The sequence below is a fragment of the Hyperoodon ampullatus genome, assembly GCF_949752795.1.
Source record: "Hyperoodon ampullatus genome assembly, chromosome: 13".
Lineage (NCBI taxonomy): Eukaryota > Metazoa > Chordata > Mammalia > Artiodactyla > Ziphiidae > Hyperoodon > Hyperoodon ampullatus.
Window position 1 is genome coordinate 64229971 of NC_136926.1, and position 144179 is coordinate 64374149.

Genomic DNA, 144179 nt, shown 5'->3' on the forward strand with positions numbered 1-144179 from the left:
AGCTGAAGTTTCCTGCATATCATTCCCCTTTCCCCAGAAGAAACCACTATCATGAAACTGATGTTATCATTCCCATGAGCATTTTGATACTTTTAATACACATGTCTGCATCCATACACACCTTACAATGCTGATTTTCATGTCCTATAACTTTGTTCCAATGGAATCACACTGGACATTCCTCGTCCACTTGTTTTTTCCACTCAACATTTTGCCTTTGTTTGTATCTATGTTGATACATGTGAACTGCAGTTCATTTGTTTTAACTTCTATATAAATAGGCCACAATTTAAAATTTTTATTTTCTGGTTGTTTTGTATTTTTTAATGTTAGAAATGACCTTGTAAGAAGATTCTTGTACCAGCGAGGCTCTCACACTCCTCTGCAGTACTAGACTTAGAAGTGGGGTGCCTGAGTCATGGGGCAGGAGCAACTTCAATTCTTCAGACCGTTGCCAAACTTCTTTCCAAAGTGGTTCTACCGATTTATACTCCCACCTGTAGAACTTTGAACTCTCCACATAGTTGCCTGCACTTGGTATTACCAGCCTTTAAGTTTTTGCCAAGCAAAACGAAATGGTGTCTCTCTGAGATTTCAATTTGCATTTTCCTTTATTAGCAGTGAGACTGAGCATCTTTCATGGCTTTATTTTATGGGCCTGAGTCTTTAGGTGTCTCCTGCAGTGAGATTCAAGGGGAAGTGCAGAATAGCCAGAGCTCAGATCTTAGTCCTGGAGCTCATTAATTCCAGAAGCTCTCCTAACTCCTGGGTAAGAAATTCACTGTTGCCTGAATAGACTGGAGGAGTTGATCTCATGGAGGTTGAAGGGAGAGAGTAACAGGGGGGAAGAGGCCTGTTCTACCCTATCCATCCACCAAACAATTGGAGTCCGGCACAGCGCCCCTGGTGGTGACCAGTGGTATGACTGCTGCAAGGCCGGTCCTGGATGGCAGGAGCCCTCTTCTCTGCAGAAGCCTCTGGAGAGGATGTGAGCAAGAGAAAAGGTAAGATCAAGAGACAACTGCCCTCTTGGGCCAAAGCCACGGGAAAATTCTGCCTGACATATTTTAAGAAAACTCTATCGAAATATAACAGATAGACAGAAAAGTACACAAATTGTAAGAACCCAGCCCAGCTGAATTTTCACAAAGTGAACATACTCATGTAACCACCACCCAGATCTAGAGCAGAATATTACCAACACCCCAAAAGTTCCTCTCATCTCCCCTCCCATTCACTACTCTCCCACCTCAAAGGCAAGTTCACATACATATTTTTTAAATATATTATCTTGGCTGTTGAAGAGTATGAGAGCAGAAGTTCTCTGGATTTTTCCCTTGACTGTCATGAGGGAAGTTACCTGAAGTCTTAGGCCATCACAATACCACGTGAATTTTTAAGTATTTGAGCACACAGACCCAAATTATAGCAAGGTCTCTGAGGCCCCTTGCTTGGCCAGGCTTGGTTTACTGGATGGACAGAGGGAGGGCGTAGGGTGCGGGGGGTGGGGGTGGAGGTTGGGCGGGTGGAGCTCTGGTGTGGGGAGTGGCCAAGAAGAGTGATTATTTACTAACTGGAAGGAAAGTATTCTGATATTTTACTGTCCAGCGCAGACTTGCTCTTGTGCAGCTGAGTGTCAGCGGAGGTGCAAGTGAGAGACACAAACCTGTTACGAGGCTCTTGCACTGCAGGCAAGAGCAGGTGGTGGCTTGGTCTGGCTGTGGAGATAGAAAGAAGTGGATTGTCCGCATATTTTAAGTATATTTGGGTGGAAGAAGTCACAGGACCTGGAGCTGGATTGGAGGAGGGCGTGAGGGTGAAGAACAATGAAGGCATCTGGGCGGACACCGAAGCCATCGACCAAGATAGGGTCTCCCAGAGCAGGGGCTGGGTTAGGGTAGAAATCATGAGTTCTGTTTTGGACACGTTAAATCTGAGATGCTTCTGAGCCCAGCATGTGGAAATGTCAAGCAGAGAATTAGAAGTGGGATTTTAGAGCTGAAAGAGAGGTCTAGATTGAAGATTTAAGCCTGGGAGTCTTTGGCCTGCGGAGGCTATTTAAGCCCATGGTGTCAATGAGATTTCTAAAGAGACAGAACCAAAAAGGACTAACCAGTTATAGTTACCCAGCCTTTAAGTGTGTTAATGATATCAAGGCTATGTTTTTCAAGGGGTCCTTGTCTTTTAAATATACTGAAATGTTTACATATAAAATAATACCAAGTGTGGAATTTGCCTAAAAATAAACCAGGGGAGAGGAGTGAATATTTACAAATGTTATGAATATTTAGGCTATAATGTGGTAAGTGTTGAAAATGGGTGAGTACATAGGGGTTCATTAGACTGTTCTTTCTATTTTTAACGTATGTTTGAAATGTTCTATACTAAAAGGATTTAAAGGAAAACAAGGGCGCAACACAGAGCCCAGAAGACCTCTAGCCTTTAGTGGTCAGATGGAGGAGGTAGGAAAACCTGCAAAGGAAACAGAAGTGGCCAGAGGGGCAGCGAAGGAGGATGACCAGCAGATCGGGGTCTCTGGACAAGAGAGAGGGGCTGACGGAGGAGTGAGATGGTAACTGGCCTGTTAGGGACTCGGAGGGCAAGGCCGATGAATGTTTAATTGCACCCAATGGATCTGGCAACGTGGAGGTCCTTGGAGATCTCCACAAGGCAGTGCTGAGGGAGCAGGTTCAGTGTCAGAAATCTGCCCGGAGTGAACTGAGGGAGTGCGGAAGGCTATGTAGACCCCTCTTTTGACAAGCTTGACTGTGAATGAGAGCAGAAGGGCAAAGAGCTGAGGGAGGGTTTTCTTCTGCAAAGGGAGAGACAACGCATTGAGATCCGAGAGAGAGAGAGAGAGAGAGAGAGAGAGAGAGAGAGAGAGAGAGAGAGAAGTGCAAGGGCAAGGAGGGCCGTGAACCCCTGGAATGAGGCTCCGAGCAACCCACCATCCACTGTCATAGGAGGGAGGGGGGAAGCTGGTGCAGATGAGGCTGCAAGGCTTGGAAGCCAGTGCCCAACTGATGGCTGTTCCTCCCTCTTCTTGGGGCAGGACACTTGGTCGTCAGATGCCCGGGAGGGGAGGTCATGTAGGAAAGTTGAGGAGACTGAAGCTGGCTTGAAAGAGTCGTGGGGAATGGGAGGGTGAGCTTGTTAAAGACTGTCACCTCCCCGTCACCACTTCGTGGACACATGTTCTAATACTGTTTTCAACTCTGCGGTCCTGACTGTTCTTTGATGCAGCAGGAGAGCTCCAGGTGAGGAAGCCATGAAGTAAGGCATCCCTGCGCTCAACTTGGAAGTCCCTGAGACACTGAAGAGAGGGGACCCATCTCCCTCAGAGCTGGAGGCCATCTCTGAATAAGAGTCAGGGTCAGAAGGACCCGAGACAAGGACCCAGGAGTGTGTGAAAATGCCTTCATTCTGCAGAGAAGACACTGAACGGTAAAGTACCAATGATGATAGGCTTGATTCAATAGTTCAGTGATTGGCTTTCTGTTAATTTCACAAATAAACATTTTTACTATATTCTCTTTTTCCATCAAGTGAGGATTTATATAATATTGGCAGAAGAAAAAAAGGTGGCTGATAGTTTTGGGTTAACTACTAGTACTTATCTCCTGGTTTTTCTTTATTGCTTAAGAAAATTAACCTTAACTTAAATATTTTTCGTTACCTCTCCTTTCAAAGGTTTCTCAACCCCTCACCGGCTGTCTGTCCCCAGGCTAGCATTGCCCAGAGAAGCACAGGGCTACAATGTTAACAGTAAAAATAGCCACCAGCTTGATCTGCAGAGTATCTGCCATGTATCTGCCCTGCCCTTTCTAAGCCATGTCTCCAGTCTGCCTAACTGGAGCTTCATACAGGCTCCTGCTCTGTGAGGTTGGCAAGACAGAGTGGTGGTTTTCAAATTTTTTTCCTTTTAATCCCCATTTAACAGACAAAGAAGCTGGGGGTCCTGGAGGAGATGTGATTTGCAAAGACTACCCAGCTTGCTAAAGGCAGAGTTTCAACTAGAGCCCATCATCTCTGGCTCCCAGTGTTGAGGTCCGAGGGATGAGAGGCTGGGGACTCTGGTGGTGACGGACAGGACACCAGGATGAGAGTTGTCTCCAGGGCACACAGGCGACTCCTTGGGCGCCCTCTCCTGGTGTCCGGTGTATGAACAGGATGTCTTCTCCAAAGACAGCAGCCCTCTCAGGGCAGAAAACTGCGGAAAGCACCTCTGATGCCAGAGAAAACTAGAGGCCTGCCAAGCTCGGGCCTCTGCTTAGACGGCCCCAGGCCAGAACAGAGCTTGGCTTTTACTGAGCCAGGAGCAAAGGGCCAAAGAAAACAATTAGGGCACCCCCACCCCTAGAAGCCAGCCCCCTGCCCCAGCCCCTCTGCAGATGGCTCTAGTGACTCACTCCTCCCCAGGGTGCGGCCTTGGAGGAAACGGCCCAGGAGCGCACGGGAGGAGCTCTGTATCGACGGACTTCAGGCAGGTCCTAGTCTCCAGGAAGGAAAAACACCATTGACATCATCACGGTTGGCAACGGTGCTGCTCCCCAGGGTCCGGGGCCACCTGGTGAGTGGTGTGTAGGAAGGACAGGCTCGGCTGCACTGGGGAGCCAGCTTCCCAGCCATGTCTGCACGAGGACAGAGCTGGACCCAAAGGTGCCTGTCTGCTGCTACAAGCACAGGCTCGTGGACCATCGACCACCACAGGCCAGGAGTATTGAACCTATCACATCCACAGGTGTGGTACCGTGGAGACAATCGTTAGATTTTGCCTGCCCCAGGCTAACATGTTTAAGGACTGTCATTTTGGACTTCTTACCTAGAGAAAAGTCTGAGGCCTGACTCTCCTCTGTATGAAATGCCATCTTTGCTGCAAATAACACACAACGTAATGATGCAAACAAGGAAACAATGAGGACATGCAAACCCATGCCCTCTGATTGCCAGAGCCCACCAAACCTGTCCCAGACCCTCAAAATGTTACCTAAACGCACGTTTTGCCTCTCGCTGTTGGCACAGCCAGGAAAGAAGAACAAGGTGCCAGCAGGACGGGCTCCCTAAAGGCTTCCAGGTGGTCCGTTTCTGGCTTGAGGGATGGGAGTCCAGGGAATGGAGCTCTTGGGACGCAGAGCGCTGTGGCTGGAACTTAAGGCTCTGTCCACATTTACTGGGGCAGCTGGGGACAGACTCTCTACAGTGCCCAGCACAGGTCCAGGAATTCACTCACTTCTCCCTTGGTTCACGCATTCATTCATCTGCCGTCCTGCAGGCATGTGCCAATGGCCCTCTTGTGCCCAATACAGAGCTGGGCTCCTGGGTAGATTCAGAGAGTAATGAGACAGTCCTTGCCTTGAGTAACTACACTTGTGGCAACACAATGCAATACAGGTCACAGAGCTGTGCTGTGGGAACACACGGAGCATCTCCCGCCCCTGGCCTCCAGGCCACTCTGCCAGAATATCTGCTCCCTCACTTCATTCAGGCCTCTGATCAAATTCCTCTGTCCTGGAGGCCTTCCCTGGCCGCACCCCAATCCCTCTCTGTCCCCTGACCCAGCCTTATGTTTCTTCAAGGCGCTTACCTCCTCCTGATCTCACATGTATCAACTGTCTTGCCCAGAATGTCAATTTCATGGAGGCAGAGACCTTGTCCTGCTCTCTTCGGAGTTCTCAGCTCCTATACAGGGCTTGGCACAGACGCTGCGAAGTAAATATTTGCCGAGAGAAGGAAAGGAAGGAAGGAGGGAAACTGCTGTGACTCACCAAACGTGACAGATCTGAGAGGGCTTCCAGGTGGAGGTGGCCAGGACTTACAGTAGGATTTTCCCCAGGTCGAAAAGAGAGGCTGAGGCAACCAGGCAAAGGGAGTGGCACCTACAGAGCTAAGGAGGCTGGAAGGAGGGGAGGCCAGAGAGGTAGTTGGGGACAAATCCTAAAGGGCCTTGAGGCCGCAAAGGGGTCAGGGCCTTGACCTTGGGCTGCAGGGAATGGTCCAGGGTAGTTAAACAGAGGACAAGGAAGGGCAGGGTGTGCTGTGCTGGAGCCGGGAGAAATGGAGGACAGCTTGACGGCCAGGGACTACTTGACTCGGCAGCTTTCAGACTGTGCCAGCAGAGCAGGGAGGCAAGTTCCGGGGGGCCAGAGGGTCCCCAAGTACAGCCCGGGTGGGGCCTGGGAGGCTTCATGGAGGAGGTGAGCCCTGCGCAGGGGCTCTGGAGGCCACACCAGGGAGGCAGGAAGGGGGAAGAGAGGGCAGGGTGCCAGGGCCTGCTCTCAGCGGCTGACAGCGCCCACTCCGCCCACCTCTGCCTCCCCCCGTGAATACCAACATGCTCGTCCACACAGTCTGGGTGGACTTAGGCCAATTATCCAGCCAGGAGACGCTTACGTGGACAAGGCCAAGTCTCCCAACAGCCTCCATCTCCCACCTGGGGCGGCCTTGAGTGTCCTCTGCCCACCCTCGTCGCCTGCTGCCAGCCCAGGGCCGGGGACTCGCCCCAGACACCTCTCAGCCCCTCACCCTGCTCTGGACCTCCTTGGCTCCACCCTGCACCCCTGCAAACCCCTCCCCCTCCCCCCTGCATCCCCGCCCCACCCTTGGAGGAGGCTTGGGTTTTGGGTCTCTCTGGGATAAGGCGGCCTGGGGGTAAGGGGTGCCGGGGCTGGGTCTCCTCCCGGCTTCTGTCTTTCGTGGGCCCCCTGGGCTCCACTGCCCTCTCCACCCCTCCTTCTCACCCACACACAGGGGAGGAGGGCAAGATGCACCCCACACAGGGGTCCCCTCAGGACCCACCAGCAAGCCCACGCCAGGCCTTGAGGAGGGAGACAAACTGAAAATCAGCACGTCCAGAGATGCCCCCCACCCTGCCTGGGGGTAGGGGAGACACATCATACTTTCACAGCACTTCTCGTTGTAGCTCTAAAGTCACTTTCTGGTGCAAAAACATAAAAAAATGTATTATGTATGACTTGGTATCACGTTTGATATATTTAGGTAATTTTTCAGAAAAGAAAACTAGCAAAACCTCTCTGGGAAAAGAAATCCCCATTTTCCCCAAACTTTCAAGTTATTTTTGTGCCTTCCTGGCTCTGCTCTGGGGAGGGAGAGGTGACGACTCCGCACCCACCGGGAGCCCACCACCGGGAGAGGCGAGCGTGCAGCCAGCTCTTCCCGGGGTGCGCAGCCCACCAGGGGTGTCAAATTGATTAACTTCCTCATGGTAGTTAGCTCCCTCATGTTTTCCTTTGCAGTGTCTCGGCTCTAAACGATCGTGACCCAAGGCAATTTACAGTTACTTTCATTTTTTTTTTAATGAAGTCTGATTTAATCGTCGGAATGGTTAATGGCCTCGTCTGTCACACATAATAAAACAGAGCCTAATTGTATTTTAAAAAGGCCCTTTTGGTATGAACAGAAGCAACAACTTGATTGCCGTGTGAGAGAGGGCTTTGCTGGGCACTAAGATGGCTTCCCAAGGACACCAATTTCTCCCTGGGTCGCCATTTCGCCCTCCCCCACTGTTCTTACTTCTAAAGGAATTTCCTAATTCCTCAGCCAGTTAAAACCCTAGGCTGTCCTGCCAGCATCCTCAGGCTGCCCCATCCTCAGGCTCCCAGGGTTTTACACATCCCTGCGTGATTACAGCCCTCCAGGCCCTCCCATGGAAGCAAATTGCCCGACACCCATTTTATACCTGGGAAAACTGAGGCTGGCTTGCCCTACTTGCCCAGCGCCCCAGGGCGGTGAGTCAGTGCCTCTCTGGTAGGCAGTGTCTCTGCCACCGCCAACCACTGACACTCCCCACCCAGCCAGACAGCCCACAATGTGCTCCACCCCTGTGGCAGGATAGAGCCCCTGTTAACAGGCCTGTGTCCTGTCCTCTCAGAGTCACTGTGCTTGAGCACTGAATCCAAAACCCAGGGGGAAACTGAGGCAAGGACCAGTGATTCACCCAAGAGCCCAGAGCTTGTTCAAAGGGACCTGAGGTTAAATTTTGGTCATTGAGCAAATAACACACTTGCCTCCTATAAAATACGAAAGTCGGGCCCTTCCTATAGGAGACCTGGGAAAGCCTACAGAAGCCTGGCCGGGGCCGGCCCCCTCCCGTGCCCTGACTCTCCTGCTCTCCTCTCCTCCCCAGCCTCTGTCCAGGGCACCACCTACCCCTGCCCCAGGGCTCCTTCAGCAAGCCCACCCCGGAGCCTTCAGCAAGGTTTACCAGTTGGCCTAGTAGGTGTCACAGGGGAGGCTCAGGTGGCCTAGCTAACACCAGACTGAAGGCCTAGTAGTCCTCCCCCTGGGAGGGAGGGAGATCTAAAACAGAACCATGGCCGTGGTGTCATGAGCCATGTGACCCTGAGAGCGGGCTCCCTCTGTGGAACACATCCTCACTTACCACGTGGGGGCATCTCCATGCCCCTTCCTTCAGGGGGCGCTTTGCTGAGGGCAGATGGGGGTGCCAGGAAGGCCCACAGAGCCCACCTGGAGGGAGGCCAGAGTCCTGTGGAAGAAGTGCCCAGCCAGGGGCATGGCTCGGCCCAGCCAAGCTGTGCACCCTGCAAGCTTGGGAAACGGGGCCTGTCTGCACGGTCCTGCCCTTCGTCATGCAGCCTCTTAAGTGCCAGTGCCTGAGCGGAGGCTGAGAAGCAAAGAGCGTGCAGGCTCTTGGCCAGCGTCTTGGGCTGGAGGGAGGCAGCTGGGAGAGGCATCCAGTCGTAACTGCTGCTTCCTTCCTGAGCTCAGCCGGGAAGGGGGCCCGCAGGCTGGGGCCAGAACTTGCATATCGTCTCTGGGGGCAGAGCCCATGGCTGGGCAGGCCCACTTGGCTTCTCTAACAAGGAAAAGGAGGTTGTGGGAATGGGGAGCCTTCTAGCCCCTTGCAGTACGGTACAGGGAGAGGTGGGCTTAGAGTCGAAGGACCAGGCTCCAGCCTGCCCAGCTTCCAAAATGTGTGATTTGATCCCCGTCCCTGTCTGGAATAGACAGCCAGTGATCAGGACCTGGAGGGTGTGGGCAGACCACATAGGACCATACTCACCCAAGCACACGGAGAATCTGTAAGAAGCAGAAAGCCTACCCTCCCAAAGGGCAAAGTGGGGAGGGAACTTGTGTTCTTATTCTCTCTCTCTCTCTCCCTCCAGTCAGCTTCAATCTGAAAAGGACAATACAAAAGCAGGTACCTAGAATAGCTGTGGCAGAGGCTCTGCTGGAAAGAAAAATTAAAATGAGCCCTTGTAGAAAGAAAACTCAGTGGCTCTCATTGTTGTCAGAAGCTCCACCTGGACACGGGGGGCACGTTCTCCCCAGGGATCTGAGAGGAAGCATTTTGTCCTGACTGCCTCTGGCCACCCTCTCGTAACTATCAGGGGAGGACCCTCAGGATGAATCTAGCATCTCCCTTACCTCCCTCCTTGTCCAGCTCAGGCTTCATTAAACACACACTCAATGTCCTGTCCCTTGCTCCCTCTGTCATGCCCCTCTAGCAAACCCCCAATGCTTGTTAAACCAAGAGTCCATTCTCTCTGGACCTGAAAGGGAATATAGTTGGAGAAAATATAGTTGGAGAAGAGCATGCTGTATCAGTCAGCACAGGTTATGCTGCAGTAACAAACAACCCCAGGTCTCAGGGGCACCACTCCAAGGTCAACAGAGAGGAGGTTCACTGCAAGTCGGTGTGGCTCTGATCGCCAGCAGCATGTGACACAGACAGTCATTCTGTCCTCCCTGAAATTTGCTCTCAGGGACAACATTTTTCCCTTGTTTTCCTCCTACTTCACTGGTCATTTCCTGTCAATCTCCTTACTACTTTCAGCTCATCTTTCCAACCCTTAAACTTTGGAGGATCTGGGGATTAATCCTGATACCTCCTTCCTGCCCACACCCACTTCCTCAGTGGGCTCATCAGGCACACAGCATTGAGCACCACCTGTGTCCCAATGTCTCCACTTACATCTTTGCCCAATCATTGCCCCTAAATTTCAGATTTGTACATTCAGCTACCAAATCAACAGCTCCACTTGCACAAGTAAAAGGTGTCCAAAACTAAATTCTTGAGTTTAACCCCCAAACCTACGACCCCTGACCCCCAGTCTCCCGTCCCAGTTACTGGCAACTCCATTCTTCGAGTCATTCAAGTCAAAAACCTTGAATATGCCTTGACTCCACACCCCATTCATCAGCAAACCCTGTTCGCCCCCCCTTCAACATACACACAGAATCTGGAAATCCCTCATCGTTTCTGCTACCACCCCGATCCAGGACAACCACCCTCTCTCACCTGGACGATTATTGCCAGAGCCCTCTAACTGGGCTCTCTGCTCCCGCCCCTACCCTCTTCCAGGATGGAGTGGTTCTTTAAGGCTAAGTTAAATCAAGGCACTCCTCTTCTCAAAATCCTCCAAGAGCTTCCATTGCAGAGTAAACTCCAGTGTGCTCACCATGGCCTACGAAGGCCTACGTGACCCGGCCCACTGCTGCTACCTCTATGTCCTCATCTCCCTCCATGCCTGTGTCCCCAGACTCACCAAGCAACTTTCCCATCAGGCCTTTGTACTCTCTCTTCCCTCCACCTGGAATGTTCTTCTCCCAGAGACCCACATGGTTTGCTTCCACGGGTCTCTGCTCAAATGTCATTTATCAGAGAGGTCTTCTTTGACCTTCTATATAAAATAGGATCCGATTTCTGACTTTACATTCCCTTGTCCAGCTTGATTTATTTTCGTATTATTAATCATCATGTGCCCTTTTTTGTCTCTCTCTCCAAAACAGAATGTAAATACCAAGAGAAGCGATTTTATTTGTTTTGTTCATTGATGTAGCTCCAGCCCCTAGAGCAGTGCCTGGCATGAAGCAGGCACCCAATACATATTTGCTGAATGAATGAATGTGTGACTGAACTAAAGGGGGAGATAGCAGAGCAGAGGCAGGAAGTAACTCACTCCCTTGCAACACAGGGAAAACACTATTTTAGACATGTATTTTGTGAGACATTAAGCTTCTTCACTATTTAGGCTATTTTCAATTGAGTTTCTGTTCTTTTCAGCCAAGAGTATCCTAAATGAATCATTGCCATTCAGGCTAATTGGCCGGGAGCAAGAGTGCACAGGCCCCAGTAGGAGACTCCTGCCAGCTGTCCTTCCACAGCAGCATGGGGTCAGGGAACTGCCCCTTTTGATCCGGCTTCCTGGGCCTCTCCCCCAGGTTTACATCTAATGTGGTGGGACAGTGCCTCAGAATATACCACCAAGCTGGCAGTGCACCACAAAACCTATGGCCACCCGTGCCTCTGGGTCCCTGGGTAAGGAGCTCAGAGAGAGGGAAAAGGTCACAATAGAACTCTGGTACTTTCCCCTGAACATCTAAGAGCAGGCCCCTCAGCCCTGCCTATTCTATTGTAGGGGCCAGGTCAGTGCCAGCCTCCCCTGGAGAAAGATGGAGGAAGAACCCCGTAGTAACGTGCCATTGTTACGAGCCAAGCATGCTACGTGCATTTTACCTAGAAGGGGGGCTGCCATAGAGTGCTGTTTATCTCCTAACATCTATCCCTCTTTTTTTCCATTGTTAAGCTTCTCTTAAATTCACTCTGATTAGCCTTTCACCCCCATTGCTTCACTAAATCAGCTCCTGTTGCCATTATCAATGACCTCCAGGATGCCAAACCCAGCAATGACTTCTCAGTCCTCCTCCAACTTGGCCTATCAGCATCAGCAGTATGTGACAGTCTGACCCTTCCCCAAAACACCACACTCACCTGGCTTTCCTTCTTCCTCTCTGGCTGTTCCCCCTCAGTCTCCTTTGTTGGCTCCTCCCCACTTTCCTAATCTCTTGATATAAGAGTACCCAGAAGCAATTCTGTCTCTGTCCATAACTACTTCCTTGGAGATCTCATCCCATGACTTTATATTTACTCACTGCTATGGATTGATGTTCCCCCCACCAAATCCACATGTTGAAGCCCTAATCCCCAATGTGATGGTATCTGGAGGTGGGACCTTTGGGAGGTGATTAGGTCATGAGGGTGGAGCCCTCAAGATGGGATTCGTGCTCTTATAAGAAGAGGAAGAGACCAGAGCCCTCTCTCACTCTACCTTTTGAGGATAGAACAAGAAGGTGGCCATCTGCAAGCCAGGGAGAGAGCTCTCACTAGAACCTAATCCTTCTGGCATCTTGGTCTTGGACTTTCCAGCCTCCAGATCTGTGCAAAATAAATTTCTGTTGTTTAAGCCACCAAGATTATGGCATTTTTGTTACAGCAGCCCAAGCTGACTAAGACACCCTCACACGTACCAGTTCCAATGTTCTTCATCCCTTTGTACCTGGTATCATTTCCTTTCAGCCTGAAGAACTTCCTTGAGCATCTTTTCTTGTGTGAGTCTGCTGGAAACAAATTCACTAGGCTTTTGTTTATCTGAAAATGTCTTTATTTCACATTTGGTTTTGATATATATTTTTGCAGGATATAGAATTCTATGTTGACATCTTTTTTCTTTCAGCACTTCAAAGATTTACTTATTGTCCATTTACTTTTATTTTTCTGAGGAGTCGGCCATCATTCTCACTGTTTTGCCCCTATATGTAAGTCTTTTTCCTCTTGCTGCTTTTAATATTTTTAAATATTTTTTCTTTATCTTTGGTATGCTGGTTTAGCAGTTTAACTATGTGTAATTAGTACTGAATTTCTTTGTATTTATCCTGCTTAGGATTCACTGATATCCCTGGACCTGTGGGTTGCTGTTTTTTAGGAAACTTGGAAATTTTTGGCTAATATTTCTTCAGATATTTTTCTCTCCTATTCTCCCTCTTTTCCTTCTGGAATTCCAGTTACATGCAGGCCACAATTTCTGATACAAGTCATTGAGGCTCTATCCATTTTTTCCCCAATATCTTTTCCTCTGGGTGCTTCATTTGGATGATGACTTGTCTTCAGGTTCACTGATGCAGTCTTTGGTTGTAATCAATCCTCTGAATTTTTTTATATACTGTATCCTCCAGTTCTAGGGTTCCCATTTAGTTCTTTTTTAGAGTTTCCATATTTCTCCTGAACTGTCCTATCTTTTTACCAATTAATCCATCATTCCTATTGATTCTTTAAAAGACCTTATCAAATTTATTTTAGAGTTCTTTCCTGCTGATTGCAACATCTGTGTTATCTGTGTCTGCTCCTGTTGACTGATTTTTCTTTGACTATGATCCACATCTTCCTGTTTCTTTGAATTTTTTTTGTAAGTTTGGACTGTATATAGGATATTATAGATGATTTCTTATAGACACTCTAAATTCTGTTATCTTCCTCTGAAGGGTATTGTGTGTTGCTCTGACAAACTGTTAAATAACTGACAGATCATCTTAATCCTGAGATGGCTTAATTTTAGGTTCTGTTATGGTGAGTCTCTTTCAGTTTTTTCCTTAGTTGTAGGGTGAGTCCCTGAGTCCTGGGATGTGTCTTTACTTACGGAGTGTGGGCTTTCTGGAGTTTCAGTGGGAAGCCTGACACCAAGCCCCTGTATGTTGGAAGCACTGGAGATGCAGTGGGAAGCTGCAACCTCTGCTCAGTTCTATCAGCCTTCCAGTTGCTTTTTTCCTCTGGGCACCTTGGAGTTTTGACCCCCACATGCCTAGTTAAGGAGTTAAGCAAGGATTCAAGAAGAGTTTATATACAGATTATGGGGATGGGCCAAGCCTGGTGCATTTGAGAAAGAACCAGAGGGCCTGGAAGACTAGAGCAGAGTGAATCGGAGGAGAGAAGTGGGAGATAAAGTAGAAGAGGTAGCAGGGCCAGATCTGGAGTACCTACTGGGCCATGCTTCAAGAGTTGGGATTCAAAGAATGATGAGAAAACAGTGATGGTCTTGAGCACAGGAATGACATAATCTGATTTACCTTTTTAAAAGATCAAATCCTCTTACTATTTTTCACCTTCCAGATGGAAAACTTTGAACAAGTTTGATTAATACATTGGGTTGATGAGGGTATGTGGCAAAAGGCACGTTCTCATTCATACCTAGTGGTAGTGTACACTGATAAAAATGTTATAGAAGGTAACTGCAATAAATCAAAATTGCAAATGGAATTAGATTCAGCAAGTCTCCCACTGAGAATTTATCATACAGATATACTGTATTTGTGTAAAATGACATAAGTACAATGTCACTCATTGCAACATAGTGTAAAACACTGGCAACAATCTAAATGCTTACCAGTGGGCATTAAATATATTATAGTGTATCCATACAGTGGAATATTATGCAGTTGTCAAAAAAGAAATGAGACTGTTCTTTGCTAATATGGAATCATTTCCAAGAAATAATAAGTGACAAGATTAATTTACAGAGCAGTGGATCTAGTATATTTACATTTAAAATGGGAACTATAGGTGATCATGAAGTATACCTTAGGAGGATATAAAAGAAGCTGGTAATACTGACTACCTCTTAGGAAGAAGAGAGAAACTTCAATGTCCACCCTGTTAGACTTTTTCAATTTTATACTATATCAATCTATTTCCTATTCAAAAAGAAAATGAAAATAAGAAGACCATTCTGGCTTCTACTGGAAAAGAATAGAAACTGAGAGACCAGTTGGTGGGTGGGCGGCTGTGTGGTCCTTCACAGAGGACTGGTGGTGCCTGAGCTCAGGTGGCAGTGGGGGAGCTACCACATCTTGCAGGCCATTGAAGTCCCTTTTTTTCCAGAACCTCTGTGTGTTACTTTCTCTCGGAGGATTTTTCTGAAGAAGAAATCTTCCCAGTAAAATCCCCTCGTCAGGCCCAGAGAAGAGAAGGGCCTTGCCCAGACCACATAACTAGGTGGTGGTGAGTAGATATGAGATCTTAGGTCTTTTGAGTCCCAACCCAGTGCTGACTCCGTTCTAATTACTAGAGTCTTGAAACCAAACCCCACCTGCCTCCTGCCCCGCTCTCAAGCCACCACCTTTTCCGTGCCCCACTTGTGAACCCACAGGTGGCAGCAGCACAGGTTCTGTGGCTTCTGGGGTCCTTTCTCTCTTTAGCCTTCCTTCTTGCCTGATGCCACCTCTGCCTTGGAATTCAGTTATCCTCACCCTCCTACTCTCCCTGAGGCCCCCACTACACACACACATGCACACTCGTGGGGCTAAGCTGTTTCAAGGACCACCACTGCAGTTCCCACCCCAGGACGACCCTTCAGACCTCCGGCTTCTCTCGCATACACCCACCAGCATCCTCTCCCACCCATCAGGCTCAAAACTTACCCGTCCTATGTTCCCGCCCATTTGAATCCTTTTTCTAACTGATCTAATTAATAACTATTCTACCTGCCATTGGTAACAGTGTGTTTCTTCCATCACTGCCCTGGGTGAGAGGCCTAAGGGGCAGGCATTTCAGGCTGCTTCCGTTCAGATCCACTGAGCACAGGGCTAGGGTGCTCCCTACCATACCACCACGACCCCTCCGTGTGCCCAGGACGGGACCCAGGCCCCTAAATCCTGTGCTGGGATTCTACTCCATTCTACTCCTTCTTATTCTAACATTCAAACTGAGAAGTCAATGGATTAATCCTGCACCGGTTCATAAACATCTGCATGTGAGCCAGAGACTCTGGGAGCCACTAACGAGAACAACTAAACATGGGAATGACAGCCACTTGGCAGGCAGACTCGGGTATTTTTCTGGGATAGGCCTTCACCTAATTCCAAAGAGACCGGACATAACATCTCTCCATTCTTTTCCTGGAACGTTGCTGGGCTTTAGGGGGTCTCTGGCTTTGTCCTCTGGAAGCCTTCCTGTACAGACCCTGTGTTGTTCATGTACGGTCAGCCCTTTTTGGCTCCATGACACCACACAGCAACTATGAAGAAAATAGAGTGGACAGGCTTCAGTATAGGCAAGTAGGAAGCCACAGACCTCAAAGTGGAAATAACTCCCGTGTGCTCCCAGGGACCTGGCTCTGGGTGCTAATGCCAGCTTCCCCTGTTCAGAGCTTTACACAGTGTGCCCACAAAGTGACATAGGCAACTGTACATCATAAATGCTTTACTGATAATTCAACACACACTGTGCTCAGTGCCATTCCCTGATATATTTTTTTAATCTTTATCAGAGTACAATTGCCCCACAATGGAGTGTTAGTTTCTGCTTTACAACAAAGTGAATCAGTTATACACATACACATGCCCCCACATCTCCCTCCTGCATCTCCCTCCCTCCCACCCTCCCCATCCCACCCCTCCATGTGGTCACAAAGCACCGAGCTGTGCCTATCATTATCAAGGCATGGTTCAATGTGCTGTGCAAAATCACAACCAACCCGGTGCACTAATGCGACATTTCCATCCAGCCCTCATGACGAGTCTGGGATACATCATCTCACACACCTTTCTCTGGTTTTCACTGAATAAATCTGTGCATATAGCACACTCAGAAGAGGTAATCTCAAGAGGGCTCAATCGGGAAAAATAAATGAATGAATGAACAAATGTATGAATGAATAAATAACATTATCTACATTTTAAAACTTTATGGCCCCTCTCTAGTTTGTGAAGCACTTTTGCAACCATTGTTTGTTACCCACAGCTTTCCTCTCCTATCAGTTACAGCCCGGGAAGAGAACCTAAGAGTCACAGAGACAGTGCCCTGAGGACATCAAAGAGCATCAAAGACCCCAAAGGGCCCTTCGGTCCAAAAAGACTAGAAACCATTGCTTCTTCTTCCCCTGTACAAAACCATGTGCCCTCCACCCCGAACCTGGAGGCTGCTCTGATCACAACCTACCCCACCTCCTCAAGGGAGAGGGAACCACAGAGCAGGAGAAGGCTCAGCGGAGCAGTGGACATAACTAAGGAGACGGGGGAAGGGGCTGCTACAGGAGGGTGGCTCGGAAAACTCAGATTCTGACCCTCCTTCTTTCCCATGGCAGACAGGAATCAAACTACCACAGATGGTGTTAAAGAGGGTAAGCAGAGCCAGGCAGCTTCTGGTTCAAATCCCAGGTCTAAAAGTAAGTGACCTCGGGTGAGTTCGCTGGGCTGAGCTTCTGTTTCCTCACTGGCAAAACAAGGACAACCTTGTGTGCTACAATCACCCTTTACATTTGAGTGCACAGCTCTGTAGAGACGCAAATTAGAAGACAGAACCCCTGCCCTCATGGAGCGCTGGAAATGTGACTATAAAATACAGTAGTCCCCCCTTATCAGCAGGGGATACAGTCCAAGAACCCCAGTGGATGCTTGGAACAGCATCTAGTACCAAACCCCATACACACTAAATTTTTTCCTATACAAACATACCCATGATAAAGTTTAATTTATGAATTAGGTACAGTAAGAGAATTGCTAGCATCACTACTCTTGTGCTTTGGGGCCATTAAGTAAAATAAGTGTTACTTAAACACAAGCCGTGCCATACTGCAACAGTTGATCTGATAATCTAACCCGCTACTAAGTGACTAAACAATGGGATACACTGAATATGCCCAGTAGGATGGAGCTGGACAGTGCGAGATTTCATCAAGCTACTCAGAACAGGAGCAATTTAAAACTTATGAATTGCTTATTTCCGGAATTTTCCATTTAATCTCTTGGGACCATGGCTGACATGGTCAATTGAAACCATAGTAAGCAAAACTGCAGAAAAGGGAGGACCACTGTAACGTAAATATTCTTAAATCAGTGGATCTGTTACGTTCCGATGAGAGATGCCTTTTAAAGTAGAGAGAGGCAACTCGGCATCACAGTTAAGAGCTCAGGCTCTGCCTCCAGAGGCCTGGACTCAAATCCCACCCAACCACTCACCGGCTGAGTGGCCTGGGCAAGACACTGACCTGTGTGCGCTTCAGTTTTGCCATCTGTGAAATGGGGATGTTACTAGGAGGGTTGTAAGGATTTCCGTGAGCCTTGCTTTGCTGGAAATATTTCTGGACTTCAAGAATTGATATCAGAGTTAATTTACAAACAGCAGAGAAAAGCACTCCCATTGCTTCTGTTCCACCTTTATTGTTCAACAGCCCCTCACCTGGTAATGAACTGAATAATTTGGGTTGCTTCCAACAATTGGCCCACTGACCTCACCATAGTAAAGAACTACTAAAGGTGTCGCAGGCAGAGCTCAAGGAAATATTCTCAGTAAAGTTCTCAACAATAGCATTACAGGAAAAAGTCTGTCCTCTGGCATCTTTGTGAGAGTTGGTGGTCAGTGGGAGGGAGAAGCTCTGTGCTGTCATGGAAACAGGCAGTCTCTACACTGCAGGTCAGGCCTGAAGCTTCTCTAGTCACCCCCCACCCCAACCCACCCCTTCCTTTTATTCAGTTCCCTAAAGCATACGGCAGATGTCAGCTGGTGTAAAGGGATGTCAGTTTTCCGGGCCAGAAGGAGGCAGTGTCAGGGGGTGGGGGATGGGAGGGACACACTTCAATCTGGAAACTGAACCAGGAAGAGGTTAAGAAACCCACAGGGGACTTTAGAGTAAACTAGCCAGTCTAGATATGTGCTCTTATGAAGAATGGCCCATACCTGGCCCCCCCTTCCCAGGGGGCTAAAGGGGACCCAGAACCAGAAAGATAATTAAGCACTCTTGAGTCTGTGCCAGGTCTCCCAGACCTCCAGCTCTAGGTCAGAGCTCAAAAATGGGGCAGTGACTCCAATCTTGTAAGAGCTTTGTTGGATGACATCCAACGTTCAGCCCTGTCTGTCTACAACTCTCTTTAAATCTTCTGACGTTTCCCCCCACCAAGCACTCCTCTGCCCCTCTCCTTACCCGATGACTAAGTAGTGAGGGAGATGTCATTTTTTCCCACCACCTACCTGTTATTTGGGTGGAGTTTTCTTCTTAATTCTCAACCCAAAAGAACAAACTCCCTACTTCCTTTTGCTTCCTGGTCTGAAACGTACTTGGATATGGAGTGAAGTGGAGTTGATACAGAAAACCTTTTAAAGAGGAGACTGGGTATAATTTTTTTTACTGAAGTATAGTTGATTTATAATGTTGTGTTAATTTCTGCTGTACAGCAAAGTGACTCAGTTATACACATATACACATTTTTAAAAATATTCTTTTCCATTATGGTTTATCACAGGATATTGAATATTGTTCCCTGGGCTATACAGTAGGATCTTGTTGTGTATCCATCCTATATGTAATAGTTTGCATCTGCTAACCCCAAACTCCCAGTCCATCCCTCCCCCACCCACCCTCCCCCTTGGCAACCACAAGTCTGTTCTCTGAGTCTGTGAGTCTGATAATTTAAATGCATGATACATTTCTACTCCATTTGCCAAAAGCCATCCTAAAAGAGGGCTGATAAAAGTCTGTTACATGCTGGTAATTATACAGTGGAAACAGGTACCCTTGCAGACATGAAGTCAGAGGCCTCCTACCATCCTGGCTGCCTAGACAGCTCATCTGAGTGTGGTCACTGAGGAGCCATAGCCAGGTACATGGGGCCCATGGAATGGCTTCTCATCCTACGAAGGAGTAACCTGACCCAGGAATTCTAGGAACCAAGCAAATTCAAAATTGTACACATATGAAAATAAACTAAATGGCCACCAATCAAGTCATTTCCCTGTTCTAGGCCCTCCTGAACTTTCCCTTTGTCCGCTCCTCTACCGCTCGTCCCCTGCACGTCCCTTCCTCCACACTCACCATCCCCATTGTGCCTCTGCTCAGGCTATGTTCTCAAAGGCAAATGCTACCCACCCTCTCCTTGCCACCTTGGCCCACCCTCATTGCTCCCTCTGGGACCCTGCAGCACTTTATGCCACAGACTGTGCTTTGGATCTGATTCCATACTGCTGTATAATCAGAATTGGTTACATCCATGACAGCACATCAAGATTCTCCCAGATAGGTGGTGTTTCTCCTACAGCACCCACAGTGCGAGGCACAAAAAAAGACTGGTTGATCCATCAACATATTTGATTTAGAAATGTAAATAAAATAGCCCCATGCATCCTCAGGTGCAGCCATGGCTGAACGCTCACATTCTTGCACTGTCTTCCAGATTCAGCATCTTCCTCATTCCCTTGATTTGGGGGGTGCCAATCCTGGTTTCCTCATGTCAAAACAACTTCTGTGCCTGTCTAGCTCTCTAAAGACATAGTTATTGCCTTAGAGGTTTTTCTGTTGGAATGAGCACCACCGTCCCCCAAGGATTGGAGTGCCATGGGGTGCTCATTAGGACCACACTGCAGTAGATACACTGCAGTATCTACAGCTTCAACTGAGACCAGTCTAACTCATAGCCCCCAGCCCCTAATGGAGGGTAAGTACTAAGTCAAGTCCACTTGGCTTCCAGGGACAGGATGAGAACCACAAGGCTCATGGCCTCCAGTGTTTTGAAAAAAGCTACCCCTGAAACTCAGAGAAGTGCTTTAGCACCTCCAGTTACCATTTACTTCTATGAGTTGGATTGGGTTGGTCCCCAATCCCAACTCTCCCCCTGCTCCCACCCTAAGCTCACACTCATTTCAGGGCTTGCCAAAACCTGTGATCACAAAAGAGAAAATGAGAGCAGCTGATCAAGATGGGACCCCGTGGAAGGCACACACACACACACACACACAAAAAAAAAAGGTGGAGGGAGGAAAGAAGCATACCAAGCATTTCAAGGAAAACAACTTAAAAATTAATGAGCTGTCAGAAAAGGAAGACATCACAAGAGGATCAATCAGGGAAGTTTTTCTGAGCACCTGTCAGTTGATCAAGAAACATTTACTGCATGCCCACTATGCATAAGGCACTGCTGGAAATGTCGAAGTGGATACAATGATGTAGCATATATAAAAAAGAAATGTTTGGGAAAAACTGATTTTAGCCTCTGACGTCAAGGAGCTTATAATCTAAGTGGCGTTCATTAAATCTAAACCGCTCTTCCTGAAGGCCCCGATACTTACAAACTGGCTGTCGAGGTTTCTTTCATGAGTGCCTGTGTCACTCTCTCCCAGGGCTTCCATATGAGATTTTGTGTATATAACCTCTCACGAGCTTCCGAGTGCTGCTGCCAGTTATTGCTATGGGGGGAGGGAATTTTCAATAGTGGTGGTTAGGGAAGACTTTGCAGAGGAGATCAAATTTAAACTGGGTCAAGAAGAATGGATAAATTTGGAAGTGCAGAGTGAAAGCTGGAGAGCTTTCCAAGGCAGAAAGGAGCTCAGGATTTAGCAAGGAAGTTAAGTGTACATAGGCCTAATTATAACATGATAAATGCCCTCCCACCAGTATAAACAAATGACAAAGGAAATGCTCAGAAGGGACAAAGAAGTTTGGAGAGAATAAAGAGAGGTCCTTGGTGGGGGTGATATCTGAACTGGGCTTTGAGGGATGACTAATGTTATATCAGGCTGAAGAGAGAAGGACATTCAAGGTACTAGGACCAAAACAGGCAAACACTGAAGCCAGAAAGAGCAAGTCTGGGATAAGAATGTCTATGTAGAGCCAATACTTTGATAATATTAAAGATTCCATCTTCCTCATCAGTTTTCCTCCTGCAGTCTTTCCAATAAAGCAAGGCCATGATGCTTAATAATGGCAGGACAGAAAAGGTTATGTACTAGAGTAGTAGCATTGTAACTACTCAGCTGTGACATTTAGAGTCTTTATTTTATTATTTTATTATTCTTTGACATCTCTAGGATGAAGATAAGGAGTCTTGAAAGTCGGGTTTTATTGAGAATGAAAAGGGAGTTCTAAATTCTAAGAACTCCATTCACATACCAAAAGCAAACTTGGACAACTGAACGTGGAGATTTACTCTAAGCCATAGATACAGGGAACTTGGGGTATGAGGTAAGGAGAGTCGTTTCATTAGGGAGAAAGTAGAAAGACTCCTAGCGTAGGGAGAGAGAAGGATTCAGAAAGGAAGAGTAGGTTGTAAAGAAGTAAGAACATCTGTGACTTCACTTTCCTTCCTCTCAGGGTCAATACCCGTGTCTGTGTGTGTGTGTGTGTGTGTGTGTGTGTAGGGGGAAAGATGGGGATGGAGGGTGAGACAGAAATTGCATGATGGGTAAATGGACCACTTTCCTAGGCATAGCCTGGGGAAGATTGCGAGCCACTCAGGGAAGTCCTTCCTGTGACTCAGAGGCATATGCAATACGGCTTAGGGGCACTAGCTCATGATTGGTAGAGGGAGCTGACCAGCTAGTCTGAGAAGACTCTGTTGGCTTCCCAAAGCTTGAGCAAGATGCTCAGGACATCCCAACGTTCCAACCTCCTCCTTTTCCAAGAGTCAGCAGATAAAGAGTCCTAAAGCTGGAAAATGAAGGCTGTTGAAAGGGGAGACCTTGAAACCACGGGCAATGGCAGAGTTGTGGTCAGCAGCGGGACATGCCAACATGTGAACAAAAGCCAAGGAGTCACTCACATGCACCAGCAGATTCAGTAAGGACAGCAGCCACTGAACAGAGACAGCAGGATGGAACAGCAGAAGCAAGACTGCCCAAGGACCTGAGCATACTCACTGGAGAACCGCTTCCCCCGTCACCCAGAGGTGACTTCTACTCCCCCATCCACTGGAGCCATCTCGGGGAGGAAGATTGGAAGACAGTTTGAAAAGCTGAGCATTTATTCCAAAGAGGCGATTTGAAGCCCAAGATAAACTGTTGGAATAAGAGAATGAGTTATCTCTGACTGGCAAATTTAAGGTCACCTACCTCTTCCCACACCCTCCTAAATAACGCCAGATGGGGCTGCCGAGGAATTTTAAATTAATCAGATGAAATAAAGAAAGTGCAACTTTCTTTTGCACGGTCTAAGTTGCAATGTGTGGGAGGTGGGAAAATGGAATAGCATTGACAGGGCAAGGTCTGAAAGCTCACAGGGAAATGCGGTCTAAAGCAGGGGTTTGCTGGCTGACAGTCACTTTGGGCTTTCTAAAAATGCAGCTCTCACTGCTCCTTTCCAGACCTGCTAAATCAGAATCCCTCAGGGGAGGCCAGGGAAGCTGCATTTTAAAAGCTCTCCCTGTGGCTCCATTTTGGAAAAGTTATCTAAGCACTGGTACAAGAATTAGCCTTGGACGGGACGTCACTTCCTCCCAGTCTGAGGGAAAAGACAAGTGCAGCACCCAACGGCAAGTGCAGTAATTGGAGAAGTGACTTCAGCCAGTAAGGTGGTAGGATAGAAAATGGAGATGGCTGGTACAAACTGGTCTCAACATGCTTGGCTGTGAACAGCAGGACAGCAAGTTGTTACGGGGTTGCAAGGAAGTTTGTCTTCATTTTCCTGTTGTCTTTTAAAGTGGGAGTTACTGAGGATGTATAGGCTGTAGGAAGGGGCAAGTGGCCACTGAGAACTGAAAATCTGAGAAGGAATAACTGATTGGAAACCTTCTAGAGGAGCCACGCAGAACCAGCTGGGCTCAGAGTCCATGGCTTAGTCCTGACACAACTTTTTCTCTGCCACTGGGCTGAGGAGGGGAGAAAGAGGCACTGGTGGTGAGGAGAATGAAAGTTCTGGAGAGTCACCGTGGGACTAGTGGGGGGGTCACCTAAGGGTCGATAAAGATACATCTCACCGTGGGGCCTCTTAGAACCTGGAGATAAGATCAACTTTCCTTGCAAATTTTAGCTCCCAGTCCACATTTAGCAAAGACAAAAATACCCAAAGGCTTTCTTCAGGGAGGGCTGTGGAAGTGGATTGGAATGGAAGGAAATTCTTTTTTTTTTTTTTTTTTTTAAACTATATCTATGTATTGTTCAGAAGTTTTGGTTTTCATGCAAAAATGTTCTTATATAACCATGTAGCTTTTAAAAAAAATACCAAAGCGCACTATGACATTTTTGGATTGTATGTAAAATGCATAATACTTTTGGATAATATATTTATAATTTGGAAAATAAGAGAAGATAGAACTTCATCTAATAACTGCCTAAACAATTTACCAAAACATGAACAAGGAAGTAATCACGAATGGTTTAATGTAATATTACTAACTGATTAACTTGGCATGTTTAATACTATGTATGTCCAATACATTTTCTATGCTCATTATATCCAAACACAATGCTAGCTGATCAATAAAACTCTTTGGTTCCACTGCACACTTTTATTTTAGGACACTTGCAACAGACATGACAAAGAAACGTTTAGTTTCAAATATCCTAATGAAAGTATATAGTCAATTTAAGGCACATAAAAAATCATGCATGAAAAGAATGTCTAAAATGTTTATATCTAATTTCAAACACCAAATTTGTGTGTTGCTCAAAGCAAGTTAAAAAAAATTGTCCATTATGGCTTGCTGAATGGCTTAATTTTAGAGATTTTTCTTATGATTTGTAATAGCTTTCTCTAACTTAATGTGCTGCTGGAGATGCTTCAAACATTTCCCATTAAAAATACATATACATCCAAAGCAAGGAGGAGAAGAAAAAATTACACCACCTAACAGTGGTTTTCTCTGGTTGTTGTAATCTGGATAATTTTTTTGCTGGTGCTTTAGTATTTTACAAAAATAATGGGTATATTATAAAGTTAAATATAAAGAGTTTCATCCACTGTGCCCCCCGTAAAAGACCACAGAATATTTTTGTGTATTTACATGAATGTGATAAATAAAAGGAGTTGTGTGACCATTAAAGAGGAATATGGGGAAGGGAAGATCATTTAAACCTATATTCGAGGAGAAATATACTCAGTTCTCTGAAAAATGTGGTAAGGAAACATTGGGCACCTAAAAGTTGAAGGTTGAAGTCAATTCCACTTTCCAGGGCTACCAAGCCTAGCCATATCACCAAAGAAACGCTCGCTTCCCAACTTCAACAGCAGAGACTCAGACCCTCCAGACAATTTTTTTTTTCTTCTTCTTCTTCGGTACGCGGGCCTCTCACTGTTGTGGCCTCTCCCCTTGCAGAGCACAGGCTCCGGACGCGCAGGCTCAGCGGCCATGGCTCACGGACGGGCCCAGCCGCTCCGCGGCACGTGGGATCTTCCCGGACCGGGGCACGAACCCGTGTCCCCTGCATCGGCAGGCGGACTCTCAACCACTGCGCCACCAGGGAAGCCCGCTCCAGACAATTTTGATACTTGTAATAAACAGGACACAGATAATTGTGGTGTTTCCTTTTTAAAAATGTGTGTCAGAGTTACTACATACTGTGATCCATCATTATTATTGGTGAATCTTTCCTAAAGCACTTCAGTCCTCCAGAAAGGTCCAGCATAAGGTACAGCAGGCATACAGCTTCCTTGCAAATAAGAAGTCCCAGAAAGGTTTTGGAAGTGGCATTAATGAATGTAAAGTTCATCATTAAGAGAAAAGGTTTCTCTGAATCAAAGGCTTCTTTTTACCTCATTTGTGAGGTGGACTCTCCTAGTTCTGTACAAGCCAGGCTCAAAGTTTAGAGGGTGCTAATTCCGGTCATATGATAATGGCCAGGGGCAACCGCAAGGAAGAACCTAGAGTAGACAGAAAATACACTGCTTTGGTCTTAACTCACTTTCATGGCGTATGTTAGAAGAGGCTTCTACTTAATGCTCCATGGAATGAAAACACTTGAACCAAATATATCCCACCCTGGGATGTCCTCAGCTTCCCCACATTTCCCACTCTTCACTGGCAAACAAGTACAACAGTGAGACAGCACAAAGCGTGGGCACGGTGGATTGATTGCTGTTAGGGCCCCAATTCTTCACCCTCTTGGTACCCTCCTCCTCTGCCATTTCACTGTGTGGTGCCTTTCCACTCTGAGCTTTGCTTGGGGCTTAATTCTGGGGAATGCCGATCGGTCAGCAGGGAGGGTGCAGACTTGAAAGGGGCTTCTGGGACTGGGCTCGGTTGCTGTTCCCTCCTGCCACCTCATGGAAACATGCCTGGGGTAGCTGCAGGAGGATGAGACACAGAAAAGGGCTGAGTCAAGGCCACCTCTCCAGCGGGCCAGGCAAAACTAGAACTACCCAGAGACGCCCCATCTAAATCACTGACCTAACTCGTAAACTAAATGGATGTTTACAATTGCACGCCACTGGGCTTTTATGGTGGTTATGCATTACTTCTGTGGCAACGGATAACTGCTCCCATAGGTTTTCATTTACTTGACATCTCTCAGTGTGGTATCTCTTGCTGCTTTTCTGAGGCAGGTTTGGTAGCAAAGACCTTCTTTGCTGCCACCACCTCCTGACACTCCCTCGACTGTGGATTCAGTCCTCCAGCGCTGAGCTTCTGCTCTGTAAAGTGTTCTCATATAATCCTCATAACCACCCTGAAAAGCAACTTCCTCATTTTGGGGAATTGGAGGAAATGAGGAACTTGAAGCAGCAAACTGTTGAAATTATCTATCTAAAGTCACCATAAATTGGCAGAATCAGGGCCCAAACGGAAGACTCTGATTCTGAGTTCAGCTGTATTTTCCATTACATCAGAAATGATAACCAAGGCTTAAAACTAGCAGAATGTGATTCTGTCCAAAGTCATTAAAGACAGAAAAAGTTTGTTTTAAAAAGGCAACTGAGTTTTATTCCATTATCCAAGATCACTGAAGTAGTTGACCATTACAGGGCTCTTTTCTTCAAGCATTCCACTCTTAGCATTTTTGTTGCTTAAATGTCCTTTAAGACATGGCTATTCCCAGATGAGAAACAGCCAGACAACCAAGAGACTAAATTATATAAATCTTCCCCCATTTCTCAGTTTTATCTAAGATTTTATGTTCAATACCCCTTTTCAGGCAATCACTAATTATGTAAATTGTAAATTTGAAGATTAGTTGTTCCTTGGTGGCAATACTCAATAGAATAAAAGTACACCCACAAAACTAGAAATTAAGAGAGGATACACAAAATATGCACCCATTTTAAAGGTGATTTTCTGAAGGATGTAATAACAAGCCAGATTCTTAGCCATCTCTCCCTTTTGTGATTTTGGCTCTTAAAAAACATAGAAACAAATCAATTAAATATTCTAAGATAAGGCAGTTTTCTAAGGGTTAATTTAATTGCAGGAGGTTATAGGGGTAGGATGGAATAGGGGGAAGCAGAACACAGAGAATTAAGTAACATTTTGCTGAATGAAAATCACACCATATGAGATGTCATATAGACACTGCTAGAAACTTTACTCCAAATTTAGTTTACCAAGTCTAGCTTGATTTTATTAACATATTTGATTTTATACGTATGTTAATTTAAGCACCTAGATACTGGAATGATAAAAGACAGGAAAACAACTGTTTAGTTAAAAAGTAGTTAAACTTTTAGAGGATAACATTTTGTCAGTGGTTGTTGCTTTAGAATTTAAAAACTGAATTTTACTTTGCATCTTCCTTTATGCATGTAACTTGGAGCAGAAAATTCCCCCTTTAACAACTTCAGAGCAAAGCAAGAAACCACAGTGGTTTGCAGGCCACTAATTCTGTTACAGATGAAAGCATTCAATTATCTCTATAAAATTCAATTCCTTAGAAAATGTGTTTATGATTGACTAAGTACATTTTTAAAGTGTAGTGATACCACATGCTATTATTCAAGATTTTGATTTAAAAGTTGGAACGAAGTAACTTGTGGTTCTTGGGTAAAACAAAGACACTAATCTGTTTTTTCAATATAAAAATATTTTCATTATAAAAAGGCAACCTAGAATACTTTTATTCCAGATGTTAGGCTAGGCTTGTGTAAATCTTCATTTTTTCCCACTACAGCCCAAACATACTTAAAAACTGCAACCATTTGAAAGTGGGTCATCAGTTATATTAAAATCTTATTTATATGGCATTTATATTTAAAAGTGTGATCAAATACTGCCAATAACAAGTTAAAATAGCTTAGAGATAAGATCTCTCATGGAAAAAACCTTAACAAGATCTAAAATCAGAGTTAATTCTAGCTTAAGTTCAAGATAGGTGGTCTTAATGGAATCACTGTTGGGCAGTGGTTAAGGCCTCTCTGATGATTGCTACTTCTCACCACAAAAGTCTACAAATACACAAAATTCTGCATAAAATTTCAGAGGGTTCTCTCATCATCTCCAGCTGTGAGCAGAAAGTTAAATTTCACTTAATACACACATACATATATGTACATGTTTAAACTCCCCCCGCCCAAACAAGCAGTCCATCCTCGGCTGGGGTTATGGCTGGTGTCCTCATGTCCTCTGCCCCAGCCAGCCAGCTCAGTAGCACAATCTCTGTGTAGTTTACAAGACCCAAGGTGCAGAGTTATGTATAGCTTTTACCTCCTGGCTATCTAGGTGCTATTATTAGATGTGGGCTTCAGAGTAGCACCTACCTAGCTTGTGGTTGTCAGTTTTCTGCTCACCATACATAGCAGCTCAGTAAAGTTGTCCAGCTTTCATGCACGTTCAGATCCACAAGTTCTGTTCCAAGACCTCATTTTGACTGGCCCCCAAAGTCCTCTCCATCTATCCAAATTCAATGCATCCTTGAACACTGTGCTTAAATCGTATCTTGTCCTTCCTCGCCCTGCACCACTGTTCAGAAGCAACTTCTCCTTCCTCTGGGATCTTATCTTTCCTGAACTACTTTCTAAACTTTTTAAACAAACTTATTGCTGCACAGCATTAAAGTAGGTACAAAAAATTGAAGATTATAAAAACTATGGCAAATCCCTATCTCAAATAAGGTCATGTAGCTTGGACTGGAGCACAGTAACACACTCTTATTCTCTCATAGCTTCCTGAAGATCGTGTTGGCTCATCACAGAACTTGCTACCCATGAGTCTGATTCAATGTTCTTGCCCTCAGTTAATGTGGTCCGCTTTAAGAATGTAATTAAGTCTATGTGCAAACTAGCATCAGATCAATTCTACAAGTATTTTCATATCTATTCATTGTAGCAGAAAACAGCTTTTATGTATGCCTTTCGCTTTTTCTTTTGGATTCCTACATGTGCAAACTTTTTTTAGGTTGGGCTCGTCTTGTATTATTTTGATGAAAAGGATGAGTCTGTTAAAAAGAAGCTGGATAACTGCATGGTGCAAATATATTCTTGAGCAGCAGATGAAGATGATCTTCACCCTAGTTCTTGGGCACACCTCATGCTGAGAATGAGGGCACTGGAGTACATCTGTTTGATATTAATAGTCATGCTTCCCACACTAGGACTTTCAATTTATTTTGAAGCAAGTGGGGAAAAAAGGATTTGCCAACTGGAGAGAAAGCCCAAACATACAAATAATACTTCTCTCCTACCCTTCAGCCCCTTGAATATGCACAATTATGCACACTGGGGTTGCTATAAAAATCTTCCGGCGCAGATAACCAGTGTCACTAACAGCAGGGTAACAAGCAGGAAAGTTCCCAGGGTGAAGTGACGATGGAAAAGGATCTCTTCTAGTCGTCTGTCAACTGAAGTGATGTTGCAGTTCAATGCTGGAAGGCTCCTTTTAGATTGTTAATAGAGTTGTATGGTGTAGCAATTTAAGTAGGATTTGTTTAAGTAGGTTTCCTACCAACACAAAATTGTTAACGAAATCAAGCTAGTCCCTGGGCTGTTCAATGCCAAGTAGCATAGTGTATTTTAGATTTTGAGGTCCCTTTTGTTGCATCCTAACGTAGGTGTCTTAAATAGTCTAATGAAAGCAGTCTGCTAACGAGAGAAGTACTGATTCATCCTAGGAACTGAGTTCCTGCAAGGCACAAAGAAAGTCTGGTTGATCTAAAAAGTTTGCTTTTCAATTATTTCATGATGATATTAATTATGAGTACACCTTATGTATTATTTTTCAATGAAATCTTTAAAAGAATACCGTTTGCTGTTTTTGCTAAGAGTACATTTTGAGGGTAAATGTGAATTTCACTTTCTAGTCCGTTTACAGCACATATCATGTGTATTAGATCATTATTTGGTACAGGCAAGCTCTGAAGTAAACTAAAATGCCTAACCTACTAGCACTATGAGGTGTGTTTTGTGAGTGTATACTAAGCAGTGCGTTATCTGTCTGCCAGGGGAGTGGGATAATCTTTTTATATAACACCAAACTTAATAAAAAGATGCACTCAATAGCATAATTCCATTATGTGAAAATACACACAACAAATTTTTTTTTGTTTCTGTACAATTTAGAGTGTGGTCAGCAAAATATAATCCCCTCTAAAAAAGGATCAGTTTAAATCAAAATCAATGAAAACGATTAAAAATTAGTCCCATAATAACATGGTAAACTCAAATCGCTTTTTTTTTTAATGCTAGGAAAAATGTTCACCTTTCAATGGTGACAGTACTATTAACACAGGTAGAGAGCCAACAAGGTAAAAAGTGAAAGCACATACACAGACACACACAAATATATATAAAATTTGACCAGAAATCACAGGACATTTAAGCAACGTTTTCTTAACTTTTTTTTCCTTTTGTACTTTAAATAGACTAAAATATTTGGTGTGGGTGGTGGGAAGGAAATCAGTATTTCACAATTTTAACTTGAAAACCAGCTGAAATAAAGCCTCAGCTCACTGTTTAATTTTTAAAAAAAGGAAACACATCATATTTTGACAATCATAGGATTAAAGCTTACAAAGAACACATCTACCATCTACATCACAGTGCACAGAGGATGCAGTCTGAGGACTACCACAGGGAAACAATAACAGACTCTGCATCCATCATATTGCATTACAAAATTAATGCCGTCTTAGAAAAATCTCACCTCCCGTGGTCGGTGTTGTAGCTGGTAAGCACCTGAGGGGTAGGAGGCTATCAGAACTTAGGGCGCTGCTCAGTCTGGACCAGGACACCCAATTCCTTCACCTGCCATTGGCTGATGCATTTAATAATCTCAATACAACATTCACTGAGAATAAACATAATAATGCCACATTCTGGCTTCTTGAGCAGGATAGTCTGGGGAATGTAGTAGAGGATAGAGCATCAAAGGCCATATTTGCCCTCAAGAGAGAAGAAATCCACAGCATTACTCAGTTTTCTTTTACTGTGAAAATTTAAATTTCAGATTAAATTGAACCCCATAAAGACATGATCTGTACTTACACAGACACACAGGTTCTGAAGAACTTTGCTATCTAGTTGCCTCTTCTGTTTCATTAAACCACCAGTTATCTTCCCTGGATTACTGTGTTAGTCTCACTGCCACATTGGTGCCATTAGCTATTATTGGTATAAATCTCACATTCCATACACAATAGTAAGTGATTGGAGGACACCTATGCTGTAGGGCAGCTGAATTTAATCGCAACTATTACAATGTTTAAGGTGAGGGTAAGTCCCAAGAACACTTAAGGCTATCAGCTCCTCCTTGGTGCGCCTGGGGCTTTCCCGGGTTTAGCACTCAGAGTCCTGCATCCAGGGGGCTGCCTCAGTCCCAGGCGCACCAGGGCGGTTGGTTACCCTAAGAACACTCCTCACTCCTCCCTTAGTATCGCTAGAGAAAGGGTAAGAATTTCCAAGAGTAAATAGGGCTACTTACAAGGGAATTGGCTCAAAAATATTTTTAGGACATTTGCTAATCATTAGTTCCTAGAAGTATCTTATTTAACAGTGTCACCTTTTAAGAAGAGTTGGTAGAACGTAAGCAAATTGGTGAGCAGTGTATAGAAGTTCATCCTTAAAACCTGTTTTCCCACAAATCCTCTATAGGTTCTTCTGGTTTTGTCCAGTTATATAGCATTTTACCGTATCTTTTTGAGATTTTGAGAGCTAAATGAATAATAGTTTTATATCTTTTCATATTCTTTTCTTTTTAGGTGAAAACACGCTTTGCCAACTATTCCCTACATTCTTGTTTCATATATTAACATGAAGACTGCCAACTGGAGTTATTTCCCTCAGATTACAAAGGCCCAGAATTATGTTACTTTTAACTGTGCTCTACCAGAAGGTCTGGCCTTGGGAAAAGATGGCCAAAAAAAAAAAAAAAAAAATTCTCAGATATGAATGTTTTTATTTTGCCTACAAATGCTGTGATCTAGCTCAACAACCACACAACTGCTTTCATCTTAATCTTTATAGTTTTTCTTGTTTTGCTGTCTTGTATAGAAATGGTTAGTGTCACAGTTTCACTATCACTAATAAAAAGATATAAATATTTATGCCTTAAAGGCCAGGGTCAAAACAGCAAAAATGAAGCCTGAGGTAAAGTTGGTCTAAGAAATGACCATTTGGGGTTCTACATTTTGCCAAAAAATAGGGTGTTTTTAAAAAATGTAAAAGCCATGCATGTTACCTACTTGCTATGTATGTGATAATTCTTTCTCCTGATTAAAATTAATCTGTGTGTATATTAGTTACATAAAACCAACAAATGACTACATTCTTAATGCAGGTACATACATTCATCAGAAAAGGACCCTAATAGTTTTCACCAACACTTTTTTTTGCTGTTTGAACAATCCAAGAACGTGAATAAAGAGAGTGACAAACAAGTATTTTCTTAGGAACTTACTGAGAAAGGAGAATCTCTTTGGAAGAAAAAGACTTGAGTAAGACTTCTATTCCTACAGACAAATGCTGAGAACTAACTTTACGCCACAGCATTGTAATCAGTAGGACTAACAGAACCAGAAATATGGCAAGTTACCTAGTGACTAACGCTGTAAAACAGCCAAAAGCTTTAAAGCCACAGGGAGAAAGAACAGTCAAGTGTGAAATGAAAAATATGTAATAGTTAAGTACTTTTACAATTCTAAAACTTCACTTTTGTCCTTAAATCAATATATTATGGATTTCATGGTTCAATTTAAATTAGCATCTTTAATTAGAAAGAGAAAGTAAATCCCTACCCCCCACCCAAAAGAGCAAACTGGAAACTCCACAGAAAGTAAGAGCTTTTTTTTTTTTTTTTTTTTTTTTAAAGAGGGTAGAAGAATATAATTTGGGGGGAAATTCGTTGGAGAAACATCTAAAAGTCCTTTGTGTGGAGTTAATGAATCCTCACTTCACTCCTAACATCAGTGGTACTATTCTTTCAAAGGGCCCTTACATCTCAATCAATGGTGAAATTTTGGGTCTATTATGGATCTCCTGGCAGCAAACCAATTGACACTGAAGTTAACTCAGGCTAATATACTCTGGTCAGATCCTCTGTGAATCAGAAATGGCCCAAAGAACTTTGGAAAATCCATTTCTGTTGAGCACAGCTAAGAAAGTCATCTTGAGGCTACCCTTCAATACAGGAAAACTTGACTTGGTAGTGGTGCTTCCCAGGGTATCTTAAGCAGCAGTCTTATGCTGGGGGAAAGAGCAGGTGTGGCGGACACACAATCTAACACTATTTTTTTTAAAAAAGGTAACCTTAAGCAAGTACCTTCCAGAGACCACTCAGAGCTTTTTTTTTTTTGATGTTCCAGTTATGATTCTTAATTGTCAAGCTGCCTAAAAATGGCATTCTAACTGAACCACAAAATTAGGACCCTGGCAGAATAAAAAATTTACCCTGATGGTCTGTCCATGAAAGGAAAATGTCTGCAAGAAACTTAAGAATTTTTTACTGATATGAGATTTAAACAATAGATCATTGAACACTGTTAAAATGTATGCAAATGACCCCTACTGTTAAGATTTTTCTGTGAGTGTATATGTATATATAAATCCATACATACACATAATTTATTTCCTACTAAAAAGGTTTAAGGCAGTTATGCTATATATAAAGTTAGCTATAATATCCAAGATAAAACAGCTCCTACTCAAGAAATTATATGAACACATTAGACAAGTTCTCATCATAAAAGCTATCATGAGGCTATCTATATCTAGTATAGCTCACATTTCCTGGTTGAGGCTTCAAACATAGGAATTCCACTCCAAGAGATAATTTGTCCCTCAATCCCCACACACAAAAGGTAGTCTGAACAGACAAAATATTTATGAAAACTTGAAAAGGAAGATATAAAAGGAATTCAATAGGACTCTGACAACCTCTAGACACCACACACTATCATTATTACTCTTGACTGTACTAAATACATCAACCCAATATGCCCCAAGGTGGAAACAGGGCTAGTATTATGAGGAAATCATTGGCTGCAACTACCGGAAAAGTTCATAATCCTGAACATAATTTACAACAGAATCTGACAATGTACACTATCGTCACAAAAACATTTAACCGGATAGAATTTCTGAGCCATTTGTAAGATTTAAGTGACTGACCAATCTGAACAATGTCAACCTTCGTGGTGAAGAAATTAGGACCCTGGGATTGAACAGCACCGTCCTTTTTGGTCTTTAGTAAAGTTCAAAGGAGAGAAACATTCCGATGTATGCAGATACAACACGGTTGGCAAGGAAGAGGGCAACTAGCAAAACCACTAGGGATACATGTTGTCAAGAGAAGGGAAGGAAGAATAAAATTCAGTTGATGAATATAAAGGACTTAGCAAAATAAAGTTCACGAAGGAAAGAAAATGGGCAATAATGTGTTATGTCTAAATCTCAATGTGTTGCACCAGAGTAAGAGACAAGATCATGGGTTGCTTATGTCCAGTCTACTTAGTTATCTAAAGAGATACTGGGGAATGGTGGAGGGGTGGCACACTGTGAAGCTGGAATGTTTAGCTATGAAAGTAAAGACTGTACATAAAGACAGACGCTAAGTACAGTGAGGATTGTCTTGCGTTACATCACATCCCACCATCAACCGGACCAGGAGGGCACTGATTATTGAGTAAATGCTCAAAAGTATTTAGTTATTTAAAAAAAAGAAAGATGTTAAAGGTATATTTGGACAATTTTTGGAAGAGGTAGAGAAACCAACTGGGTATATATACTCTTTTGATTTCAACTAGCAAGAGACTAGACTGATTGTTTTTCAAGTTCAAAATCTTAGTCTTGATGAAACTGACAATAAAGGCACAAATAAAGTGAAATTATCAATAAAATAATTTTAACAAAGGAGAATATCTGGCAATGTTTAAAGGACAGATGAACCAAGCAAAACTAGATATGATGTGAGGTTTAAAAAAACCCCAGATATTAAAAATTTGCAAATATATACTTAGAATACAGAATAAGAATAAGAATACAGAGTAAGAATATATAGCTTTCAAGAAAAATTAGGCAGATTTTCTTCTGGCAAAGTGACAGGTCCTGAGAGAGAAAGTAACCCCACACGACTAAGATGGCTTGAGAGTCAGTACCAAATCCCAGTTATCTTTTTATTACTCAACATCTATCACACTGGGTAGGTAAAGAACAGGCATCAATAAATGTTTATTGAATGAATGTATATCATAATGTACAATTAGCACACTAACTGGTATAGTTCAAACCTAGTCAGGAAAATCAAACTTTTTTTTAAGCAGTAAAACTTTTTTAAGGAAGAAATCATTCTATTGGAGTTCCTACGTGGAACTCCAACACAGAATAAAAATGAAGCTGCCACTGGCCAGGCCAAAGTCAATGGGAATGTCACCAGCATCCAATTCCCTAAACCAGCCCTAAGGTGTATGTAATCCACTGTGAAAACCACCATTCATCTTAGAAATGTGATAGAAAGCATGATCATTCAGTTCTCATGTTGTTAAACTGAGGAAATTACCAGCACTGTGTAGAAGAAATTCTAAATGATGTTGCTAATCTAAATAAAGACAAAATTCTACAGAGAGGAGATCTTATCACTTAGAAGAATGAAAACAAACCCTATAAAGGGAAAAAACAATGAGCAAAAATTAGGCCACAGTGGCCAAAACAGAATGCAAAACCAGCATCGCATTAAAAAGCAAGGAAGACCATTGAACATACTCATACAAATGTAACCACCACCACCACAAAGTCAACTGCTTGACAGGTCTAACCGCTGAATACATGGGTGCTTCCAAATGAGTCCCAGTTTCATATTGTACAGAAGAATGCCACCAGAACTGTAGAGATGTGATCCACTACTGAAATGCTACAGATGGCACTGCTTTGCTTAACATATCAATGCAAGAGCAACTGCCAGGATGTTCTACCACTTTCAAAGTTGTTCTTTACCCCCAGACAAAGAACAGTGTTCCCTAACATCACTACAAGTCCTCTAGTAAGTAAACACTTCCAAAGGGCAGAGCCTCCACATTTCCAACAGGTCTGACGGTGGTAATACCTGGGACATTTACTCTATCCACAGGATGGACTGTAGAAGTAATAATTATCGGGCAGCAGGACATCTGGAAGCAAGCAGCCAGTCACTACAATGGTGAAAATTTGCCCAAGGCAGAACTGAAGAAAGGGTTGTTCAATTAAATGGTACTGACCTGTTGTAAACTTTTTACAGTAAGGATTTGAGGAAGAGGAAATATTAGTGAGAATGACACATGAAGCAATCTGTCACAAAGTAAGGCCACCTTCAACTATTATGAACTGTAGAACCAATCTGATCCTCAAGTTTGGACCTGTGTAGAGGTTTTTGTATAAAGCATGAACACCTAGTAAATTATGAGTTTCCTTTAAAATAAGCCTTTGCATTTGATGCCATTTTCTTTGCCAGGAATGCCTATTTTTCTCTCCACATGGCTTGCTCCTTTCTCACCGAAGTGTTAGCTCAAGCATCATTACCTTTCAGAAGCATTCCCCCTGCTATGCTTTATCACAGTACCCTGTTTTATCTCCTTCATAGACAAATAAGCTAATTAAGCATTACAGAAACTGCTATCTCAGCAAAGGCAAGGGCCTTATCTGTCTTGTTCACCTTTACCCAAAGGCTAAGAAAGTTCCTGGCACACGAAACAGGTGAACAATAAATATTTCTTGAATGAATAAAAAATTACTATACCAAGTTTACATAAACACATACATGCATACACAAATATAGAAAAATGGGGAATGTCTAATAGAAAACAACCAATGCTGAAAGTATTGAAAATAACACCTGTAGATAAAGGTGAATATGGTTTCAAAAAACAAGTACCAAAGATAATCTGTCTTTAAAAATATGAAAACTTACTAGAAGGGGACCAGGAGTGGTTACTTTCCATTTCTACTGAGATGCAAACAAGAAATGTTTAAACTGCAATGAGTTAACAATAAACATAAGGATTATCTGCTGCAGGGTGGACTTCCAACAGAGTTTCTGACATCTCCTGTCACTGTAGAGCATAATGCATGGTTGGTTCTAACAGTCACCACATATTCAAGATTAGTTAAGAACAGCTCAGAGTGTAGGTAATTATAAGCTAAAAAACTTGCCAAACTGCTTCTCCCCCAAATTTTAAAATTTAGAATTCATAATTATGTAAAATAACATAGATTGTATAAATTTAATACAACATACCTTAAAAACAGATGGCCTTTACCTGATGATCATACCTCAGCATTACTTTTCTAGGTATTTTGCTGAAGCAATTACATTTACAAAAGGTCCATTTCATAATACAATCTGGTAACTAAATCAAATGAAACTCAACTCAAAGAGCACTAGGTTTGCTACTGAAATATTTTAAAATACCTTTTTAAAGAGTGTTTATAGATTGAATTTTTAAAAAGGATAAATATATTGAAATAATTGTAGCATATCCCTGAAAATAATTATACTGTCACCTGTGCATTTTTTATGAGGTGTAAAGATAAATCAAAAGACTGCTAGGTTACACAAGTCTATTATCATCTGCTGAAACTGAAATTTGGTGTAAGACAAAGGGACTTACTCCATATGATTTGTTACCGTACCCCAGAATTAACTGGTGCTGGCGGTATCAGTACAACCATTATTCGTGATGGATGTCACGCTACACTGTTTTGGTATCAGGACAAAAGTGGAAACGGAGGAGAGGTTTGGAAAGATTTCCGTAAGGTTTTAGCAGTAAGTAAACAAACACAAAAAGAATGAATATTTAAGACCCACTGAACACATTAAGGTCAAGGATTTCAAAAGTTAATCCACTTTTCTTCCCCCAAGAGTTTATTTTTGGTAAAAGGCAGAAAAATTAGTTTTTCTACAAGGGAAATCTGCTTCTAAATGATAATTTGAAAATCTTGATATATATTATATATTAAAAAAGACACACAAAAATAACAAAGAAGTGGGAATAACAGATTAGGTACTGTAACTTTATAAAGGCTTGCCTAAATCAAGAAGCAGCACACACACACCTAATTTATGCAAACTAAAAATGTATATAAACAGCACAATACTGTGATACTGGATCATGATACATTACCTGTACACATAACTACTATTGTTATTAATAAACCTTTGGGACACTCAGTTTTATGCCCAACAAGACATCAGTAAGTCTTTAAAATCTTCTCTTCCTCCTTTATGGGAGGGTATTTCTAGACACTAATTTTCCCATCTAATATTCAAACATAGGAAACCGATTCCACAAGGTGCTTTAATTGATGAGACCTCAAGTGCTGTTTTCTCTTGAATTTTTGGATAGTAAACAGTCCACGGGGACCACACACAAATACTAGGACAGAAGAGTTGGTACATTAAGTCTTTTGATGGGACTTGACTGGTGACAAAGCTTTATGACATGCTTGAGCAACGCACTGAAGGGGATCCCATCTGAGTTAATACTTTGTCCAACCACTGTAGAGGTCCATTCAGATGAAGTTCAATCCAGCAAGGAGTGCTTGTTACTGTCTGCCTTCTGTTAAAGGAATGCAAGAAAATAATTATGAAATTAAAAAAATAACATGGCTATGGAAGAATTTAGATAAATCAAAAGGTTGTATCAATATATACTAAAACCTAGATTCTTTTCTGACCGAGTATCAAGTTTGCATATCTATTATTTTGAAAACTGTTTAATCCTCAAAGTACTTAGGTGACTTTTTTCTTTTAAAGAGAAAAAAAACACTGTTTTCCCCTCAGATTAAAATTAGTAGAGTAAACTTATATTTACTGTCCAAAATGGGACACCTTTAAGAGAGAATGTAGTTACTATAAATAATCACTGCCAGGGCAAGAGACATAAACCAGCACTGTCCCAAGCAAACCAGAATATATAAAGTCACCCTACTTACTAATCATCCACAGAATAGAAGATACTCAAATAGCAAATGAAGTCCAAATGGAATAGGATTCAAATTTAAAGTATATCAAAACAAAAGAGAATTCTGACCCAAGCTTATCACAGAATGTTAAGAGTTGGGGTTCAACTTTCCCTGACAAAGCCAACAACCAACATCCCTTTCAGCAAAATCATGCAGGCTTTTAATAAGAAACACCTTTAGTACTTCAAACAAAATGAGCTACCCTCTGGGAATCGCAAATTGTTCAATGACATCCTGTCACTTCCACATACTGATTTTAGTTATTTATTATATACAATAAGGCAGTAAGTCTGCTTGCTTCTTCAACATGACAGCCCTTCAAACATGAGAAAAGGCCATTATCAACTCTTCACCTCCATGTGACACATGCTCAATATAATTTAAAACTGTAATTCAAAGGATGTGGTTTTCTGTAGCAGATGGTGTCAGTGCCCCACTACACCCTTCAGATTTTCAGTGTTCTCTAGCCAATTTCCAGTTGCAGGCATCTGCATTTCTGTGCCTGAGAACTTCTCTGCTCTGTCCACATATACAGCAGATCAGAAGTGCCAGGAAATTAACATCCCCAGGAACAGACCTCAAGCAATGACACAGGAATTGGCATTTAAACGTCTAGTTTCCCTTCCCTCTGGGTGGGATAATTCTGTGTGTTCTTTACTGTTTTCCAAAGTTTTCCTAAGGGAATAGCTCTAGTGACCCACCCACTAGAGTAGATGGGTTAAGAATGGTACTGGCTGCCTTTCCTCCCTACCTCTCTTCCCTCCTTCCTCCTTCCTGACCAGTGTTCCCTCCATTTCCTGAATAAACTTCTTGCATGCAAACCCTTGTCTCAGGGTCTGAGACACACATTATGTGTCCACCACCGTTTATTCGTTTCAGTACTAATTCACTTAAGTGAGACATATTTCTCAATTAACTATGAATTCTTTACACATCTATATTTCCTGCTTACTACATTTCCTGATTTTTACGCTAAGCAATCAAGCGGGCACTAAAGAAACTAAAAGATAGTTTTAGAAATCCAACCATTAGATCTATCTCCTCAGCACCAGTGTCATTAAGGATAAAAGGTTCCACAGTTCACAGATATATGAGTATTTGATTTATTTTGATCTGTAAATGTTAAAGGAAACTACTTTATTATCCAAAGTAGATGTACCTGACTCCATTATCCATGAAAACATACTGTATATTACTGCTTCTCATATAGATGTTAAATTAGCTCTGGGTTAAAGAACAGCAGAGTCCACAGTGAATGAAGGGCAGTATCTCTCTCTACCAATCAAAACTGGTCTTAACAGGAGACCCACAGATACACATGGAATTCTCCCCGACCTATGCAATTCGTATTTAATTCCACTGAATTTCTACCATGTTCTTCAACATTATGATCTTTTGAAGAGAAAAAAAAATGTCTGACCTAATAAACTGGTATCAGATGGTACTATCTGAATCTAATTTTAATATCAACTATCAATCTAATTTAATATCAATAAGATCTAATTTTATTATCAATTTGATAATTTTTTATCAAAGGGAAAAAGAAACTCAGCATTCTTTAAAGTTATCACATCTCAAAGGGGAAATGATGAAAACAAAAGAGAGCTACAGCAAAGTCAAAAAGTGAATTCTTCTACTAACATAACTTGGACAAAATAGTGACAAGTCTTCATTCTAGGATATACATATATAACACATAATATATTTTTATAAAAGTATTCAAACCAGTAGATCTCATATCTCACCATCACAAAAGTCATACACCTCACAAAACTTAAGACAGGGAGTCAAGTTCAAATGAAATGAAATAAATTCTGAGGAAGGGCCCAAACTGCTGAATGAAACAGGAGTACTATTACTATTCTATATGAATATCTTCTTAAGCAGACATTCAGACAGTAAGCAATGTGAACTGAAGAAAGACTAAGTATTTTACTTATACTTTCATTCTTTAATATGCTGATGAAGTATTCCCTATCTTTGCTGTGGAATCCAATCAATTGTTTAATTTATCAATAGCGTAATCTATCTTACCCCTTGATGACAGATTAGCTTTGGTAAAACTCAATTAGGTAACTGCTACTTACTATCCTTAGAGAAGAGGTTAAGAGTCAAGGAGAGCTTTCCTCAAGTCCCGTCTCTACCACTTAGAATGTGTCCTTGGGCAAACTATCAAATCTTTTCTAAGCCTATTTCCAAATAAATATTAGTTTGGACCATTTTTTACCTTAGAAAGATTGTAACCTTATAAAGAAAGGATAAAAACAGCAACAGTAATTCTTAGCCATGTTGAAAGGCGTGAGATACTGCACCTAAAACACAGCACAGTGCCTGGCACCTAACAAGTACTCCCTTCTATTACTGAATGAAGCTCCACCTTTTAACCTTCTACTGAAGTTGTCTCAACGTCTTTGTCCAGCCTTATTCTTCTTTACTTTCTACACTCCAGTCCAACTGAACTGTACTCTACTCCAGGATCATCACTTTCCACCCCACAAACCTGTTACTGAAATCCTAGGCATCTTTCAGAACCCAGACCCTGTATCATCACTACCTCCCCCAGCCCCAGCGAAACATCTCTCCTGCCATGAACTGACATAACCCTTCCAATATGCCATTTATGGAATTTAACACTCTGCATTCTATTACAGTACCCATCCATACATGTTTTAATTCTTTGTTCCATAATGCCAGCACAGGAATTTGCAATAGTTTTGAATCCAGAGGCCTCCAACTCTCTTTTGTTATTTTACATAAAGATCTGCTGACTCTATAAACCTCAAGGAAAATAAATACACATGAACTTCAGAAGATACAAAGAATGAAAGAAAAAAGAATTACGTTGTGGAAATTTAAGAACTGAATATGTATTTCATACCGGTATTCTGCTCCCCACCCTTTCACAAAACTCATTCTTATGGTGCACATTCTAGTTAGCTGATACACGGCTTCAAAACCCTGATTAACGGACTGAGCCAGAAGAGCAGCAAATTCCTGGTTGTTGAAGATCTTCAGGTTACAGCCTACGATTGAGAAAAAGATTAAAAAAATATGTAAAAAGAATATTACTATTAGAAAATCATTTTAAAAGGGCTACTACAGATATTAGAATATGAGCATGCAAATCATCTCCTGATTCCTAAAAGTAATAGCAAAGAAAAGCTCAGCAAGTTGATACAATAGGTTTATTTACATTGTTGTATCCATACCTGGTGGAATTTTACACACTGTTGCAGGGTGCCAGCCGTATCTCTGATTACAATTGGGGCTCTGCACAAAGATTGCACTATCACTTAGGCACTCAGCAAAAACTTCTCCACCTATGTAATATAAGCGCACTCCTCTTCCTAAAACAAAATATATATGGAATTAGTTTTACAACATTTACTACTTCAGCATGACTTTCAAAGGGTCTTCTCAGAGGATAGTAAAATGACATAAAGTATTTTGATGACTTTTTCCATAGCTATGCTTTTCTGAAATCTAACTTTGAAACATACCACTGTACATTTTTCCAAGTATTTTTTTAATGATTTTATTGATTTGTAAAGATAATACATGCTTATCAAAAATACTTAAGCAACGCAGAAAAGTGAACGCATAGCAAAATAAAGAATTTCATACAAATTATAGTTATTTCTAAATAAATAAAAGAATTCATTTGAAGGAATTAACTAATGTCTGGATTAATATGCCTTCATTATAATAAACAGTATTTCTTTAAAGAGCCCACTATGGTTAAGAAAAAAGGTAATAAAAATTATCAAGAGGTTAGTCATCTGCCCCTTTTAAAACTATATATTATGGGGGCAACCAGGTCCCTATGTATATAAGCAGAATTAGAGAAGAAGATATTGGGAGATTTTAATATACCTTTCAGAATTTGACAGATCAAATATACATAAAATATTAGCAGATCAAATATACATAAAATATCAGCAATACAAGGATTAAAGAAAAAATTGTGAAAAGCAGAATTCTAAGATAGCACTTAAGATTCTCACCCCAGTGTATTTATCTTCTCAATTATTCAATCAAACACTAATCTACATACTGCTTAAAGGGATTTTTCAGATGTAATTAAGTTCTCAAATCAACTGACCATAAGAAACTAAGACTACCTTTGGTGGGCCTGACTTAATCAGGTGACAGCCCTTAAAAGGGACTGGGCTGGTCCTGGTGAAAGTGATTCAAAGTGTGAGCAACAGGAATTCAACACAACAGAGTCTTCACTGCTGACTGTGAAGATGGAGGGGGCCACGCAGGTGGCCTCTAGTTGCTGATAGCAGCCTCTAGCTTACAATCTGCAGGAAATGAGGATCTCAGTGCCACAACTTCAAGGAAGTGAACTCTGCAATAATCACCTGTGAGCCTGAAAAGGACCTCAAGCTTCAGATGAGAACACAGCCCAGCTAACCCTTTGATTTCTCTTTGTGAGACCCCGAGGAGACTCCTAACCCATAAAAACTGTGACACAGTAAATCTGTGTGGTTTTAGGCTGGTAAATGTGTGGTAATATGTTATGCAGCAAAAGAAAATAAAAACCAACAAGCCAGATTTACTACATAAATATGGAACCTGGTGCCCTGTTCTCTTAATGACTACAGAATACTTATATAAAAAATAAAGTTGTTCACTTGACCATTAGGAAAACATTAAGTCCAAAAAGTAGAGATTTTTCAGGCTATAGTTTCTGATCAAAAGCACCCAATAAACTAGAAATCAAAAGTAAAAAAAGATGATCCAATAATTACAGCACTCTAAAATTTTGTACAGAAGTAAATAAGGTAGGGTAAACCTTTTGTTAAATTTTTAAGCAGAGCCCTAATTAGAACATGGAAAAATCAAAACAGTTTTAGTTAAAAGAGGGCAGATATTCAGAGGCCTTCCTCACCTATAAGATACCTGAGTACCTTAGGAAAATTATATAAAATTTATACATCAAGCAAGATTTGAGAAATTCCACATGGAGCCAACTAACAGACCTCTGAAGTCACTAGCACTTTGCAATATCACGCTCACTCTTTAGTGATCGGCATTATTTCTCATAGGAGGTGATGGTTAATTAAATGAACAGAAGCAAATTATTATTAAAAGAAGTTACTTGAAGGTGATGAGAACTATGTTCAGTTACCTTTGTGGCGCTCAAACTATTTTTTACCTCATTGTCAAAAAAATACTGACGACCCAAAGAGTTGTTGTTTAAGTGTATTACATCTATGCAAACTTACCATATTATGTGTGAAAACTGAGATTCAAAAAAATTAATTCATTTGAAAATCAAAATAATAAACCCACTACATATTAACATAAACAAGTTTATGAAAAATAACTATTTTGCAAACCAAAGAAAAAATTAGTGAGAAGAGTAGCAATGTTTTATATTTTTGCAAATATCCTTAATGTCTGGCTTCAGAGAAGCCAGTAGAATTCTCATCAGAGTCTACATTTAATTCCTTACAAAATCGTAAGCCTTGTAAGCCTCTGGAATACTTCACTGTACAGTCAAGAGAGAACGAGAGTGAAAATGGCAAACAGCATCTTAGTACCACTGTGAAAATTGTTTTTACCTCACCAACTTGCTGAAAGGGTGCCTGGGATTACCACATTTTGAGATTCTATGAATTATTTTTGAACAAATTAAATGGTAGTTTTTGTTTTAGATATTCTGCTTCAGATTAATAGTGTGCAGAGCTGATATATGAATTCACTGAAAGGGGGAGAAAACTAGGAGACGTAAACAAACTGAAAAAAAAATTCATGATTTGTTAAAATTACATCCCTAAAATCTGAACATGACAATTTTATGACTCGTAGAGGCTCAGCAGAGTAAAGTTATTTTTTTTATTTTTTATTTTTTTTGCAGTACGCGGGCCTCTTACTGTTGTGGCCTCTCCCGTTGCGGAGCACAGGCTCCGGCCATGGCTCATGGGCCCAGCCGCTCCGCGGCATGTGGGATCTTCCCAGACCAGGGCACGAACCCGTGTCCCCTGCATCGGCAGGCGGACTCTCAACCACTGCGCCACCAGGGAAGCCCATGAGTAAAGTTATTTTAACACGTATTTATTGAAGGACTTCCCAGTATCGAAGGTGCCAAATTAACAGATGCTCAAGATAAAAGTTCTCAGATGGAAGGATCACCGGGATCTACTAAAAGCTGTGAAGCTCTGCACTTAAACATGACTGCCCTTAAGGTGAGAGAGAGAAGGCAGGCTTTTTTGCACACAATCTCTTGATGTGGTAAACCACATAATGCTCACATTATGAGTATATGGCATTGGTTTTTCACATAAGGAAAAAAAACATACCTATATGTCTTCTTGTCATTTCTACTGTAGCATTTCTGTTGACGTTAGAGAGTAAACCTAGGCAGAACCTCTCTGAATTTGATGGGTCTGTGAAGCCGTCTACGGTGAGTGAGGGCTGTGATGCATGGAAGGTCTCTCCAACCCTCTGGTTTAATTCATAATACGCTATTGAACACCAAAATGCAGGTTCTGAGTAAGTAACAGGCTGCAAATCTGGGGCAGAAAAAACAAACACATAAAAGAAATGTGTGTGAATAATTCAAGCCACCTCAAGCCAAGAATAGACTGAATATCATCACCTTTACATGTTCTATGCCAGCCTACACTGGCAACAGCCCAGGAAACAGACTTAACATCTACATCACGAACTCCAGATTCCAAAGAGCACTCCAGATTTTCAATTTCTCAAATTTCCCCTATCTCATTAAGTCATTCTAATCTTCAAACGGCTTTCTTAGACTTTATGGTGGATCATTTATTCTAACAGTAGTTTTACCCTGCTTGTGCCACAGTCAATTTGCATTATAAAATTAATTTTGGGTAGGACAGAGTAGGACAAAGCTGAAACGAAGATTAATGAGTCAAAAGCCACAGGGGAAAAAAAATGTCATGATAGGATACAAAATATGACATAGTTTTGACATTTGTCTATTTTAACATGACATTCTCACTGAGTTACCCTAGTTACAAAAATAGAAAACCCAAATATACACAAGAAACAGAAAGTAATAAAACATACACACACAAAAAAGAAAACATACAGTATGCAAATGGAAACAGAATATAAATCAAAAGAATCTATATATTTCATGGGAAAACAAGGATCACATGTATTTAAGTGCTGTAATTTTGATTAAAATGCATCATAAGCAATATCATGGGAAAAAAATGACAATTTTGTAGAACAAATTCCAATGTGTAGAAACTGAAAAGAAATTGTGAAATAGTGAGGTAAAATGAAGACCAAGAATAAACTACAGACCGTATACACACATATATACATATGTATTAGCTATCACATATATATATCATCTCCCATACTACATGTACATGAGTGATATATGTCTATATATATTTATACACACATCTCATATGAATAACTGCTATTATAAAATACATCAGAAACTAAATATATACATAAAAATCTAGCCATGTAAGAAAAATTTTCATGAATAATGAATATGATTTCCATGAATAAAAAGATTATTAACTTCTTATATGTGCCAGGAGAAAAGAGTTTTAGTAATATTGAGGCACATTATCAGTATCATTTTTAGAAAGCACTAAGTTGAACAATCATTTGATTATTCACTGGGATCTCTTTCTCATATATATGGGAAATAATTACCAGAAAGGACATTTAATTAAAAAGGTATAAAAACAGTAGGGGAAAAGTATCTGCAACTTACCCAAACTATGATTAACAGGGGAAAGAGTAGTAGGAGATAGTTCTGCTGGAGATCCTGAAACAAAAGATTCAATTTTAAAACAGCTGTAAAAGTATTTCCATAAGTTCTGACCAAATAATAATAGAATTGATTGTATCTGGTTGTAATGGTCACAGATAATACACAGATAATTTACATACCAAGGATTCAAAATATACAACTGCTTAATGAACTGCTTAATGGAAGTTTAATTTTGGAAGCTTCAATACATAAAAGATACAAGTCCTGGCTTCAAGCTACCCTCTTCCAAAGGCATCCAATGTTGCCGGTTCTTTGTGTACCCTTCCAGAAATATTCTTCAAACCATATAAGCAAATATATTGTGTTCTGTGCCTCCTGCTTTTTATGTACAGATGGTAACACAGTTCTGAACTTTGCTTTTATATTACTTATTCTATCAGAGATGTTGATATGTTTCCCTTTTACATATGTATCTATTTATCCATCCATCCATCCATCCATTCATCTATTAGCTGCATAACATTACATTATGGAATACTGTGATCCCATTTTGATGGATATTCAGGTTATCTTCAATCTTTTGCTTTAAGAACCAAGATTCCAATAACTAATCTCGCACATTACGCATATTCTCAATTGTATCTGAAGGGTAGGCTCTAAAAGAGAAACTGCCAAATCAAAGGGTTGTCCATCTGTAACTTGATAAATTTTGCCAAAATTGTCATCTATAGAGGTTGTACCAGTTTACATTCCCAGAAACAACATAAATAGGGGAGGCTCATGTGCTATTGTTGATAAGTAAGAACAAGGTCTTAACAAGTATAGTTTTAATTTGTATTTCTCTTATAAATGACATTGAGCAGTTGTATACTTGTTTATATTTTATTTCCTTCCTGTGAATAGTCTGTTCTTTTCTTTTGCTCAATTTTCTATTGTGGTGTTGATCACTTTTCTCACTGATTTACAGAAGGCTCTTTATGTTTTAGTGATATTAGTCCTTTCATGGTATGGGATGCAAATATTTGGTCATCTGGCTTATGATTCTTCATCCCAATTTTGATTAAGCAGTATTAAAAAAAACTTTTATGTGATATAATTTACCAATCATTTGGGGGTATGTCACATTTTGATAAAACAGTGGTGATACCAGAAATTCTTGGCTTACTCTTAACTTTAAGGAACTATTTCTAGTATTTGCCCATTAAGTATGATGCTGGCTGTGAGGATGAGAGAGAGAAAATTCTTTAGGAATTCTGCATCAATAATTGTACGCAATACTGGTCTGTAGATTTATGTTGCAAGCACAAATGTTACGCTGTCTCATAAAGACAAGCTAGAAGATGTAAGTCTTTTCTATGCTCTGTAACAGTTTATTTAAACTACTTAGCATTGGAATAACATATTCTTTAATATTTCAGTAGAATTCCCGTGTGAAATTCTTTGCAGTTAAAAATTTTCTAGGGTTTATTCTAAGACACTTCTCTATTTCTTCTATGAAGCTCTATTTCCTGGAGTCAGTTTCAGTAAATTATATTTATTAGAAAAGTATTCATTTCTTCCAGTTTTAGGTAAACTGGCTAAATCTAATCAAGAAAATAAGGGAGGAGGGGGCACAAACACATAAAATAAGAAAAAGGAAGAACCACAGACACAAGAAAAAACAGTGACCGAGAGATTACTTCACTCAATTTCATGCAACTAAATTTTAAAACATTTGTTGTAAACTGTTGTTAAATAATCATATTATAATTGTAGGATAAATTTTGTTTTCTTATCATTATTCTCTACATATTTTGAGAATGCTACCCAAAAAAGCATGACTTACAGCACCCAAGCTTTTAAAATATAGCAATGGCATAGATGTAGAATAAGGTCAGATGCCCCCTGTGGACCTCTCCCCTCTCCACACTATAACCATGACCTAAAATACCAGGCAACACAGGTGAAACAGCAATTCCCACATAAACAAATGAATCAAAGATAAAGAACAGGTGATAATGATTCTTGACAAGACAGAACAGCCTTCCATAACAAAGTTCTTATGTTCTTTTTTTATTCCTCAGTTTGAAAAATCTGTTGGCAAGTCACAACAGGTACAGCTATGAAAGGTCAAAATATATTTAGAACAATGAACTAAAACTCACTGCTGCTTCCTGAAGCTGAGATAAAATAAACAAAGCCACTATTAGAAATGAAGGAAACTGACCAATTTTTCATCTTTTAACTGTTTACTCCCTCTATTAAATACTTATAAGAAGTGACCAGTAGAGTCACAGTTCATTAATTTAGACTAAGAGGAGTCCAGTCAGATGTGATAAAAGTTAGAACTATATATTATGAAAAGAAAAGTTGATTAAAATCATGTATAAAATTTTTAGAAGTTAAATTAAGCTAAAAATTTATTAGAAACTTTTTTTCTTAAACAAAGCCAGGTGAAATGATGATTAACCTATTAGTTATTCGTATATACATGCTTCTGCTGAAGTCTGGAACTTCCAGTTATGAGAAGTAATGACCTCACTATTTAAAGCTAGTTTCTATTACTTGCAGCTAAAACATCTAGAGAAATCCTCGTGCACATAACCTCGCATACATGTTCACAGATATTTGTAGGATACATTTTTTCAACAAGGAAATGTTAGATCAAAACGAATGTGAGGTTAAACTTTTATAAGTACCAAAGTACCCTCCCAAAATGTTTAGACCCACCAACAATTTATGAGCTAGTGTTTCTTCATGCCATGTCACCACCTTCTGACATATAACAATTTGAAAGGTTTAAATGGGGCAACTCTGATTTTTAAAAATTCTACTTATTCTTATTTTGTTATAAATTGTGCACTCATGTTCTTCATGTCCCTTTTTTATTAACTGCTGTCTTTTTCCTCTTTATTTGTAGGTTTTAAATTTAGAAATCAGTTATTAGGCTTGTCATACACTTACAAACATTTCCCCAAGTTTTTTGGTTTGTTTTGGTAGGTCTTTCAAGGTAAAAAAAAATTTTATAACATTATTTTTTAGAGTTTTAGGTTCACAGCAAAATTGAGCATAATGTACCAGAGTTCCCATATACCCATGTATACATACATGTATAACCTCGCCTGCCATCAGAGTCGTGTGCCACAACGTACATTTATTGTAACTGAGGAACCTACACAGACATCATTGTCACTCGAAGCCCATAATTTACATTAGAGTTCATCCTTGGTTCTGCACATTCTACAAATTTTGACAAATGTATAATGACATGTATTCACCATTGTAGTATCATACCAAATAGTTACACTTCCCTAAAAATCTTCTGTGCTTACCTGTTCATCCCTCCCTGCCCTCTAGCCCCTAGCAATCACTGATCTTTTTACTGTCTCTATAGTTGTTTGTGCCTTTTCCGGAACATCACATAGCTGGAATCATAAAGTATGTAGCCTTCTCAGGTTGGCTTCTTTGACTTGAAATATGCATTTAATGTTCCATGTATTTTCATGCCTTTATTTAGCAGTTTTCGTTTTAGCACTGAATAACATTCCATTGTCTGGATATGTCAGTTTATTTATTCATTCACTTACTGAAGGATATCTTGGTTGCTTCCAAATTTTGGCAATTATGAATAAAGCCACTAAAAACATCCATGTGCAAGTTTCTGTGTGTACATAAATTTTCAACTATTTTAGGTGAATACGAAGGAGTATGACTGCTGATCGCCTGGTAAGAGTATGTGTAGTTTTGTAAGAGTCTGCCAATCTGTCTTCCAAAGTGGCTGTACCATTCATTTTGCATTCCCATCAGCAATGATCTTGTTGCTCCACATCCTTGCCAGAATTCAGATTTTGATCATTCTAACAGGTGTGTAGTGGTAACATTTTAAAGTTTAAATAGTCAAATTTATCAACCTTTTCTTCTATGGTTTATATGTTGCATAGTTCTTGCTCAGATTATTTAAAAAATTCTTCAATGCCATGTCCTAGAAATTAGAGTCTCATTTTTTAATTTAAGCATTTTCTCTAAATGGAATTCATTTTGGTATGAGATAAGTTACATGTTTAGTATCTATTTTATAACTTTTTGAGAAATATTAAAATTACTTTGAATTTCTTGAGCAAAATTAACAGCAAAGAAATGTATATTTTACTTTTATAAGTTTCAGTGTGTTAACTAACCATAAGTTATTATCATTCAAATAAGAAAATAAAAATAGACTTATTCTTTCAAAAGGCATATATGGAAGGACAGGAAAGTTAAAGGCCTTAAAATCATTTAGTTTTATCTTCTTTGCATTCATATTACAGAGATAATCCTGAAGAACTAAAATTATCTACGATTTTGTTTTTATACCAAAAAAGGCTTAAACATATGCTTTAAAAGAATCTCATTTACTGAATACACAGATCAATCACTTCACAAACCCTTCAAAAAACTGAGAATCGTGATGGATTATTCCTTCAACCATATCCCTGCCTAATCACCAAACAAGTCTTACCTCAGCAATATATTGCAAAAGCAGGCATTTCTCCCCATGTCATCTCAAATGAGCCAGAGGAAGTCTACTGCAGTAGTTAAGAACAGAATTTCTAGAATCTGAGATCCTAGGTGCAAATTCCTCTGTAACTTTCTACCTATCTTTCTATGATGTTCATTGCAGTACTGTTTTTTATGAATTACATATGTTTAAATTTTCTTGTTCTACCTGTTTATTAATTTTTTATAATGAACATTCACTTGTTGCATAATTCAAAATGTTGTATTATAATTTTAACCTGTAAAATACTGTTTAACTTTTATTTGACATAGAATGGTAAAAATATGAGATTAAGCAAAAATAAAAGAAATAGGTACTATGTCAAGTCCAGTTTAAAAATACATACTTCCTTCATGTTTATTATGTTCTATGTATTTCCAAATTTTCTACAAGCATGAATTATGTTCATAATGAGAATACAGTTGCTCTTCTTTTGTTTTTATTAGTACTTTCTATAGGGTTCCCCTTATGGTTAGAATGTAGAAGACTGTTGGAAAAAACCTTGCTCCTACAATAAGAAAATATGAGAAACACTAAAAAAATATATTTTTTTAACCAAAAAGTGACCCCAAAACTGTAGATCCATTTAAGTCTAAGTGAAGTAGTTTAGAGAAGGATGAGCTCTTCCTATTTAAGTAGAGAGTGGTAACCATTTTCATTGCTGGGAGTATCTGCCAAGTTAGGACATAGACACATGTAGGACTGTACTTGCCAAAGGAGAAACCAGCTGAAATTTTAATGGCCACACACTGGCAACTGGAATCTGAGAAGCCCAACCACAGATACAGTCTTCTTCATTAGCCAATTCTAACCCTCATGTCTTTAGCTGAGCAGTACATGGTAGCACAGGAAGTTTCAGGCAAAGGCTGCAAAGCAGTGAGAGATCCTACAGTCTCACCATACTCACATCTGAAAGACCTGCTGAGGTAGGGGACTGCCCCTCCTTCAAACCTGAGGTGATTTGATGTTAAGGATTAAATCATCACCTATTCAACTCAACTCCTAATATATGGAAGACATTAGATCCCCAACTTAGCATCCAGAGAAAGAAAAGGGTGAGTCTTTCATAAGGAAAATATTATCTGTATTACACTCTAGTATTATTTTATATACAATATCCAGCATCCAACCAAAAAAACATGAGACATGCAAAGAAGTAGGAATAACTGACCCATAATCAAGACTTTAAAGTTAACACAAGCAAAACTACATATAAACCAGATACTGGACTTATCAGATAAAGAGTTTAAAATGGAAGTTATGAAACTGAAAAACAGATTATCTGAAATGAAGTCACTGAACTGGCTTAGAGAAGACCAAAAGTTAGACACACATATACCTTATCACTTGATTTTCAACAAAGAAACCAAGGTAAATCAATGAAGAAAGAAAAGTATCTTCAACTAATGGTGCTAAAACAACTGGACAAATTTCTACATGAAAAGAAGAGCAGAAATGGAAAAAAAGGTAGGTAAGTACAAAACATTACTTTTCAATTCTTTAAAATAATTTTTTTAAAACCTCAAAGTCTAAAGCAAAAAATAACATTTGGGGGTTTATACATATTTATAAATAAAATATATGAAAACAGTAGCACAAACGACAGAGGTAGGTGAATGGGATTATAGTGTTGTAAAGTTCCTATATTTCACATGAAGTTGTAAAATATTACAATTTAAGTAACGTTCTAAGTAGAAGGTGATGATAGGGGATATACACTGTAATCACGAGAACACTCACTGAGAAAATAATACTAAGTGATACTGCTACAAATTCAAGACAGTAAACAGAGTGGATTCAAATATAAATATATTTGATTAATCGAAAGAAGTCAGGAAATCAGGAACAGAGGAACAAAAACCAGACAGCACATACGAAAAAGAAATAGCAAAATGGTAACCCAAACCCAATGATTATTAAGAACTACATTAATTATAAAGGAACTAAATACTCCAATTAAAAGACAATGATTGTTAGATTAAGTAAGACATAAAAAGGTATCCACAAGAGACACATTTTAAATATAAAGATGCAGGTAGACCAACAGTAAAAGGATGGTAAAAGTAAATATACCATGCCGCCTGTGAAATAAGAATATATGGTGATGTTTATATGAGACACATTTTATAACAAGGGTCACTTCATCATAAGGACAATTTAAATGTGCACCACTTAATAACAGAGATTCAAAATACATGAAGCAAAAACTGACAGGACTAAAAAGGAAAAACAGACAAATCCAAAGTCACAGTTAAGAGACTTCAACACTCCTCTCTGTGAGTGGTAAAACAAGTAGAAAGAAATCAGAGAGAGTCAAGATTTAAACAATACCATCAATGATCCTAAGTGACACTTAGAGTAACACTACAATTGAACAACATTTTTTAAACTATAAATGGAACTCTCATCAAGATAAATAAGCCATGTTGTGGCATAAAATAATTTTTAGTAAATTTCAAAGGACCGAAATCATACATAGTGTATTTGAATCATAAAGGAATTAAGTGAGAAGTCAATGAGCTATCTAGAAACCCCCCATACTTCTAAAAGACCAAACTTCTAAATAATCATGGATCAAAGAAGAAATTGCAAGAGATATTTGAAAATATTTAAATGATAATAATAATTAAAAAACAATGAAAGGGGGGCACCTTCAAGATGGGGGAGGAGTAAAACATGGAGATCACCTTCCTCCCAACAAATACATCAAACCTACATGGAACAGCTCTGACAGAACACCTACTGAACGCTGGCAGAAGACCTCAGACTTCCCAAAAGGCAAGAAACTCCCCACATACCTGGGTAGGGCAAAAGAAAAAAGAAAAAACAGAGACAAAAGAATAGGGATGGGACCTGCACCTCTGGAAGGGAGCTGTGGAGGAGGAAAAGTTTCCACACACTAGGAAGCCCCTTCACTGGCAGAGACGGAGGGTAGCGGGGTGGGGGGAAGCTTCAGCGCCACAGAGGAGAGCACAGCAACAGGGGTGCAGAGGGCCAAGCGCAGAGATTCCCGCACAGAGGATCGGTGCCAACCAGCACTCACCAGCCTGACAGGCTTCTCTGTTCAGCTGCCGGGGCGGGTGAGGGCTGGGAGCTGAGGCTCGGGCTTCGGAGGTCAGGGCCCAGGGAGAGAGGACTGGGGCTGGCTGCGTGAACACAGCCTGAAGGGGGCTAGTGCACCAGAGCTAGCTGGGAGTGAGTCGGTGAAAAAGTCTGGAACTGCCTAAGAGGCAAGAGACCATTGTTTCAGGGTGCGTGAGGAGAGGGGATTCAGAGAAATGCCTAAACGAGCTTCAGAGACAGGCCCGAGCCGCGGCTATCAACGCGGACCCCAGAGACAGGGATGAGACACTAAGGCTGCTGCTGCAGCTACCAAGAAGCCTGTGTGCAAGCACAGGTCACTATCCACACCTCCCCACCCAGGAGCCTGTGCAGCCCACCACACCCAGGGTCCCGTGATCCAGGGACAACGTCCCCGGGAGACCACATGGTGCGCCTCAAGTTGGTGCAACGTCACGCCAGCCTCTGCCACCACAGGCTTGCGCCTCATTCTGTACCCCTCCCTCCCCCGAGCCTGAGTGAGAAAGAGCTCCCTAATCGGCCGCTCCTTTAATCCTCTCCCATCTGGGCGGGGAACAGATGCCCTCAGGCAACCTACACGCAGAGGCGGAGCCAAATCCAAAGCTGAACCCCAGGAGCTGTGCGAACAAAGAAGAGAAAGGGAAATCTCTCCCAGCAGCCTCAGGAGCAGCGGATTAAATCTCCACAATCAACTTGATGTATCCTTCATCTCTGGATTACCTGAATAGACAACAAACAATCCCAAACTTGAGGCGATGGACTTTGGGAGCAACTACAGACTTGGGGTTTGCTTTCTGCATCTAATTTGTTTCTGCTTTTACATTATTCTTAGTTTACTATTTAGAGTTTATTATCATTGGTAGATCTGTTCATTGATTTGGTTGCTCTCTTCTTTTTTAAAATTTTTATATATATATATTTTTTCCTTTTTCTCATTTTGTGAGTATATGTAAGCTTCTTTGTGTGGTTTTGTCTGTATAGCTTTGCTTATGCCATTTGTCCTAAGGTTCTGACTGTCCTTTTCTTTTTCTTTTTTAATATAGTTTTTAGCACTTGGTCATCATTGGAGAATTTGTTTTTTGGTTTGGTTGCTCTCTGCTTTCTTTCTCTCTCTTTTTGTCTTTACTTCCTATTTTTTTTTATTTTTAATAATTTTTTTCTATTTTAATAACTTTATTTTATTTTATTTATTTATTTTCCTTCTTTCTAATTTTTTCTTCTCTCCCTTTTCTTCGGAGCCATGTGGCTGACAGGGTCTTGGTGCGCTGGCCGGGTGTCAGGCCTGAGCCTGTGAGGTGGGAGAGCCAAGTTCAGGACATTGGTCCACCAGAGACCTCCTGGCCCCACGCAATATCAAACAGGGAAAGCTTTCCCAAGATCTCCACCTCAAAGCTAAGACCCAGCTGCACTCAACAACCAGCAGCCTACAGTGCTGGACACCCTATGCCAAACAACTAGCGAGACAGGAACACAAAACCACCAATTAGCAGAGAGGCTGCCTAAAATCATAAGTTCACAAACACCCCAAAACACACCACTGGATGTGGTCCTGCCCACCAGAAAGACAACATCCAGCCTCATCCACCAGAACATGGGCACCAGTCCCCTCTACCAGGAAGCCTACACAACCCACTGAACCAACCTTACCCACTGGGAGCAGACACCAAAAATAACGGGAACTACGAACCTGCAGCCTGCGAAACGTAGACCCCAAACACAGTTAAGTTAAGCAAAATGAGAAGACAGAGAAATACACAGCAGATGAAGGAGCAAGGGGAAAACCCACCAGACCAAACAAATGAAGAGGAAACAAGCAGTCTACCTGAAAAACACTTCAGAGTAATGATAGTAAAGATGCTCCAAAATCTTGGAAACAGAATGGAGAATGTACAAGAAATATTTAACAAGGACCTAGAAGGACTAAAGAACACACAAACAATGATGAACAACACAATAAATGAAATTAAAAACTCTCTAGAAGGAATCAATAGCAGAATAACTGAGGAAGAAGAACGGGTAAGTGACCTGGAAGAAAAAATAGTGGAAATAACTACCGCAGAGCAGAATAAAGGAAAAAGAATGAAAAGAACTGAGGACAATCTCAGAGACCTCTGGGACAACATTAAACACACCAACATTCGAATTACTGGGGTCCCAGAAAAAGAGATTAAAAAAAGGGACTGAGAAAACATTTGAAGAGATTATAGTTGGAAACTTCCCTAATATGGGAAAGAAAATAGTCAATCAAGTTCAGGAAGCACAGAGAGTCCCATACAGGATAAATCCAAGGAGGACCACGCCAAGACACATATTAATCAAACTATCAAAAATTAAATACAAAGAAAAAATCTTAAAAGCAGCAAGGGAAAAGCAACAATTAACATACAAGGGAATCCCCATAAGGTTACCAGTTGAACTTTCAGCAGAAACTCTGCAAGCCAGAAGGGAGTGGCAGGACATATTTAAAGTGATGAAAGGGAAAAACCTACAACCAAGATTACTCTACCCAGCAAGGATCTCTCTCTCGATGGAGAAATTAAAACCCTTAGAGATAAGCAAAAGCTAAAAGAATTCAGCACCAGCAAACCAGCTGTACAACAAATGCTAAAGGAACTTCTCTAGGCAGGAAACACAAGAGAAGGAAAATTCCTACAATAACGAACCTAAAACAATTAAGAAAATGGTAACAGGAACATACATATAGATAGCTACCTTAAACGTAAATGGATTAAATGCTGCATCCAAAAGATATAGACTGGCTGAATGGATAAAAAAAGAAGACCCGTATATATGCTGTCTACAAGAGACCCACTTCAGACCTAGGGACACATACACACTGAAAGTGACAGGATTGAAAAAGATATTCCACGTAAATGGAAATCAAAAGAAAACTGGAGTAGTAAATCTCCTATCAGACAAAACAGACTTTGAAATAAAGACTATTACAAGAGACAAGGAAGGACACTACATAATGATCAAGGGATCCATCCAAGAAGAAGATATAACAATTGTAAATATATATGCACCCAACATAGGAGTACCTCAATACATAAGGCAAATACTAACAGCCATAAAAGGGGAAATCGAAGGTAACAAAATCACAGTAGGGGACTTTAAGACCCCACTTTCACCAATGGACTGATCATGCAAAATGAAAATAAATAAGGAAACACAAGCTTTAAATGATACATTAAACAAGATGGACTTAATTGATATTTATAGGACATTCCATTCAAAAACAGCAGATTACACTTTCTTCTCAAGTGCTCATGGAACATTCTCCAGGATAGACCATATCGTGGGTCACAAATAAACCCTTGGTAAACTTAAGAAAACTGAAATCATATCAAGTATCTTATCCGACCACAACACTATGAGACTAGATATCAGTAACAGGAAAAAATGTGTAAGAAATACAAACACATGGAGGCTAAACAATACACTACTAAATAACCAAGAGATCACTGAAGAAATCAAAGAGGAAATCAAAAAATACCTAGAGACAAATGACAATGAAAACACAATGATCCAAAACCTATGGGATGAAATAAAAGCAGTTCTAAGAGGGAAGTTTATAGATATACAAGCCTACCTCAAGAAACAAGAAAAATCTCAAACAAACAATCTAAACTTACACATAAAGGCACTAGAGAAAGAAGAACTAACAAAATGCAAAGTTAGCAGAAGGAAAGAAATCATACAGATCACATCAGAAATAAATGAAAAAGAAATGAAGGAAATGATAGCAAAGATCAATAAAACTAAAAGCTGGTTCTTTGAGAAGATAAACAGAATTGATAAACCATTAGCCAGACTCATCAAGAAAAAAAGGGAGAAGACTCAAATGAATAGAATTAAAAATGAAAAAGGAGAAGTAACAACTGACACTAGAGAAATACAAAGGATCAGGAGAGATTACTACAAGCAACTCTATGCCAATAAAATGGACAACCTGGAAGAAATGGACAAACTCTTAGAAATGCACAACCTTCCCAGACTGAACCAGGAAGAAAGAGAAAATATAAACAGACTAATCACAAGCACTGAAATTGAGACTGTGATTAAAAATTTTCAAACAAACAAAAGCCCAGGACCAGAAAGCTTCACAGGCAAATTCTATAAAACATTTAGAGAAGAGCTAACACCCATCCTTCTCAAACTCTTCCAAAAATTTGCAGAGGAAGGAACACTCCCAAACTCATTCTATGAGGCCACCATCATCCTGATACCAAAACCAGACAAACATGCCACAAAAAAAGAAAACTACAGGCCAACATCACTGATGAACACAGATGCAAAAATCCTCAATAAAATACTAGCAAACAGAATCCAACAGCACATTAAAAGGATCACACACCATGATCAAGTGGCGTTTATCCCAAGAATGCAAAGATTCTTCAATATACACAAACCAATCAATGTGATAAGCCAAATTAACAAACTGAAGGAGAAAAACCTTATAATCATCTCAATAGATGCAGAAAAAGCTTTTGACAATACTCAACACTCATTTATCATAAAAACCCTCCAGAAAGTAGGCACAGAGGGAACTTACCTCAACATAATAAAGGGCATATATGACAAACCCACAGACAACATCATTCTCAATGGTGAAAAACTGAAACCATTTCCTCTAAGATCGGGAACAAGACAAGGAGGTCCACTCTCGCCACTATTATTCAACATAGTTTTGGAAGTTTTAGCCACAGCAACCAGAGAAGAAAGAGAAATAAAATGAATCCAAATCGGAAAAGAAGAATTAAAGCTGTCACTGTTTGCCGATGGCATAATACTACACATAGAGAATCCTAAAGATGCCACCAGAAAGATACTAGAGCTAATCAATGAATTTGGTAAAGTAGCAGGATACAAAATTAATGCACAGAAATCTCTTGCATTCCTATACAGTAATGATGAGAAACCTGAAAGAAAAATTAAGGAAACACTCTCATTTATCACTGCAACAAAAAGAATAAAATACCTAGGAATAAACCTACCTAAGGAGACAAAAGACCTGTATGCAGAAAACTATAAGACACTGATGAAAGAAATGAAAGATGATACAAACAGATGGAGAGATATACCACGTTCTTGGATTGGAAGAATCAATACTGTGAAAATGACTATACTACCCAAAGCAATCTAGAGATTCAATGCAATCCCTATCAAACTACCAACAGCATTTTTCACAGAACTACAACAAAAAAAATTCACAATTTGTATGGAAACACCAAAGACCCAGATTAGCCAAAGCAATCTTGAGAAAGAAAAACAGAGCTGGAGGAATCAGGATCCCTAACTTCAGATTATACTAAAAAGGTACAGTAATCAAGACAGTATGGTACTGGCAAAAAACCAGAAATACAGGTCAATAGAACAGGATAGAAAGCCCAGAGATAAACCCATGCTCACATGGTCACCTTATCTTTGATAAAGGAGGTAAGAATATAAGATAAACCCATGCACATATGGTCACCTTATCTTTGATAAAGGAGGTTAAGAATATACAATGGAGAAAAGCCATCCTCTTCAATACGTGGTGCTGGGAAAACGGGACAGCTACATGGAAAAGAATGAAATTAGAACACTCCCTAACTCCATACACAAAAATAAACTCAAAGTGGATTAAAGACCTAGCTGTAAGGGCAGACACTATAAAACTCTCAGAGGACAACATAGGCAGGACACTCTATGACATAAATCAAAGCAAGGTCCTTTTTGACACACCTCCTAGAGAAATGGAAATAAAAACAAAAATAAACAAATGGGACGTAATGAAATTTAGAAGCTTTTGCACAGCAAAGGAAACCATAAACAAGATGAAAAGACAACCCTCAGAATGGGAGAAAATATTTGCAAATTGAGCAATTGACAAAGGATTAATCTCCAAAATATATACACAGCACATGCAGCTCAATATCAATAAAACAAACAACCCAATCCAAAAATGGGCAGAAAACCTAAACAGAAATTTCTCCAAAGAAAATATACAGATTGCCAACAAACACATGAAAGGATTCTCAACATCACTAATTATTAGAGAAATGCAAATCAAAACTACAATGAGTTATCACCTCACACTGGTCAGAATGGCCATCATCAAAAAAATCTACAAACAATAAATGCTGGAGAGGGTGTGGAGAAAAGGGAACCCTCTTGCACTGTTGGTGGGAATGTAAACTGATACAGCCACTACGGAAAACAGTATGGAGGTTCCTCAAAAAACTCAAAATAGGACTACCATACGACAGAGCAATCCCCTACTGGGCATATACCCTGAGAAAACCATAACTCAAAAGGAGTCATGTACCACAATGTTCAGTGCAGCTTTATTTACAATAGCCAGGACATGGAACCAACCAAAGTGTCCAATTTAGTGTCAACCTAAGATGAATGGATAAAGAAGATGTGGCACATATATATAACGGAATATTACTCAGCCATAAAAAGAAACGAAATTGAGTTATTTGTACCGAAGTGGATAGACTCAAACAGAGTGAAGTAAGTCAGGAAGAGAAAAACAAATACCGTATGCTAACACATATATATTGAATCTTAGAGAAAAAAAAAAGGTTCTGAGGAACCTTTGGGCTAGACAGGAATAAAGATGTAGACATAGAGAATGGACTTCAGGACATGGGGAGGGGGAAGGGTAGGCTGGGAGGAAGTGAGAGAGTGGCATGGACATATATACACTACCAAATGTAAAACAGATAGCTATTGGGAAGCAGCCGCATAGCACAGGGAGATCAGCTCGTTGCTCTTTGCCCACCAAGAGGGGTGGGATAGGGAGGGTAAGAGGGAGACGCGAGAGAGGCCATATGAGGATATATGTATATGTATAGCTGATTCACTTTGTTATACAGCAGAAACTAACACACCATTATGAAGCAATTATACTCCAATAAAGATGTTGAATAATAATAATAATAATAATAATAATAATAATGAAAAATAACTTATTAAAACCTTTGGTATGAAGCTAAAGTAAGGCTTAGAGGGAAATTTAGTTTTAAATGCCTACATTAGAAAAGAATTAATGACCAGTCACTCCCATCAGGAAACTTGCACAAGCCTCTTAGATAGCCTCATCCACCAGAGGGCAGACAGCAAAGCAAGAAGAACTGCAATCCTGCAGCCTGTGGAACAAAAACCACATTCACAGAAAGGCAGACAAGATGAAAAGGCAGAGGGCTATATACCAGATGAAGGAACAAGATAAAACCCCAGAAAAACAACTAAATGAAGTGGAGATAAGCCAGTTTCAAGAAAAAGAATTTAGAATAATGATAGTGAAGATGATACAGAACCTCGGAAAAAGAATGGAGGCAAAGATCGAGAAGATGCAAGAAATGTTTAATAAAGACCTAGAAGAATTAAAGAACAAACAAACAGAGATGAACAATACAATAACTGAAATGACAAACACACTACGAGGAATCAACAGCAGAATAACTGAGGCAGAAGAACGGATAAGTGACCAGGAAGACAGAATGGTGGAATTCACTGCTGCAGAACAGAATAAAGAAAAAAGAATGAAAAGAAATGAAGACAGCCTAAGAGATCTCTGGGACAACATTAAATGCAACAACATTCGCATTATAGGGGTCTCAGAAGGAGAAGAGAGAGAGGAAGGACCCGAGAAAATATACGAAGAGATTATAGTCTAAAACTTCCCTAACACGGGAGAGGAAATAGCCACCCAAGTCCAGGAAGCGCAGACAGTCCCATACAGGATAAGCCCAAGGAGAAACACACCGAGACACACAGTAATCAAACTAGCAAAAATTAAATACAAAGAAAAATTATTGAAAGCAGCAAGGGAAAAACAACAAATAACATATAAGGGAGCTCCCATAAGGTTAACAGCTGATTTCTCAGCAGAAACTCTACAAGCCAGAAGGGAGTGGCATAACATATTTAAAGTGATGAAAGGGAAGAACCCACAACCAAGATTACTCTACCCGGCAAGGATGTCATTCAGATTTGATGGAGAAATCAAAAGCTTTACAGACAAGCAAAAGTTAAAAGAATTCAGCACCAACAAACCAGCTCTACAACAAATGTTTAGGAACTTCTCTAAGTGGGAAACAAAAGAGAAGAAAAGGACCTACAAAAACAAACCCCAAACAATTAAGAAAATGGTCATAGGAACATACATACAGATAATTACCTTAAACGTGAATGGATTAAATGCTCCAACCAAAAGGCACAGGCTCGCTGAATGAATACAAAAACAAGACCCACATATATGCTGTCTACAAGAGACCCACTTCAGACCTAGGGACACATACAGACTGAAAGTGAGGGGATGGAAAAAGATATTCCATGCAAATGGAAATCAAATGAAAGCTGCAGTAGCAATAATCACATCAGATGAAACAGACCTTAAAATAAAGAATGTTACAAGAGACAAGGAAGGACATGACATAATGATCAAGGGATCAATCCAAGAAGGAGATATAACAATTATAAATATATATGCACCCAACATTGGAGCACATCAATACATAAAGCAAGTGCTAAAAACTATAAAAGAGGAAATCAACAGTAACACAATAATAGTGGGGGACTTTAACACCTCACACCAATGGACAGATCATCCAGACAATTAATAAGGAAACACAAGCTTTAAATGACACAATAGACCAGACAGATTTAATTGATACTTATAGGACACTGCATCCAAAAACTGCAGATTACATTCTTCTCAAGTGCAAATGGAACATTCTCCATGATGGATCACATTTTAGGTCACAAATGAAGCCTCAGTAAGTTTAAGAAATTGAAATCATATCAAGCATCTTTTCTGACCACAGCACTATGAGATTAGAAATCAATTACAGGGGAAAAAAAAACGTAAAAAAACACAAGCACATAGAGGCTAAACAATACATTACTAAATAACCAAGAGATCACTGAAGAAATCAAAGAGGAAATCAAAAAATACCTAGAGACAAATGACAATGAAAACATGACGATCCAAAAGCTACGGGATGCAGCAAAAGCAGTTCTAAGAGGGAAGTTTATAGCAATACAATCCTACCTAAAGAAACAACAAACATCTCAAATAAACAATCTAACCTAACACCTAAAGGAACTAGAGAAAGAAGAACAACCAAAACCCATAGTTAGTACAAGGAAAGAAATCATAAAGATGAGAGTAGAAATAAATGAAATAGAGACAAAGAAAACAATGGCAAAGATCAATAAAACTAAAAGCTGGTTCTTTGAGAAGATAAACAAAATTGATAAACCATTAGCCAGACTCATCAAGAAAAAGAGGGAGAGGACTCAAATCAATAAAATTCTAAATGAAAAAGAAGTTAAAACAGACATCGCAGAAATACAAAGCAGCCTAAGAGAATACTACAAGCAACTCTATGCCAATAAAATGGACAACCTGGAAGAAGTGGACAAATTCTGAAAAAGGTATAACCTTCCAAGACTGAACAAGAAACAGAAAATATGAACAGACCAATCACAAGTAATGAAATTAAAACTGTGATTAAAAATCTTCCAACAAACAAAAGTTCAGGACCAGATGGCTTCACAGGTAAATTCTATCAAACATTTAGAGAAGAGCTAACACCCATCCTTCTCAAACTCTTCCAAAAATTTGCAGAGGAAGGAACACTCCCAAACTCATTCTACGAGCCCACCATCACCCTGATACCAAAACCAAACATACTACAAAAAAAGAAAACTACAGACCAATATCACTGATGAATATAGATGCAGAAATCTGCAACCAAATACTAGCAAACAGCATCCAACAACACATTAAAAGGATCATACACCATGATCAAGTGGGATTTATCCCAGGAATGCAAGGATTCTTCAATATACGCAAATCAATCAATGTGATACACCATATTAACAAACTGAAGAATTAAAACCATATGATCATCTCAATAGATGCAGAAAAAGCTTTTGACAAAATTCAACACCCATTTATGATAAAAACTCTCCAGAAAGTGGGCATAGAAGGAACCTACCTCAATATAATAAAGGCCATATATGACAAACCCACAGGAAATATCATTCTTAATGGTGAAAAACTGAAAGCATTTCCTCTAAGATCAGGACCACAACATGGATGTGCACTCTCGCCACTATTATTCAACATAGTTTTGGAAGTCCTAGCCACAGCAATCAGAGAAGAAAAAGAAATGAAAGGAATACAAATTGGAAAAGAAGTAAAACTGTCACTGTTTGCAGATGACATGATACTACACATAGAGAATCCTAAAGATGCCACCAGAAAGATACTAGAGCTAATCAATGAATTTGGTAAAGTTGCAGGATACAAAATTAATGCACAGAAATCTCTTGCATTCCTATACACTAATGATGAAAAATCTGAAAGAGAAATTAAGGAAACGCTCCCATTTACCACTGCAACAAAAAGAATAAAATACCTAGGAATAAACCTACCTAGGGAGACAAAAGACCTGTATGTAGAAAACTATAAGACACTGATGAAAGAAATGAAGGATGATACAAACAGATGGAGAGCATGTTCTTGGACTGGAAGAATCAATATTGTGAAAATGACTATACTACCCAAAGTAATCTGCAGATTCAACGCAATCCCTATCAAATTACCAATGGAATTTTTCCAGAACTAGAACAAAAAATCTTAAAATTTGTATGGAGACACAAAAGACCCCGAATAACCAAAGCAGTCTTGAGGGAAAAAAAACAGAGCTGGAGGAATCAGACTCCCTGACTTCAGACTATACTACAAAACTACAATAATCAAGACAATATGGTACTGGCACAAAACCAGAAATATAGATCAATGGAACAGGATAGAAAGCCCAGAGATAAACCCATGCACCTATGGTCAACTAATCTATGACAAAGGAGGCAAGGATATACAATGGAGAAAAGACAGTGTCTTCAATAGTGGTGCTGGGGAAACTGGACAGCTACATGTAAAAGAACGAAATTCGAACACTCCCTAACACCATACACAAAAATAAACTCAAAATGGATTCGAGACCTAAATATAAGACTGGACACTATAAAACTCTTAGAGGAAAACACAGGAAGAACACTCTTTGACATAAATCACAGCAAGATCTTTCTAGATCCATCTCCTAGAGTAATGGAAATAAAAACAAAAATAAATAAATGGGACCTAATGAAACTTAAATGCTTTTGCAAAGCAAAGGAAACTACAAACAAGACGAAAGAAAACCCCCAGAATGGGAGAAAATATTTGCAAATGAATCAACAAACAAAGATTAATCTCCAAAATATGTAAACAGCTCATGCAGCTCAGTATTAAAGAAACAAACAACCCATCCAAAAATGGGCAGAAGACCTAAATAGACATTTCTCCGAAGAAGACATATAGATGGTGAAGAAGCACATGAAAAGCTGCTCAACATCACTAATTATTAGAGAAATGCAAATCAAAACTACAATGAGGTTTCACCTCACACCAGTTAGAATGGGCATCACCAGAAAATCTCCAAACAAGAAATGCCAGAGAGGGTGTGGAGAAAAGGGAACCCTCTTGCACTGTTGCTAGGAATGTAAATGGATACAGCCACTATGGAGAACAGTATGGAGCTTCTTTAAAAAAACTAAAAATAGAATTACCATATGACCCAGCAATCCCACTACTGGGCACATACCCAGAGAAAACCATAATTCAAAAAGACACATGCACCCCAATGTTCACTGCATTATTTACAATAGCCAAGACATGGAAGCAACCTAAATGCCCATCGACAGACGAATGGATAAAGAAGATGTGATACATATATACAATGGAATATTACTCAGCCATAAAAAGGAACAAAACTGAGTCATTTGTAGAGACGTGGATGGATCTAGAGACTGTCATATACAGTGAAGTCAGTCAGAAAGAGAAAAACAAATATCGTATATTAACGCATATATGTGGAACCTAGAAAAGTGGTACAGATGAACTGGTTTGCAGGGCAGAAACGGAGACACAGATGTACAAAAGAAACGTATGGACACCAAGGGGTGAAAGTGGCGGGGGGGGCGGGAGGGGGTGATGAATTGGGAGATTGGGATTGACATATATACACTAATATGTATAAAATGGATAACTCATAAGACACTGCTGTGTAAAAAAAATAAATAAAATTAAATAAATAATGTATAGAGGCTCAGACAAGAAAAAAAGAATCAATGGAAAAAAATACAAAAGAATCAATGACCTAAATTTAAGCTACAAGGGTCTAAAATGACAAAATTAAATGGGAAGTAAGCAGAAGAAAATAATGCAAAATAGAAAGAAATCAAGCAGTAAAAAGGCAAACACAAGAGAAAAGTTTAAGAAGCAAAAAGCTGGTTCTTTAAAAATATTAACTGATAAAGCCCCTGCAAGACTTATCAAGAATAAAAGAGAAAAGTCAAACTATCAACATTTTAAGTAAAAAATGGGTCATCAAGATTTACTTGATATTGCAGACCAGAAGATAACAGATTAGAAATAACTTTATAGCAATAAAATCTACCATTCAGATGAAATGAACAAAATATCTTGTAAGACACCAGTTAGCACACCAACACAAAAAGTTGAAAATCTAAATAACTCTCAATTTAAAAAACCCTTCGCTATAAAAGATGGCTTCCCTGGTAGAAGCTATCAAGTATTTAAGGAAGAATTAATTCCAATCCTATGCAAATTCTTTCAGAAAATATTAGAAAACCTCATCCAATATATTTTGATCCCAGCATAATTATGATATTGAAACTACAGAAAAACATTAGAAGAAAACTAAAGACCAAAATCTCTCATAAACATAGATGTGAAAATCCTCTTAAGAACATTAGCAAATCAAATCCATAAATATTTTAAAAGTATAATTTATCATAACCAAGTAAGGTCAAAATTCGTTATTAGAAAAATCATTTAGTGGAATTCACTCAACAAGACTAAAACTGTATTATCCTCTCAATAGATGCAGAAAAAGTATGGGCAAAATTCCACAGCCACTCACTACAAACACTCAGAACACTAGGAACAGAATGGAAAATCCTCAATCTGATAAAGATAATCTATTAAAAATCTATAATTAACATCTTACTTATTGGGGGAATTATTAAATGTATTCCCCCTATGATCAAGAACAATGCAAAAATATCCATTCTTAGTATTTCTATTCAATAGCTTACTGTAGGTCTTAGCCAGAACAGAAAAAGAAGAAAGCATAAAGATTAGAAAGCAAGAAGTAAAACTGTCTTTATTTAAGAGATGGCAAGGTAGTATATACAGAAAATCTTAGGAATCTATAGAACACTAGATACAAAAAGTGATTTTAGCAAAGTTCAGGAAAAAAGACCAACATACAAAAATCAAATTTTATTCTATATCCTAGGAAAAACAATTAAAAATAAACGTTTACAATAGCACGAAAAGATTAAAACAGTGAAGAGTGCATCTAATGACAGAAATGCTATATACCTATGCTAAAAACTGTAAAACACTGCACAGATGGCATAGCCAATAAGACCACTACCTTAAAGTTCTCAAACCTGACCCTCCGTTCTTGACAAATAACCTTATTTTCCTATTTAGAAGATCGTAATCATGAAGATGAAACTGCTTCTGCTTCTGGATCTCAGTCCCTCAATTTACTTCTAATTTTCATGCAATCAAGTTTCTTCCTTTTTCTTAATGGTTAATTCATCCTTTTATATTGTCTTTAAATATACTCACATAGTATTTACTGTAAGTTAGAAACATTTAACTTCTTTACAAAAATTAACTATTAACAACCCTATGGGTTTGGTACTATAATTATTCCTAATTTACAGATAAGGAAACTGTGTGCCTCGGTCATCTAGCTAGTATATAGTAGAGGGACAATTCAAACTCAGGTAGTCTAGTTCAGAGTCCAACCATACTATCCTGCCGCCATGCATTTGGTTAGAGAAGCTGTCTCCTAAGTGGGGTATGTGAACCTTGTCTAGGGGTATACAAAATGACTGGTTTGCAAGAAAAAAAAATTAGAACTAAATCAAACTTATATCTCTTGTGATGTTCAGCCTGATCCTTAATGTCCACAAACTTTAAAGAATGAAGGCTTGACCAGAGAAATTTAAAAAAGAAAAAGCAAAGTGAAAAATAACAGGTACTTGTTCATACAGTTCTGTATTCTGCATTATTTGTCCTATGGTTACTTTTTTGTTTGTTTGTTTACATTTATTTATTTATTTATTTATTTATTTTTTGGGGGGGGGGTCACACAGCTGGATCTTAGTTCCCCGACCAGGGATTGAACCCATGCTTCCTGCAGTAGAAGCGGAGTCCTAACTACTGGACTGCCAGAGAATTCTCCTCTGGTTACCCTTTTAAAAAATATTAACTCCTTCTATTCCAGAAGAGCTTGAAAGATCAATTTAATTATGTCCTTCCCTCAGGGAAGGTATGGACCAGAGTTTAAAAACAGGTTAATTTTGTTCCAAATTGGAACCCTGCATCAGTCAGAAAATTCTTCCCATGGCACTGAGAGAACAATAGATAGCAGGTAGAAGACTGGTATTTAAACCAACTTTTAGCATCTCATGAATCAAATATTCACACTGTCACTCATTACAGTAAATAATTTTAAATGTGTCATTTTGCAAAAGACAGTAACATTTCCCCCACTGAAACAGAATTAGAAATATTAGGTTACGTTCAAAGCTAGCCCCAAAACATTGAATTCATTTTAGTTGATTCAGCTTATTATCCACTTTTAGATTTTGACCATTATCACAACCAATGATTATATTCATCTTATTGTTCTTCCCATGTTTCAGCTATATTATAGAATAGGCATTTGTGCGCTCGTTGGAATCCTTATGGCCTTTTGCGCCTGGCTTCTTTCACCTAATATAATGCTTTCAAGGTCCATCAATGTTGTAGCATGCATCAGTACTTCATTCCTTTATATGGTTGAATAATATTCCAATGTATGGATAGAACTCATTTAATTTATCCATTAACCATCTGATAGACAGTTTGGGTTGTTTCCAATTTTGGGCTACTATGAATAATGCTTACATGAACATTTGTTTACAAGTTTAATGTGGACATGTGTTCAATTTTCTTGGGTGAAATTGCTGGGTCATATTGTTATACTATATTTAACTTTGAGGAATAGCAAATCTTTCCAAGGTAACTGAACCATTTTACATTCCCATTAGCAACATATGAAGACTCCAACTTCTCCGATCTTCATTGAGACTTCCTCCTTTTTTGATTATAGCCGTTCTAGAGGGTGTGAAGTGATATGTTATTATGGTTTTGATTTGCATTTCCCTGATGATTAATGATGTCATTAGGGCATATTTTTATTGGCATTCACTTCTAAGTGTCACAGTAGCAACTGTCCATCATGGGGCAAAAAGGAACATGATTTAGGAATACAGTTCTTTGACACACATGCATTTCTTAGGAAGATATATTCAGAAATCCAAATGTCATTTGCAGTAAGGTATTTGCATCAAGATGTATAATATGGGGAATTCCCTGGAGGTCCAGTGGTTAGGACTCTGCGCTTTCACTGCTGAGGGCAGGGAACTAAGATCCCACAAGCTGCACGGCCAAAAAAAAATTTTTTTTAAAAACATATGATATGTTATTTCCAACCATCATCATTTACTTTTCTTGGTTATCTACTATTTTGAAAAGCTATAAGTATGATTAGCTATAGCAGAAACTTCTTCACTTGGGAGTCTAAATAATGGAAGAATTTAAACAACATTATTGTAAAAGCCAACCACCCCAGCCCCCCACCATGTAAAAAATAACTTAGATTATCATAACTGCAGAATGCTTTAGTATAAACTGTGTAGAAAAGTGGATGCTATAATTTGGGAGGTTGTGATATTAAGGTGTCCAATCCTTAAGATATAACCAGGGTGGAATAGATCAAAACATACAATGACATCACAGCTATTTCACTGGTAACCTATTAGTTCTGATGGGTTATATACATTTTATTATATAACAACTGTTTTAAAGCTTTGATGTGTGTAATATCTATTGCATGTCAATTTCTTCTTCAATGTGTTTGAAGTTGATAGCTAAATATTAGAAATTAATTGCATTAGGTCAGGTACAATATACAAGGTATTTTGTGTAAACAATCTACTATAATTCAGAACTCACTAGTAAGTTAAAAGAGCACTGAAAAGCTGATCCATCTCTTCCAAGTTCCTCTGAAAGCCTGTTATTGGGCTAATTAATTAGAATCTTTCATCACAAAGACATTTATTCATAGAGTACCTAAAACTTTAAACAGAAGCACAGAATATCAATATTTTAAAAAGAAAAGTGAGTGTTCTCCAATTTTTATTTGTTTATTCTAATAAGAGAAAATTCTAACAATTATTCTGCAGAGTAGCATATGTTAATCTTTCACTGACTCCTCTCTCTGATGATTCAAATATGATTAAATCAAGATGATTCTTTTTTTTGATATGTCCCAACTTCTCTAAATGTAAGGGTTATGAATAACTCTAGTGAGTTTCCAACAAGGCAAAAATGTGTATCTAATTACTGAGGAATTTTGAAAAATATTTTTACCTGTATCCATACTTTGGTTCAACTGTTGATCACTTGTTTCTCCATCTTCACTGATATATCCAGGAGGTGGCGTTTCTGAAAAAGTTTAGAACAAATCACATACAGGTTCAATTTAATCTCATCGCCTTTTCTCCCAGCTACCAAAGATAACCAACAAATCGCTCCAAATAACATATGAATGTTATATAACATCTCTATAAAAAGCAATATTGGATACTGAGGGCTTATGATTCAGGTTCTGATCTAAACCTTATAGGTGAATCCTTAAAACTTACTTGTAATATAATTGAGCTCTCTGTGCATATTTTCTTAGCTATTATTTACATATCTGGCTCATTGTCATATGTGTATTTTCTGGGGCAAGAGCCAAATATATAACTTCAAAGATGCCTCAGTTCTGATCGGTATGTTTCAAAGAAACTAGTACCCATAATTGTTATTTTTTTTAACCTAATGGCCATCATGGATGGGTACTTAGAGATGATTAAAGGACACACAACACAGGCACACAAGATTTTGGATTACAAAATAATACAGGCTTACATCTTACATTAGGTTCTATAGGGCAAAATATGGTAATATAGTTCAGGAATGGTCTAACTTGAATTCTACCTAAAAAGTGTATTGCTCCATGATTGCTAACCAGTAAATCCTGAATGCCTGAGGCAGAAAATTAAATTCAAATACAGACTACTACACAAAACTGAGGCAAACTACTTCCTGAAAATACTTAAGATTCTAATGTGTCATTTCCAATATGGTTTATGAACAAAATGTTTATATTCAGGAAGCATCTGAATAAACTTCATGTAAAATAAAAACATTTATACAATTTTACCAATTATAATTTCAAGGAGGAAAAAGTAAGTTTAAATGATGTGGGTTAAAGGCTTCCTTCATAAACTTTTTACAATCTCTCTTCAATAAGCTAACTATAAATTTTAACTTAAGTATCAAACTTTTCATTTTAAGTGTCAGTGCCCCCAAATTTTTAATGTAAGAATAAAATAAATTCCTCCATACACTCGAACAACAAAGAATAGAAAAATAAGAATAATACATACCATTACGTGCTATTTTAAAAGTTAAAGCAAATTTTAAAAAAGAGCTAAGCTTTGCCAGTTTAACCACTCATGTCTCAAAGGTCTAAAGAGGAAGAAATACTGAACTGATAAATATGTTATATTTTTTCATTTTTCTCCATTATTAGCTATCTATAAAATAATAAACAACAAAGGTACTAGTGTTTTGGAGGAAATGTTAAAATTTCTTTCACAATGGAATAAAAAGTGAATCCCAAGGTTCTGCTGTCAGTCGGAGCTGGGTAAAGCCCCACTGCCCAGAAAAGCAGATAGGTGTAATCCACCTGTGATTTTCTACTTTGTAAAATGCCCAAATCTAAACAATTAAAGGTGACAGGGAAAATAAGCCCAAACATCTCCACAAGTGAAAGTCACTAAACATTCTAACACCCTCCAAATAATTATTGGGTAGGTGTCTTACAAGAGTGTATGCTTACACCTCAGTTTCCTAAGTATTGTTGAATTATACTAATTCCCACATCAGAGACTTAAGTACTCCCTCACCCAAAACACTACCCACAGGTAACCACTTCTAGTCAAATTCTTCTCCCTACAAAATGCCCTTTGTTCATCCTCCTTCCCCTCACCCTGGCCTCCACTCTCCACAAGGTCTTTGCCCTGTCCTCCTAACTTCTCAAAATGTTTGTTTCCCAGCTACCCAAAAAACAGCTTTAAATCCTCTTTTGGAACAAAACAGTAATGAAAGAAAAAAGCATTAAAATAATCAGAAAACACTTTCTAACCTTAAAATTAGCTATTTTTAAAAATCCTTCCTTTTCCTTATGTTTTCAAAATTATCTCCAATGAACAAGCATTATTTCCATGATGAGACAAAGCAATTTTTTAAATGTAGTTGAAACTCCAAGTTCCTTACATATTTTCAGTTGTATAAAATAAACATGAGTGGAATAGATAAATATTACACAAGGAGAAAAAAGACACTAAAAAAATCCTATGTATAGCTAAATGCTCAGTCTTATACCTCTAGTTTGTGCTAGGGAAAAAAAAACAAAAAAACAAAAAAAAGGGAAACAGACAAAAAAGGAAGAAATTATTAGCTGTTCTCCTAACAAACAGTGAAAACTAAGAGTAGTTTCCATATCATGGAATATTACTGGACATATAATATAACAGAGCAGAATTTGAGAATCATGCAGTTCATTTATTTATCAGCATTACTGAGTCCCAGATGAAAAAGAACTAAAATAGAGGTCTTCTGATTTTCAGCACAACATACGTGTTGCTATGTCTGTAGAACTAAAAATTTTAAAAAGCCAAACCATAATTTATTAATACTTGAACGTTTATGAACAAAATTTGTATCTATCCCAAATTTTAGGAGATTCTGAGGCAAAAATACCTGGGATATAATTACTCTGTGGCTCAATTCCCGCTGGGAAATTAGTGTTTTCTGGAATGGAGTGGGTATAATCATCCAGAGGTGGTAGTTCTGTTAAGATCTCAGTATGCCGTGGCACTAACACTGGAGGCAAAACTAAAAGAGTAAAAGAAATCCAAGTCAATGGCAGAGCAAAGGGGAGGGTGACACCTGTATTAAAAGTTTTCATTAATTTTTGAAGTTTAGGATCCACCTACTTGGTATTATTTGGCTATTGAGAAATTGACAAACCTGATTATGATTTTAACTTGTCATGTAGTCCACAATCTAAATCTCCAAGTCCCAATTTATCTTGTACTTTTGGGGACAAAGTGATCCTGGTAATATTATATTACCATAGAAGTTCATAAATCCTCATCGGAAAGGTTGCAGAAAGATTTGTTAAATCAGATTTGGGGTATTTTTTGAAAATATAGCTGTATTCTTTTAGAAAGTTTCAAGTATACAGCTAAGTAAATTGAAAGTCCTGCTATGAGTTTTACCCAACTGCTTAGATGCAAATGATGTCATTAGAGTACATCGAAAAAACAAAGAGCAAAATTACTGAAAACAGGTAGTGCAGCAGACAAGTAATAAGACATATCATTCAGTTCTAAGCAGACTGTGTATCTGTGGGATTAGAATTTCCTAGATATGTACTTTGATGTGAAATGCTTGCTATTCCAAGAAACTAAGGTATCTTTCCCTCTAAGATATATTTTCCCATAACATGTGTTAAAAAACTTTAAAGTATTTTTAATTACTGTCAAAAAATATACTGAATTTAAGGTAACTTATTAGAGTTTTATACCAAAATTTCCCTGGGTCAATTAAGTATAAGAGTACCTAATACACTTAAGTTCCAGCATTTAATTAAAACAAGGGGAAAAAATCTACTTTTCCTACCTGGTGTCTCAACTCTCTGGTAGTGGTAAGGGTTTACACATACTTCATCCTTTTTAAGATTAAAAGCATATTCGCAGTTTTCAATTGCCTTGAGTTCATGATGACTGTGAAGATCAGGCCAACGCCATAATCGGCAATATATTACATGCGGCAGTCCTTTCCGATGAGATACCTGAAGACGACCATCAAGAGACCTATTGGGAAGCAAGGGAAAAGAAAGGTGGGAACTTTAAAAAAAAATAAATGTTCTCAATTGAGATAAATTAGTACAATAAGAGCATAAGGAAAGGAATGACAGACGTTTAGTTAGTTTTAGTGAGTACAAGGAAGAAAAATGTGTTATCTAATGGATCTCATATAAAAGTAAGCAGCAACAGTAGGGTATGTTTCTTATAAATATGCTACATAAATGACTCAAATGTCAATGAACGGGTAACCGCTTGGGGAAAAAGTGATTTTTTAAAAAAAGTATCATATAGCTATACTTGAAAAACTTTTGTCAACAACTTTCATCTTCAGTGAATCAAACTCTTATTTAGGGAGGCTTTTAAGGGCATTATTTCTGTAGGTGACAGAATTATCAAAAAAAGGAACTAGTGTGAAGAATGATAAATACCAACAATGATGTAAAAGTAACTTACTAAAACTAATGTAACTCATTACCCAGTTGTGATTGTTTTGAGTACTGAGGTATATTTCTATATAGCTCACACATAAATGCAGATGGTGATGAATATGATGAGATGAAATGGACCAATACCAATATGCTCAAAAAAGAGAATAAGGTGAGAAAAAAAAAGGTAACATAAAAACGAGTTAGCCTGGCATTAATTGTGATATAAGGGGTTCAGTAAATAAGTATGTACTTATTAGTATACAGATGAGATTTAGATGACAGCAAGAAATTTAGCAAAAACTGGTTATGTATCTACTTAAAAATTAGGCCAACAACAGATTATAATCTAACCTCACACTAAAATGAGAATATAGTTATCAAAGTTTCTATTCTTTAGGGGATGCAATAATTTTAAAAAGATTCAAAACTAGAATTTCATTGATAAAACATCAGCTGAAACATTTAATATATTTTTAATACTGGCAAGCAGTTATTTTAAATGCCATGCCTTATTTTACATTAAGGAAACATCCAAGGCAAAATTATTTACTAAGCAACCCACTATAGGTCTTCCAAAACACCCTCCCTCCCACAAGATCTCTAGGATTCGATAGAGGGCAGAATATTCACCTGGTTTGTTCAGAGAAGCTGTAAAGGCCTGTTGTATCCCACTGATCTATCGTATTTGGTGTACTCAGTCCCCAAATTTCAGAGCAAGTGCTGTGCATAAATTGAAAAACAAAAAATTGATGTGAACATGGAAGCATGGTTATTCAAATTACCATGATGTAAAACATGGAAAATGTACAGAATACTTCCTTCACCCAGAAAATATACATTGCTTCACTTTTTCACAGGCATTTAGTGCTGGTTTCTATATTTTCTATATGAAGGAAGCCAATAAAATGGAACATGTGACTCCAGATAAGTTATGATTATGTTTTTAAAATGTGAACACCAATGCTCTCTAGCTTAATGAAATCATACCTATGCCTTTTCCAATTTCTTCTACTCACAACAAAGGATCCTATGCCATTAGCCTTACTAACAGTGCTTCATTTTATAACCCAGTTTTTTAAAAAAACTTATCTAAAAATGGATGTCAACTAGTATTTTTAATATAGGTAAAATTCCAATTGAAATAGACATATACCCACAGTTAAGATTTCCAGGTTATTTGTTTGAGATACATATATATTCAGTTTTTCTGAAAATTATTATTGCTCTCTTATTACTGTAAAGGACAAGGAAATGGATTTTGAAGTCATTCTAGCGCAGCATACTACCTTAAAAGTTTTAAGAAATTGGTATGAGGACTAAAGATACATGAAAGGACAAAATTCATAAAAGATAGTATGAATATGACAAAGTTGCTATATCCAGTTTTTCTCATTAATACACCTGAAAGGCATACACCAGAAAGACCTCAAAATTTTTCTTCCACATTTCTTTCCAGAACAAGGGCAGCCCAGAGATAAGTCTGCCTATTTTCCCTGCCACCACTTCATCTGTGGGAGAAGAGAAGAAAAGGAGAAAAGAACAGGAGCTTAAAAACAGTCTGGAATGGAACTAATGACAGCCAAAGGGGTCTCAGTTATAAGTCATACTTTTAAAATTAGAGTCAAAAGATAATTTCGGAAACTCTATTCCATTTCTTACATATTACAAAATCATCAAAATTTAAAGGAAGAGAAAGATATTTCAAAACAACTTTTGAAAATCAAATTAAACAACTGGTTAAATTCCAGGTGTATACTTTGCTAATGAGCTAACTCAATCAGCATTTCAAAGGGCACTGGTGAAAAGTGCTGTCTTCCTGTGGCTGGACAATACATCAAGTGGGCTGCCTCAGGGCTTCAGGGCTTCAGAGCTTCAGGGCTTCAGCGCTACAGGGCCTTCTGCACAGTCACTGGGCTGCAGAAACATTTCACGCCATGCTTTGGAGGCTACAGTAAGTATAATACTGGATGGTTTTTAAAAATACATTTTCAGACACTTTCCAGCAGCTTTCTGAGACATTTTACAGATTCCCTTGGTTTTTAGGCTTCTAACTTCCACTTCTCAGACTACAAAAGTCAGAAAAAACCGAACTGGAGGATAATTCAGACCTTTCCTTTTTTCCCAAAGATGTACTGACTAAACAACCATCACATAAATGGTCCTTTAATTCGGATATTTATCAAATATCTACTGGAAACATACAGCACCATGTAGTTTAAAACACAATAAAATCAACTAAATTCTAGAGTCACATGAATCCGAATTTAAACCTCAGAAGGAACAGTATGCATCTTACTCTTCTCTCTTTGAAAATAATTTGAGGAAAATGATTGATAAAAGAGTAGATAATGAAGCTATTCTACTCTTATGAGACTAAAATGAACATTTCACTCAAGTAACTCTGGAACTGACATGAGAACCAGAATGTAATAGGGTATGAAGAGCTTAAGTTGTGCTTTATTCAAGCCTTGAAATATATCAGAGAACAATAAGCAGTAGTTGTTAAAAACAGGCAACCGATTTAGAGGCAGAAAGACCTAAATCCCAACTCAAACTCGGCCACTTTCCCACTGCCATCACAGGGTGTATTTAAGCCTCAGTTCTATTGATCATTATAATCTCTCTCACACAAATTGGAAGGTTTATTTGAAAATAATAAATTTGCTTCTATAAAGTAAAATTTTTCCTTGTTTATATATGAATTTTTTTTAAAGAATCAATTTATAACAAAATATACAAAGCACCTAGAATAAATGTAATTATAAATGTGTCAAAACTACACCAAGGGGCCTCCCTGGTGGCGCAGTGGTTGAGAGTCCGCCTGCCGATGCAGGGGATACGGGTTCGTGCCCCGGTCTGGGAGGATCCCATATGCCGCGGAGCGGCTGGGCCCGTGAGCCATGGCTGCTGAGCCTGCGCATCCGGAGCCTGTGCTCCGCAACGGGAGAGGCCACAACAGTGAGAGGCCCGCATACCACAAAAAAAAAAAAAAAAAAAAAAAAAAAAAAAAAAAAAAAAAAAAAAAAAAAAAACTACACCAAGAAACATTTTAATTATTACTAAAGAACACAAAAATCAACTGAGCAAAGAGAAAAACATACATCTTCCTAGACAGGAAGATAACATCATAGCGATATCAGTTCTGCCAAATTTATATATTTGATGCAGCCAATAAAAATTTTAAAAAATTGTTTAAGACCCTGATAAAATTACCTGAAATATAGTGTATCAAAATAAACAAGAATGACCAGGAAAACTCTGACAAAGAAGAAACTGGCCGTTACCAGATCCTGAAACACATTATAAATCCTAAGTAATGGAAATAGTATGCAATTAACAAAAGAATATACAAACAAAACAGAATAGAGGTTCTGCCAGTAGAGTAGCCTCAATTAGGCAAATCTTCCTTTGGATAAAAATGAGAGCCTCTGAACAAAATATAATAAAATTAACAATTTGAAAATATAATAAAATCAACTATTTGATAACAGTGGAGAGAGACCAAAAACAGATACAAATTGAAGGGAAGTCAGCCTTTCTAAGGGGGGAACTGTACTGGATGAGAGCTGCATTTGTGTGGCTCTATATCCAAAGGCACCCCACAGTGTAAGCTACACAGGGCAACTAGACCTTAATCAGAAAACAGCAGTTTTAAGGACCTGCAGAATCAGAGGGTGGATTTGGGGCTGCCGGAAAGGCTGGAAAGAGAAGAGGGGAAATCCCATAATGAAGGAAGCCACGAAGGGAAAAAAAAATCTGAATAGGAGTATGAACTCTGCCCAGACCCTTAAACTATGCATGTGGGAGAGACTGCGGAGGCCTGCTGAAAACCAGTGCTTGAAAGCCTGAAAGAACTAAGCTGAGATTTCAGCTGTTCTTTTTCTCAGAGGCAGTTTGCACTCTGAGGTCACCCAAAACTATCTGTTAGAATAAAAATCAACATTCTTCAGAGAAAGATAAGAGAATTTAGTCTCTAAAATATTTTGTCCCAAATATCCAGTATAAAAATCACAAAATACTAAACATGTGAAGAAATAAGAAAACGTTACCCCCAGTAAAAACAGACCCCCAAGATGAATTAACAGACAAGAATTTTAAAGTAACTATTATGAATATGTTCGTGGACTTAATGAACAGATGGGAATCTCAGCTGAGTAATGGAAACTATAAAAACAAATTAAATGAAAACTCTAGAACTGAAAATTACAAAATCAGAAAATAAAAATTAACCTGATGGTTGGAGAAGACAGAAGAGTTGGTGAATTTGAAGATGGATCAATAGAAATTATCTAATCAGAACTGAAATAAAAGACTGAATAACAAAATAAACAGTCTCAGTAACATGTGCAGTCCCAGAAAGAGGGGAAGCAAGAACAAACAAGAAAAAAAATTTGAAGTAATAATGGCTGAAAAATCTTCAACTTCAGTGAAAACCTAACCTTAAATTTCCAAGAAACTCAGTGAATACCAAGCAGTTTAAATACAAAACAACCAACCAAAAACATATTGGGAATATCACTGTCAAACTCCTAAAAACAAAAGATGAAAAGAAAATCTTTAAGCTGGTGAGAAGCATAAAAACTTGGCACAAAGGACTCCATCCAAACCCCTGCAGTTAGAGACTTGACCAAACTCTAACATGGCTTCTAGCAACGTTAAGGCCTCGTCCCTGGTGTGACCCAGACCCTACTGAGTTCCTGCCTGGAAAAGCGCAAGGCTGCCAAAAGAATTTACCATTTGTTCCAGCCAATACTGGTCCATAGGCCCCTGACCTCCTTTTCCTAGCGCATCTATTTAAAAAGCTTACAACTTGTAAATCCTTCCTGTCTCTTTGAAATGTATACATGACTCCTACAACTCAGGAGTGGAGGACCTGAAAACCATTCCTTTGAAATGTAACCAATCACCAGGAAAAATGGGGTCTCCGTCTTCCAGTCTGCCCTCTGAGGGAAGGCAGAAGTCTAACTTCCGATAAATGCCATTTAGCAGACGCAGGTGGCCTAAATCACATGGACACTGACCAAACCTCGTACCCACTTTTTGGGTAATTTTTCACTTCCCTGACTCTGTTCCAGACCCCACTCATTAACCCCTTGCTGCTCCCTCATTCTCCCAGTCACCTCTGTGCAAACTGGAATTGGGCTCAGATCTTACCCCTGCTGGAATGGTTACTGAATAAAATCTGTTTTTACCACTTTTAACCAACAACGTGCAGTTTTGTTTAACTTTGACAGCAGCCAAAGCAGAGCAATTTATACATGTAAAGGCATAAAGACGTGAATAACAATCTCTCATCAGAAACAATGGAAGCCAGAAGATAATGGAACAGCAGCTTTAAGGAGCTGCAAGGAAAAAACACAAACAAACAAAAAACCCTCAACCTAAAATCTATAATCAACAAAAATATCCTTCATAAAAGAAGTCAAAACAAAAATGTGTTCAGATAAACGAAAACTGAGAGACTTCTAGCGGACTCTGCACAAAGAAATGCTTAAAGGAAAATTCTTCAGGATAAAGAGAAATGACAACAGATGGAAACTCTAAATCAGGGGGAAATTTTTTTAAAAAACTAGAAAGTATAGGTATGTAAGTAAATATAAAAGACAATATTCTGTTCATCTCTTAATTTCTACAAAAAGGAGATGACCAACTACAGAAAAAAACTGTAACTCTAAAAGCATGTAGTGTAATTTATGACAATGGCAGCAGAAGCAACAGGAGGTGTTTAAAAAATCACTACATTTTTGCAAAGCTAAAGATGCATATTGTCGCTGTGAAAGCAACTCCCCCCCCCACACACAAAGGGTGAAAGAGAGTAACTAAAGAGCATATAGAAAACTAAAATGAAATACTAAAAAATAAGCCCAAAGGAAAGAAAGGAGAAAATAACAAAAAATAGATAACCGAAAACAGAGTAAAGAGTAAAACAAAGAGTAAGTCCAACCCATCAACGATAACGTTATACATAAATACACCACACACTCCAATAAGCCGGAGACTTGTCAGAATGAATACAGGATGCAAAATGTCTACAAAAAAAGATGTACTTTAAATATAATATATGGATGGGCTGAAAATACAAGAGTGGAAATACATAGTTCATACAAGCAATAAGTTTAATAAAGCATAGTACCAGAAATAATAAGACTTCAAGTCTAAGAATATTACCAAAGTAGAAAGAGACATTAAGAGGGACAATTCATCAGAAGACATTAACAATCCTCTAAGCATTTAAAAATACAGTTTCAAAATACATGAAGCAAAAACTGACAGATCTAAAGGAAGAAATGAACAAATAAGCCATCAGAGTAATCTCAGTAACTCTTTGGACAGTCACACTACCAAAAAAAAAAAAAAAAAAAACCTATGTATCATAGAAGAGCTGCACAATACTATCAACCACCTTCTAACTGACATTTATAGAATCCTCTTCAAGTGCACATGGAATATTTAAAAGAGAGCAAAACAGTGCCTGACAATCAGCTGGTGGGCGGGTGGGTGGGTGCCTGGTTCTTTAGAAGAGGCTAGAAAACTGCCTAAATTTTTCTAGAAATGCTAATTTCTTCCCAGAAATGGCTTTCAAATTACATCACTCAAAAAACCAGACCAAACTTAGGACAATTTTCTCTTCCCTTCTAGTCTTTGTGTATGGGGACATGTAGTTCAAGACCTCCCAAGGGAACTCTATCAGTTTTCATCATTATGTATTTAAAAAAGAATGGCATGTAATGAGAAGTCATCCATGGATCCTATGGTATAGTCAGTGTTTTTTGAACAAAGTCAAAGGACAAGATAGGATCTAGCACAATGACAGTGACTCAAAAAATACTTGATAAATGAGTGAACTTTATGGGGAATTCCTTTATATAAAACAGACAAAAGTAGAAAGGTTCCATGCTTACTGTAGGCATTAAACAGAAGCACAGAAGAGTGAGACAAGAGTACTACTGCCCTTGCCTTCCCTTTAGGCCTGAGGCACCTCTATTTAACACTGGGATCCAAGAGAAACTGATCAGTAATTATCTGGAGTCAAAGGCAATGATCTAAGATCAATGAACTATTTCAGAGAAATGGTTTGTATTATTAGGTATCAACTGAACGTTAAATGAATGAATAATCTACAGAGATCTAAACTGAGTTTACTTCTGAGTTACATATTGTGACGTCCTTGGTAAAAAAAATACAAGAGAGACCACATGCTGAGGACAGTTAATTCTAAAACTTTGAAATCCTATAGATTATGTTCTTTGGCCATAAGTGAATTAAATTAAAAATCAATGATTGAAAGATACTTAGGAAAATCCCAAATATTTGGAAATTAACAACATACATCTAAGTAACCCATGGGTTAAAGAAGAAATGACAAAATAAAGTAGAAAATACTTTATATAAGGACTCCACAATATAAAAAATTGGGGAAAGGGGGCTAAAGGAGAATTTATTGCTTAAATGTTTATATTAGAAAGAAAAAATATTTTAAATTAATGACTTAATGATATAGTTCTAATTAACACTGTACTGGAGGTCGTAGCCAGGGGCGAGAAAAAGAAAGAATATTAGAAAGGGAAGAAATAAAACTGCTTTTTTACAGCCAAACTCAAAGAAATACAGAGTAGAATGGTGGTTGCCAGGGGTATGGGGGAAACGGGGAGATGTAGGTCAAAAGATGAACTAAAAGTTCTGGGGATCTAACGTACAACATGGTGACTATAATTAACGATACAGGCATACCTCATTTTATTGTGCTTCACAGATATTGTGTATTTGTTTTTGTTTTTTTTTACAAATTGAAGATTTGCCCTGAGCCGAGCAAAATCTACTGGTGCCATTTTTCCAACAGAATCTGATCACTTCATGCCTCTATGTCACATTTTGGTAATTCTCACAATATTTCAAACTTTTTCATTATTATTATATTTTTTATGGTGATCTGTGATCTTTGATGTTACTATTGCAATTGTTTGGGGGAACCATGAATCACACCCATCTAAGATGCTGTATGTGTTCTGACTGCTCCACCTTCCAGCCATCTCTGCCCCCACCACCTCCCTATCCCCTGAGACAAAACAATATTGAAATTAGGCTAATTAATAAACCAATAATGGCCTCTGAGTGTTCTAGGGAAAGGAAGATTCGTACATTTCTCACTTTAAATCAAAAGTTAGAAATGATTAAGCTTAATCAAGAATGTTATGTTGAAATCCCAGATAGGCCGAAAGCTAGGCCACTTGCACCAAAGAGTAAGCCAAATTGTGGATGCAAAAGAAAAGTTCTTGAAGGAAACTAAAAGTGCTACTCCTGTGAACACAAAAATGATTAAAAAAAAAAAAAAGCAAAAACAGCCTTACTGCTGATACGAATCACCAGCCACAACACTCCCTTAAGCCAAAGCCTAATCCAAAACAAGGCTCTTTCTTCAACTCTGTGAAGGCTAAAGGAGGTGATAAAATAGCAGAAGAAAAGTTTGAAGCTAGCAGAGGTTCGTTCATGAGGTTTAAGGAAAGAGATGAATCATCTCTGTAACATCAAAGTGCAAGGTGAAGGTGCTGCTGTAGAAGTGACACCAAGGTATCTAGAAGATCTAGCTAAGGTAACTAATGAATGTGGCTACACTAAACAACAGACTTTCAATGTAGACAAAACAGCCTTATATGGGAAAAAGATGCCATCTAGGACTTCACAGCTAGAGAGAAGTCAATGCCTGGCTTCAAAGCTTTAAAGGATAGGCTGACTCTCCTAATGACTCTCTCATTAGGGACTAATGCAGTTGGTGACTTTAAAGCCAATGCTCATTTACCATTCTAGGGTCCTAGGGTCCTTAAGAATTATGCTAAATCAACTCTGCCTGTGCTCTATAAATGGAACAACAATGCCTGGATGACAAAGCCTGGAGTACAACATAGTTTACTGAATAACTTAAGACCACTGTTGAGACTTACTGCTCAGAAAAAAGATTCCTTTCAAATTTTTACTGCTCACTGACAATGCACCTGGTCACCCAAGAGCAATGATGGAGAGGTACAAGGATATTAATGTTGTTTTCATGCCTGCTAACACAACATCCATTCTGCAGCCCATGGATCAAGGGGTAATTTTGACTTTGAAGTCTCATCATTTGCGAAATACATTTCGTAAGGCTGTAGCTGCCATAGATAGTGATTCCTCTGATGATCTGGGCAAAGTCCATCGAAAACCTTCTGGAAAGAATTCACCATTCTAGCTGCCATTAAGAACATTCACAGGAGTTTGGAAGAATTTGATTCCAACCCTCGTGGATGACTTTGAGGGGTTCAAGGCTCCAGTGGAGGAAGTAACTGCAGATGTGGTGGAAACAGCCAGAAGTGAAGCCTGAAGACATGACTGAATTGTTGCCATCTCATAAGACTTTCAAGGATTTGCTTCTGATGGATGAGAAAAAAAGTGGTTTCCTGAGATGGAATCTACTCCCGGTGAAGATATGGTGAAGGTTGTTGAAATGACAACAAAGGATTTAGAATATGACATAAACTTAGTTGATAAAGCAGCAGCAGGGCTTGAGAGGACTGACTCCAATTTTGAAAGAAGTTCTACTGTGGGTAAAATGCTATTAAACAGCATTGCATGCTACAGAGAAATTGTTCGTGAAAAGAAGAGTCGATCGATGTGGCAAACTGCAGTGTTGTCCTATTTTAAGAAATTGCCACAGCTGCTCCAAGCTTCAGGACCACCACTCTAATCAGTCAGAAGCCAGGAACATCGAGGTAAGACTCTCCATCAGCAAAAAGACTACCATTCACTAAAGGCTAAGATGATGGCTAGCATTTTTTTTTTAGCGATAAAGTATTTTTAAATTAAGGTATGTACACTGTTTTTATTTTTTAAGATATAATGCTATTGCACACCTAACAGACTACAGCATAGCATAAACGTAACTTTTTGTATAGACTGGAAAGCTAGAAAATTCTAGTGATTCACTTTATTGAGATATTTGTCCTATTGTGAGGTCTGGAACAAGCCCACAGTATCTCCAAGGTATGGCTGTACTGTATCATATATATGAAAGTTAAGAAAGTAGATCTTAAAAGTTACCACCACACACACACACAAAAAGGTAATTATGTGAGGGGATGGACGTGTTAACTAACTTAATTGTGGTAATCATTCTGCTATATGTGTATCAAATCATCACACTGTATACCTTAAACTTATATTTTTCATATGCAATAATCTCAATAAAGCAGGAATAAAAACCCTTTTTCTGAACAATGACATAATGGTTTACAGAGAAAGTCTCTGAAGCAACATCTAGAACTCATTAGTGAATTTAGCAATGTTGTAGGATTTAATGGCAACTTATAAAAATCCATTATATTTCTACTACAGCAATAAACTATTTGAAAATTAAAATTCCATTTACAATGGTGTCAAAAACATAAAATACTTAGACAAAAGATTTAATGCAAGATGTGTAAGACCTGTTTACTAACAACTAAAAATCTTGCTGAAAGATATTAAATAAACCTAAGTATATAAAGGAATACAATATATTAGATTAAATGACTCAAGATGTCCATTTTCCCTAATTCCCTAATAATATCTGCTCTATTTTTTCAAATCCATTGCAATCATGATTTCAGCAAGGTATTTTTATAGCAACTGACAAGCTGATCTAACACGTATATGGAAATGCAAAAGATCTTGAAAAGCAAAACATCTGGAAAAAAAAGAACACACAACATGGATGAATCTCAGAAATATTTAGCTGACCAAGAGAAGCTGAACATGAAAGACTAGATACTGAATGATTCCATTTACATAAAGTTCTAGAAGGGGCAAAACAAACTGGAAGTGAAGAAAATTGCAACAGTGGTTGCCTCTAGGGGGAAAGAGGATGAAAGAACTTTCTGGGTGATTGAAATGTTCTGTATCTTGATACACTGTATATGCATTTGTCAGATCTAATCCTACTAAGCATTGTGATTTGTGTACTTTACTATTTGAAAATTTTACCTAAAAATACAAACAAGGGAAAAGAAGAACTTCAGACAATGAAATAATAATCAAAATGGAAAGTAGCAACAAAAAAATTCGGATGTTTATTTAGTATATGATAAAGTTCCCTAAGAACTGATAAGGAAAGATCTCTAAAATATAAATTAAGTGAAAAAAAATGTACAATATTTTAGTAAGCTATTCTGTGTAAAAAAGGACAATTAAAACTTTAAGTATTTGCACATGCATATGGGAAAGACACACACACACACACACACACACACACACGTGAACAGGAGTTACTTGAGGTGGGGAGAGGGAGGGAAGGGTAAATTTTTCGATGGTTGTTTGCTCTGTTTTTATGAATGCATGTACACATGAAACATACACAGATTTTTAAACCATGTGAATGTATTGCCTTTTATCAAATTAAACAAATCAAACAAAAGAATACTGCCGCAGAATAAAATGTAAGTCAAGTCGTCTTGACATTTCTATTAAAAGATATGCTTCTAACCTTAGATAACTAAGAAGTACAGACTGTTATTTCCTATTCTGCGTCATTTCAGCTCACTCTGGGCATTACTAAAGGAGATAATAAAATGCCAGCCCGAGCCCTGTTTATTCTCTTCTAGCAAAATGTCCTCTCTATATAACATGGGCCTTTGGAACCCATTTTCTTCCACATGCATTTATGTCAACAGCCCCTTCCTAGCCACCTTTTGACTTAACTACTAATTCTTTTATAGGTATACCTAGCAAACCAGGTCAATTTTTAAGACTTAGTAGTCTAGGGGATTTTTTTTTTTTGCGGTACGCGGGCCTCTTACTGTTGTGGCCTCTCCCGTTGCGGAGCACAAGCTCCGGACGTGCAGGCTCAGTGGCCATGGCTCACGGGCCCAGCCGCTCCGCAGCATGTGGGATCTTCCCGGACCAGGGCTCGAACCCGTGTCCCCTGCATCGGCAGGCGGACTCTCAACCACTGCGCCACCAGGGAAGCCCAGTCTAGGGGATTTAAATCAGGTGGTTTTAATCATTCCCTCTTCCTTAAAGATTCTTACTAACCAAAGTTTTTATTTATGGGGAAAATAATCCCCATAAGACCTTGAGCTCCCAAAGGTCTCTGTATACCTACCACCTAGCAAGCAAGGTATCTGGTGACTAAATTAATATTTTTATAGCATAAAAACTGGACCACAACGTTCCTAGGCACACTAAATCATAATACTTTAAATAACAGTGGGGAAAATGGATCTCTCAGGTTTTCAGTTTGTTCACAAGGAGTGGCAAGTTACAACTGCAAGTATGTACAGTTCCTAAAAGATATTAAAAGAAACAAACACAGGAAAAACGTTAGAGAAATAGCACTAATTGTAACAACTATTTTATAAAAGTCTTTTGCACATTCCTTATTTCAATAAATCTAAAATGCAACATTATCTTGTGTTAAACTTAAAAGGAAAAACTTCCAAATTTATTTATATGATGCATCCCAAAGTGAAAAAATGTGCATCTTAAAACCAATGAAATATGTAATAGCAATTACCTTCATAAGTTAGCTGCTACATGTCAGGTACTATGTAAGACTTTAAATATATTATGGACCTTATAATCACCTGCAGGCTGTGCATTATTATCTCACTTTAAATTCGAGGAAACTGAGCCTCTGAGGGATAGTAAAACAATCTCACCAAGGTCAGATTCCTAACAAGTGGCAGGGCCAGGATTCCAGCCCACTCTTGTCCAACAATGCTTTCCACCCCACCAAGAGCTTTCTGAGCTTCTACTTTCTCACCACCTACATCAGCATTTCTGTGACTAAAACCTGGGGATCCCTGGGCACCTCAAATATAGTACTGGCAAGGGTCTGTTTGGTTCCTACAATAATTTTTTAAGTTACATTTTTATTCTGAGTAAATAGTAACTTTACATAAATCTTCTAAACACATATTCTGGATAACCTGGTAAGCACTAGTCTTGTTCGACTGCATCATCTGGGTGTCTGGGTTTGGATCTGGGTTTGACAATCACCTCAGCACCAAAGGTAAGTAGAGAGATTGACTTAACATGTAAATGATGAAATCACTCCAAAAAGGCCAAATGATATCAGGATGTGCTAAATAAATTATGTTTCATAGTAGGCTTAGAGAAAAGAGGTAGAGAATTTAGCAACACAGGGCACATGGTAGTATGCTGGCCTCAAAAGAACCTTAGTCATTCAGCAGCACAATCACAATGGAAACAGAAAATCAATATTAACAAATTATTAACTTGATGTTAGAATTTTCTTGGTTATAGAACTCAGTATAAATCAGCCTTTTGATAAGCATAAGTTTACACTAAATTATGTTTCTAAACATTTAAACAGGGCTTCCCTGGTGGAGCAGTGGTTAGGAATCCGCCTGCCAATGCAGGGGACACGGGTTCAAGCCCTGGTCCAGGAAGATCCCACATGCCGTAGAGCAACTAAGCCTGTGAGCCCCAACTAATGAGCCTGCACTTTAGAGCCCGCAAACCACAACTACTGAGCCCGCGTGCCACAACTACTGAAGCCCGTGCGCCTACCGCAACAAGAGAAGCCACCGCAATAAGAAGCCTATGCAACGCAACTAAGAGTAGCCCCCGCTCGCCACAACTAGAGAAGGCCCGTGCGCAGCAACGAAGACCCAACACAACCAAAAATACATAAATAAATGTATAAGCATTTAAACAACATTAAGAGAAGTCCACAAAAATGTCTATACATTACTTGAACGTGAAACGTATCAACCTGCACAACACCAAGCTATTGACAAGTAGTAAGGAAGAGAAGGATGGGTCTGAAAACATTAAACTCATAAAAATACCTGCTAGGTGAAATCCACATATCCTAAAGAAAGTATTACATTTTATTAATTACAAAATTAACTACAGTGATAGCACTATCCCATACACATTAGCGCAACATCTCCTAAATTTGACTATCTGACTTCAGGACAGTCTAAAAACTCTTTAGTTTTAAAAAATACCATGCTAACTGGTTAAAAACAAAAATTGGTCTCAGATAAATTCTACCTGCCTGATCAAAATTTGATATTGTTCACCAATGCAATTAACATAGATTATAAATTTATGCTGAAATAAAATGTAATAGACCATAAGTCATCTATGATGCTGTCCCTGCATCAATTCACAGATAAGCAAGCATGTCCATGTTAGAATCTCAGCAAAGTCCTGCAATCCTTTGTATGAAACACAATTTCTTTTTTTTTTAATTTTTTAAAATTTCATTTTATTATTTTATGTATTTATTTTTGGCTGCATTGGGTCTTCGTTGCTGCCCGTGGGCTTTCTCTAGTTGCGGCGAGCAAAACACAATTTCTTAAAGGCAGATTATCAACTGTGAAACTTTCTTGCTTACATAGACTGAATTTTAAAAATCTGGGAAAAAGAGGCTGGAACAGCTATTAAAATCATCAGGACACTAAACTGCCAAAAAAAAAAAAAACTCTATGGCATATAGTATATTAGTTGACCACCGGACTAACCAGATGACTTTGTAGTAAACCAGGAAGAAATCCTTATAGAATTGCCCTATAATCACTTTTACAATAATTATCAGCAAAACCAATACATTAAAGCTTTTTTTCATCTCAGAATAAACCTTTGAAAACTGAAGATAAAATTTAAAATCTAGTGTACAATTTACCAACTATATATGTGTATAGGCATTTTATACACAAATCTACATTAACATTTTGAACTTTGGTTCAAACAGACGTTGTTTGTTAATTAATATACTTTTTGAATTAAGGACGTATATTTATTTGTATACTTGTTATCAGGAGATAGAAGTAATGTGAACTAAGCTCAAGAAAATAACACTGACTTTGAAGGCTCATACCACAGAAGCATATAAACCATTAAACAAGTTGTACTGTCCCTACGGTATCTGCACAATTTACTGCAGCAGTTAAACTACCGGTGTCAAAAGTAATAAGCCTCATTATGTTTTACTAATTCATTATTTTTCACGAACTTCTTGTCTAAAGAGTATATTTCTTCTACAAATCAAAAGGAGTAGGATCTAGACTGTCACTGGGGAAACCCATATAAGCAATGCTGAACACTGAGTAAAATGAAAGGGTTCAACAAAAGAAACTTCACTTGAGGCTCCAGCTCGATTACTGATGTACTCATGAAATACGGACTGCTACGGAATAATCTGTAACCACCCATTCAAAATATTTTTTTTTCTAAAGCATTCCTGTTTTTACTTATTTTTTTTTAATGTATTTATTTATTTATTTATTTTTGGCTGCTTTGGGTCTTCGTTGCTGTGTGCGGGCTTCCTCTAGTTGCGGCAAGCAGGGGCTACTCTGCGTTGCGGTGCGCGGGCTTCTCACTGCGGTGGCTTCTCGTGTTGCCGAGCACAGGCTCCAGGCACGTGGGCCTCAGCAGTTGTGGCATGCGGGCTCAGTAGTTGTGGCCCACAGGCCCAGCTGCTCCATGGCATGTGGGATCCTCCCGGGCCAGGGATCGAACCTGTATCCCCTGCATTGGCAGGTAGATTCTTAACCACTGTGCCACAAGGAAAGCCCCACCCATGCAAAATTATTTCTACTTATAACAGATCAGTCCTTCCATTTTGTATATGATTAGCAAGACTAAAAGTTTATATCACCTCAGGAATCAAGAGCTGATAGCTGTAATAAAAAAATAAAGTCTCTGTAAGTATATGTACTACATGTGTCTGTATACTTCACTTCATCACCATTATACAGCTGAGGGATGGGCAATGGAAAAAAAGAAAATGCCTACTTCCAGATCGTTTTTAACCTTCACTCCATCACCAAGAAAGGAGCTTTAGGTACAACCTTGTTCTTAACAAATCAGCAAAGGATACAAGTGAACAATTAAGAAATTTTCATTGGCTACAGAAAACTTAAGCAAATTGCCAACATTTATTTTAAGCATCTGCTATGTACCTGGCACTATTCAAAGTGCTTCATATGTATTATCTAATTTATACTCATATCAACCCTATAAAGTGAATTAACATGACCATTATTTTCATATAAAGAAATAAATGTGAGCAGTTAAATAACTCAAAAAGTCACAAAGCTATTGAGGAAACAGCCAGGATTTACATCCACTTCTGGCTGGCTTAAAAGCCTATATTTTTCAAGGTATACTTCTGCAGAATGATGGTTTAACATCTGTAGTTTCAAACTTTTATAGGAACATGTATTAACTATGTTTTCTTATTTTCTGTATCCTTGATACTCTGGCATTTGGAGCCTTGATCCTGGAGAGACTACCCCTCCCAGGTCTAGAGGTGTCAAGAGACTCCCTTGAGAGCTCACCTTTGAAACACAAACCAACCGATCCAGAGCTCACACTCCTACCTATTTAATCAAACTCTGACACACACCAAGCCAATATTCTTCCTGCCCTAAATCACCCTAGGGCTAGGTACTGGACAACTAGAAACCACCCCTACAGTCCAGAGACTGGCCAAAATTACTAAAACTATCTAATCCTAAACTTAACTCAGCGTATCTACCCAGCACTGTCATTCCTTCCCTGGAAAACTCCAATAAAGGCTCTGAGCCATGCTGTCCTTGCCCCAATATCTATTTATCAATCCATCTTATTTTTTGATGCGTTCAAAATTAAGTCGTAGATACTTGAAATCTAGACCTTAAAGAATGCGTATACTGTTAACTAGAGCTCACTGCTCACTCTTTTTTTGAGGTAACATTTACACAGTGTCAAACAAATCTTAATGGTACCATTTTGTTAGTTTTAGCAAATACATAAATTGGGTAACCCTCCGTCCTACCAAGAATTCCCTCCTACCCCTTTCTCAGTTAATCCCTGTAATCCCCTCCCCCACCCCCAAAGGCAATCACTGATGTGTTTTTTTTCCCCACTATAGGCCATTCTGGTGGTTGTGCAGTGGTATCTCACTGTTTCACAATTTGCGTTTTCCTGATGACTAACAATACTGCACACTTTCCATTTGCTCAGTGGCCCTTTCTATATCTTCTTTTGTGATGGAAATTGGCAATCTTTTGCCCATTTTTAAAATCAGGCTATTCCTCTTCTCACTACTGAGTTACAGAAGTTCTTTATAAAGTGTGGATACAACCCTCTTGTCAGAAATATATTTTGCAAATATTTTCTTCCACTCCATGACTTGTTTATTCATTTCTTAATGGTTTTTGATGGAATACTTTTTAATATTGATGAAGTCTAACTTAACAACTTCCTCTTATTCCTTTCCATATCCTTTAAAGAAAAAAACCCTTTGCCTACCTCCAAGTCACAAACGTCTTCTCCTATACAAGCTTGATAGTTTTAACTTTTAGATGAGAACTATGATCCATTTGGAATTCTTTTGAATGGTTTAAGGTGGGGCCAAGGTTCATTCTTCCAGATGGAGAATCCAGTTCTCCCAGTATTATTTATTGAAGACTTTCCTGTCCCTACTGGATTGCTTTGGCAAATCTGTCAAAAATCAAACAACCATACAAGTATCTCTTTTAAGGTTCCCTATTTTATCCCATTTATCTATTTGTTTGTTTTTATGCCAGAAACACAATGTATGATTACTGTGGCTTCACAGAAAGTCTTGAAGTCAGATAATTTAAGTCTTCTAACTTCGTTGATCTTTTTTAAGATTGCTTTGGACATTCTAGGTCCTAAATTTTAGGATAAGTTTATATATTCTATGAAAAACATTTATATTTTTAGGGTTTGATGGAGATTAATTTGATTCAGATTAAACTGGGAGAGAACTAACTTAATACTACTGAGTGCTCCAATTCACAAACATGGTATGTCTGTCAATTTACTGTATGGTAGTTCCAACATGAAGGCTGTCTCAGGGTTGGTCTCCATTGGTCTCCTCCTGAGAAAGAATCACATTTTCTTTGCTCTTCATGCATTGAGTAACTTAAAGTCTGTATGCTGGACACTGTGAACATTACATGATGGAGATGCTAGATTCTGTTATATTCCTCTAAGTGTTAACTGTTCTTGTTTTGGCAGGCAATTAACTTGTTCGCACTCAAACTCTGTCTTTGAACAATTCCAATTAGTTTTTCACCAGCCTAGTGATTTCAGCAAAGTTTTTAAGGAAAATCTGGGGCTCCCCTTCTGTGGCTCTCTCCATGCCAGAATTCTCCTCTCACTCTTCAGCAACTGTGGTTGTCCTAAACTCTGATCTCTAATTCTTCAGGACAGAAAAGGCAGGTTTCATATTGAAATTGTAGCTACCCTGCACATTCTGCATGGATAAAAGCTATAAGAACAGAAAATTCACCTCATGTCACTTGCTTCTTCCATGGGTCAAATCTCCTTCAAAATGTCTATTTTGTTTGTTCATTCTCTAGTGCCTTTTTTTTTTATTTTGTGCAGAGTTTATAATTGTTATCTAAGGGAGTCTAAGTCTGATAAAAGCATATCTGGCTATATGAGAAGAATTCTCTCCCCATTTGTTTAGTCTTCTTTAATTTTTCTCATTAAGGTTTTGAAATTTCAGTGTACAGATCTTGTCTTTAAAAAAATGTATTCCTGGGGCTTCCCTGGTGGCGCAGTGGTTGAGAGTCCGCCTGCCGATGCAGGGGACATGGGTTCGTGCCCCGGTCCAGGAAGATCCCACGTGCCGCAGAGCGGCTGGGCCCATGAGCCATGGCCGCTGAGCCTGCGCGTCCAGAGCCTGTGCTCCGCAACGGGAGAGGCCACAACAGTGAGAGGTCCGCATACCGCAAAAAAAAAAAAAAAAAAAAAAAAGTATTCCTAGGTATTTTAATTTTATTGGTGCTACTATTCATAGAATTGTTTTCTTAATATTACTTCCATTTGTCTGCTGTTAATATTTATGAAAATACAACTGATCTTGTAAAATGAAGCCTTGCTAAATTTACTTGTTTGCTTTAGTGACTGTTTTTGTAGATTCCTTAAGGTTTCTTACATAATCATATCATCTACAAAAAGCAAGAGTTTTGACCCATTCTTTCAGATCTTTATGCCTCTTATATTACATTTTCCTGCCTCATTGCACTGGCTAGGTCCTCTACTAAAATAATGAATTGAAGAAGACACAAGAATGGACATCCCTGTCCTACTTCTGATCTTAGGGAAAACATATTATTTTGTGAGTAAGTATATTCTTAAGCCGTCAGTTTTTCTTAAATGTCCTTTATCAGACTGAGGAAACGTCTTTACATTTCTCATTAGCTGGGAGTGTTTGTCATGAATGGATGAATTTTTGTTAAATGCTTCTGACCAAGTAAAGTGATCAACACTGTTTTTCTCCTTTTTTAGTGCTGTGCATTACACTGATTAATTTTTGAATATTATAAACTAACCTTGCATTGTTGAGCTAAATCTCACTCAGTCATGATGTGCTCTTTGTATACTGCTGGAGTATATGTTTTGTTAACAATGTTTTAAACCTATGTTCATGACAAGTATTAATCTCTAAATTTTCTCCTTTTGGTGCCATCTTTGTCAGGTTTTGCTATCAGGGTTATACTGACCTCATAAAATAACTCTGTTTTTCTGAGTTTCTATGAGATTGATGTTGTTTCTTGTTCAAATGCTTGAATTTACCAGTAAAACCAACTGGACCTGGAGTTTTTTTTTGTGGGAAAGATTTTGATTATGAATTTAATTTCTTTAATTGATTATAGGGCTATCCAAATCTTCCACTTCCTCTTGCACCAGCCAGGGTAACATGTTTTTAAAGAAATTTGACTATTACAAATTATTGACATAAAGTTGCTTAAAATATATCCATAGTATGCTTCTAATGTCTGTAGGATCTAGCATGATAATATCTCTTTCATTTCATACATAGCTAATTTATGGTTATGGGTGCTCTCTTTTTTTTCTCCATCAGCATTATAGGAGTTTATTCAATTTTATTGATCTTTCTAAATAATCAGCTTTTGGAATTATCACCTCTGTTGTCTCTTTTCTAATCACTGATTTTCTGCTCTTATTTTTATTATTTCTTCCTTCTACTTACTTTCCATTTTCTTTGACCTTTTTTCCTAGTTCCCTAGGTGACGTCTTAGATAACTTTTCTTTTCTAGTATAATTATTTAAAGCTATAAATTTCCCTTTAAGCACTGTTTTAGCTGCATCCCACTTATTTGATATGGTATAACTTGATTATCATTTAGTTTGATATATATTCTAATTTTGCTCATGACCCATGGGTCAAAGAATTATGATAATTTCCATTTTTAATATGTCTTGCTGGTATTAATTTCTAATTTTGTTCTACTGTTGGCAGAGAACATACTCTGTTGATTTCAATCTTTTAAAATTTATTGAGACTTGTGCCCTGCAAACAGTCTTTCCTGGTGATGTTACCAAGAGCACCTGAAAAGACTGTTACTATACTGATTTTAGATTTAGATCTTCTATGCCTTTACTTACTTTTTTGGTCTAACTGAACTCTCCAACTATTACCACTATTACTATTACCAAAATTTGTCATTTTGACCCATTAATTCTATCCAGTTTCACTCATGCATTCTGAAGCTTTTTTTATTAAGTAGATACACATTTATGGTTACGGCTCCTCAGAGATATCATTTTATAATCTTCTGACCCTCTCGCTTCTGCATAAGGTCACCTGTCCTTCACATCATTGTTCCCCGGTATATAACATGTCATTGCTCATGGCTGCTTTCAAGACTTTCTCTTTCATGGGTTTGACTATGATGCACCTAGGTGTGGTTTACTTTTCATTTATCCTTATTGAGTTTAATGAGGAATCTGACTCCATTCTTGATATATGACTGTTAAGAGTTTCGAGTCCCATCATGTCCTCATCCCCTCTGCCTCAAATCTGAGCAAGCTGATAAGGAAGCCCTTGGGGCTGGTGAGAATTTTAAACCAGGCAAGTCTGGGCCCACACAGGACTGCAGGAATTATCACCCCAGCCCCATGTCTCCTGTCACTCCTTTCTCAAGTAATTTTTGGACCAGTTTGGGAGCCTGCCCTGCTTTCCCCAGAAAGCCTCATCATATGAGCAATAATCTTTTTCATGCCCTTTCAGTACATGTTTGGCTTCATCAGTCTCACATCAAAATCAAACTTGGGGAGGGATCCACCCCACATATAGTTTACACTGATTAAGCACTTACTATATTTCAAGCATAGCACTAAGTCCTTATACATACTGAATTACTTAATCTTCCAACAACCCACAATTTAGGCAGTTACCCCATTTGACAAATGAGATAATGGAAGCACAGAGATAAAGTGACATGTCTAAGGTCATACAGCTAGCAAGTGGCGGGGAGAGAGGCTGCATTCTTAATTACCAACACTATTCTGTCTTTTATATGTTACTAAAAATAAAAACATAGCAAGACAAAATTAAAACAATAACTTTGGTATAGAATCTCTGATAAGTAAAGCATTATAGAATGTGCTTAATTATAAAAACTAGAGATTTCACTGTAAGAGTTATAATTTCTCAGGAAAAAAAAACTCTTTGGACAAGGAAATTAGTAGAGCTACTCCCAAATTAAAATAGGGGGAGACAATAAAATTTCCATAGAGTCCAATAAGATAAAACTGATACTCTTCTTCTTTGGTTTGGAACAGCTCTTTTTAGAAGCAGAAGAAAGGACCAAGTGATGATTGAAAAAATTTTTTACCTTTCCCTTTAAAGTTATGTTGAAAACACTACTTTGAGATCTTGCTAGATGTTTCTACTGCCTTTGAAAAATAACAAAATATCTCCCACACAAGTAAAATAGTCCCTATCATTGAAAAGATTTAAATATCAATTCTAAAAATAATAGTTGCTCAAAATATTTCAAGCCCTTCCAAAACAACAAACTTTTACTTAAGAAGAAGAAGAAAAAAGCTAACACCAAAATAGGCTCAGGAGCACTTATTTTAATAATATAGCTGATGGATTTTCTAAATTTATTTTAATATATATTCTCTGTTTTTAACAATTAAATAGTATCCTGAAAGACAAAAGAAATCCTAAGAGAAAATGTAAGTACATGGTCATTCCAATTTCTTAAATTAAGTGCATAAAACATAAAACAAGGGTCGCACTACAGAACAGAGTTCTGTAAAAACTCAACTTATTAATCACACATTTTTATGATGTTGTAGTTGGTTGTAAAGAAAGGTGTTTGGTTTTTTTTTTAACATCTTTATTGGATGTTAAATTGCTTTATTGGATGTAAAACATCTAATTGCTTTACAATGGTGTGTTAGTTTCTGCTTTATAAAGGAAAGGTTTTTTAATCTGACAATTTTAATATTAGCACCCTACAAAATAAAAATTAACTCACATTTGTATAGCACTTTGAAGTTGACAGTGTGCTTTCCCATGAAGAAGTTAAAATGTTTTATACAGTTAATGCAAATTATATAAGCCATCACATAATAACTATGGGGAAAAATTATTTTAAGTTCCTTAAATTACTTTTCATTATAAATTTTTGTTCAGTATCTGACTCTGAACTTTTACAGCATCCTTAACACAAATACAGCCTCCCTTTAACCTCCTCTTCCCCACTGGCTTAGCAAACATGGAGCAAACCAAGTTAGGGAAAAACTATAACCTCTTCTTACATAAGTTAAAAAGCCAGAAAGATAAGCAAAGTTCATAAAAGAAAAAGGTCTGGGATGCGGGAGTGAATCAAAAATCTTATATACTTCAGTTCTAATTTAAGCACTATTCATGATCATAGTTTCATAAGAGTCTCAAGACAACCATTTCACAGTGCTTCCCATAATAACCCAAAAGCAAAGCTACAGTAATGTTGGATTTTGAGAACAGAGATTAAACTAACAGTTCAAGGGAAAAAAATGTGATGGTAATAGAAGAAAACTCTAGTTGTAATAAAATTGTCTCTTTGGAAATAAAGCATCATTGGATAATTTAACAGGTATATGGTCAGATAGTTTCTGTTTAGAAAAAAAGTTGTTAAAATGCTACATACTTCATGCAGATGTATGTAACATTCCTCCATTCTCCCCATATAGTCTACCTGTACCCAGCACCATTAAATTTGGATTCCCAAGTTTTCAAAAGGAGAATACAGACAGCTTATTTTAAAAGCTGGATTTGTTGAGTCTTCCCATATCATTACCCTCAAGCAAGCTCCTGTCAAACTGTTTTCCTCCTTTCTGTGTAAAATTTCAAAAAGATCCCATGGCTGTTCTAGTCACACCCAAATAGATTATATATATAAAACACAATAAACCTCTTTGCAGAAATTAAAATTTTACTACCCTGATCCAAATCAAAACTTTATTCTCTCATTCAATTTTACTAATTTCACCTCTTCCAGAACTCTCTAGCTGTTACTTTTAAGGGCCCTGTAGGTTCTGGAACATCAAGAAGAGGGGGTTTTAGGGGAAGAGGGAAAGAGGGAACAGCCTTATAAGGTCAGAAGCCCAAATGCAGCCTCTTCCCTGTAGTTAGTTCCTGTTGCAGGAATTTCTCTGGCTGTTTGGCTTGGGTCACTCTGACTTTCCAAGTTGAGCCTCTTGATCTGTTCAAGACAAGCCAACTTCAACTACCTTAGTAAAAGTCCACCTGGCCCATGGGAAAATGCTTGCACCTTTGTTGCACTGCGCTCTGAACGTGCAGACCATTCCAACAGTGCCCTTCCTTCATTCTACTGATACCGGAGCAGCTCCAGCTGCTCTCTCACTTTTTAGCCTCTATTCAGGTGACAGTCAGGTACCAGTCTATTTATCTCCCAAACCTCATGTCAAACTGAGAAGTTCCCTGAAGCCCCTCAATTTGGATGAAGAAAGGGGAAATGCCACAGCATACCCTACTCTCTCCCAAGTTTTCACATGGGATCCCTTCCACAAACTCTTGTATTTTATTTACATGGCTCAGAGGTCAGTGATGGGTTAACTGTAGCAATACTTATCTCAGCTAATCCTTTCTGCAAGTCCTGCATGAATGGTATAGCACCTCAATTCTCAGTGTAGGTTACTTGCAATCAGTTCTCAGATTTCAGGTCTCTGAATAAATATCAGAAGAGTCCCACTTTCAAAAGCTGTTACAATTTTGCTTCCAGGTAAGATATAAGCAGGTCATAGCAGGCTAATATTCCCTATTGCAACAACTAGGGGGGAAAAAATAACAAAAAATACTTATTCAAAGACAATGGAGAGCTATTAAAGTAATGAGATCCAAATGAACAAAGACTGCGAGAAGAGAGAACACTTTCTGGTGAACTGACAACTGTCTGTCATTTCCTTCCCTGGGGTCACCTGCAGATTCTAGGTACAGGCTGAGCATCAGGCTCCGTCTGGGAAGAAAAACTCTATTGAAGAAAATAACACAGTCAAACTTTTGACAATCACAAGATTCTCCTTCCTCAAAGACATCTGCCTGATTTTAAAAATGCAAACATCAGGACGCTCAAGAGCCAAACTCAAACTATGGAAGACGAGTAGAAGTGAATCTCCCACAGTGTCTGAGGGAGTGGATGACAGAGACCTGCCAGGCTTTTAAGCAAAATCCCAGGAGAATCTTATTTGCAGAAAAGGTACGTGCCAGTGTAGACTAAATCAAATTAAAATGGCAACCAAGCCTCAACCCAGCTCAACCCCTGAGAAGATTAAGGTGGTCAGCCTATCTACCTGACAGGGGAAAGCATCATTTGCAGCATCTATAATTCTCTTGTATGCAATATATGGCGTACAATCAAAATTACACAGCACGTGAAGAGGCAGGAAAATGTGATGATAATCAAAAGAATGAACAGACAATAACAGAAGCAGACCTAAAGATGATCCAGATATTAGAGATGACAGGGACTATAAAATAACTACTATAAATATATTAAAGAAAATTCAGGAAAATAGAAAAAACAGGTGAAGAATTTCAATAGAGATTCAGAATCTATAATATCAAAGGAACATACTAAAAATGAAAAATATAGTATTTTAAATTAAGAACTTATCGGATATGTTTAACAGAAGACTGAACATAGCAGAAAACAGGAGCAGTAAACTCAAACTTAGGTCAATAGAAAATACCCGAACTGAAAGAGGAAAAACAAAAAGAATGTGAAGAACAGAGTACAAGAGACATGTGGGACCCAGTCATTTCAGTCCAATTACCAGGTAAGATTTAACACAAGATTGAAGAATATCCTAAACTGGTGTTTTACTACTATTTTCCATCTTCACAGTCTATGTGTGGTACTGTCAATTTCAGGTCCCTTAGATCAGTGGTCCCCAACCTTTTTGGCACCAGGGACCACCGTGTGGAAGACACTTTTCCTACAGACCGGGGTGGGGGGGTGGGGGAGGTATTTTCAGGATGATTCAAGCACATTAGGTTTATCGTGCACTTTATTTCTATTACTGTTACACTGTAATATAAAATGAAATAATTATACAACTCACCATAATGCAGAATCAGTGGGAGCCCTGAGCTTGTTTTCACTTGACACTCACTGACAGGGTTTTGATATGAGTCTGCAAGCAGCTGATTTATGATGGTCTCTGTGCAGTCAAACCTCTCTGCTAATGATAATCTGTATTTGCAGCCGCTCCCCAGCACCGCCTCAGCCCCACCTCAGATCATCAGGCATTAGATTCTCGTAAGGAGCGCACAACCTAGATACCTTATAGGCGCAGTTCACAGTAGGGTTCACGCTCCTAAAAGAATCTAATGCCGCCGCTGATCTGACAGGAGGCGGAGCTCAGGCGGTGACACGAGCGACGGGGAGCAGCTGTAAATACAGATGAAGCTTCGCTCACTCGACCGCCGCTCACCTCCTGCTGTGCGGCCGCGTTCCTAACAGGCCATGGACCAGGACCAGGACCAGTACCAGTCCGTGGCCTGGGGGTTGGGGACCCCTGCCTTAGATGGTAGTGGTACATTTACTTGTATCACCAGTAGGGACGACATAGGCCTGGAAACACTTTACTACAAGACAGGCAGGAGAAGGAGCAAACAATATAGTTAAATGTTGTCCCCAATAATAATGATCTTCCTAGAATGTGGTTAGTCACATAGTCTGGGCAAACTGGAATGGCTCCAGATAAGACTGGAAAGAGACCAAAGATGCTGAGAAAATAAAAGATGGTTATAATTTTTTAAATGCTTATTATTTTAGCTAGGTTGATTCTAAGTTGAGAAATGAATTCTTTAAAGCCAATACATTACGTGAATGGGACAAGAAAAGTGGGGATGACGCTTGTTGCATCGAGAGTTAAATTTAAAATTATAGATGTTAATTAATCTGGGTAATAATCCTATAATTTTATAAAGGAACCTAGGTTCTAGGGCAGTTGGATGTTTTCCCTGATAAGGTAAATGATAAAAATGCCCTATGGAAGAATATATCATATACACAAAAGGGCTCTGAATACCAGGGTCCTAGAGCATGAGCTCCCTCAAAAAAAAAGAACTGTAAATGTAGGCACCAGATAAAGGTTAAGGGTCTTAGCAAAGTGTCTTTCAAACTGTGTTTCACAGGACCATAGTGAAGTGCTCATTACAAGCACCTTCACAACTTATACACAGAACGTACAGAAAGAAAATGACAAGTTGGATGCTGAGGCTGATTATCTCAAAGTTCTAGTTTGCATTTATAAAATGTTTCATTGTTTTGATGAATTGATTTTATAAATAAATGTTATACTAAATTATGATAGCTGTCTGGCAGAAATGTTTACTAAGGAAAGATAGACAATACAATTTAATGTGAGTTCTTTTAGAAAACCTGGAAGGAAAATGAAGACATGGAATATCTGTGAATATTTCAAACAAATCATATTCATGGCTGTAGTGCTTTATAGCTTACAAACTAAACTTAAACATTATTTCAAAGGACCCAAAAATAGTACTGTGAAAGAACCCAGATAGGACCACCCGTTTCACAGATGAAGAAACAGTCAAAAGTATACTCACATGCCTCAGGATTCACATTCATCAGTACTGACGAAGCTGACTCAAAAACAAGTCATCAAACTTCAGAGTTCTTTCTGTCACAGTATTCCATATTATTATCTCATACACACACACCCCCCCCACACACACAGTCTATATCTATGTGTGAACAAGGGAGAGAGAATTATTCTCTTCTGAAATAACAAAAAAGCACTAATTTAAGAAGAACTGAAGGATACTACAGTTTGGTTTTAAAAGACTTCTCTTTAATTCTTCCTGGGTTATCCAGAGAAGTAAAAGGGTAGTAATACAAAATCAAAAGTAAAAGTTGACAATCTGCATAAAGTTTATTTCAATTACTCTGATATTTAAAAATTTAGAAGATGGAAAACAAAATCCAAATGTTAGCAACAGCATTAACAAGAAACATATCCTGTAAGGATATATAAGACACTAGTAATACAACTGGGTGAGGAGATGGGTGACAACAGGAGTGGGAGGGACACATTTTTCCACTGTATAATCTGTGTTTGAATTTGGAATCATGTACACATACTACTTTGTTTTAAGGAACATACTTTTTGAAGGAAAAAATATAAATACATTTATTAGAATGTTAAGAAAATGAAAATATAATTGCCCTTTAACAGAAAAATTGACTTAATTTAAAGGGTAAAAAAGCGAAGCCAAGAATAGTCTAAGTACTGCCCAAAAGTTCTTTTTAAACATTTAATTGGCTTCCCTGCTGGTGCAGTGGTTAAGAATCTGCCTGCCAATGCAAGGGACACAGATTCGAGCCCTGGTCCGGGAAGATCCCACATGCCGCGGAGCAACTAAGCCTGTGAACCACAACTACTGAAGCCCGCAGGCCTAGAGCCCGTGCTCCGCAACAAGAGAAGCCACCGCAACGAGAAGCCCACACACCGCGACGAAGAGTAGCCCCGGCCTGCCACAACTAGAGAAAGCCCGCGCGTAGCAACAAAGACCCAACGTAGCCAAAGAATAAATAAAAATAAATTTTAAAAAATTATTACAAAAATAATAAAGTAAAACAAACCATAAAAAACATTTAATTATGCGGACTGCAAAAGTAAAACATACTTTCATAGATAAATATTAGGGAAAAATTACAAGACATTTCTTTTTTTAGGTAATCCATAAATAATCACTATTAACAATTTGACGTATTTCTCTCTAAAGTTTCAAGATTAAGTGTTAACATTTTTGGAAGTATTGCTTTATCAAGTTAAGAAAATTCCTATTTCTAATTTGTTAACATGAATACTGAATTTTACAGAAAGCTCTTTCTAGATCCACCAAGATCAGAGTGTTCATAAATATGAATACAGAGTATCTTATATTAATGGATTTCCTGTAGGTGAATCATACTAGCATTCCTGCAATAAACCTTACCTAGCCATGATTTTGTGGTTTTGTTTTTATAATTCAAGCTTTTTCATTTATAATTTTTGCATTTGCTTTTATGAGTAAGATTGATATAAACTTTACTTTTACCATTCATTTTCAATTCTGGTATAAAATGAGTTGGGTAAGTTTCCTTTATTATTAGAGTTAAGGAAACTGTGGGTTAGGATTGGGTTTCTCTAATTCTTTGCTATTATAAACAATGCTGAAATGAACACCAGAAATCTTGGACCATATTCCTGATTATTTCCTTAAGATGAAAGATCAAAATGTAATTATATGGTCAAGGTGCCACCTTAGGAAAGCCCTTATAATTTATGTTTATGAAAATAAATTCTTCATTCCTACACATTTATGTACAATGGATATTATCAAATTGGCATTTCAGACCTCACAGCCACTTGTTTTAAACTTTACAAGCTCTCCATCCCCACTGCTGTTTGGATTTTGCTTTACTGTAGATTAAATGCACTGAAAGTCACTTTTTTTCTTCTGACTGATTCATTACCTAAATATCAATTGCCATTCTGATTTTATGACTGAGCTGTCCTCCATCTGTCAGTCTCAAAAAATTGAGATGGAAAAGCTTCGTGAAACTTTATACTATTCAGCTCATTGTAGCTTAGTAGGTTAAGATCTACCCATGAATCACTTTGTGTCACCACATAAAACAGTAGGAAGGAAGCAGTGACACACATGGGTAATAGCTTCTATCCCTTCAGAGACAAAGCAATGAAGGCAGAGTTAATTATGTGAGGGGGATGGGAGGGACATAAAGTCAGGACTACGTTTCTATCCGCAATTTAGTCCCCCTCTAACATTAGAAGATGGGGGTTGGAGGAAAGGAAACTGTTAAGAAGAGTCAATGAAACAGGGTTTTTTTTAACAGAAAACATTTGTCATTTTAAAAAATTAAGTAATTTATGTTTCATGTTCATTAATACATGATGAATATATCAATACCTTAAGGTATTTCATTGACAACTTATTTGCAATTTTAAGTTAATAAGCTTACAGTAAATCCACCATGAATTACATTTTAAATAATTCTGCTTAAGCTAGGGTTTGGATTCCTCCATAATGGACCCTTTCCACACCCATTCCCCACCTTTTACAGTCTATATAATTAAGAGTTGATTGAATGTTTAAATACATTTAGTAGTTAAGAGATGACTAATAATCTGACACAATATAACTGTTCTATTATTAAAAACAAACTTTATAAAATATATGGCTCCAGAATATAGTGCAAGAAACTTAAGTTTTTTGATAAACAGCCAATATTAACAAATCTACATTTCTTGAAATATTAAAAAAAAAAAAAAGACCACCAAATTAGACAAGCAAGTTTCTAAGCTTCAAAGGAACTTTTAAAGAGTGAAAAACAAGACACTGGACAAGCGCCACTTCACTTTCATTACTCAGGTAAAAGTGCGGGGTAAAAAATCTTTAAATGATGAAAAAGCCCTAGAATATGAAAAAAAAAAATCTCTAAAAACTAGACTGTAAAACGAAGACTGGAAAATAAGAAAAAGAAATTCGACTAAAGGGACTTCCACAGTTTAAACAGAAGGTCTGTACATTTCAATCATGAGGCTGCTTCCTACTGTATCTCTTTAAGAGACAGGACTGCATGACTCTCCTCTCAGTTCTGTTCTGCCAACAACCTCACCGCACTGGCACCGGAGCCTTAGATGAAGCTGTGCAAAAGCATGGCCCCCTGTCTTCCTGGATCACACAGCTCCCTTGGATAAGGAGACGACATACTAACTGGTCTCCCTGCCTCCACTCTTGACAGTCTCACAACCATTTTCCTCACTTCTTTACCTAAGACTCTTTGACAACTCCCGCATCACCCAATCACACTCATGTTCAGTGTGAACCCCCCAGCGCGTAGGATGTGGTGCTTCCTCACTACCACACAGCCTCTGAGTCCTGCCATATCCCACCTCCCACCTGACACTCCCAGGACCCCCATCACCAGTCCTCTCAACACCCCAGGGCCACTCTGGATGAACGGAGCTTCTCCTGACTAAATTCCTCCTTTACCTCCACCCAACTCAGGCACCGATCTTTTTCCAGGAGGAAACTTTCCACAAGCCGCAGAGGAGGGAAGGGTCCCCACTTTGGACACAGCTCCCTAAGCATACATCTTTCAGAACACCTCCTGCACATTATGAAATTATCTTTCTTATTTTTTAAAGTTTACCTCCCTTACTAGGAAGTAAGCAACTCAAGGGCAAAGACTGTATGTTTATAAATGTTTACTGAACTGAAATACCAGGCACTATACAATGAAAAATGAACACAAAAAACTTGACTTATTCTCAACCAATTCATTAGCAAGTCCTGTCAGTTCAATTTCCAACCAAATCCATCCACGTCCAGTGGCAGTGCAGCCTCCATGCCAGCCCAACCTCTGGCATCTCTATTTTGGACTGCTTCAATAGCCTCCTGATTTCCCCGCTTGCAGATCACTATACGACACCAGTCTACTACACACACACGTGCATACACACACCACTACACCACTACCCACCCCCAGCCCCAACCACCTGTGTCCGGCAGCCAGAATGATCTTTGTAAAAATATAAATGTAAAAAATTCTTTAAAAATGGATTAAAATCTGAAAATCCACTTAAAAATCTTTATTTGCTTTCTATTACACTGACACTAAAATTCAAACTGCCCTACGATGCCCTCTATGATCTGACCCTTTCCAAGTTTTGTACTCATTTTGTATCACTCCATCTCTACTGCGATACAGTAAGTCCTCCAATACAGTAAGCTATGTCCTGACTTGGCATCTTTACACTCACTCCTTCCTCTGCCTAGAAGACCTCCCTCAGCTAGCTGCTACTTCTCAAAGCTCAGCTTAAGTGTCACAATCCAATCAAAAGCAGTTTTACCCCTCAGTCGTTGTTTTCTCTGTACTCATTACCATCTCAAATTAGATTAATTTGTCCACTTGTTTACTGTGTACATCTATCCCTGAGGAGGGCAGGAACTTTGAGTTTTGTTCATACTGTATCTATCCCATGTGCCTAAAACCAGTGCCTTGTACACAGCAGGCATTCATAAACACTTCTGAAATGAAAGAAAAAACCAGGAAAAGTGACTCTTATTTAAGAAATACATGAAACAAGTGAGGTAAAAGAAATGGATAATTAACCTACCAAACAAGGGAGGAAACATTCTACTGTTAGTATTTGCAAGCAGACAGGCTGGTGTTATTAGGATCTATTATCAACAAGCATCCAGAGTGTATGTCCCAAAACTCATTAGAAATGTGTCAAGTAGAATGGTTTTACGTGCCATATGCTAGCCTATGTGTATGACACTGAAAACAATCATTTTTAGAAAATGCTATAAACTGACACTCCCGCAAACCCTGTAATGTGCACAACTATAGTAGTACACATTAAAACACTTAAAAACCACTTGCTACTTTATGTTAAAAAACAGTATTTCTGACAGTGGTACTGATCTGTAAATGATTAAATTTACACTAATAAAACTTCAACCTCTTAAATAATAGGTCCTTCTAATACAAGAGGTAGGTCTTCAAGACAGGTTCTGACCACCTATGACACCTAGGAAGCTGTCTCACATACTGTTCTTTGTTAGAAGTAATGCTGCAGCTCAAGCAAAAACTATATAAAATTCACCGCGATGTTAGCAGCCTCTGTTCACTCCTTACGGAAGTTTTGACCAAGGGAGGAGAAAACTGTCAGTCATTACCGCACTAGTGAAGAAAAATCTTTGAATCTTTATTCAAATGTCATTCAATCAGAGAAATTAGGATAACATACAATGAAGCATTTAGGCAATGAAGGTAAATGAAGACAGAAGATAAAAATACAATCTAAGTATTTTATTTTGCTTGATTAAACCTCACTGTTCAAGAAAATGCTCTGTAAAATAAACAAGTCTTAACGAGTCAAACAAAATTAATACGACAGGTTAAAAATAGCTGTCATATTTTAATAATCACTATTGACAGGTCACTTGAAAGTAACAAAATTTCAATAACTTCCCTTCAGATTCCTTTAAGCAATTTTCAACAGTATGGCCATCAAATTTCTAATCTAACAACACTTACCTTGGTATGGTAACACATTTAGTATTACAATTTTGAGTGGTGATGGCTTTCTCAAGCTCATCTAATCGTCCTGTTTTCTTTAGCTTCTTCACCAAACTTTTAACTGCTTTCTCACACCACTTTTCTTCCTGTCCATTCTGCTCTCCACCACCTGCTCCTCCAGATCCACCCGCTGATTTCTTCCATCCCAGCAGTCTCTTCACAACTGGTGGAGTGAATGGCAAGATGGACGACATGTTCTTACCAAAGGCAGCGATCCACTCTAAGAAAATATCCTCCTTAATCTAACCTAGAAAAGATATGGAAAGGATAATTTAGAGGCTAACTTTACAATCAACTACTAGTTTCAACACAGTATCAAAAGCAAATTACAGAATGCAATAGAAATTCAAATTATTTCTTTCGCAACAGACGTTCAGAAGTTATCTTTTTCACCCCTGAAAATGCCTTTACTAATTTAAATGAACTGTGGAAACAAATCCTTCTAAAAACAAGACAGTGTTATAAGTGGACAAATATAATAACTTTGCAAGTAAAACCTTTTATCTTTATCAACACTGGACAAGTTTATCACTACCCATACTACTTTATTTTTAACTTAGTATCAATAAAATATCTTCACCAAAAGAAAGTTTTCCTCACATTTTAGAATTTCAATGTATTCTCAAAACACGTAACAAAAATATTTTTAAAAATTTACAAGCTCAATATCCCCAAAGTTTTAAACTTTCATAACCAAGTATCATAAAGTAAAATGTAAAGTTATAACAAGGGAAAAGGCATGAAGTGTGAAGTAAACAAGAAGAATAAAGACATAGGGACTTCCCCGGTGGTGCAGTGGTTAAGAATCCGCCTGCAAATGCAGGGGACACGGGTTCGAGCCCTGGTCCGGGAAGATCCCACATGCCGCGGAGCAACTAAACCCGTGCGCCACAACTACTGAAGCCTGCGCACCTAGAGCCCGTGCCCCGCAACAAGAGAAGCCACCATACTGAGAAGCCTGTACACCGCAACGAAGAGTAGTCCCCGCTCACCACAACTAGAGAAAGCCCGTGCGCAGCAACGAAGACCCAAAGCAGCCAAAGAAAAAAAAAAGTTAAAAAATATAAAAATAAAGAAATAAAGGCAAAGAGAGTCTGTGAAAAAAAGATTTGGTTCACTTTTACCACCCCTTGAGAAGACTTTTAATTAAGCCTCTTTTAAAAAATATTTTCATTTATATCTAAGTAACAACCTGCATAGTGAGTAAAGTCAAATATAGCTCCTCTTCTCACACCAAGAGAATCTTTTAACTTTTATTCTTGCTATTTATACCTCAGTAATGGTATCCCTTGAAATAGCAAGTTTAGATATAGCTATCGATTTTTCTACAGAAAATGAGGATTTACACCACGACCACTTGCTTTCCTCCAAGCTTAAAAATAATTATCTCCCAGGTAGTTTTGTACCTGATGAGATTAGTAGTTAACTACTGTATAATCATGTTTCCCTTTTTGTACAACTCTTTCCTTTCCCCAGAGCTAATTATGTTAGTTTTTCATTTGCCTAGTTTTCTAAGCACCTACTACAAATTCTTCCCGCACTTTCCACCAGCCCAATTAAAATTTAATGTCAATGGCTTTAATCTCAAACTAAGAGATAAGATAATTTACCACTTGAGGACAGAACTGGAGAGTTCAGATTTGAGAAGAATGGAAAACATTTCAAAACCTAGCTCTGAGAAATACGGTAGAAAATCAACTAGGGTGACGTGAAATAACAAACTTTATCAGGTATTTGCCAGATTATATATCAAAGTATTCCATGAAGGAGTTCCTCTTCTAATCAGGAGGTACAGAGTCACAACAGACCATCACTTTCACCCTAACAATCAAAACAAGACAGACAAGCTATAAAATCATGTTTTTTCTGAACCCATCAGAAAGTTTAAGATGCAAAGTAACCTAAGTGAAACTAAATTCCAGAAAGTGTTGAGTCTTGATAGAAGAGGGGCCCACAGATGGTCTCTTTCCTGGTGGAGTGGCTAAGGAGGAATAATCCCACCACAGTGAAGGTAAGGAGAAATCAGCCTAAATTTTAGTATATTTTAACAGTAACATGTAGGCTGACAAGACGTATTAGAATTCCAAGGATTCTACAGAGCAAGTCTGCACCACTCAACCACTCAGTCCCACAGGTCTGCACCAAGAGTTGGCCAAAATATGGCAAAGGTTGGAAGACAGGGCAGGAAAGCTAAGAGATACCCTAAGAAGCTTAGGGTCTTCCTCAAATGCCCTGGGGAGGTGGCGGGGGGCGGGGAGCGGGGAGGTGGTGAGATGTGAGAGAAATCAATCCAAGAGACTCCAGACATTCAGCTGCCAAGGGCTAAGATGGGACAAGAGAGCTGAGACAGAAACTTCCATGCAGATACTCTGGAAATTGAACTACCAAGGCTGGGGTAGGAAAGGATTGCTGAGAGAAAGCACTGGAAGGTATTACTCGTACAGACAGATCTCACTAGGCACAAAAGCCTGCAGTAAGACTAGAGAGCAAAAAGAACTCCAGAATGACCAGGAAACCAGCAGCTAGGCTGTAAAGCAGAGAAGTCACCCACAGTTCAGAAAGCTGATGGCTCAGATACAAAGTATAAAGAGATAACTGAAATTACACTAAGACAACAAATCTTACAGAAAGTAAAGTCTTAATCCTACTCTCAAAACACTTGAACTAATCAAAATAAAGTTGCAAATAAGCCCAGAACTAGCTGACTATGCACACATCTTGTTGACTCAGCCCCACAAGAAATGATGGGCCATTTTGGGGAAGTAGATAATATATACTTCAACCTGTACGGATTTTACACAAACATTCAGCATTCAATCAAAAATTACAAGACAGAGAGAGTAGCAAACCAAAGTCAAAAGATGAAAGTATTAATATAATCAGATCAGAGAGGGCCTAGATTTCGGGATTATCAGACATACTTTAAAATAACTATGATGAAAACTGATGGAAGAGATAGACAACATGAATAAAGAAATGGAGAATTTAAACACAGACACTGAAGCTATACAAAAAAGATCACAGGGAAACATTAAAAATGAAAAATACAATATCAGAAATTAAAGATTTCTTTAGATGGATTCAAAAACAGACAGAAATAAGCTGTGAATTTGAAGACAGGCCAAATTAAAATGCCCAGATTGAAACATGAAGAGAAAAAAAAAAAAGTGTGGAAAAAATCCCAGATCATCCAAGACCAAATGTCAATTGGGGTTTAAGTGGAGTGTAATTGGGGTCCCAGAAGGAGATGAAAAGAGAGAATGGGGCAGAAAAAGCTTAAGAAGAGATAATGGCCAAAAACATTTCAAAAATGATGGCAGATATCAACCCACAGATGGAAAGGAAACATACAGTAGTCAATCTGCTGAATATTAAAGATAAAAATAAAGATAATGGCTGAGTGTCAGCTAGGATGGCAGTGAAAACCCAGACGAAAGGGGAATCTGCACTCATTCACAAGCTCTTTTCAAAGGCTCTCAACTGAGTTCTCTTGAAAAAGAATGTCATGGGGCAAGAGAAGGGAGAGAGCTCCTCCCCTTTAAGTGGCACCTAACATGAAGCAAAAGCCTTCAACCAGGAGGGGAGATGCAGGAAAGCCTCCCACACCCAGGGCCCAAGGGAAGTTCCCCTGCCTGAAAGGGAAGAGTAAAGCAAAAGCTGTGCACTATTTGGGAGGGTGGGGGGAGCAGAACCTATTTGCCCACCTCCCACATACAAACAAGCCTTTCACCATGTAACATAACCACAGTCTACCCCTAGAGGAAGACAGGAAACACTGCCACCACCAGTGGCAGACAAACATACCCTGATGCTAAGGAATGAATAGAAAGCAAAGCTATCGATATGACAATGGGCCAGGAGCAAGAAACTGTCTTTGGCCCAAGATCCTGCACTAATACAAAGCAAAGGTCTGCTACTACTAGAAGGAAAAATCCTTAACAAAATATTAGCAAATCACACCCAGTAACATATATAGAAAAAGTAATCATCATCACCAAGTGGGGTTTATCCCAAGGAACAAAACTGGTTTAACAGTTAAAAAAAAAAAAAAAAAAAAAAAAATCAAGCACCTCATTTACAGTATACAGGAGAAAAATCCTTATGATTCTCTTAACTGATGCAGGAAAAAAAAAAAGGCATTTGACAATGTTAATTTAATATCTATCCATGATTAAAAACCCTCAGAGAACTAGAAATAGAAAAGGGGAAGAAGTTCTTCATTCTGGAAAACGACATCTATGAAAAACCTAAAGCTAGCAACATATCTAATGATGAAACATTAAGTCCCTTTCCCTTATAACTGAGGATAAGACAAGGATGTCCACTGTCACCACTTCTATTCAATAATGCACTGAATGTTCCAGCCAGCACAATAAGGCAAGAAAGAAATAAAAGGCATAAAGATTGGAAAGAAAGAAGTATATTCTCTGGTGATATGACTGTCTTCATTGGAAACTGCACAGAACCTACAAAAACACTAGTAAAATTAGGAAGTGAATTTAGCAAGGTTTCATGATAGAAGATCAACATACAAAATTAAGTGTATCTCTACATACAAACAAAGAACAAATGGAAAATGAAATTTAAAGAAATACCAGTTATAACTGCAACAACAACAAAAACCTATAGGTCAATCTAAAGAAAGATACTCAAGACCTCTATACTAAGAACTGCAAAATATTGCTAAGGTAAATGAAAGAAGACTGAAATTAAGAGAGACCATGTTCATAGACTGGAAGACTCAATATTATTTAAATGTCCATTCTTCCCAGCTTGATATATAAATGTAATCCCTGTTGAAATTCCAGCAGGATTTTTTAAAAAGAAACTCATATGCTGATGCTAAAATTCCTATGGAAACAAAAGAGATCTAGAATAATAAAACAAATCTTGAAAAACGAAAAAGGATTTTTGAGGACTTATACCACCTTACTTCAAGACTCACTGAAAAAGCCTTAGTAATCAAGAGTATAGAGTGGGCATAAGAAAAATAAAGATAGTGAAATAGAAGAGCATCCAGAAATAGACCCATACATATACAGTCAACTCATTTTCTACCAAGGCGCCAAGTCAATCTATTTTCAACATTTTTTCAACAGCTTTTCAAAAATATGGAAAATAGTAAGCCTCAAGCACTATCTTATACCATCCTCAATAGGAAAGCAAAATCTTAACTCTTAGAGGAAAACACAAAATACTTTTATGTCCTTAAGACATAAAAAGCACTAACCACAAAAGAAATATAAATAACACAAACCTCATCAAAACTTAAAATGCCTGCTTACCAAAAGACACCATTAAAGAATGAGTAAGTCACAGACTAGAGAAAAAATATTTGCTATAAATATTGGAGATAAAGGGCTAACATATAGAATATATAAAGAACTGCAAGTCAAAGAAAAAAGTGCACTCCATTTTTTAAAAAATAGGCAAAGGACAAATTACAGATATTGCATGAAAGAGGATACAAGAATGGCCAATGAGGGCTTCCCTGGTGGCGCAGTGGTTGAGAGTCCGCCTGCCGATGCAGAGGACAGGGGTTCGTGCCCTGGTTGGGGAAGATCCCACATGCCACGGAGCGGCTGGGCCCGTGAGCCATGGCCGCTGAGCCTGCGCGTCCGGAGCCTGTGCTCCGCAACGGGAGAGGCCACAGCAGTGAGAGGCCCGCGTACCACAAAAAAAAAAAAAAAAAAAAAAAAGAATGGCCAATGAGCACATTAGGAGGTGTTTAATATCAACAATCTTCAGGAAAATGCAAATTAAAACCACAATGCATTTCACATCATCTAGAATGGTTTAAAAATATTCTGACACTGTCAAATGTTGGTGAAGATGTAGAATATATCAGTTTCCTATTCCTGTTGTAACAAATTATCACAAACTCAGTGCTTTAAACCACCACAGATTTACCAAAATGAGTTTTAATGAATTAAAGAAAGTCAAAGTATACTCAGGACTGTTTCCTTCCAGAGGGTCTGACCGGAGAATTTGCTTCCTTGCCTTTTTCAGCTTTTAGTGGCCTCCCGTATTCCTTGGCTTATGCCCCATTCCTCCATCTTCAAAGCACATCACTCCAATCTCTGCTGCATTGTCATACTGCCTTCTCCATCTCAGGTCAAACCTCCCTCTATCTGCCCACTTATAAGGACACTTGTGATTACATTTAGGGCTCACCCAGATATTACACAATAATCTCCCCATCTCAAGATCCTTAACCACATCTGGAAAGTCCCTTTTGCCATATAAATAACATTCACTGGTTCTGGGGACTAGGACCTGGATGTCTTTGGGGACCATTATTCAGCCTGACATATGTAGCAACTGGAAATGCTAATACCCTGTTGATGTGAGTGTAAAATGAATGGTACAGTGCCTTTGGAAAACTGGCAAGTTCCTAAAAAGTTAAACATACATCTACCCTATATCACAACAATTCCACTCCTAGACATAGTCAAGAAAAATGAAAACTTAAGTTCACAAAAAAAGACTTATACAAGAATATTCATAGTAGGCATACTCATGATGGCCCCAAACTGGAAAGAGCCCAAATCTCAAGAAAACTGACAAAAATAAAACAAACAACTGTAGTATATTCATACAATGGAATACTGCTCAGGAACAAAAATGAGTGGGCTACTTATACACTTCACAACATGGATGAATCTCAAAAGTATCATGCTGGTCGGTGCTTTGTGACCACCTAGAGTGGTGGGATAGGGAGGGTGGGAAGGAGGGAGACACAAGAGGGAGGAGATATGGGGATATATGTATACGTATGGCTGATTCACTTTGTTATACAGCAGAAACTAACACACCATTGTAAAGCAATTATACTCCAATAAAGATGTTAAAAAAAATCATGCTGGGAAAAAGACACAAAAGATATACTGATTCCACTTATGACTTGCAACAACTGGGGAAACTAATACAGTGACAGAAGTCAAATGACTGTCTCAGGAAAGGGGAGGAACACACAGAGAAATGCTTGGTCTGATGCACAAATACCTTTCTGAGGTGATAAGACTGTTTTCTATTTTATTTTGAGAAGTAATTACATGTGAGTACACAATTATCAAAACTCACAGAACTGAAAATTTAAAGTTTGCGCATTTATCAATGTAAATTACAATTCAAAAAACTTAAAAAAGCATCTAAACAAATACATTAAGAAGTTTCAAACAAGCAAAGTTAAATGGACTTCCTTATTTAAGAACTTATCAGACCTTCAATATGCCAACGCATACTGTAAATTTCAGAAGGGAGGAGGTGGCAATTGACCAAGGATGTTAAGTAAGCCAACAAGTGTCTGCCCACAACCTCGAGGTGAGCCTCTGCAAGCACATCTAGGTATATGTTGGGGAACAGGGCCAGGGATGTGGGAGGGATTTTTTTTATTATTATTTGAGAACAAACAGTGAGAGCCCAAATGACATCCAATCACAAACTTATCTGGGGCAGCGGTGGCAAGGTTGCTGCAACAGAGGTATACATTTACTTAAAAAAAAAAAAAAGTTAGTGTAATTCTCAAAAAAGGACTTTGAATTCTCAAAAGACCATTCTCAAAAATGGTCTTCCAAACTGAAGATATCTTGGTACAGGTACAGTTGCTAGAAAATAATGGTCACAACCTAATTAATAATCATATTCATTCCCCTCAAAAGGGAAAAACAATTAACAGGTCCCAACCTCAATTCAGGAGACTGTCCCAAGGGTCTCGCACAAGAGGTAATATAGCATGCCAAATTTCACAAATTTATTTGGCCATGGTAACCCTTTTATAGGGACATCTCTGGAATTCCACATAACAATGCTGCCCTGGCACCCCTGATAGCCCAACTGTGGTTTAGATGCTAAAAATCTGAAAGGAGCCAAAAAGCAGGATTATGTGACTTTCTTTCGCAATACAGCAGAAATGGTGGGAAAGTGAGGTTTGCCCAGTTAGGGAACTGTAAGGTAAGTAAAGAACAGCAACGAGAACTTGACAGTAGGTAGCACCACTAAGCTGTCTAGAGTGGGAGATGCTGTAATAACACACATAAATAAGTATATATAAGAATGCCATGTATTATAGTATACTATAGTAAATACTATAATTTAAAAATACTATAGTATATGAAACTACAACTTGAAAAAATAAAGCAAACACAAAAAACTACATCAAACACATGTAATAATCCACCAAAGTAGACATTTGCAACTACCAGGCAGCAAAAGGTGTATTTGGCTACCTTTGGACCTCTGCTGAATTCCTACTCTGTGTCACAAAGCACGCTCTAGTGGAGCCAGCTATATAAACCTCAATACCATGTGACAGTCTTATCCAAGCACAGAGAACATGCTTATTAATTCAACCTTTGGAAGGGAGAGGTATCACAAAAGCAACACACAGCAGAAGTGCGAATAGAGAAAGAGAAAGAGAGAGAGAGAATACCAGGCAGAAAGTTCAGCAGGTTTTCAAGAGACAGGAAACGTTTTAGGAGTTACCCAAAAAAATGTAGGTATTACTAGAACTCAGAGTACAAGGAAGAAACGTGGTAGGAGAGAGGGGAGAGTGAGGCAGCCCAGTTTAAAAAACTGAAGACAAGTTAGTGCTAATGTTAGTATTACTTCAGTGATTTCAGAAACAATTCACATATGTTATTGGCCAAGTGGATGTGGACAGTTTAGGGAAAAGGAGGATTTGAGGATAACGGACACTAACCAATGTAACTGAGCAGTGTGGAATGATGCACTAATCCCTATTCAGAACACAGAAACAGAAGCAAATCTGAAGGCTAAGGTTACAGGGTCAGTATTAATACATGGCTTTACGTAAGTAATTGTGTTCATCACATAACTAGGGTGCAGCAGAAAATACAGCAGAGGCTCAGGAGAGAGGGTAGTCAGGGCAAGAGAGCACGCCCAAGCAAGGCAGAGCTAGTCCTGCAGAGAAGGCTTGGATTCTGAGGGCTCCGCGGGCACTGTGTCAGCCCCACACCGATTTTATCCTTAGAACAAAACTCTTCCTGCGTTACACGAGGGATCCCTGTTCCTTGAGAAAAACTGACAGAACATGCAAATATAACAAGACTCTATCTAAAAGTGCCTATAACTTTAGTTTAATTAATCCATCCATGAGAATTCAGCCTAGGAAAATGAATAAAAATTAAACTTTTATATATGCAGCAAAAATGAAAGGGATTCCCAGTGTTAGGAAGAATCTGAGTAAACAGGTTCTCTGTTACACTTCTGTTAGAAATGTTTCTTGTGAGTTAAGATGTATTCTTGGGGATCTGAAAACTTTCTGTAAAATCTTAAAAATTTCTTTTCTTCATGGAAATGAAAACATGAAAAGTTTACGCCTATTCTGGGTCATCTGAATAACCTCATGACCTAGTATTGCCACATGATTTCAATGTCCCATGTCTTAGAAGAGCAGTTATGACCACTTTGGAACTATGTGTTCATTTAAAGTTACCAGCCTTAACTTGTCACGTTTTAGTAATCATGGCTGGCTGACTCCTGGCTAATTATCTCTGGAGAATTTTTCAATTATGCAATAAAATAATATTTTTCAGTAATGCTGATAATACACTTTAATTAGTTGAGCATTTTAAATAGCTAAGGTATCATATTTAGCCACTAGTTTTGAAATGTAAACAGACTGAGTTTAGGTTTTTTACAAGGTATAGATTTCTCCATGTTCCAAGTTGAAGACAAAATGGGAGTAAGAAAATAAGAAAATTAGATTTATGATCAAGTTATCAAGATGTGAGTCATTTACATAATATACAGATTTCCTTCAATAGTGTGGCAGCAAGCTCTCTACTAAAGTTAGAAATGTTTTCCCAACATCTGCAAGAATTGAAAAATAAGTTCAGATACTAACTCTGTTCCTAATTCCAGCTATAACTGATACTTATACAATGCAAGTTTCAACAGAATAGGAAGACTATCTTTACAGCTAAGTAAGAAAGCTTATCAAGTGATACCTTAGTAAAATTGGGATTCCAAGATTACTCACTGGAAAGTTTCAGTTAAGTAAGAGGTCTGATTATCCTGAACTAGCAAATAAAACCTTCAAATTATTAATAACTGTAAAATAGTTTTGCAAATAGCATTCTCTACATGTCTTATTAAACTACGGTTCATTTTCTTTGCAGAGTCTTCAACTTGCTGTTCTTTGTGTACTGTTTTTATTCTGATATAAACCCTATCACTGAATATGTATTACAAAAAAAATCTCCAAATCCTTAGAATGCTTTTTCATTTTCTTACATTGTCTTTTAGTATACACAAATTTATATTTTAATCTAAAATCTTTTATGACACAACTTTGTTTCTTTTTAAAGAAATCCCTTTCTGCACCCAAATACAGTAGGAAATATTTATTGAGTGCTTACTCAATGACACGTTAGTGTAACAGTCTGGTAAGCATTAACTCATTAAATTCTCATAAGAATCCAGTGGGGTGGGTACTATTATTTACCAATGAGGAATCTGAGACACAAAGAGATACCCTGGTTTTATAAAGATATTTATTGCCCCCTCCAGATATTCCTGTAGATACTTCAGATTTGCCTTTCACATTTAGGTGCCTAACTTATCAGGAATTTCTTTTTAAGGGTTGAGATGATCTAAATATCTCCTGTAAAGACAGCTTATTTTATCAGCACCATTTATTAAATAGTTTATCTTTCCTTCACTAATTCAAAATGCCACTCCTGTCACATACCAAATCCCTATAAATAAATGTCTGATTGTGGATTTTATATTCTGTTCATTGGTATGCTTATTCGTATCTATACTACTACTACTACTACTACTACTACTACTACTACTACTACTACTACTACTTTCAAGCAAGTTTTGATACCAACAAGGTGAGCCCTCCCTCATTTTTCAAATTTATGTTAGTTATTTTAATTTGAGCTTGTCAAATTCCACCAAAACCCTTTAGCACTTTGGAAGTGTGATGAATTTAGATTCATTTATAATATTGAGTATTCCTATTTATGAAAATGAGATATTTCCATTTATTTTGGACTTAATACCCATCAATAAGCTGTCTAATTTTCTGCACATCTCATTAAATTTGCTTATTCCTCCATCTTGGGTTTTATTGTGGCTGGAACATTTAAAAAAAATATTTCAGTCATACAAAAAAATCAATATATTGAAACACCCTTGGATCTCCCACCCAGGTCTGTCAACTCTCAGCACTTTGCAATATTTGATCAGATGTAAGAAATAAGACATGACAGATGGATATAGCTGAAGTCCCCTATGAACACCTTTATGATCCCACTCTCCTCCCTCTTGTTTCTCAGGGAGAGTCACTATCTTGACTCTCCCCCATGGTCATTAAAGGGTTTTGATACATATGGTATCCATACAATAAAGTTTTGCACATTTTATAAATTTGTGTCAAACTTTTAAACACTGCTCATGTAACTTTGCTTTTTTCACTCAGTATTATAACTATCCATGCTGATAGTTATATAATACAGCATATATTATACATATATAATCCTCAACTCTAATGCATTCATTTAGCTGTCATATACCACTCCATTATATGACTCTATCACAGTTCACTGTCTAGTCTCCTTTTGGTGTCCAATTTTCCACTCTTACAAGCTGCCATGAGTAGTCTGGCATATATCTTCTCATTCGTATGAGAGCTCTTTAAGGACAGAAATTTCTGAACTTCTTGATCAAAAAAGAAGCTCCACAGCGAGAAATACAATTTTACACTGCAACCTCACACTCACACACACACACACACACTCTTAAAAGAGACATTCTACCATATGTTATCCTCTGCCATTTCTCTAAATTGAGGGTTGTGAACCATTAATGAATATGAAATCAACTTAGTTGATCCTGAGAAGTATCTTTTTTAAAAGAACAGAAAAAAAAATAGAAAACAGAGTACAGTAGAAAACAGAGCATACTCAATTATTTCAAAAATTTTAATTCAGTCTGTGTCTCATGTAAAATATATTTCCCACCATAGGTCTGTAAAATAACATATGAAAACCACTGCCTTGGGACAGATACCAAGGAGTTGAAATGCTGCATAGTAGGACATGCACATATACAACTTTACCAAATACTATCAACATGGTTACACTAATTGTCATTCCCACCAGGGAAATATGAGTTCCTATTTTACCCAGTATCACTAACACATTATCTGGTCCCTCAAACTTTTGTCAAAAGGATGGGGTGCAACACAGAGGGCTGTCGATGTTTAGCACTTCCCCAACTACTAAGAAGTTTGAGAACATTTTCATGTTTACTGACTTTTCAGGATCCTATTCCTTTGAATCATTTGTTCACATTCACCATCTTTTTCTTAATTCACAGGAATTATTTATATATTCTGGATAATAATCTTTTGTTAATTACACATGTCACCTGTATCTTCACCTAGCAAGTGACTTTTGATGGCCTTTTTTATACTTAAGTAGTTCACTTTAATGTGCTAAAATTTATCAGTATTTTAAATCATATGTATATATTTGTACCTTCTTAAAGATCCTTCCATATGCTGTCACCTCTTAAAAGTCAAAGTGTAAAGTTTTCCTTTTCACACTTGTAATTTTTTTGTGTGTATGGTGTGAGGTAGGTATCTTCCCCTCCTCAACAGAAATAATCAAGTACACCAGCACCATATACTGAATCTTTTCCCTAGTGATTACAAATGCTATTTGTGTTTCTAGGCTTTTTTTCTTTCCTTCCATTAGTCTATATCTGAGACAAATACCATCATGTCTTAACCATTAAAGCTATACAATATGTCTTGAAATCTGATAAAGTGAATTCTTTCACCTGCGATTTTAATTGGAATGACACAATTTATAAATTAGTGGAGGAAAATTGACACATGATACTGGCTTCTATTCATAAACACAAGTATATCTTCTTATAATTGAATATTATATGGGTCTTATAATTTTTTCCATTAAGGTCCCACGTGTTTTTATTTTTTCCTAGGTATTTTGTAGTTTGTGTTGCCATTTTTTTTTTTTTTTTTTTTTTGCAGTACGCGGGCCTCTCACTGTTGTGGCCTCTACCGCTGCGGAGCACAGGCTCCGGACGCGCAGGCTCAGCGGCCATGGCTCACGGGCCCAGCCGCTCCGTGGCATGTGGGATCTTCCCGGACCAGTGCACGAACCCGTGTCCCCTGCATCGGCAGGCGGACTCTCAACCACTGTGCCACCAGAGAAGGCCCCTGTGTTGCCATTTTAAAGGGTGGCTTTTTAAAATTTAGATTTTGTTTGTTGCTGGCATACACTGGTTTTTATATACAGTTGACCCTTGAACAATGAGGAGGTTAGAGGTGCTGACCCCCCATGCAGTCAAAAATTCGCATATAACTTTACAGTTAGCCCTCTGTATCACAGTTCTGCATGTGAGGATTCAACCAACCATGAATAGTGTAGTACATAGTTATTGAAAAAAAAATCCACATAGAAGTGGACTGGCACAGACAGTTCAAACCCATGCAGTTCAAGAGTCAACTGTATTCTTTTTAAAGTCAACTTTATTGAGGCACAGCTTACATACAATAAAATGCACAGATGTTAAACATATAATTCAATGAGTCCTGGTAAATATATACCTCCATATAACCACCATCCCAGTCAAGATACAGAATATTTTCATCATCTCAAAAAGATTCCTTGGGTCCCTTTTAAGTCAATCTACCCTTCACACCCATGATTTCTAGCAAAGTAATTTTACCTGTTCTGGAAATTCATATAGTTGGAATCATGCCATAGGTACACTTCTATTTTTTAAACCAACACCATTTACTCAAATTAGGCAAGTTCCCTAATTCCTAATTTTCTAAGAATTTTTGTCAAGAATAAGTACTAAATTTTATCATATGCTTTCCTTCACCCACTGAGATTATCATACGGTTTTTCTCTTTTGATGTGTTAATGTCATGAATTTCATTTACAGGTTTTCTAATGTTTAATCATTTTTACATTCCTGAGACAAACCCTAAATAGTCACAGTGTTTTTTTTGTTTTGAGCAAATACTAACATTTTTACCTAAAGTTTTATTGCATGTTCATTAGTGAGATGTAGCCTACATGTTTCCCTTCTGGTACTACACTTGTCTCGATGGCTGGGAGGGTATCAAGATTACAGTTGCCTAGCAAAATGATTTTTTCTATGACATTTTGTATAACACTAGAATTACTGGTTCTTCCTAAGTTTTATAGAACTTGCCCATCTGGAATTTTCACTTGGGGTTTGGGTTTTTTGTTTGGGGATTTTTATTTAATTTCATCTTGGTGTAATATCTAACTATGAATTTAAATTTTAACATTATAATCTAATCAAGTTTAATCAAGTTTCTTATTCTTAAGCCAATTTTGGTAATTTATTTTGCTAGAAATTTCCATTCTACCTGTTTTCCAATCTGAAAGCAAAAAACTGCTCAGTGTTCTTAGTTTTGAAATCTCAATTTGGCCGCAGTCCTATCCCTTTTTCATTTCTAACACATTTGTGCCTTCTCTTCCTCCTCTATCAAACTTAGTCTTTTCAACTTAGCACCTTAGGTTTAGTTGTTCCAGTTATATCTATTTTCCCCTATTTATATTTCTCAACTTTATTTCCTTCCTTTTTCTAACTCATTACATTGTATAGTTAACTTATTTTTCTTTACTAAGTAAACATTCTTAATTCTTTAATACACATTTAAGGTTGTAAGTTTCCCAGATAGGCAAATGAACTTTTGTTGTATCCCAGGTTTTGATAGTATTTTCATCATCCTAAACATTTTCTAATTTTTATGAGTTGCCCTTAAATTTAGAAGTATGTTTTTTTCAGCATACAACTATGGATTTGGGAGCTGTTGCTACTATCCTCCTGTTATGTTTCTAACTTAACTGCACTAGGGTCCAGGGACATGATTTTTAAGGTACAAATTCTTAGGAATTTGTCAACATTTGCTCTGAGGTCTAGTACATAACCAAGTTTTGTAAAATTCCATGTGTACCGGAAAAGAATATAATTGTAATTGTTGCATGCTTGTTGACTGCACATTTCCAGTGCTGTATAACCTTATTTTTTACCTATCTCTTCTTAAATTACTGTGAGGTATATTAAAATCTCCTACAATGATTATTACACATTTGTTGACTTATCCTTGTAATTCTGCTAATGTTACCATATAGACTGCTATAGACAGTCCCTACCACACCTGCCCTGCCCTGCACCCAAATTCACATGCTGAAACCTAATTCCCAATGTGATCGTATCTGGGGGTGGGGCCTTTGGGAAGTGATTAGGTCATCAGAGTGGAGCCCCCATGAATGGGATTAATGCCCTTATAAAAGAGACCCCAGGGAATTCCCTTGCCCCCTTCTGCCATATGAGGTTACAGCAAAAAGATAGCTGTCTATGAAGTAGGAAGTGAGCCCTCACCAGACACCAAATCTGCTGGCACCTAGAACTTGGAATTCCCAGCCTCCAGAATTGTGAGAAATAGATTTCTGTTGTTTATAAGGCACCCGGTCTATGGAATTCTGTTACAGCAGCCCAAATGGAGTTTATGCCTAGTATATCTTTTTGCATCTTTTTCCTTTACTTTAGAACTGTGTCATCATAGTTTCAAGTGTATCTACTAATAAGAAGCATTTAGTTAATTTTTAATTTTTCATTCTCCATTAACCAGCAAGCTTAATCTGAAATTATGTATTGGTTTATGGAGATATTTAAGCTTATTTTCTATCATCTTATTTTGTTTTCTAATTCCTAAGCAATTTCTTTGCTTCTTTTTTCTCCTTTCCTGCCTTCTAGTTGAATGATCACATATCCTTTTATTTCCACTGCCTCATCCCCACTGATTTGGAGTTATACATTCTATTCCAGTTCTTTCAGAGGGTTATCCTTAAAAATTTTTAATGGAAAACTTTAATCAGTGGGTTGCAGGTGAAGACAGCAAACTAAAAACAAACTCAACAACACACAATAAAGGAATTTAAAAAGAAAAAAGAAAAGACAATTTCATGAGGATAGGGAGAAGAGTAAGAAGAAAACAAGCAAAAGTTTGATAACTGGAAAATGGATGGATGAGTAATAACTGTGAACAGATCAGAGACTACTTACTAACTCTAGGCTACCTGTGGAGAAACATCCTGATTTACACAGCAGAATTCTCAAAAGGCTAAGTAGCAGACACCACCAGTCATAGCAGGAACTGAGGGCCAGAAAGAGGAAGGAGATAAAATAGGCAGGATTGGGTGAGGGATATTTGAGAAGCAATCAGATACTTAGATCCACTTCCCCACTCCATGCCACTGGGTAACTGCTCCTCTCCTCTCCAGAAGACTAAATGTTTATTCTTGGCAGACAGTAAAACAGTCTACCTGTACTAGGAGATGGCCTGGGCCCCGTTAGGAGAAGAGAGGGAGTAAATGAACATACGCATGCTAAAAGCAGACACTCCCAACCTCTTCCTCCACTGAGTTCTGGCTCCCAAGATACCAGCAGCCAGACCTTTACCCATTTAGTCAGATCAAGACTCCTCTCCAGGTTACCTGACCAACCCAGGAGGAAAAACATACAGATACTAATATTGAGAGTTTACCAACAAATGGTCCACTCAGATCACTCTACAGTGAAACTGAAAGAAGACCCACAGGCTTAGTTTCCAATCGGCTTTTTAGACCCCACCTTCTTAATCAAGGATTACTTGGTTTATCTGAGGAAAAAAGCAAGCAAAAACAGAAAAATGCAACTTTCAAGAAGTTTGAGACTATACAGAGAAAGAAAACATCGTCAAAATCATCACTATACCCAGAGAAACAAGAGAGAATATAGCAACCCTGAAGCAAGAGCAGCATGTTCTACAAAGGAAACATACTTTACAAAGGGAACATTCAAAGTGTAAAAGAAGAGCTCTTAGATGACTTGATAGCAGAAACGGAGGGGCGGGGGGCGGAGGGGGTACAATAGAAGTGTGGGAAGATACAGTACAGGAAATCTCCCAGAAAGCAGAACAAGAAGAAAGATGGAAAATAGTGGAGAAAAATGAAGACAATTAGAGGACCAGTTCAGGAGGTCGAATGTCCAAACAGAACTTCCAGAAAGACATCAGAGATGATTGGGGGGGCGGGGATTATCAAAGAAGTCAAGAAATATCCCCTGAACTGAAAGATGGGAGTTTCCAGATTGACAAGGCCCATCAAGACCCCAGGACAATGGATGAAACACATCCACATCAAGGTTGGTGGCTATGAAACTTCTGAATGCTAAAAAGAGCCAAAAGTCTCCAGGGATAAATTTTTTGAAAGGTCATACAGAAAAGAATCAGAATGGATTTGATTTTCACAACAGTAACACTAAGTGAAGTCAACAGAGCAATGCCCTCATGATTCTGAAAAACAATTATTTTTAACCTAGAATTCTGTTACCCACCCAGGATCGAATAAAGGTATTTTCAGACATGTAACATCTCCAAATATTTTCCACACACACTCTCTCAAAGGAAGTCCTGAAGGATATGTTTCATCAAAAGAAAGGAGAGCAAAAGAACAGGAGATCTAACAAAGGAGAAAGGCTAAGGAACCCCATAAAATGACAGTGAACCCCATAAAATGACAGTGAAGAGGGATCCGAGGACAACTGCTGTGTACTAGGTGTAGGCAACCAGTGTAGATTGGGGCAGGTTCAAAAACATGGAGCAAAAGTAATATCAGGGGACTTCCCTGGTGGCACAGTGATTAAGAATCTGCCTGCCAATGCAGGGGACATGGGTTCAATCCCTGGTCTGGGAAGATCCCACACGCCACGGAGCAACTAAGCCCGTGCTCCACAACTATTGAGCCTGCACTCTAGAGCCCGCGAGCCACAACTAATGAGCCCACATGCTGCAACTACTGAAGCCCGTGCGCCTAGAGCCCGTGTTCCGTAACAAGAGAAGTCCGTGCACCGCAACGAAGAGTAGCCCCCGCTCGCCGCAACTAGAGAAAGACCACGCACAGCAATGAAGACTCAACGCAGCCAAAGATAAATAAGTTAATTTTTTTAAAAAAAAGTAATATCAGGCTTCTCTCTAAAGTGGACAAACATTGTAAAAGTCAATGGAAGCATGACTTTCACTGTTGAGACCCACTATGATCATGGTAAATGTTGAGAGTAAATGTGACAGTAAAGAACCGCCTGGTATGTTTTAACCAACGTCGAGATTTCTGATGCTACAGATTATAACGCAAAGGGAAAAAAAAAACGGCCTGATAAGAGGAATTCTCATGCATTCAGACTTGTTTATATATATATATGGAATTTCTTTAAGCCAGAGCCATTCAACAGAAATAGAATACAAACCACACGTGATTGTAAATTTTCTATTAGCTACATTAAAAAATTAAAAATAGTTAAAAGTAATCATTTTAATAATTTAATTTTATTAATATAACCTACTATATCTCTAAAATATTCTTTCAATGTGTAAACAGTATTAAAAATGGAGATATTTTACACTCTATTTTTTAATTAATTATTAAAAATCTAGTGTGTATTTTACAAATGCAGCCCATCTCAATTTGGACTAGCTACAGTTCAAGTGTTCAAGAGCCACATGTGGCTAGTGGCTATCTACTGAGCAGAGCAGCTCTAGAAGGATATGGAACTGGGGAGCAGGAGTTAAGAGATCTAAGGGAGAGTTACTTTCATTATTTACTATTTTGTCCCTTTTGAATTTTGCACCATGTGCTCTTACTACCTATTCAAAAAATGAATAAAGTACATTCCCTAAAATAAAAAATACAAATGTAGATATCTTCTGACCTACTTCTAGAAATCTATCCTATGTATGTGTATAATGATGTATAAACAAAGTTATTTATTATAGCACTATTTTTAATACCACAAGACTGGAAATAAATGTCCATCAACAGAGGACTGATGAAATATATTACAGACACCCATACAGAAGAATACTGTGCAACCAAAAGAAAACGTTAAAAAGTACTCATTATGTACTGACATGGAATAATCTACAAGATGCATTATTAAGCAAAATACAGGACCAGTTTTTGTACTAAAAGGTAATATATGCACAAAGTTGCTCACATATGCATAAAATCTTTGGAGCAATACAAGAAAACCTAGTAATGTTACTTGACTTTGGAAAGGCAACTGGGTGGCAGGGACGGGCTGGCAAAGAGACCTTTCACTGTATATCTTTAGTATCTTCTGAATTTCGAATTTTGAATTTGAATACAATAATGTATTACCTATTTAAAAACCCCACTATTCTACATCTAGCTACTGTCTGCTTTTTATTTACCCTGCTTGGCCTTCATGTGATATTTAAGTCCCTCTACAAAAACACTACAAACTAGTATTTTTCTAGTTTTTCCATAGAGAAGCTTGAGGCTTGTTTTTCTCAGAGGCCACAGAAGTTTCAATGATATCAGAACAGAGATATAGATATATATATTTTAGTATACAGTTCCCAGAATTTTATCTCCTTTCCCCAAATGGCATTACAACCCCAGCCCCAGCTACTGAATTATTTATCTAATAAATGCCCCAAGGCCAGCTTTTCCTTGACACTAACTGATTTTCTAAGTTTCTGGTACCTGGGGACTTTTCTCTTCCTCTCACCCCTCCCTCTCTAGATCAGCTGTATGTATGTGTATATATATATATATATATATATATATATATGACCAAAAATGTTTTACATTTTATCCAACATTTGTAGCAGGAGGAATGGGCCTAATCTATGTCTCTTTGTGTGATTTTTTAGAAATCTAGATAAAGAGAGTATAGTCAATGATGCCAACACTGAAGAAAGTAGTATGACAATGGAGAAAAGACTGCTAAACTTGGCAGTTCAGAATTCAGTGATGACTTCTAAAAGGGCAGCAGGTAGGCGAATATGAAAAAGAGTGGCAAAAAACACTTCACAAGGTTCAAGTTTAGAACAAAGGAAGTCATTAAGTATAGAAAGTAAATGCAGATTTCAAATATCTTCGGATGGCAAATACAAAACATTCTCCAAATACCTATATAAATATTTATTTCAAAAGAAAATCAAGTTAGATATTTCAGCATAAAATACTTGAAATGTGATGGTGCTGCCTCATAAAGAACACCTAAGTTCCTGCTGAAATGGTATAAAATTACTATTAGATTTTTGGCAATCCACATTCAAACATGTATCACACGTTTACTAATGACCTGGATTTTTACAATTGTTTTAGTCAAAGAAACCAGGACAATAGAAAGCATTAAAAAAAAAAAAAAAGTAAAAACTAGTTTTAAGAACAACCAAAAAAAAAAAACGAGATTTCTCAATTCTCACTGTAACTATGCTTTTTTTCCAAAGTTGTACACTAGTAACGAAAGACACTGCCAATTGGAAACCTAAGATTTTTAGGTTTCGCCCCATGGAGAGCGATGGGTAATGTGCCTTTTAAAAGCAAAGAGAAAACATTCATGTGTTCAGTTTTATGGACTGTTAAAACATAATGTTAGAGCTTGAATTTAACCCTAAAAGCAGGTCATTACTTCAGTGAAAGTCCCCATTATATGGGGACTGCTGTGTAAAGAGACTCTATCTGTTCTTTACTTGAGTTACATTCCTTTCACCTTTAATGAGTTGTGTGGAATCCACAGGTCTATATTCAGCTTGTAAACATAAAATTACATACTAGTTTATCATCCCTGGACTGTGAAAAAGGATCCAACTATTAAGAGACTACACAAGTCCAGACTCAAATCAGCACAAATATTCAGTACTCCAATCTCCCTTCAAACTCCCAGAGTCTGTATTAACCTTCTGCTGAAGCAACAACTTACACCCACATCAACTGGGTGCAAGTCCTCAGGGTGTAAAAGTGCAATTAAAGCAAAGCCTAGAGTAGCACTGCCCAACACAACTTTCAATTAAATTAAAATTAATTAAAATTAAATTCAACATTCATTTCCTGTCACAGAAGCCATATTTCAAGTGCTAAATAGCCACATGTGGCTGGTGTCTACTATATTGAATGGTGTGGGTCTACAGCAAGTTTCTTCTCTACGATCTATTACTCCTCTAGAGCTTCAAAGGCTTCCTGGGGGCCAAAGAATGAGAGGAAAACTGAGCAGGCAGGGCTTCAGCAACTGTCCCTTTCCTTACATTTTGAGATTCTGCATAATGCTGTTGCTGTTGCTGGTAGGAGCCTTCTCTCTGGTTGCTGTTGTGTGCATACAGGTATGTGTGTGCACTAGGTTTGAAAACTAGTTTAGAGCAAATATGGCCAATGCACAAACCTCAGGCCAAAGTTGAACCCTCCTGATACTTAAAACATTTTATAAAGAAAAGTTTAATTAGCCGGCTTACATGAACTACAGCCTAACCACCTGTCTACAAAGTAAAAGGTTGGTCTAAACATGAAAAATTTGCATTCACTGCCATAGATAGAGCGCCTCTAGTCAACAAAAAAGTTTCCATAGTTCATTCAAATCAAGGAAGAAAGCCCATGGGCCCAGCTTCCGTTGCACCATTTATCAGGAGTTTATTCTGTGAACTCTGAAAACCAGATTCACCTCCCCACATTTTATAATGAAGGATGATTAAGACGGAGCATTTCCTTAATATTTACAAGTCCATAACCATTATCATGTTACAGAATTTTTGGAAAAGCTGAAGCAGCATATGCAAATGTACTTTATCTTCAACGGGCAAACTACAAGATCACAGATTTACTATGATACTTCCTCAGATCGAGTTTTTGAACTGAAAGACTCAAGGTAATAAATCTGATGAACTTCCAGTGGCTCCTCCCAGTTATTCTTCCTCACAAGCTGAATACATTAAACCTGAAGCTATGCCCTCCCGCTAAAAGAGAAGGGAGGTCACAGTAGGGCACTACAGGTTTTCAGATGCAAACTGGACATGTGTACTGAACAGATCAAAACTAAAGTCTGCACTCACTTTCCACTGTTCTAGTCTTGAGGCCAAAGTAATTCTGAGATTTTGAAAACTACAGAACTATCTGGAAGAATTCGTGACAAGTTGACAGTAAACTCACAAATTTTAATGAGAGTGAATCACTTCAGGATTTTTTTTTTTTTTTTTTTGCGGTACACGGGCCTCTCACTGTTGTGGCCTCTCCCGTTGCGGAGCACAGGCTCCGGACGCGCAGGCTCAGCGGTCATGGCTCACGGGCCCAGCCGCTCCGCGGCATGTGGGATCTTCCCGGACCGGGGCACCGCGTCCCCTGCATCGGCAGGCGGACTCTCAACCACTGCGCCACCAGGGAAGCCCAGGATTTGTTTTCTTAAAACCACAAACTTAAAGATCTAAATTACCAGGCATCTGTCCTGTCAGTGTGGCTCACTTATATCTAAGAAAAACGCGTACACACTCTAGAATGTAAGGCACATATGTGAGCCACAATTACCTTAACTACCTTAATATTTCTGGCTAACTAGCCAAACCAGAGGCAGGGTCTAAATCCATCTGGCTTGGCAAAATTACATTCTCCCTACTTGAAATTACTGAAATTGAAGCTCAGAGCTATCCTTGAGATGAGTACCTATAATCAGCACTGAAATATGTCTTAATTGAACACATCACAATTATATCAACCTGGAGTAATGATCAAAATTGATCAGACAGGGCTTCCCTGGTGGGGCAATGGTTAAGAATCCACCTGCCAATGCAGGGGACACAGGTTCAAGCCCTGGTCTGGGAAGATCCCACATGCTGCAGAGCAACTAAGCCCATGTGCCACAACTACTGAGCCTGCGCTCTAGAGCCTGCGAGCCACAACTACTGATCCCACATGCTGCCAACTACTGAAGCCCGCGCGCCTAGAGCCCGTGCTCCGCAACAAGAGAAGCCACCACAATGGGAAGCCCGCACACCGCAACGAAGAGTAGCCCCTGCTCGCTGCAACTAGAGAAAGCCCGTGCGCAGCAAAGAAGACCCAACACAGCCAAAAATAAATACAATGAAATAAATTTAAAAAATTGATCAGAGATAAGCAATAAGCCTCAAACTGTGCATTTTTAAACAAAAAAGGCTGGATAACTTTTGTACTACTGGTTTAAAAACAAAAGGCCCTGGGCTTCCCTGGTGGCGCAGTGGTTAAGCGTCCGCCTGCTGATGCAGGGGAGACGGGTTCGTGCCCCGGTCTGGGAAGATCCCACATGCTGCGGGGTGACTGGGCCTGTGAGCCATGGCCGCTGGGCCTGCGCGTCCGGAGCCTGTGCTCCGCAATGGGAGAGGCCACAACAGTGAGAGGCCCGCGTACCGGAAAAAAAAAAAAAAAAAAAAAAAGGCCCTTTTTTTCCCCCAAATAGCTAAGGCTATAAATTACAAGGTCACCAATTAATATTTGATGGAGTAGATGGTTTAGAAAGTAACCCTGAGATAGGAAAGAGGAGGATCCAAAAAAATTACCAAGGCTAATATTGGATAGAAGTCACATAAAAGAAGCATGAAGCCCTCAACAGACAGACTAGCCAACTGTCCACACATGTTCAGTCCTAGAAATCTCTAGCATACTTTATCCTAAAACCTGAGTGAAAAGTTGTACACGACACCCCTGCAGACTGACAAAAAAATGACTTACTCCGAAGAAAAGGTGTGACCTGGGGTGCAACACCATTTAGATCACCTTTCTTTACTACTGGCCTAGCATGAAAGATTTTTCAGTCTGGAATCACATTACTCTGAATGGCAAAACAAATGAAAAGCACCTTGGTCAGAGCAGGTACTTTGGATCTGTCATAAAGTAAGTCATTAGAACCATGTTCTACCCCTTTAAGAACAATTGTTAATCATCCCGAATGACAATCTAAAGTATATTATGTAGATTACCGCTCTCTTTAAATAGATTTTCCCAAATATGATTTAATCTAATTGATGAACTTTCATTACTATGTTTTCAGGTCTGGTCCTGCACTGAATGGTTCCAGACATGCTAGTTAGGCTCTGAGCATTCGTTTTTGTGTCTTGTAGATTATCTCCATTATCCTCACCAGACTGTTACGTTTTTTCTTAAAATAGACAGTAGGCTAACAGTTCCCCATCCTCCTACCCCACCCCTCACTAGACTCCCCTCAACCTCCCACATGACCCACAATCTACTTGTCTCTAATCTACTGTGGGTTTAGAAGCAAGATAACTTTGCTTGTTAGAAACATTTGAAATAAATGCCAACAGGTTCTAATTAAGGGTCACAATGGCTCTCCTATGACTAGAACTGAAAGGTACGGACTTGGACAATTTGCCTACCTTAGGCCTTTTCGCTAAGTGTCCGTTTCTCAAATGTATTTTATAATAGATCAAGGAGAAGAGTGTAGGAAAATCATCTGAATTAGAAAACAAGTGAAAGCTACAACCAGAAGAGAACAAAGATCTTCTGAGAAGACCCTTAGTCTGAGGCACTGTTCTTAGGTACCTTCGTCACAATCATTTACTCTTTGAATGTAATAACCTTAAGAGGTAGGTGTTATTACCTCCATTTTCAATCAGAAAACCAAGGCTCAGGAGTTAAGTAATTTGCCCAATACAGTGACTGAGAAACTGACTATACGCCTAGGTCTCTCTGACGCCAAAACCCAGGGCCTTTCCACTACACAAGGTTGCAGCCCAATCCTTTTTCTTCGTTTAGCTAATTGTTTTTATACTTTATTTCTGATACTTTCGTTAGAACCTGACCGATTCAGGTTTGCTTTCTTTCCCTAACCAGTTTCTATAAAAGGCAATGGATAATCAAACTAAGGCCAAATTAGGCTTAGCTCTACAAGTGTTCACCTGCTCAGCAACAAATATATTTCTGAAAGACTAGTCATATCTTTAATTTGTAGAGATTGTGCAAAAATGGTGACAAGTTCCCCCACCCCCCAAAAATACACTACCTGTTCCCGGTGACAATATGAGTTAACATGTGACACCTTCCCTAGTGCTGTCCACTACACTCAAAAGAAAGCCATGCAAGCATACTTTAGGAATTGGCTCAGTCCTGAATTTGTACATTCACATGATCTTCCTACTCTAAACACTGGAGGACAGGACAAGGAGATATGAAGATTTTCCACTTTTCTAATCCCATTAAGGAACAGGGATACACTTGTTCCCTGTTACTTCACTGCCTAGTTCAGGGCCTGACACACAGCAAAAGGCTGTTTTATTGTTTAATAAATGAATAAATGTTACCTGTTCAATAAATGCAAGTTAGTTGTTGAATAAATGCATAACCTCTCCTGAACTGGTTTTGAAACCTTTTGATTTCACATTTTCTGACGTACCTTTACAATACTTAGTGGGAAACATCTTTCCTCTTACAGATAAAAATGGCCCCTCTATGCCCATCAAAAGACATGCCCCTCGCCATCCTCTAAAAATGACTCTTGTCCCAAGAATAAGAATGAGACTCCATCTGCCAGACTGCACTGACTACGACTTTTATATGCATTACAAAAACACCTGTATAAAAAAGCTGCTACAAAACGAGAAGTCCTAAAGTACAAAACCAACAAAATCAAAACCAAACAAGAATAAGGAGTGCTTTCACACCTTTAGAAAAGCCAAAGCTGAAAATATTTGCAAAATGTAAAAATTCAATAGGTCTTTGATCAGCAGGTTACGTAACTAAACTATTTTTCACTCACGGATTTTCCCCCAATGTGAAGTAACAAAATTTTAGCAACATGTTTGTAATATTTACAATATGAAAATGAAAAGGGGACCTTTTGCCATCTTGAAGTAGAAACAACCTTTGTTCTTACTAAAGAGAATTTCTGCTGAAATATACAAAACTATCCCCAAATTCCTACTTAAGAGTTAAAGCACACACCAAGCCTGACAAGCCACAAACAACAGGAAATTACTCTGCACAGTTTCTTACAAGATTCTTATTTCATGAACCTTACAGATTCTGTGTGTAGAGATCTGACCATTTATGACTAGGCACAGGTTAACTTACAACCTTGAAAAACCAAACTCTGTTGAACTCCTATAATGTGAAATCACTGTACAAGGTATAGCTACAAAGTATAAAAACCAAGTTCTAACAGCAATTTCTTACTAAAACAAGTCAGGAAATGGATGTTACCAATCACATTACATTAATTAAAACAGACCAATGAACTACTTTAAACTCAATTTTAACATTAAGAGTGTAAGTGGGTAATCACCTTAGATATGCCCATAGACTTGAACTATTCTTTCTTACTACCACAGCTAATTTTATGGCAAAAAACAAAAAAAAAACAAAAAACTAAGGAACTTTAAAAATAAAATCAGTGTTACTTCCTGAATTTAATATAAATGTTTTCTAAATGACCTTTTGGTGGAGAAAATTCTATCAATACCCTGTATGTTTTTTTTTTAAGGCAAATGAAAAAAAAATCCTCCAACCATGATACATTTATGAAATCCATTTTACATTATTTCTCCCATCTGTGTATATTTGCTTCACTTATTTATTTATTCACATCAAAACTTACCACATTTAACTATTTACCTTACACATGTATGTGAGGAAAACTTTTTTTTTAAAGGGGATCAAAACTAGAAAAATAGCTAATGTATTTTCAGAATAATAGAAAATGTATTATCTTATTAGTCTCAAGGAAAGCACCCTTACAATCAGTGGTGAAGGTTCAATTCACATGAAATCAGAAGAAAAGGAACTAATCATTCAGAATTCTGGAAATTAATTCAAATTTCAGGGACCATTTTTGGAAAAATGGAGTTTGCGTGATCACTTGTTTATTTATTGACAATTACTTTACCTGCGTCGTTTTAAAAGTTTAAAACACCAAAATTTAGGATACTCCAAACTGTAACAAACATGCCAGGACTTAGATGGAAAAATGCTACTTCATTTTCGTTTAACCTGGAAATTTTTTTTCTTTTTAAATAAAGGTTTAGTTGACAACAAACCGGTAGTATTTAGCTTTTAAAGGGTCAGGAGGAAGAAATAACAAAACCAACCTAAGTACTGTCTTTCTTTTGTTTAGGATCAAAAGGAAACCATAACCACAAAACGGTTAAGTAAGTAAAAGACAAAAGTACTCAACCCAAGGGCAGTATCCCCCAGGAGAGAACAAAGTTGCAGATTTGAAAACCAAGTTTGAAATACGTGAAATCAATCAGCGTGCTCTCTAAAGGCGTGTGATAAAAACAAATAGGCTCCGCTCACAGAGCAACTTTCACAAGCGAGTAGAGAAGAATCTGGACAGAGTATCAGCCGTGTGCGTGTTTGTGTGAGAGCACACACAAGCGATTCTGAACCCCGAGACCAGAATGGTTAACAAAGGTTACAGCACCAAAAAAAAAAAAAAAAAAAAAGTGGAAGCAAAGTATCGCACGCTCCTAACTCGGCTTCCCAACAACTCCCGAAACCAGAGCTCTGTCCCTCCGGGCTTTGCAAATCACAACCACAAACTACCGAGTGTGTTCGCGGCGCAGGGGACGGGCCACAGCCGGCCCCCGCCCCGGGCAGCGGGCGGGCGGCAGCTCCGAGCGCCAACCCCTTCCCTCCAGCTGCCGACCCCGTCCCTCCGGCTGCCGACCCCGTCCCTCAGGCTGCCCCGCCCTGCGCTCCCGCACCCCGAGGGCCCGGCGCCCCGCGGCCCCGACCTCGCCACACCCCAGCCCCCGGCCCCCGAGGCCAGGTGACGCGGCGAGCCTCACCGACCCGAGCCCCACAATGACACACCCCAGCCCCGTGGGCCCGCCGGGCGCCGCGGCGTTACCTGGACCGAGGCTCCGGGTCCCGCCCCGTCAGAGCCGGGGGTCCGGGACCTTTTGTTCCTTCCTCTTCCGAATGGGATGAGGGGCTGGGAGGGGAGAGGGGAATGGGCGATTGGAGGCGGGACTGAAACCACTCTCGCGGCCGCCCGGCCACCCGCCCCGCCCCCCAGCCGGAGCCCGGCAGTCGACCCCGGCGCGCGAGGAGGGGGCGCGGGCCCGGCCGCCGCCCGCGGGAAGGAGGGGGTGGGGACGCGCGTCCCGCCACCGCCCCTCCTCCCCTCGGGCGCGCGCCCGCCTCGCCCCCACCCCGGGCGGCCGGGGCGGCCGAGTCCTCCCCCGCTGCGCCCGCCGGCCCACCTCCGCTTCCGCCCTGCGCCCTCCGCTGCCGGCCGCAGCGGCGCGGCGCACCCACCTCCGGGCGGCTCGCTCGGCGCTCGCTGGCTGCTGGCTGGGAGCTGCTCCTCCGCCGCCGCGGCCGAGCGGTAGACCCGCCTCCCACCCCGGGCCGCGAGCCCCGCCGATTCGCCGGCGCAGCCCCGGGGCTGGCACCCTGCCGCCCGCTGATTGGCGCCCCCGGCCGCCCGTTAGGGCGCGAGGCACGCCGGCCGAGCGCAGCGCTCGGCGCGTACGGAAGAACGGAGGAGGGAAAGAAGGAGGCCGAGCGCCCGGGAAAGGCCGGGGCGCGAGCGGGGCTCAGAGAGTCGCGGGCCACTACCTCCCCACCTCCTTTCCCTTCGGCCGCCCCGCCCTCCCGGCCGGACCGGCGGCGCGTGCAGCCAATCAGCGCACGGAGTGCTCGGGGTGTGAGCCGCGCGTCGGGGGCCTCGAATCGGAAGGGAGACGTCGCTCGCTGATTGGTCCCGCCTCCCCCGTAGAGCGTGAGGCGAGGCGTGGCCGGCGGGCGGCGGGGCGGTGGAGGAGTAGCCAGGGTGTGATGCCCGCGGTTTCGGTTGGCTTAGTCTCCTGCGCGGTCCCACGAGAGGCTCTGGGAAGGGGAGGGGAAGGCACGTAACCTGCTGCGCTAGCGACCACCCGTCCCTCACTACCTCGGCCCTGATCTCCCTCCCGGTCTCTCGCCAGCGCCACTGGGTGGGGCCTGTCGGGGGCCGCCTGGCCCACCTTCAGTAGTCAAGCCGGGAGTGGATACGCTCATCCCCGGGGAAGCCCAGAGGACGGGACGAGCCACGGGCAGAAGAGGGTTCTGCAGAAGCTCGGGTACCGGACCCACACTGGGCGCGCCCTTCTGCGAATGAGTGGGCGGGGCCCTCGTGGTGGTAAACGGGGGCGGGGTCCGAGATGTAAATAAGCCCAGGGCTGAGATCTTTTCTGGGATGTAGGGCCTGGGAAAGGGGATGCCAGGTATTTTTCTTTAACCGGAACCATCGTTCTGTCTTCGTTAAAAATGGTGCTAACAATGCATGCTCTGAATGGTCTTGTGAAGTCTAGAACATAAGTGCCTGGCACGATGCCCCTCAATTGCTGAGTTATCTTCCCTTCCCCTTCATTTCTGCACTGTTCAGGCGCTGTTCTTAGGCCCCATCCTCGCTCATCTGCACGACAAGCCGCTAAGCCGCTGGCTTCCCAAAGCTAGTGGAGTCATAACCCCAGTCGGGTAACTTTGTCACTTTTACCTTACAGACACCCGAGCCTCTGCCGAAATATTGAACCCAACCAATCACATCAAGCATTTATTAAGCGCCTACTGTGTTAGGCAGAGAGCACCGTAGAACTGAAGGTGAAAAGAAACTTAGATCTCACTTAGGTAGTTGGTGGCAGAGACAAGACTAGAACACGGTTTTCTTGGTTCCCTGAATGGCACTCACGCTCATGTACTCCTTGCTTCGTGGATTTAACCTGCGACTCAAGTAAAGCGGCACTAGCAATGCAAATCAGTAAGCAGGAAGTACCAAGTGACCACTTCAAACAGTAAGACTTCTTGAAATATATTCTTTTCCGAAATGAAGGCTTCCCTGAGGAAGGTACCTTCAGTTGAATCTGGAGAGATATTTGGTCATCCTCTGAGTCTTACAGGTTTTCCAAATATCCTTTAAAAATCTCCTGCATTTCCTCCGTCTCTCTCCTCAAACATGGAAGTACTTTTCTCATCGAAAGTTTGTGATGAAGAGCATGCTTCAAATATGTGACCTTTGGCAAGTGAAACTCAACCTGCAATGATGGCTACTTAAATATAGTTGTGTGATGATTAAATAAAGTAATAATTATGAAAGTGACTAGCACAGGGCTAAGTTAAAAGAAAACCGATAATCATTATCCTTTCTTCCCTTCTGTTGCCTGTAACACATATGCTAAGATGAACCCATTCAGCAGAAATTCTACCTTCAAAAGTTTACCTCCAGGGTGGTGTCTCCCACTGTCAGTTTAGAGGCAGCTCTACTCACCCCTTTTTCAAAACAGCTTGTGAAGGGGATCTAGGAAGCCAATTGGTGGAGCTGTTCCACCTCCTAATACTTCTCTTTCCGCTTCCCAGAGCCACCAGGGAGGATGTTCTAGGGCAAAGGCTATTCGACTTAGAAGTAGGAGGGCTGTTTATGGGTTTTGGTCCTTCTCCCTACTAACACAAGCCAACAGTTTTTATATGAAATGGCCTATAAAAAGCTACCCTGGGTCACACAAGTATTTTCTCCTATGTGACCGGGGTGTGCATTTGGGTGTCTATGTGGGTGAGTAGAAATAGAAACAGAAGCAGATCTGGCTGGAATTCCAGAAGAATATGTTCCCAGTACAGGAGTTAGGTACTTTGAGGGGCACATTAATTCAATGGATAATATGCTTGAGGTCTAAGACCATCTCTCCAAAGCGTCAGACTTTGGATCCCTAACTCTTTCATTTAGGAAGCCTTCCAGGATTTGTAGGATTGAGGAAAGGGGAGGAGGGGCAATCTGGCTACCAATGCAGTCCCCAAAAGGCTTAGAAAAGGAGCATCCCTTCTCAGCTAGAAATGCATCTAAGCCAAAGTGGGTCAAGATAGAAACTGAAGGCAGATGGAGCAGGGATTGCCGTGGCAACAATCAACTTGGAAATCCACTAGGGTATCTCAAGACCTACCAGTAGGTCCCTATTGTATAAATTATATTGAGTAAGTCTTAGGTTTATATGGATAGACACCTTGTTTAACCTTTTGTTGTGCATGATACTGAAAAATCAAAATCAATTCAGAATCTATTTAAAAGTAGTAAAATGTACTGGAAAGACATATAAGGAAAATGGTAATGGTGGTTGCTTCTAGAAAGAGAACCTTGAAGTCATGAGTGGAAAACTTAAATTTTATCATTAATTCTTCTGTAGAGTTTTAAAGAAGATATATATGTGTATTTATGTATACATACACATATATATGTACACATATATATATCCATGTATTGATTTTTCAAAAGCTAGAACTCATATTCAAAAGCTAGAACTCTCTGCTAAATTTGTAAAGCTTTTCCTGGTTACTCCAGCCCAAAGGATATCACTCACCTATAGATTTTCTCTCATGGTCAGAATGATTTACATACCATGACTTTGCTTTGAGTAATGTCTTGATCTGTTAGTTTAGTCTTGAGCGGGTTTTTAACTTCTCATGTGAGTGTTTTGTCTCACCATTTAGATTGCAGATTCCTGAAGGACAAGGACGGCAAGCATCTTGCTCTCAGTTGTTTCCCCACAACCTAAGATAAAAAATACCACGTAATTGAAGAAGTGTGAAATACAGCATTTGTATGGCAGAAAAGGGCTGTATGTGTGTCAAAGGTCTGCAAGCATTCTACGTAGCTTTGCCCCATCCTTCCAGTTTGTAGTTACCCTCAGTACAACTATTGAGTATCTTGTCAACATCCAATCTCTATATATGCTCATCCTCATGGGACTAAGTTGCAGTGAGTATTACTACATCTTACAGAAGGATCCAGTTATTTGCAACTGATTAAATGAGATAACCTAAGTACAAAATGTAAAGAACAAACGTGTGGGGTTACTTTTGTTGTAAATGAAGAAACCCAACACCAGCTGGATTTTTATCTCAATACAATGAAATTTGATATTTTAAATGAACTTATGTTGAAGATGTGTCCACCTGCCTCTACACACACACACACACACATACACACACACACACAGTCCTCATTCACATGGTAATTTTTATTAAGATAAAAAATATTTAATATCTGATGGGAAATGCTGGAGACAAGAATATAGCATATACAAGAAAAATGAATTGATTTCAGCAAATATTTATCAGACATCTGTTACGTGCCTATCATAAAAGCATTGGTTTTTCATGGTGGAAAGTCCTCATTCCATGGCCAAAATCACTCAAGAAAATAAAACGTACAAATAGGTTTTTTAGTTTAAAGATAATGACATTGGGAGAGAAGCTGGCTCTGGTTGAGAGAAAAACATTTGGAGAAAACAAATTATATTTCTCATCGTTCTCCAGGCATCTGATAATTAATATTATATTTCTTGTCTGTACATTTAAAAGCATAAAGAATTACTGGATAATTTATCATTGGATAGTTAATCCAATGATTGTTCAAATACTACTTGGAAAATTATGCAGTGCAATGAGCACTCCCGTAAAGGCATTTAAGTGGTATCTGAGATCTTCATATTTTGGAAAAAACTAAACAGGGACCAATGTCTAAACCCTGGAAGAACAATGGACAAATTATTTAAAGTTCTATTGTGAGAGGGATAACTTGGTAGTCAGATGTCAACAATAGGGCCTTATGCCTTGATTATAATTGTCTGTGTGTGACAATATTGACTGAGCCAGGCGGCTGCTAGGCAGGATAAGTGTATGAAGGTATAATACTCTTAGAAAATTTCAACCTTATTAGCATAATTGCTCTGATGAAGACTGAAGAGCTTATTTAACATAACTGACTAGAGTAGACAATAGATGCATAATCAGTGTCCTAATGATTGAATTAATGAGCCCCAATTGTTTGTCCTTACTGTAAGGAGTCCTCAGCTATGAAAAAGACATTTTGCTGAAAGAATCTGACAATTGTGTTAGCTGATGAGTGGCCAGAATGTAATTAATGATGGGAGAGAGACAATTACTACTGGGTTCTAAAGACTTCAATGGTGGCTTTCAAGGGGTGAATTACATAGCTACATAGAAGTTTCATATCAGCTCCTCCTTGCCTTCATACAGTAATGGAGCCTGATCAATGCTCTTATTTTGCAGCTAAAGAAACCGAGGCCCAGGCTTTTCCAAAGACCCATGACCACTTTGTGTCAGGGGTTATACACATAGTGTCCTACCTTTCCTGCTCTGATACTGCCCACTGACTCTTTGACCTGTCCCTGATCTACAGCCTCACCTATGCCTTTGCTACTCTCTTCAATCTCCCTTTTACCTTCTATGCATATGTCCTGACCAACTATTTCACAGTTAAAATGGGGCAAATTTCCTCTCCCCACCTAAACCCCAACACTAGGCAAATATGTCTATCTCCACATCTATTCTCCCAGCCACTTCCTGTGGCAGACCAGCTCCTCCTTCTGGAAAAGGCTGTTTCGTCTACCTAGTCTCTGTTCCCTTGACCACCCAGTCTAGATTAGAACCGCCCGCTCCACACACACATTCCAGTCACACTGTCATATCACCTTTTAAAATTTTTCTTTAAAACTCTTCATCATTATCTAGAATTATCATATCCACTATTTCTGTACTGTGACTTATTATTTGTCACTTCTCCCTGCTGAATGTAAGCTCTTTAAGAGCAGGAAACATGTCTGTTTTGTTCACCAGAATATTCCTACTGAAGCATGTCTATTTCGTTCACCATATTATCCCTACTTCAAGCATACCTGGAGGTACTCAATACATATTTTTGAATGGATTGATAATTTTTCCTCAAACTCAAAGCATGTGAAAAATAAACTCATCATCTTCTGTTTTCCTTTCTGGGTGTGTTTTAGCCCAGTTCCCTAGAAAACAGACCCTGATGCAAGGATGCTGATCCTTTCTTTAGGAGATATTATCCCAGGGCAGGAACAGGGAAAAGGCAAGGAAGAATGAAGAGCTATGCACAGGGATGCATTACTGTGCTGAACACTGCTTCATGGAAAGACTTGAGGAGATACAGCCAATCTCTTGACAGGTACAACCACTTGGCCAGACAGACAATATGGAGGACTCATGCCTTGGAACAATTCAAGGAAGAGAGGAATTTTATCTTTGTCTCCTGTCTCTCTGTCATTGGTCAAAGCTTGTCCCACAGGGAGCTAACTTTCCCATACTTCCCAGTTGTGTTATCCATATTCTTTGATAGTCACTCAGAAAGCAGGTCCCTGCCCTGGAGTTCAGAAGTGGTGGGAAGAAACTGTTGGTATGTGGCTGGTCATCCTTGGGCTGTCAAACCACAAGGGACTTAACTAAGTCGCTCATGGTGGCAGCTGAGACAGGAGCAAGAGGCCCAAAAAGTCTGAGAAGACACATAAACGGAGCCTAATGTAGAATACTTGTTACCACAACAATGGTAGGAACAGGTCTGTTTCATTCACTGCATTGTATCAGCACCTCCCACAATAAGTGATGATTAAATGTTTGTTGAAGGAATGCGTGCACAAATGGCATCACCATCTCTTGATTTATTTAAGCCAAAATCTTGGAATCATCTGTGATCTTCCTTCTTAATTCCTATATTGAGGACAAAAATTCCTCTACCTCCTTAATATATCTCAGATCTAATGCCTCTTGTTCAAGCTCACTGCCTTGATTCAGAACTTCAGCATCTTTCATTGTAATGCTTGCTGTAGCTCCTTAACTGGTCTTCCCATCTCTGGTCTTCCTCTCCTCCAATTCTTTCTCTTTCCTGCCAGAATTTTCTAAAAATTATAGTGTGTTTTCTGAATGCAAATCTGATGATGTCGCTATGTTGATCAAACTGATAGTTTGTTTAAAAGGATCAAATCAAGACTCTTTTAACGTAACCCAAAAGATCCTTCACGATCTGTCCTAGGCTAGTCTCTTTAGCTTTACACCTCACCACTCCCCACCTTGTCCTTATATCCCAGCCAGACTGAAATCCTGGTGTTTTTCCCAAAACACCATGCTCTCCCATTCCTCAGTGCCTACGCTGTGCTCTTTGTTCTGCCTGGAATACATTTGTGCCTGAAGAACCTCTACTCATACTTCAAAACACTTTCCAGGTAGCTGCCTTCATCCACTGATCAATCCATCCCCCACCCACTCACCCATGCAAGATTCACTGTAACTTTCAAGTTTTCTTAGTTGCAAGCAGCAGAAGAAACTGACATTGCTGACTTAAGGAGAAAGGCAATTTGTGAAAGGATATTGGGCGGCTGACAAAATTGCTGGGAAGTCTGCAGAAACAGGCTCAGATGGTAAGCAAGAACAAGGAAGTCTGGGCAGCAGCTAGGATCATAACCAGCAACACAGCACAACACATTGAAGGAGGTGACCACCACCACTCAAAACAGGATACCTCAGCTTACACATCCAGTTCAGTAGCACTGGACACAGGTACCATCCACCATTGGCACTACCAGCACTATTGCTCCTGGAAACCAGATGTCACTGCAGTGCCTGTTATTGCCCCCAGAATGGATTCTCCACCAAACCTACTTTGTTTTACTAGGGCTCCCTCTTTGAAGCCTGTGGCAGATCCATTAGGTTTACTAAGCTTAACATACGTTCCTTGCTCTAATTGTAGTCAGGTCCGGGAAAGTAAGGAGCTGACATTTTTTGAGACCTCTATTGTAAATGGGATCTGCTTCACTCCAATAATCATTAGATTACCCCCCAGAAAGGAAAGGGGGTCAGATTTTGGGAAACCCCAAATGACAATTGTTTTCAAATTCGCTCAACACATAAATTGGCATCCGCCTGTACTGGATCCTCTTTGAAGCACTAAGGATACAAAATTGACTGAGGTGCCTCTACCCACTGGGGTGTACAGTCAACAAGACGAAAAATAACAAGTGTTGGCAAAGATGTAGATAAATTGATGGGAGGAATGTAAAATAGTGGACTTCGGAAAACAGTCCGGCAGTTCCTCAAAAGATTAAACAGAGTAACTATATGACCCAACAATTCCGCTCCTAGGTGTGTACCCAAGGGACATGGCACCATATACTCACTTAAAAACATACACAATTGTTCACAGCAGCGTTATTCATAAGAACCAAAAAGTGGAAACAAATCAAAGGCCTGTCAACTGATGAATGGACAAAGTGTGGCATACCCAGGCAATGGAATATTATTTGGCCATGAAAAGGAATGAACCACATGGGTGAACCTTTAAAGCATTATGCTATGTGAAAGAAGCCAGTCACAAAGGGTCACATACTGTATGATTCCATCTATATGAAACATCCAGCATAGGCAAATCTGAAAGGACAGAGAGTAGATTAGTGGTTGGCTAAGTCTGAGAGCAGAGGTGGATAGGATAGGGATTAACTGCTAATGGGTACAGAGTTTCTTGCTGGAGTAACAAAATGTTCTAAAATAGATTATGATGTTGACTGTACAAATCTGTGAATATACTAAAAACTATTGAATTGTATCCTTTAAATGGATGAATTGTGTGGTGTGTCTCAGTAAAGTTGTTTTTGAAAAAATGACTAAGATAGAAAAGGCTCTCTTTCCTCAAGGAGCTGAAATGCTTGTGGGACAGCAAACAAGCAGGAAACAATACAACTTACCGGTCAGCCTTTTCCTCACTCCTACCTCTTCTTTCTTTATTCCTCAGCAGGGAATAGAGCCCCTCCTCCCTGTCACAGGACTTATTATATTTTTTATCCTCTTTCTCTGAAAAGTGAGATCCTTGAGGTAGGATATGTGTCTTTGAACTTTAAGTCAACAGGGCTAGACACAGTGCCTGGCATGTAGTGGGCTTTTAATAATTGCTTGTTGAATGATGAATAAATGACATAGCCAGGACTAGAATGAGGGTGTCCTAAGTCCTAGATCAGCACTCCTTCCAGTTACATTGGCACCTGAAATGAAGACTCCCTAAATCGTACAGCCAGCCAGGAGAAGTCTACACAAAAACAATAGTGCTTTTGCAAGCTGTCAGTTTGCACGTATGCGTTTACCTTTTCCTCTGTACACGTAATTTTGCTGTTTTCTTCCTCATTATGCTTACAGCTTTCTCCCTTGAGTTCATCACGCTGTAGCAGTTCGGTTGGCATCTTTAGCATCATATAGTTGTGACTCCTCCACAGTGAGTGGGGCTCCCTGGGTTATGCACACAAGGGTTCAAAGGCCCAGATTTTAGAGATCTGGTTTTTCACTTACCAGGAAGCACCAAGTAGAACTCTTACAAGTA

At 39.1% G+C, this 144179-nt stretch overlaps 1 protein-coding gene across 2 annotated transcripts; it reads right to left on the minus strand.

The window, feature by feature from the left end:
• Positions 1-37883: 37883 nt before the first annotated feature.
• On the minus strand, positions 37884-107356 carry SMAD2 (SMAD family member 2; the record flags this gene model as incomplete). Of its 2 annotated transcripts, XM_079717383.1 has the most annotated exons (10): positions 37884-38455; positions 41740-41884; positions 42071-42208; positions 45170-45382; positions 46579-46632; positions 70740-70814; positions 73182-73316; positions 74106-74299; positions 75352-75441; positions 107121-107356. In XM_079717383.1, the coding sequence occupies 10 exons, from the start codon at positions 107354-107356 to the stop codon at positions 38332-38334; spliced, it is 1404 nt and encodes a 467-aa protein (XP_079573509.1). In that variant the 3' UTR covers positions 37884-38331. The 2 variants fall into 2 exon arrangements, with proteins under 2 accessions (XP_079573509.1, XP_079573510.1); XM_079717384.1 differs by lacking the exon at positions 75352-75441.
• Positions 107357-144179: the final 36823 nt, after the last annotated feature.